The sequence below is a fragment of the Drosophila obscura genome, unplaced genomic scaffold, assembly GCF_018151105.1.
Source record: "Drosophila obscura isolate BZ-5 IFL unplaced genomic scaffold, ASM1815110v1 contig_1, whole genome shotgun sequence".
NCBI classification, from domain to species: Eukaryota; Metazoa; Arthropoda; class Insecta; order Diptera; family Drosophilidae; genus Drosophila; species Drosophila obscura.
The window spans coordinates 6,746,742-6,890,920 of NW_024542679.1; the positions used below are offsets into that span (position 1 = coordinate 6,746,742).

Below are 144,179 nucleotides of genomic sequence, written 5' to 3' on the forward strand. Positions count from 1 at the left end.
TCGTGTGTCTAATTGTATAAACAATTGATAGGAAAACGCCAACGAGTAGAGAAGGGGTAACATTTAACAGAAGGTCGCTTGGGGGGATACCCTTTATAAATTCAAAATAGAACTTGACATACAAATGTATAGAGGGATAGGTATAGGTATCTATCAAGGTATAGAAAAAAGAAAAATGATTTAGCTGTAGAAACTGCAATAGGTTTTTGCTAGACATAAATACTACTATGATATCTCAGAATATCTTTAAGTAATTTAATTATTTAAATGAAAGTATCTGTAAAATGTAACTAAAAAGGTTAAAACTGCTAAAGGAAAATTGGTAAACAAGCATTTCAGCGAACTCAATGTTTTCTGCAATGTTTTCTATCATTTTGAGTACAAGGCACATTATGCTGATTAATTTTGATGAATTTATTTACATTTCCATAGCTTGCTGCACTTTTTTTTTGCCATACCCTTCATTGGGAAGGAATTTGCATACATTCTTGAGCCTTAACTTTGAGGATAAATCCTTCGAAATGTGTAAAATGAGTTTATGCCACCCATTTGGCAGGGTCTTGGGAGTCTTTTCTTGTGAGTTAAAGTCAACCACATTTGGACATTTTATACCTAAATTGCCGCTTGGCATGCAGCTCGGGTCTGGTCTCTCAGTATCTCAGTCTCTCTCTGTCTCTGCTGCCCCACAACATCGTCGACGTTTCGTTTCGTTTCGGTTTTATGGTTTTGCTGAATGGATTGGGTATGGGATTGGGATTGGGAGCCACTGCTATGACTTGGGGCAGAGAGACTGTAGACTGTTGACTGGGGGGCAAACTGCAGTGGTCGCGAAATTTGATGCCAAAACGAGACTGCGACTCTTGTGGGGCAGCTCGCTGGTTGCTTTGCCGCTGCTTTGCTCTGCTTATGCGACTCATTACATCTCTGGGATGCCGTTTGCCCGCCACAAACAGTGTGTGTGTCTGTGTGTGTATTTATAACTTTAAGATGGGTTTGGTGGCTTTGCTTGGGGTCCTCCACGGCTGCATGTTGCATGATTCCACTCACACACATACGCGACTCTCAACTCCAGTGTCAACTCATCTTTTGCATCTGCATCAGCATCTGCATCTGTTGTGATCATCATCCCTTTGATGTTCTTCTTTGACGTTAATTGAACTTGAATTCTTTCTCTTGTTTGCAGTAAATTGAATTGAATGCCAGAGCAGAGCGCCGCACGCACGCGAGAGAGAGAACGCGCGTATCCCTACTAATAATTATTGAAACTAATATATATATGTATATATACTATAATTAAGCAGCATTTAATCGCAGCAGCTGTCTAATTATGTTTACTAAACAATTAATAATACTAATTAAAGGCAAAGTGAAATGTGTTTTTTCCATGAAATTCTTTCCTGAAGCAGAAAATGACATAATGGGATGGGTATTTTTTTCGCCAGCATCTCTCTCTCTACCAGATAAGATACAGATTCTATGGTACGCATAGATACAGCTTTCGTTCTGGTTGTGGAGAGATAAGTGCTGTTAATCTTAGAGACAGCTGCCAGTGCGGTGGATCGTGGCGCATCGCTGGCTTTTTGCAGAACCGGCCTCTAACTGTCTGAAAAACAACAAAAACAAAAACAAAAACCAGAAGATGAAGATGAAAAGCTGGCCAAGAATATGCGTGTAGCTGAGAAGCTGACTGCAGCTTATCTATCTCCACTCTCAGCAGCACTTTAATGGGGTAAATACATTTGTATCTGCTGTCGGTGACAGTCGAAACTTTGCCTTCCGCTGCGCCTGGCTGGCTGCACACCTCTCGACTGCTTCTAAGTTACTTTACTTAGTGTTCTCGTCTCGTAGATTCTCACATACAACATTGTTGGTGTGTGTTTTTTTTTTTTTTTTTTTGTAATTTAATGAGTGTGCCACTGCAGCATGCCACCACCGATAATACGAGTACGACTACGAGCTGTGTAGTGCTGTGTGTCCATGTTAACAATTAATTTGAGTGCTACAATAAAAAAAAAACAACTGAAAATACAAAATAAAACAATATTGCATGAGACCATTGAAAACCGGGTTGCCGTAAAAAGCATAGCCAAAGGCTGCTCAGCTGTCTGTTTGTCTGTTGGCCATATATAGACCCAAAGCCAAAGCCAAAAGGCAAGCAGCAAGCAGCAAACATTTTAGGTGCAATTTGTATCTAAAGCGAGTGTTATTTCTGAATTGGCTAAAAAGAAATAGAAAGTTGCAACATTTGTGACCAATTGGTCACACGAAATATCTCTATGCTGATGATTAAGACACACGAGAATGAATAATCAAGAAGTGGACATATGTATAGTCTACATATACATATGTATCGGTACATCAGGCATCAGGCGAATGAGCCAACATTTTATATATCTATCTATCTATCTATCGTATGTGGTTTTAATTTTAGACAAATAAAATAAATTATGTGGAAGATGTGAGGGTGTGAGAAACCCAAACGAATCAAAATCTAAATTATAATATAATTTCCACAAAAGAATGCAACGAATATTATTTATTTATCCAATCTGATGGTTACATCCTCTCGCATCTACAGAAAAGAACATAAGGATTGCATCTATCTTTGCACATATATATATATATATATTATATACGCCTGTATCTGGAATCAATAGATATGCAGAGATACGTGTGTATCTGTGCCGTGTGTATGCATTTGTATCTAGAATTTCTCTGGGATGGATCTTCTTTTATTTTCTTCGTTTTGTGCAGACAATGTTGAAAAATACGTGTCAAAAATAAATCGCCATATATTTTTAGCCAACTTACTCAAAACCCGAACACTTTCCGAACGAATTCCAACCAGGAGGACACACCAGAGAGAGAAATATATAAAGAGAGAGAGAGAGTGAGAGAGTGAGAGATCTGCTCGAGCGAGCGGAGATCACAGTTGGGAAAACCGAAAGCCAAATGGCTGTGTGGCATTTGGTATTCGGTGGATCTGTTTTTTGGTGTAAAATACTCAACACAAATTGACTTTTGAAATATGCTGAATAAAGCATAAAGCACTCGAAGATTGCTTGGGGCATAATTTGGGAACTTGCAGGAGCGCTACTATAAAAATTAAAATAAACAAAGTGTTCTTTTTTATTGAAGTTTGAATTGATCTTTCATTCAGAATCTACACGACACATCACAGAATTCTTCTCCATTTGGATAATTAAAAAAAAAACTTTAATTCTTAAAAATAATTAAAATATATAAATATCTTTCTTGAGATACCTGGATGTACATTTTTCGACTTCTCTGCCTTCCAAAATATTCAGGGATATGTAACAAATATACCCTTGGATATACCCTACTCGATCGAATCTCTCATCCACTCTGCCTCTCTCACAAAATAATATGCCCCCCCCCCCAGTGACATGTGTAGTGCATCATCATCCAACGCTGAGCGCATCAGAGAGCGTTTTCCCACAACAACAATAAGCGCATGGAAAGTGCAAAAATATATTTTGTGGAGCGGCGGTGGCAACCCAAACGAACGAACCCCATCCGAACCTTGTTCGGATACGGCGCTCTCCTCGCTTCGTGGAGGAGATTGCTCTCTTGTTGATCGGCGCATCGCCTTCGGCTAGAGGAGATCGTGTGCCGAGCTGCAGCGAGCAGAGCTATTTGATCGCATTCTCAACAAGATTTTGTCATTCTTCGCTCGCACCTCACAAACGATCGACGTGTCTTGGTTTCAGTCTCGGGGATTATGACTTGAAACAGTTTGAAAATAGATATTTTTTAGTAAAAGAATATACATATATCTATATATATATATCGTATATAAACGCGCACACATACGGTACGGAATATATCTATATAGAGTTTTTTTTTGTACGCCCGCATACACACTCTCACACACGCACACACTAACACCGTAAGGATAACGAAATCATTAAGTAAGGATCAAAATCAAGTGAATGGAATGGAAAGAAAAAAGTGTTCATGAAAATTTTCTCTGGTTACGAAACCACTTTTCAAAAAAAAGAAGCAAGAACCAAAAAAAAAAAAAATCAGAAATTCCGAAAGAATTTTTCAGTGCGCTAAATATCTAAAAATATCACACGAGCGAGCGAGCGGTGGTGCCTTCGGTGGGGATTCGTATACCGATTCGTATCGGATCGGATCGTTTCGTATCGTTTTGGTTTTCGGTTTTTCGGTGGTGGTCCGCACCCAATCCAACGAATGGACTGTGAAATCGTGTGCAAACACAGATATCAAGAGATATTCTATATATATTCTATAGATATATGAACAAAAGCGCACTACTACTCGTATATCAGCGAGTGTATAGATTATATTATCCTGGCTGATCCTGGCAAGGATTACACGCTGATCGTGCTGGGATAATGCTTCTATCTCTCTCGCTCTCTCTCGCACTCTCTCTCTCTATTGCTCTCTGTAAAAAAAAGCGGAGTTCGAACAAAGTTTTCTGTGAAAGAAAAAACGTTTATTAATAGCACCAAAGTGAAAAATAAGAAGCTACCACCGAACCACCGATCCCCGATTCATCCATCGTACGCGAGGAGACTCTGTGTGTGTTTGTGTTAGTGTGCTAGTGAGTGTGTGTGCGTGTGCTTTTAGGGGAGATGTGTGTATGTGTCGCAGTGCTGCTAAAAATAGTTAAGGGGAAAATGCCTCATAGCCCAAAGCATATGAATATGATGAAGAAAGAAAGATCTTTAGATCTGATTTATATCGAAAGAAAATTTAAGAAAAATCCAAGTGTATGTGTGTGTGTGTGTGTCAGAAAAGAGAAACAGAGTGAAAGATCTATAAAACAAAAACCGTGTGACAGGTTCACCCATAAAAGTAAATCAAGTTAAAGATACAAACCCCGCCGAACGACATAATAATAAATGTTTGCCAAAAAAGTCATGGCAGTGATAAATGTGTTATCTCTCGAAACTCGAATTCAAATGTGAAAATGCATAAAAATTTAATGTGATTTTCCTTCTCTATTTTTCGTGCCCCTGTCCATGCCTCCTGCCCCCCACGTATTCAATTTCAGCATCATAAAGAAGCGAGATCAAAGATAGATAAATATATATAAAAAATTAAAAAAAGAGAATATCAAGTGAAGAAGCAAATCAAAAAAGAGAAAAGTGATCGAGAGGTGTTCCATTCTTCAAGTGCAGTTTCATCTGCATATCTGATTTGGTTGTCATTTGTCAAATGATAGTTTATCAGTGTTAGTATATAACGAAGCAACAAAATGCAACGACAAAATCCGAACCCGTACCAGCAGCAGCAGCAGCAGCAACAAGTGCAGCAGCAGCAGCAGTACTCCACTCAGGAGTACTCGCACTCCACCCAGGAGCAGCATCAGCAGCAAAGGATTAGCCGCACCGAACAGCATGTTCAAAGGAGTCAAATCACCAGCACCCAGCAACGAGGTCAGTCATGTCGCAGGATTCAGTTTCAGGGGGAAGGTTCACCCGAATGGCTTCAGTGGGGATTCACACCGTGGATTTAGAATCCTCACTGTTCCAATATGGGCGACTGTCCCCGTCAGGTGCTTTTCATCATCCTGCTTGTAATTTCACCTAAAATGACCTTCACTGCATGTAGTTTAGCAAATTTTTAACGCTTCGTGCGACAGGGCGACTCGGGCGGTTTCTTTGCCTGCCTGGGATTCGTTTAAGGACTTGATTTATGCATTTATTTACATCTATTTATGCATAGATATTTGTGGAACCTTTTAATTATATATTTGGGAATAGGTTTTAGGAAACAAACACTCATTTTAAAACAAAGAAATCGATTGCTTCGTTCGTTCATATCATACATATATCACTGGATAATATATGCTCGTTTCTTTGCCCAGAAAATGTTGTAAATCTTTTGAGTTAGAATATGCCATTTTTATTTGATTTTACTCCAGTTTTAGCGCTGACTTTTAATCATTAATATTCTGTAGTTTCTTCGATATTTAAGGTCCACTTGGAGACCTCTTAAATGGGAATTATACTATTAAAAGAGCACAATTTTCTTCGCAGTACTTTTTGGTAAAACCATTTGGCATCGTTAATTTCGTACAAAAAACAGTCTTTAAAACGCAGACAGCAATTGCTTTTCATTACCTAAACTACTTTACTTTACTTTCCTATGGAAGATCCCCTATTCTATAGCCCTAGGGCATATTCTAGGAATTATTGTAGGAATCTTTACTAAGAATTAATGAAAAAGAATTCTTCAATTCAGTGGAAAACCAAAGACGTAATCTTATGCAGAAACTATTCAGAAATTTATGGATTTATTTATTCTGTAATTTTAATGTAAACATATAGCTAAAGCTTACCAGATTACGGAAATGTATTCCATTGCAATAAACAAATCCATGAACAATCCAGAGACAAAGAAATATCTGAAAAATGAGAAAATCAGAGAATGTTCAGAGATTGTTTATAAATTGAAATCAAATCTTATTTCCTACAACTAAAACCAATAAATATAGTAAAAGAATTCATAAATATTTGCCTACCTTTCAAATATTTATTTTCCGCATATACACTGTCTCATATAAGTATGAATCCACAGAAATGTGTCATCATTAAAAATTTCCCCAAATGAAACCCAAAAATAAAAGCGACAAACACTCGGGAGAAAATCTTTTCCAACATATACATATACATATTCATGTGTCAACTTGTGTTTCATCATTTAAATCTTAATTGATGATCAGGCAGTCAAAATTCGGAACGAAATTCGGGAAACTATTTATAGGTTTATCTATTCATCTGCCAAAATCCCCTAAGACTGCACTGACATACATATACGTATACTATATAGGTACTATATATATAAATATAAATATCTAAGGCGTATAAGAGTGGACATTTGTTTACATTTTGTGGGTAAATGTTGCAGCCATTAGTTAGAGTGAATGGGATATACGGTTCAGTTCTCTCTTTTTCTCTCTCTCATCTCTTATACCATCAGTCGGATCATGCGTGAGAAACGAGAGATGGATAGAGAGTGGTAGAGACAGACAGCTGTTCCTTCTAAAATTTGTTTATCTTTCGAATGTGTTCTTTCAATCAGCTGTTTTTGGGAAGTCGTCAACCTATAGAATAGATACATACATGCAAAAGTACCTACGAGTACCTTACGTTAATGACACACTTCTAAAAGATAAACAAATCATACAGATGCGAATATATACACATATATAGATATACCTATATAGATATATATATATGCTTACTTATAGATGGCTCCTACTTATAGTTTATTGTTTACTTATAGATAGTGTTTATTTATGTCTTATTTCTCGTATAAATAGTTTCATTCATTCATCCAACTCTTTAAGTAATCTTCAAATAAATTAACATTGAAGTTTACTTTCTTTTCCAGATATATTTATCTCGAAGTAAATGCACTTTAAGTTCACTTTAATTTTTCACAGATACATATGATTTTTTAAATGATTTTTATGGACATTTTGGTGGAAGTTTTATTATATCAAAAATAGATACAGACTTGGACATTATTATATTTCAATGTTTTTAATTTTTTTAAATTAAAAAAAAATCTTTTAAATTGTTTAAGAATTTATTTTATAGATGAAGAGATAGATAGATGAGTCGATGATATTTGTGGGCAAATTTCTTGCGTCTTGTTGAAACAACCACCTCCAAATCCATTCCAATTTCTTTGTTAAATTTTATTTATGGAAACTAAAAAAATCATTAAAATTGTTTTATAGTTTATTTTATAAATGAAGAGTAATCGATGATATTTGTGGGCAAATTTCTTCTTTGTTAACTTTTATTTATTGAAACTAAAAAATCATTAAAATTGTTTTTTAATTTATTTTATAAATTAAGTCGATAATATTTGTGGGCAAATTTCTTCTCTATTTATTGAAACTAAAAAGGATACAAGTTTCAGGTTAAGGATATTTAGACTTTAAATCCCTTTTTTTACTACGATTTTTCGCTATAAATCTGCCATATTTATGGAGTGCCTTGAACCCGCATCATTTAACGCTGCTCTCATTTTCCCTTCGCTCACACAAATTTCCCAATTTTCTAATCTAAATTATTCTCCACAGTGCAACAACATTCTGGCGGTGGCAGCATCATTGGCGGTGGCAGTGGCATCAACTATGTGCCACCCGCATTGACACACGTCTATGCCCAGGGCGACATCTCGCCGCCGGTGTTCGAGCAGATCTTCAAGAACGCTCGATTCGCGCAGGGCGGCAACGCCCTGTTCGAGGGACGGCTGCGTGGCAATCCGAAGCCATTCGTGACATGGACCCGAAAAGGTGCACCACTTCTCGAGTCGCAAAAGTTTCGAATGAGCTACAACGAGGCCACCGGCGACGTCTCGCTGCTGATCAATCAGATCGGACCCGGCGATGAGGGCGAGTACACCTGCACCGCCCGCAATCAGTACGGGGAGGCCATCTGCAGTGTCTACATCCAGCCGGAGGGCGCACCAATGCCAGCGATGCAGCAGCCCAGCATCCAGAATCTGGAGAAGAACATCTATTCGAACGGGTACTCGTACACGTCCATCGAGGAGGAGTTCCGCGTGGACACCTTCGAGTACAGACTGCTGCGCGAGGTCTCCTTCCGGGAGGCCATCACCCGTCGCTCCGGCTACGAGCTGGACTCCCAGCTCTCCCAGGAGCTCGATCGCACCCTGGGCCCGGCGCACGCCCCACAAATCTCGCAGAAGCCGCGCAGCTCCAAGCTGATCGAAGGCTCCGATGCGGTGTTCACCGCCCGCCTCGGCTCCAATCCGAAACCGCGGCTCACCTGGTTCCACAACGGGCAGCGTCTGGTGGCATCGCAGAAGTACGAGATCTCCTATTCGAGCGGCGTGGCCACGCTGCGCGTGAAGAATGCCACCGCCAAGGATGGCGGCCATTATACCCTGCTCGCTGAGAATTTCCAGGGTTGTGTCGTCTCCTCTGCCGTGCTGGCCGTGGAGCCGGCGGCCGAGTCTGCCTACGAGCCGAAACCCGTCGACGTCATGGCCGAGCAGCTGGAGGCGGGCAAGGCTCTGCCGCCGGCGTTCGTCAAGGCCTTTGCCGATCGCGAGGTCACCGAGGGACGCATGACGCGCTTCGATTGTCGTGTGACTGGCAATCCCTATCCGGAGGTCTTCTGGTTCATCAATGGCCGCCAGGTGCGAGACGATGCCTCGCACAAGATTCTCGTCAATGAGTCGGGCAGCCATTCGCTGATGATCACGAACGTGACCCGTCTGGATGGCGGCGCTGTGCAGTGTCTGGGCCGCAACAAGGCCGGCGAGGTGGCCATCGAGGCGCAGTTGAGTGTGCTGGAGAAGGAACAGGTTGTTGCACCGCAATTCGTTCAACGCTTCAGCACGATGACTGTGCGCGAGGGCGAGCCCATTACGATGAGTGCCAATGCCATTGGCACGCCCTTGCCGCGCATCACCTGGCAGAAGGATGGCGTTCAGATCTCATCCACGGCCGAGCGATTTGTGGGCATTGATGGCGGCGCCACCTGTCTGGAGATACCGCGTGTCCAGGCCACCGATGCGGGCTGGTATCAGTGCACCGCCCAGAATATTGCCGGCTCCACGGCCAATCGGGCCCGCCTCTATGTGGAGGTGCCCAGGGAGCAGCCGTCGCAGGAGCAGAGGCGTCTCAATCTGCCCCGACCCACGAAAGTGATTGAGCCAGAGTGAGCATTAAAACTTCCCAATATCTGCCATATATATAGAGATATACTCATAACTCTCTCTCTCTTGCAGACCCATTCCTGGCCCCGAAATCATCTACTTGCGGCATGTGGAGCGCGCCAAGCCCCATCTGCGTCCGGGCGAGGAGGATCGCGTCTATCCGCCGCCACAGTTTATTATACCGCTGCAGAATGTGCAGCAGACGGAGGGCGGTCGCGTTCATATGGAGGCGCGCATTGAGCCCGTGGGCGATCCCACAATGGTCGTCGAATGGTACCTCAATGGCCGTCCCCTGGCAGCCAGTAAGTCTATACCCCCTCACCCCCATCGAAAAGCGCTCCTTCTAATGCTGCTAATGTTTCCCTCTCACCCCCCTTTAGGTGCCCGTGCCACATCTGTCTTCAAGTTTGGCTTCATCGCCTTGGATCTGCTGAGCATCATGGGCCATGATGCCGGCGAGTACATGTGCCGCGTGAGCAACGCCAGCGGCGTGGCCGAGTCCCGGGCCATTCTGTCCGTCGTGCAGCGTCCGTCCATCGATCAGACGTCGCAGAATCCGAACAGCGTGCAGCACATCTCACAGCTGGAGGACTATTCGCGCTACCAGCGACAGGAGAGCGCCGAGGAGCAGCTGAATCAGGCGCCACAATTCATACGGCCGCTGCGCGATCTGGGCGAGTTTGAGGAGGGCAAGAATGTGCATTTCGAGGCACAGGTGACGCCCGTCAACGATCCGTCGATGCGCGTGGAGTGGTACAAGGACGGCCTGCCGATTACGGCCAGTTCCCGGATCACGGCCATCTTCAACTTTGGCTACGTCTCGCTGAACATCCTGCACCTGAGGGCCGAGGACGCGGGCACCTATACGGTGCGCGCCGTCAATCGCATTGGCGAGGCCATCAGCCAGTCTGTGATCCGGGTGCATGTGCGCTCGCAGGTCACCGCCGATCTGGGCATACCCGAACAGCAGCGCTATATCGAGAAGACCGAACAGCTGGAGGATTATCGCAGCAAGTCGCAGCAGCGTCGTCACGTCCAGGAGGCGCCCGAGCCCACTGCGCCGCCGCAGTTCAAGACGCCCATTCAGAATCAGCTGGATCTGCGCGAGCACGCGCATGCGCACTTTGAGGCGCGCCTGGAGCCCGTCGGCGACTCCACGATGCGCGTCGAGTGGCTGAAGGATGGTCAGCCGCTGGAGGCAAGCAGCCGCATCACCACCTACCACAACTTTGGCTACGTGGCCCTGACCATCAAGCAGCTGACCGTCTACGATGCCGGCACCTACACCTGTCGCGCCTACAATGCCATGGGCCAGGACACCACCGTCGCCCAGCTGACGGTCATCTCCAAGAATGAAATTGTCAGCGAGTCGCAGCATCCGGGCGGCCTGCAGAAGATCCAACATCTGGAGGACGCGTCACGCTACGGTCGGCGCGAGGAGGAGGAGATCTGCATCAATCAGGCGCCGCGCTTCCTGGGGCCCATGAAGGGCACCACCAAGATCCTGGAGGGGCAGCGCGCCCACTTTGAGGCGCGCGTCGAGCCGCAATCGGACCTGGGCATGCAGATTGAATGGTATCACAATGGGCGCTCCATCACGGCCGCCAATCGCATTCAAACGTACTACGATTTTGGGTACGTGGCTCTGGACATATCACAGGTGAGGGCCGAGGATGCGGGCGTCTATCTGGTGGTGGCCAGGAACAAGCTAGGTGAAGCTCAGTTGCAGGCAACGATGGTAGTGGAAAGTAAGTACAATAAGTGCCCCATAAATCTCCACACCTAATCTTCTTTTTCTTCCGCTCTCCAGCTCGTTCCAATATCGACACATCTAGCATGCATCGTGGCCTCTACGAGAAGACCCAGAATCTGGAGAACAAACCGTTTGTGGAGCCCCAGTATGACATTGAGGAGATATCCAAGTCGAAGCCCGTTTTCGTGCAGCCCCTGGCCGATCCCAAGCCCATACACGATGGCAAAAATATCCATCTGGAGTGCCGTCTGGAGCCCATGGGCGACCCAACGATGCGCGTCGAATGGTTCCACAATGGCCGACCCGTGACAGTGGGCTCTCGCTTCAGGACCTACTATGACTTTGGCTTTGTCGCTCTCGACATTATCAAGGCGACGGCCGCGGATTCCGGCGAGTATACGGTGCGGGCGACCAATCATCTGGGCACCGCCCACACCTCGGCCTGTGTGCGGGTCATCGATCGCACCGATGTCGTCACCGAGACGCAGAACGAACAGTCGCTGGAGCAGATCCAGCTGCTGGAGGATTCGCGTCGGCGGCAGCATCGCGAGGAGGACATCACCGTGATGCAAGCGCCGCAGTTTACGCGTGCGCTTCACAACATCGAGACGGTGGAGGGCACCAATGTGCATCTGGAGTGCCGCCTGCAGCCCGTCGGTGATCCCTCGATGCGCATCGAATGGTTCGTGAATGGCAAACCCGTCAAGACGGGCCATCGCTTCCGGCCCGCCTACGAGTTCGATTACGTGGCTTTGGATCTGTTGGGCTGCTATGCCATCGATTCGGGGGTGTACACGTGCCAGGCGCGCAATCAGCTGGGCGAGGCCGTCACCTCCTGTTCGGTGAGGATCACCTCCAAGAACGATCTGATACTGGAGACGCAGAACGAGTCGGGACTGCAGAAGATCGCCTATCTGGAGGACAGCTCACGCTATCGTCGCCACGAGGAGGTCGATGAGGTGGTACGCATCCGTCCGCGGTTCCTCACCCAACCCAAGAGCCTGACCAACACGCGCGAGGGCGGACACGCCCATTTCGAGTGCAAGATCGAGCCCGTAACGGATCCCAATCTGAAGGTGGAATGGTTCAAGAACGGACGCCCCATTACGGTGGGACATCGCTTCCGGCCCATACACGATTTCGGGTATGTGGCCCTGGACATTGTCCATCTGATTGCCGAGGATTCGGGCGTGTACACCTGCCGGGCGGTCAATCTGATTGGCTCCGATGAGACGCAGGTGGAGCTGCAGTGCCGCAGCGGCGAGCAGATTGTCACCGTGACGCAGAACGAGGCGGGCCTCGAGCAGATCCACTATCTGGAGGACCGGTCGCGGTACAGCCGCCGCGAGGAGATCGACGAGAGCACCAAGCAGGCGCCCGTGTTCACCACATCCCTGAAGAACGTTGAGATCAAGGAGAACCAGCGGGCGCACTTTGAGTGCCGCCTGATACCCGTTTCGGATCCGTCGATGCGCGTCGAATGGTACCACAACAATCTGCCGCTCAAGTCGGGCTCCCGCTTCACGGAAACCTCCAACTTTGGCTTTGTGGCGCTCGATATTATGTCGACGCTGCCGGAGGATGCCGGCACCTATACCTGTCGCGCCTTCAATGCCGTCGGCGAGGCCATCACCTCCGCGGTGGCTGTGGTGCACACCAAGAAATCCATTTACCTGGAGTCGCAGCACGAGACGGCGCTGCCGCGTCTGCAGCATCTGGAGGATGGCTCCAAGCGGCAGCGCATCAGTGTCCAGGATGAGTTCGTGTCCCAGGCACCCGTCTTCACGATGCCCGTGCGCGATGTGCGCGTCGCGGAGAACCAGGCGGTGCACTTTGAGGCGCGCCTGATACCGGTGGGCGATGCCAACCTGAAGGTCGAGTGGCTGCGCAACGGGCAGCCCATTGAGGCCTCCAATCGCACCACCACCATGCACGACTTTGGCTACGTGGCACTGAACATGAAGTACGTGAATCCGGAGGATTCCGGCAGCTACAGCTGCCGGGCCATCAATGAGCTGGGTCAGGCGGTCACCTCCGCCTCGCTGATTGTCCAATCGAAGACGGCCATCCAGCTGGAGACGCAACACGAGGCGGCCATGCACAAGATCCATCAGCTGGAGGATCACAGCCGCTACCAGCGACGCGAGGAGGAGGAGTACACTGTGACGACGGCGCCCGTGTTTGTGACCAAGCTGATTGGCCCCACCAATCTGAAGGAGGGCCAAAGCGCCCACTACGAGTGCCGCATCGAGCCGTATCCGGATCCCAATCTCAAGGTCGAGTGGTTCCACAACGGCAAGCCCCTGAGCACCGGCCACAGGTTCCGCACCACCTACGACTTTGGCTTTGCCGCCCTGGACATACTCACGGTGTATGCGGAGGACTCCGGCGAGTACAGCTGCCGTGTGACCAACAATCTGGGCGAGGCCATCAATTCGATCCAGCTGAATGTCACCTCGCGCTCCTCGATCATCCAGGAGACACAGCACGAGGATGCCCTGTCCAAGATTGCGCATCTGGAGGATGCCACACGCTTCCAGCGCAAGCCGGACGAGGAGCAGTTCCATGCGGAGCGGCCGCAGTTCGGTCGCTCGCTGCGCAATGCCAAGGTGAACGAGGGCGCGCCAGTGCATCTGGAGGCGACGCTGATACCCGTCAATGATCCCACCATGAAGGTCGAGTGGTACTGCAATGGCACACCCGTCCAAACGGGCCACCGCTTCAAGACCACCTACGATTTTGGCTTTGTCGCCCTGGACATCCTGTATGCGCATGCGGAGGACACCGGCACGTACATGTGCAAGGCCAAGAATGCCATTGGCGAGGCAGTCACGACATGTGCTGTAAACGTAACAGGTACCAACAGAAATCCAAATCCCAATCCCCCTACCCTTAATGTTCCCTTGCTTAATCTTCCCTTATCTTTTTGTAGCAAACAAAACCCTCGATCTGGACACCATGGATGCTGAGAGATTGGAAAAGATTCGCCAACTGGAGAGCTATGCCCCACCCAGCAAGCCCGTGCTGGAGGAGAAGGGCTCCAAGCCGATATTCCTCACTCCGCTGAGCAATTTGGAGCACCTCAAGGAGGGCGAACACGCCCATCTCGAGTGCCGTGTGGAGCCCATCAACGATGCCAATCTGAAGATCGAATGGTTCTGCAATGGCAAGCAGCTGCCGATGGGCCATCGCTTCCGCACCACCCACGACTTTGGCTATGTGGCGTTGGACATTCTGTATGTGTATGGCGAGGACACCGGCACGTACATGTGCAAGGCCACCAATCTGCTGGGCGAGGCGGTGAACACGTGCAATGTGCGCGTCTTGAATCGTCGCAGCATGATCCTGGACACACAGCATCCCGACGCGCTGGAGAAGATCCAGAAGCTGGAGTCGAAGGTGGTGAATGCGCGCACGGAGGTCGGTGATCATCCCATCAGTCCGCCGCACTTTACGGCGGAGCTGCGCGGCTCCACGGAGATCTACGAGGGCCAGACGGCGCACTTTGAGGCGCAGGTGGCGCCCGTGCACGATCCCAATCTGCGCATCGAGTTCTACCACAACGGCAAGCCACTGCCGTCGGCGGCCCGCTTCCACATCACCTTCGACTTTGGCTATGTGTCGCTGGACATCACCCATGCCGTGGCGGAGGATGCCGGCGAGTATTCGGTGCGTGCTGTGAATGCCCTGGGACAGGCCGTGTCGGCCACCAATCTGCGGGTGATTGCACGCGGCACCATCATCTCGGACACGCAGCATCCGGAGGGTCTGGAGAAGATCCGCAAGCTGGAGTCGACGGCGCCGCATCAGCGCCAGGAGGTGGAGACACCGGGCACGCGGCAGCGACCCGTGTTCACGCAGCCGCTGCAGAACATCGACCGGATCAACGAGCACCAGACGGCGCACTTTGAGGCGCGCCTGATACCGGTGGGTGATCCCAATCTGAGGGTCGAGTGGTACCGCAACGAGAAAATCATCGAGGACAGCTCGCGCATCACCAAGCAGCACGACTTTGGCTTCGTTTCCCTGGACATTTCGCACATCCGGAAGGAGGACGAGGGCGTCTACATGTGCCGTGCCGTCAATCCACTCGGCGAGGCCGTCACCACCGCCTCCATGCGGGTTGTATCGGAGGCCAGCATCCTGATGGACACCCAGCATCCGGACAGCATCAGTCGCATCCATCAGCTGGAGAAACCGTTGGCGCCGCGTCCCAGCGAGCCGGAGCGCCTCTTCGAGAAGCCCATCTTCACGCAGCTGCTGACCGGACCGTCGGAGCTGTGGGAGGGCGCCCATGCGCACTTCGAGGCGAGGGTCGTCCCTGTGGGCGATCCGTCGCTGCGTTTCGAGTGGTTCATCAATGGCGTGGAGCTGCAAATGGGCTCCCGGCTGCGCACCACCCACGACTTTGGCTTCGTCACACTCGACATTGCCGCTGTGGTGCCGGAGGATGCCGGCGTTTACATGTGCCGCGCCTACAATGCCGCCGGCGAGGCTGTCTCCTCGACGGCCATGAAGGTCAAGGCCAAATCGAATATCGATGGCCAGCCCTTGATACCCGAATCGTGGGAGGCCATTCGCCTCAAGGAGGCGGCCATGAATCGTGTGCCCGAGCTGTTTGTCGACTCGACGCCGCAGCAGGCGCCGGTCTTCACGACGCATCTGCAGTCGTACGACAAGCTGCACGAGGGACAGCATGTGCTGTTGGAGGCGCAGGTGGAGCCACGCGCAGATCCCAATCTGCGCATCGAATGGTTCAAGAATGGCGTCTCCCTGACCACCGGCTCGCGGATACGCAGCACCTTCGACTTTGGCCTGGTGACGCTCTCCATCAACGGCCTGCGCGCCGACGATTCGGCCATATACACGTGCAAGGCCACCAATCAAATCGGCGAGGCTGTGTCCACATCCTCGCTGAAGATCGAGGACCGGCACTGGCTGCAGGCGGACTCGCTGCATCCGGATGCCCTGCCACGCATTGGCGCACTGGAGGCGCCCAAGGCGGACCGGCCGGCGGCGCCAGAGCCCACCTACGAGACGCCCGTGTTCATTACGCACCTGAACAACATCGAGTGCAAGGAGTCGGACAATGTGCGCTTCGAGTGCAACGTGGAGCCGGCGCGGGATCCCACCATGCAGATCGAATGGTTGCACAATGGCCAGCCGCTGCAGGCGGCCGCCAAGTTCAAGTCCATCTACGATTTTGGCTACTGTGCCCTCGATCTGACCAACTCGTATGCGGAGAACAGTGGCGTGTACACGTGCAAGGCGACCAATAGCCGGGGATCGGCCACCACATCGGGCACGCTCAAGTGCACCGGGGGCCAGACCATGTACCTGGACACGCAGCATCCGCAGGGCGAGAGCGGCCTGGAGGCCGTGCAGGAGACGGAGGAGGCGCTGGCCAATCGGTATGCCCAGAAATCGAGCAAACCGGAGACGCAATATCCGCCGCCCGTGTGGACCAAGCCGCTGCTGGCCGAGTTCCATCTGTCGGAGGCGCAGCCCATCCACCTGGAGGCGAATGTGGAGCCCAAGGAGGATCCGAATCTGTTCATCGAATGGTACTTCAATGGCAAAATGCTGCAGCATGGCTCCCGCTTCAAGATGACCACCGAATTCGGTTTCGTAACGATGGACATGATCGAGGTGTATGCCCGGGATCAGGGCATCTACACGTGCAAGGCGTACAACAGGGCCGGGGAGGCGTTCACCTCCACGACCATTTTCTGCTCGACCAAGGAGAGCATCATTGAGGCCACACAGCACCCGAAGGGCGCCGAGGGACTAGAACAGATCCAGGATCTGGAGGATTCGCTGCGCAAGGATGGCACCAGGCCGGAGCAGCCCGATCTGGGCATTGCGCCGCGCTTCACCACACAATTCGTGAACATTGCGGACATCGGGGAGGGCGAGTTGGCCCACTTCGAGGCGAATCTGATACCGGTCGGCGATCAGAGCATGCTCATCGAATGGTTCTACAATGGCAAAGTGCTGGAGGCCAGCCATCGGGTGCGCACCATCTACGCCTTTGGCACGGTGGCCCTGGAGGTGCTCGGCACCAAGATCGAGGACACCGGCAGCTATACGTGCCGGGCCACCAACAGGCATGGCACGGCCGAGATCAGCTGCCAGCTGGAGTGCGTGGACAAGCCGCGCGGCCAGAAGCCGCACTTCACCTCACACATCCAGCCGCTGCAGGGCCTCAAGGACGGCCAGGCGGCGCATTTCGAGTGCACCCTGATACCCGTCAACGATCCCGAGCTGAAGGTCGAATGGTATCACAACGGCGCCCTGTTGCGTCACTCGAATCGCATCAAGACCGTCTCCGATTTCGGCTACGTTGTGCTGGACATTGCCTACCTGCAGGATCACGACTCCGGCGAGTATGTGTGCCGGGCGTGGAACAAATACGGCGAGGACTTCACGCGCACCACCCTCAACTGTGGCGGCCGTGGCGGCGTCTTCTACGACAGCCTGCAGCCCGACTCGTTGCAGCGCATCCGCGAGCTGGAGTGCCCGCAGGGCCAGCAGGGCGACACCAGTGCACCGGTGGCGGCGGAGCCACCCAAATTCATCACACAAATTGCGGATGTCACCAAGCTGGTGGAGGGACAGAGCGCCCACTTTGAGGCACGTCTGACGCCCATCACGGATCCCGATCTGGTTGTCGAATGGTACTTCAATGGCAAGAAACTGCCGCATGGCCATCGGTTCCGCACGTTCCATGATTTTGGCATTGTCATCCTGGACATCCTCTACTGCTACGAGGAGAACTCCGGCGTGTACGAGTGCCGGGCGGTCAACAAGTATGGCGAGGACTCGACCCGGGCGTCCCTCAAGTGCGCCTCCAAGGCGAGCCTCATTCTGGACTCGCAGCTGCCGCGCGGCATGGAGGGTGGCCTGGAGAAGATCGCCAATCTGGAGTACAGCATGGTGCGCACACGCGACGACACCACCACCACCGAGGAGACCCGGGGCAGGGCGCCCGTCTTCACGGTGCCGCTCGAGAACATCGACAACATGCGTGAGGGCGAGAATGCGCACTTTGAGGCGAGAATAACGCCCGCCGATGATCCCAAGCTGAAGGTCGAATGGTTCTGGAATGGACGGCCGCTCAAGGCGGGCTCACGCTTCCGCACCTTCTGTGACTTTGGTTTCGTTATACTGGAGATTTCGCCCGTGTATCCGGAGGACTCTGGCGAGTACTCGTGCCGTGCGATCAACGAGTACGGCGAGGCCGTCACCACCTCAACGATGAAGATCCAGGGCAAGCGTTCGATCATCATGGAGTCGCAGCTGCCCAAGGGCATGGAGGGCACCATCGATCGCATCGCCGAGCTGGAGGGCTTGGGCTCGCGCAGCACCGAATTCGTGCCCGACGATGACACCGGCAAGCCGCCAGAGTTCATAACGACGCCCTTCGACATGGTCATCACGGAGAATTCGCTGGCGCACTTTGAGTGCCGGCTGCAGCCCATAAACGATCCGTCGATGCGCGTCGATTGGTTCCACAATGGCAAGGCCCTGTGGGCGGGATCGCGCATCAAGACCATCAATGATTTTGGCTTTGTGATACTGGAGATTGCGGGCTGCTATCAGCGCGACACGGGACTGTACACGTGCAAGGCCACCAATAAGCATGGCGAGGCGACTGTCTCGTGTAAGCTGCAGGTCAAGGGTCGCCAGGGCATCATCATGGAGCCGCAGCTGCCATCAAATTTCCGCACCGGCACCGAGAGCCTCCAGAAGCTGGAGGAGAGTATGCACAAGCGCGAGGAGATCATTATCGATGAGGAGCAGCCCAATCCACCGAAATTCACCGAGGACATCAAGGACAATCTGGATGTGCCCGAGGGCGGACCCATACACTTTGACTGTCGCGTGGAGCCCGTCGGCGATCCGTCGATGCGCATCGAATGGTTCTACAATGGTCATGTGATGGCCACCGGTTCGCGGGTGCATCAGCTGAATGATTTCGGATTTATTGCCCTGGATGTGGACTATATATATGCGCGCGACTCCGGCGAGTATACGTGCCGGGCCACGAACAAGTGGGGCACGGCCACCACCACGGCCCGGGTCACGTGCAAGGGCAAGCACAACATTGTCTACGAGTCGCAGCTGCCCGAGGGCATGACCTCCGATAAGCTGAAGGAACTCGAACGCGGTCGCATACCCGAGGCGCCCAAGATCGTCGAACAGGAGTACGGACCGCCGCAGTTTATTACACAGATCAGCAACGTCACCGTGGAGGAGGCCGAGGCGGTGCGCTTCGAGTGCCAGGTGGAACCGAAAACGGATCCCAGCCTGCGCGTCGAATGGTATCGCAATGGCAAGCCGCTGCCCTCGGGTCACCGCTACAGGAACATCTTTGACATGGGCTTCGTATCGCTGGATATTCTGTATGTGTATGGCGAGGATTCTGGGGAGTATGTGTGCCGTGCCATTAACAATCATGGCGAGGATCGCACTAGGGCCACAGTGTCCTGTAAAAGTGAGTTTCTCTGCCCCCCCCCTGGGGCAAACCTTTCCCTGCATTTTTTCCTTAATTTTAATTTTTATTTTCCCCCATAGAACTGCCCACAATTCTGTTGCAAAATCAAGTGCCACGCGGCATGAAGCGCTCCGATGCTCTGACCCAAATGGAGGCCACCATCAAGAAGTACACCTCGGAGGTGCATCTGACCGAAGATGATCTCTTTGATCCGGATCGCAAGCAGCCGCCACGATTTGTGACACAAATCAAGGAACAGCTGACGCTCACGGAAATGGCCGTCACGAAATTCGAATGCCAATTGGCGCCAGTGGGTGATCCCAATATGAAGGTTGAATGGTTCTTCAATGGCAAGCCATTGCTGTACAGTAAGTACTTGAAAAGATCTAAAATCCACCCAAGCCTTACGCTCTCTCCCTCTCTCTTTGTGTGTCTCTTTAGAGAACCGCTTCCAGCCCATTTACGATTTTGGCTATGTGGCCATGAACTTTGGCTGGGTCTATCCCGAGGATTCGGGCGAGTATGTTTGCCGTGCCACCAATTTGTATGGCAAGGACGAGACGCGTGCCTTCATCAAGGTCTCCGGCAAGCCCGGCATTGTCTATGATTCGCAGCTGCCGGCTCACATGCAGAGCATTGATCGCATACGTGAAATGGAGGCCTCATGGCAGGTGTAAGTATGCCAAAAAAAAAAGCCCACCCCAACAGCAATTAATTCGAAATAAATTAAATCCTTACTCTCCCTCCTTTTAGTGTACCTGAGGAGGCTGATCCCGATGCCAAGCCGCGATCGAAGCCTGTGTTTGTCAGCAAAATCGAGCCGCAGACCGTGGAAGAGGGCGAACCGGCCAGATTCTGTGTCCGTGTGACTGGACATCCACGTCCCAGGGTCATGTGGCTGGTCAATGGCCATACCGTGGTGCATGTACGTATCAAAGAGAGAGAGAGAGAGAGAGTTCTCTATAAATTCAATTATAAACCGCACTTTTATAGGGCTCACGCTATAAGCTCACCAACGATGGCATGTTCCATTTGGATATACCGAAGACCCGTCAATACGACACTGGCAAGGTGGAGGTGATTGCCCGCAATTCTGTCGGTGAATCCATCACCCAAACTGAACTGAAGGTTGTCTCACGCTCCGATGATTATCGCAATGTCCTAAAGAATTCGCCACGCCGTAAGTTCAAAACACAAATACACACACACATTTCAATCTATTACAATTTATGGTAAAAAGCTATTTAGAACTTAACAAAATTTTACAAAAAAGAAAATGCAGTAGAACCAAACAAACACACACACACACATGCTAAAGCGGCTCACATATATAAACTCATTTGTAAATATATTTATACATGCCACAACATGCCACACAAAAGATACACAGATACACTTAGTAGAGATACAACCCGTAGATAGATGCAAGCACGCTTTAAAAGTAGCAAAACAATTTAGAACAAAACAAAAAATAAAAAAACAATCCACAAAAAGATATATCCCCCCTCCCGACCAAGCAATCCCGTTCCCCTTATTATTCCCCACTCCACCACTCCCAAGATCCTATCGGATGCAATTGTAGGAGAGCGCTTTTTGGAAGGAAGAAGCCGACCGCCCAACCGCCAGCCCACCACCACACCACCCAGAGGACCCAGAATGGACTCTCTCGCCAATGTCTCTCTCTCTCTCTATCTCTCTCACTCACACGCTCTGTATATATCGTTCTAAGTATTTGCCATTCGGAGCCATGGGTAATACGGTTATGTGGTTATGTGCTTATGTGCTTATGATAGTTTTTCTTCGTGTCTGTGTGTGCAATTATTCCGTCTGTTCTTCCAAATACTCTGGTCATCATCCGCTTGTCATTCAAACTCTCTGTATCTACTCCACTCTCTCTCTATCTTTCCTACTCTCTATCTTTCCTACTCTCTATCTCTCTATCTCTCTCTTTGTCTGTCTTTATTTATCATTTGTTGAGATACAAAAAAAAAAAAAAAGGAGCTAGTAGACCTCTATAAAAAAAAATAAAATAACACTAATCCAATAATCATAAATTCTTTGTACTAAATCGTTTTACAAGTGACTAAAAACTTAAGCTCTAAGGCATGCAATTTTGCATACAAAATTATGGAAACGCAAAGATGATAAAATAAAATTAAAAAAATTAAAAATAGAATGCGAAGAGTGTGAGCTGTTCTAGAGCCATTTGTTTATATTTAAATATTTTTTATATTATATTTATGTGAGCTGTTCTAGAGCCATTTGTTTATGTTTATATTTAAATATATTTTTTATATTATATTTATTCATGGACGGGTAGGTATAAAATAGTAACAAATTTATATCAAATAAAACAAAAGAGTAACGAAGAAATGTCTCGCTGCGTGGGAGTAAAATAAATCCCTTTCCCTGTGGAGTCTCATCTTTGTTGTGTTCCATAATATTATTGCTGGCTATAAATACTAACCTGTATCATCCCTGTACAAGCATGTAGTTGTTTGTGTCTAAACAACCTTTAGATCGTTCTACCTATATGCGCGTAAATGTTGAGACAATCCCCCTGTAATCCCCACAATTTGTTCCCCCTTTTCGAATGTACAGCCTGGTATGATTACGAGCTGGCCGCCTATCAGAAGGAGCGCCAGGATAATGAACTGGAGAAGGTGTTCGATGAGCGCAAGCAATATTTGTCCGAGCAGAGCGCACACACGCTCAAGGGCGTGGAGCATCTGAAGCCGAAGCAGTACAAGCCACAGACACCCGACTGGCAGCAGAATGTCAAGGCCAAGAAGAGCGAGGAGTACTACAACAAGCTGCAGAGCTTGGAGGTGGAGCAGCTGCTCAAGGAGACCAATCTGAGGAGGGACAATCATCAGTATGCCATTCCCGGCGAGAAGGTTGTCAGCAGTTCAGCGGCCAAGGGCATGGCCCACTCGTACGAGGAGAATCTGTAAGTGAAACTAGGAGAAAACCCTCAAGCAAATTCCACCAAAGATCTCTTTGCTTTCCCTCCCATTTCTAGTCAAGAGCAAACGAGCACCACTCAGGTGCAGCCTGCCCCGCCAAAGGGCACCGCTGAACCCTCAGAATCGTCGGTGCATGGCCGCGAGGTGCACATGAACAAGCAGCAGCAAGTGCAGAAGGAGATCCAAGGTGATCTCGAGATCACGCGCAAGATCACCGCCACCGAAACGACCGAAGTGGAGCACAAGGGCACCATTCAGGAGCGCGTCGTCAAGGGACCCGTGAAGCCATCCAAGGCACCCGTTTTCACCAAGAAGATCCAACCGTGCCGCGTGTTTGAGAACGAACAGGCCAAGTTCGAGGTGGAGTTCGATGGAGAACCGAATCCGACGGTGAAATGGTACCGCGAGAGCTTCCCCATCCAGAACTCGCCCGATCTGCAGATCCACACGTTCAGCGGCAAATCGATTCTGATTATCCGCCAGGTGTTTGTCGAGGATTCGGCCGTCTTTTCGTGCGTCGCTGAGAATCGCGGCGGCACCGCCAAATGCAGTGCCAATCTCGTGGTGGAGGAGCGTCGTCGTGCCGGCAAGGGTGGCGTCCAGCCACCGAGCTTTGTTACCACCATACAGAGCACCACCGTCTCTACCGGACAGCTGGCACGCTTCGATGCCAAGGTCACCGGCACCAAGCCCATGGACGTCTACTGGCTGAAGAACGGCATGAAGATCCATCCGAGCATCAAGTTCAAAATGCTCGAGGAGGATTCAGTGCACACTTTGCTCATCATCGAACCCTCTGCCGAGGACTCTGGCCGCTACGAGTGTGTGGCCGTCAATTCGGCCGGAGAGGCGCGCTGCGATGGCGACTGCGTTGTCCAGTCGGCCACAAAGCCGGAGAAACCGACGACACCCGGCAGCGAGAAGGCACCGCACATTGTGGAGCAGCTGAAGAGCCAGTCCGTTGAGGAGGGCAGCAAGGTGATCTTCCGCTGTCGCGTGGATGGCAAGCCCACGCCCACAGCCCGCTGGATGCGCGGCGAGAACTTTGTCAAGCCGTCGCGCTACTTCCAGATGTCGCGACAGGGCGAATACTATCAGCTGATCATCTCGGAGGCCTTCCCCGAGGACGAGGGCACCTACAAGTGTGTGGCCGAGAATAAGTTGGGCAGCATCCAGACCAGCGCCCAGCTGAAGGTGCGTCCCATCGAGAATTTGGATGCGCCACCCACCATCACGGCCCTGAAGGATGTCTCCGTTACGGAGGGCATGCCCGCCCAATTCAAGACGACGGTGACGGGCAAGGTGAAGGCCACCAGTGTGCAGTGGTTCCGCGAGGGACAGCTGATACCCGAGACACCAGACTTCCAGGTGGGTTAACAGCAGGGTTTTTACTCTCAAATTGCATGATTTTAGGGGTGCCTGTATGCACATACGTTTCAATCGTGATAAATAATATTCTGTTGGGGTCTGATTGCAGATGATATTTGATGGCAACAGCGCTGTGCTTTTGATTGGAACCACCTACGAGGAGGATTCGGGCATCTTTACAGTACGTGTGACTTCGTCCACCGGCCAGGTCGAGTCCTCGGCCAAACTGACTGTTAAAAGTAAGGATTAAATCTAAAAACTAAGCCAAAACCAGAAACCAGACCAGAGTTCGACAAAATACCAAGCAAACACACAACCCCAAACGTAAGCGAACGTAATCAACAACAAAACAAAAACAAAAAACAAAAATTAAAACAAAAATCAAACAAAAAACTCCAAAGAATGCTCAAAAAATACTGAAAATAATGAAAATATTTTCAATACGCAAAATACTTAAAATACTGACTCTACTGAACAATATTTTAAATGCTGAAAAGTGCTTAAAAAAAAAAACTGACAACGAATCACCCAGAAAGCCACGAACGTATAGAAGAACCAACAACTACTACACTCGTACGATCCTACAACCTAAAACATATCGATAATTGATCGATATTGATCAACTACTAGTCGTAAAAGTTTGAGAGTGAAGAATATTTGAAAGCGAAGGACCTCTTGGGGTCCTATTTCTAACCTTTTCTTTTCCGAACGAACGAGTTTTTTTTTTTAATTTTTACTAACAATTTTTGCAAAATGTGAAAATATATACAATAATGTTTAACAGGCAAAAACCCATTAACCAAAGAACAAAAAGAAAAAATATCGCAAAGAACACAAAAAAAAAAAAAATTAAAGAAAAATTTTAATTGAAAATATAATAAAAATAATTACAAGTATTTTGCAAAACTATAAATATTTATAGAACATTTATTCAAGCAGCAAAGCAGCAAAACATCTAGCTGGCAGCAGCAACAACAAACCAAAAATTTCAAAAATTAAAATTGAAAATTGTCTAGCAACAGAAAATGAGTGAAATTGGAAAATGACTCAAAGAATATTCATGTAGATAGACAGAATCTCTAGGCCCCCCGATGAGTCGTTTTATAAATAAGGCAGCCCCGCGCTTATGTACAACAATACTTGCAACGAATTATGTCCGAGAACACTACACAGCATATTCTCATGTACATGTGTAGAAGGCAGGCCAGGCCACTTTAAGAATACTCGGTCGTATATATAATATTTTCAACAGTATCCCACCAAATGATACTATATATAGTATCTCACAACAATCATTATTTGTGTGTAGTTTTTTTTTTGGGGCCGTGTGCAAACACAAAACGCACATTTCAACCGCCTCCGCTCGAGCGTGAAAGTTGTTATATTTTCATGTGAATATTAGCATAAAATATTATGGATGACACATCTAGCGCACACACTGCTCTTGCTGGTTCTCTTCTGCTCGTTCTACTCGTGTGCTGTGTGCTGTTTCTGCTTCTGGTATCTTGTATCTGCCAGGTACGCACACACACATACACACACATGAGAGGGATCTTTAGCCAAAAAACTAGAACACAAAAATATCGAAAGCCATTCAGCCATGGGCTTTTCATCTTCGCCATTCGAATGTATCTCTATTTTTCCCCCTGAAATTTTCCCTATAGATATTCTTCTATATGTACCTTTCATTTTCTCCCCAATTTGTTCTATTTTCAATTTGCTTTTTGGAGAATGTTTTGCTTTGTGCTGTCGAGAAAACTAATTTCCAATAGATTAGCGTTAAAAAAATCCGTGCTGTTCGGCGGAGGTCTATTTTTGGGGCCAGCCGCTGTCTGGATATCTGGTGTTCTTTCGCTTAGGCAAACAAAATTGAAAAACATTTTATGTATTTTCCGCTTTTCGCTTCAAGTAAATCTTGAAATTTATTTTCAATAAAAAGGCAAACAACAACAAAAAAAAAACCGAAAGAAATTTCTATAGTTCCTGCGGGTTGGTAGATACAGAAAATAAATTAAATAAATTACCTAAAAGAGATGATCCCCAGGGGGTTTAAAAGATCTAAATAGCCAAAAAAAAAAAAAGATGTTGGCCAACAACCGCAGCAGTTGGCCATTTACTCATTAGACAAGAACATGAATTGATGATTCTGTTTATGATGCAGAAATGAATTTAATTAGATTAATCAGTTACGGCTGTTCACTCATCGAGCAACGGAGGGACCTTTTAGATGAATCATGTCTTGGCCCCATGTTGTTTTTTCCTCGATATATTTAGCTGCCAGGCCCAAAGAGTTGTTTTGTTGTTTCCAAGGAATGCTGATGCTCCTCTGTTCGATGCTGCAAAATAAATTTCATATTAGAAAGGTTTAGGATGCGCTTTAAGATATTTCTTCATGATCAAAACTCTTACCAAAATAAAACCCAAAACGTACGACGATCCTCCTCTGACAGTGTCCTTTCAAATATGTTTATATCTCTGTGTATATCCTCACATCGATTGTTGATGATGATGATGAATGATATGATGATTATAATGATAATGATTTATGTATTGTTTAAATTTAAATTTACAATTTATTTATTTTTGTAGTGATGTTGCATGAGATTTTATTATTCATTTTTTATTACCGCTTCTTCTTCTTCTACTGTTTTCTTTACTAATTTTGTTTTCCATTTTGTTTTGTCAATCGCACACACTCTCAAATCATCAATCATTTGTTGTAAATGAATTCCAAAAATTTGTCCAAACAAAATCAAATGAAGAAAAATCGATTAAAAATCGATGAACGAATGTTTTGCCGCTTGTGAGCTTTACTAAAAAATTAATCATAAAAACTCATGCGACTCTTTTCGTTATTAAGTACCGATACGATTTTCAATTTCCAATTTGTAATTGTATGTTTATGTTTATCATTTATCGATTACTTTCGATTTACCGATACCGATAGACGGATACAAACCACTATCCTCTTCACTCTTCACATTTTTGTTGTTTTTTAATTGTATTTTTTATCCATGTATTTAATACTTAATAAAAAACCAAATCTGATCGCGTCTATAAATAAATTCAAGCAAAATGCATTAATTTGAAAAACTTTGTTTTTGATAACTCCTGCTCCCTGCCACACATGCCACAAAACACACTGCTACTGTTGCTACTGTTGCCAACGCTGTTGCATGCATGCCATCAATCAGAATGAAAACACACAGGTAAAAATCACACAGGTAATGTTTTTTACAGAGTAGAGCTGCTCTTGTCTTTTTTTTTTTGGTGGGGCAGAACATTGCCCGTTTGTTGTCTATAACGGAATGAGCAGCGAGATCTCTCGTTTGGATCTATGCAGTACGCTGCTGCTGCTGCTGCGCTCGCTCTGAAAATACGGCGCAGGCAGCCGCAGCCGCAGCAGCAGCAGGCAGACACACCCCGCCCATAAATCTGTCTGTAGCCGCTCTATAGTAGAGCCAGCAAGCAGCCCCACCTGGTGACGTAGCCGCCACTAATCAGATTTCTATTTTTGGAGGCAACAGCACATTTCGAATTGTTTGCTCTCAATTGTACTTGCCACACAGAGGCCACCATCCACAATCCATATGGCAGCCATTTAATGATCGTCGTAATGATGATGAGTCGAAATGACATTTCGCTTTTGTCATGACAATGTGCCGCACAGTCTTCAGACAGATATAGGATTTGGGTGCAGGCTAATGCAGTTTTAATCATCGCACATCCAAGTGTAGGTGCTGCTCCGTCATGCCCGATTAATGAATCATAGGACACATAGATAAACCATAGAGTCACCTCAAAGCAGAGGACTTGCGACTGACTATGTGACTGACTGTTTTCGACTATTTTTATCAATGCCAATTAGCTAAAATATGTATTCTGAAAGAGTTTTAGATCTGACCTAGAGGTCCCACCTGGGCCCACAAGATCCCATACACCCAGAGAAAAAAATAGCATTGGGAGATGCCAGCCCCTCAAGGGTGAAAAAGCAAAAAAAATTACAATTCAATGCGAAAATATTTAAATCAAATATGTTTCATATTTAAATTAAATAAATTTCGCCCAAAATTTTTTTTATATACTACATTTATTTATATTCATGTTTTTTATTTGGAATAACCTGTTTTAATACATTTTCACAATTAAGTCAAAGTGAATTTAATTTATTAAATTTCATTTATTTTTATTTAATTTATTATTTCTATTCATTTATTTATATGTATGTTTTATATTTGGAAAAGACTTTTTAATGAATTTTCACATTTAAATCAAAGTGAATTTAATTTATTAAATTTCATTTATTTTTTTTTTATTTTGTTTATTATTTTTATTTATTTATTTATATTTATGTTTTTTATTTGGAAAAGACTTTTTAATATATTTTCACATTTAAATCAAAGTCAATTTAATTTAGTAAATTTAATTTATTTTGATTTAATTTATTATTTTTATTTATTTAATTTACATACGGGTGTGTCTCTTTTTTTTGTATTTTGCCATTTTTCTCTGAGTGTATGCATGGCCAGGCCAATATTCCGGGTCATTGATGCTGCTGGCTATGGGGCCTCGGCTGAGTGGGGGAGTAGAGGGGATTTCAGTGGGTGGGTTTTTGGTTTCATCTGCGCTGCTACTCTCTGTCTATAAATCCACTAAAAATATACCTACATATTTATGTTTTGTTTCAAGTTCATTGTTTTTTTTTATTTGTTTTATTTGCATATGCACCAAAAAAGATTTCTGATTTATTTATATAGTCGTATATCGTATTATTTGTACAGCCAAAGGTAAGTAGCCGAAAGTAGCCGAAAGTAGCCGCTCCCTTCGAACTCTGGTTAACCTTTATGCGCCCTGTCCCTGTCCCTGTCCTCAGAGAGATTCCCTTACTAAAGTTGGAATCTTTTTGCTTGCACCTTGCATCCTTCCACAACGTTTAGAGCGTCGCATCTCGGCCTTTCAATTGCGCACAATTGACTCCGCCGAAGATGAGTCCTCATCCTCTGGCCGGGAGGACAGTGCACCCGATTCCCCGCTGCAGCCAGGACAGCAGAGGCCAGGAGGCCAACAGCAGCAGCAGCAACAGTTTGGCCAGTACCTAGGCGTCAATGGCCATGAGGGACGTTCGCGCACTAAGAAACCAAAAGTGAGAAGCAAATCCCTGCAACCGGCCACAAAAGTGATTCCATGGCGCAAGTCGTCGCGTCCGAATCGGGGCCGTTCTCTGGACAAGGGTGTCTTCCTGCCGGGCTTCAAGCCAGAGCCTGTGAAGTCCTGGACAGAGGAGACCATCAGCCTGAAGGCCACGCCCATCGAAAAGAAGAGGCCCACGCCGAAGCTGGAGGCTGCCACCGTGGTGCTCAAGTCCATCAAAACGGAGCGGGATCAGGGCATCGTGAGTCTGGGCGCCACACTCGAGCAGATAATTGCTGGGAAGACGGAGAAGGAGGCAGTGCCATGGATCACCATGCGGGAGAAGCTCAAGCAAGTGGAGAGCGTCTCGGAGCAGCTGAACAAGTTCGATATCGATGAGGTTTACCTGCGTCCGCTCGAGGGCGCCATCGAGACGGAGGAGCCACTGCCGCAGCAGGCGCAAGTGGAGCAGGAGCAGCGCTCCAAGGAGATACAGCGACTGAAGAGCATGGAGAGCGTCGAGATTATGGAGATGACGGATCAGATCGATCAGCTGATCACCCAGCAGCAGAACAACAAGGATCTGATACCCTGGAAGGAGATGCGCCAGCAGCTGAAGAGCGTGCAGCGTGTCACCAAGCAGATTGACAAATTCAAGATCGAAGAAGTGGAACTGAAGCGTTTGCAGCAGGCCCAGCAGTCCATTGCCGAGGAGATTGTCCTCACCATCGACGAGAGCTCCAAGGGTTCCATCTCGAAGACCGTTCAGCGTCAGGATCTGCAGCACTACGAGCAGGATCAGTCGGGCAGCCACAAGCAACAGTTCATCACCACCGAAGATGTCAACATTATGCATGTCTCACAGCGGGAGAAGCTGGAGGCTCAGCGCCTGATACGCGAGCAGCAGGCCGTCAATTGGCGGCAGCAGCAGCAGCGGCCACAGCTGCAGCCGCTCACCTCCGTGGAGGACACCAGTTCGCAGGCAAGCGATCGCCAGAGACTGGTGCAACAGCAGAGCCTCATCGAGGAGGCGCAGCGGCAGCAGTTCGTGCAGATCGAGGACTCGCAGATGATGAGCCTCGAGCAGTACGAACACCAGAAGATCATCAGCCAGCGCACGCAGCAGGAGGCCTTCGACTGGCGACAGCCACGCGAGCCCCAAAAGTTCATTCAAGTGGAGGACTCTTCGCTGATGCATTTGCAGGAGCGTCAGGATACGCAGGAGCAGAAGTTGCTGCAACAGCAGCCCGTCCCGTGGGATCGTGGCCTCAAGAAGCCGGAACAGGCACAGCCACAGCCACAGCCCCAGGCACCCGTCCAGGAGCAGCAGCAGCAGCCACAATTTGTGGAGAAACCAAAGACCTACGAGGAAATGCACGACGTGTTGCAGGAGCCGCTGCCTGTGGCACAGCCACAGCAGCAGCCTGTGCTGTGGGAACGTGGCAAGAAGCAAAAGCCTGCCGCTCAAACCTACGAGGAGTTGCACGACGTCTTGCAGGAACCCCTGCCCGTGCAGCAGCAGCAGCAGCCAGAAGCTGTGCCTGTCCTATGGGAACGCGGCAAGAAGAAGGTGCTGCAGGAGCAGGTAACAACCCAAGAGGTGTTGCAGCAGACCAGCCAAGTGATTGAGTCTCAAGAGGTGTTGCAACAGACCTCCCACATTGTGGAGGAGACCAAAAAGACAGCCGTCCGGCGGGTGATTCCCCCACGGGAACCCGAACAAAAGGTGGAGCAGGTGCAGCTGAAGCCCACGCCCAGACCACGTCCCAAAGAGGCGGAAAAGGCCGAGGACTTCCAGCTGAAGCCCCTGAAGAGCATCAGACCCGTGCAGCAGGCGGTGGAGCAGCAGCCGGCACAAAAGGCCTACGAGGAGGCCACAGATGAGCTGCCCGATGAGGCACCCGTGCCACAAGCGGAGGCACAGCCGCAGCCTGTGCTGTGGGAGCGCGGCAAGAAGCAGAAGCCCCAACAGACAGTGGTCGAAGAGGCTGCCCCAACTCTGGAGGTTGCAGTCGACACTTTGGAGGAGGCAAAGGTTGCGCCCACAAAGCCACAGCCGCAGCCTGTGCTGTGGGAGCGTGGCAAGAAGAAGCCAGCACCCAAGGCGACACCGGTTGTCGAGGAAGCGGCACCCAAAACGCTCGAAGTGGCAGTGGATACGCTGGATGAGGAGCAGCAGCAGCAGCAGCAGATTCAACCTCAGCCGCAGCCCCAGCTGTGGGAACGTGGCAAGAAGAAGAAAGCCCAACCCCTGCCCCAAGAAGTGGTCGAGGAATCGCTGCAGGAAACACCAGTAAAGACCTACGAAGAGGCTGTCGATGTCCTGCCCGAAGAGCCCAAAGTGGAGGAGACGCCACAGCCGGTTTTGTGGCAGCGTGGCAAGAAGAAGCCAGCAGCAACAAAGCCAAAGCCAGAGGCAGCACCAGAGCCAGAGCCTGTGAAAGAGGTGCAGCATACCGATGAGGTTGATGCGCAAATTGAAAAGGTCCTCGTGGAAGAGGAGGTGGAAATTGTCCAAGAGAGGCGCAGGATCAAGAAGGCCAAGAAGCCCAAGGCCACAGAGGAGGTGACTGCAGAGATTGTAGAGGAAATTCCCGAAGAGGAGATCCCAGAAGAGGAGATCCCCGAAGAGCTTGTCGAAGAGATCCTGGAAGAGCAGGAAGAGATCGTAGAAGAAAAGAAAAAGGTGAAAAAGGTCAAGAAGCCAAAGAAAATTGTTGAAAAGACTGAAGAGGAGGCCCCAGAAGAGGAGGCCCCTGAAGAAGAGGCTATCGAAGAACCCGAAGAGCTCGTAGAAGAACAGGAAGAGATCCTAGAAGTCCAAGAAGTCCAAGAAGAAATTGTGGAAGAAAAACGCAAGGTGAAAAAGGTCAAGAAGCCCAAAAAGACTGCCGAAACGATCGAAATCGATGAAGAGCAGCCCGAAGAGGAGGCGCCACAAGAAGAGGAAATCATCGAAGAGCCAGAAGAGATCACAGAAGAACAAGAAGAGATCGTTGAAGAAAAGAAAAAGGTGAAAAAGATCAGGAAACCGAAGAAGAAGGTAACTGCCGCAGAGGAAAGCGAAGAGGTGCAGCCCGAGAAAGAGGTGGAAGAACCAGAAGTCGAAGAGCCAGAAGTGGCGGAACCTCTGCCCGCAGAAGAACCCAAGAAAGCCAAGCCAAAGCCCCAAGAAGTGGTGGAGCAAGTGGAGAAAGTGGAACTCAAGCGCACGCCCCGCAAGCAACAGCCTCTGCCCGAGAGGGAACAGGTGGAGGAGGTGTCCCTGAAGCCCCTGAAAAAGACTGCAATTGTCACACAACCAGAGGAGATCGAAACGGAGCAGCTGATCACCACCGAGGAGCAAATTGTGGATGTCACCAAGAAGCGGGTGAAGAAAAAGAAGCCCAAGCCAAAGGCAGCCACAGAAGAGGAGGCCACAGAGGAGCCAGAAGAAGCAGAAACCATCGAAGAGGAAGAACTCGAGGAAGAGCAGCCACAGCCACAGCCAGAGATAGAGACAGAAGAAGAAGAGGTGCAGCAGCAGCCCATCCCAGAGGAGGAGCAACCGGTAGAGCCAAAGGCAGCACCCAAACCCAAGCCCCAGAGAGAAGAGATCATCGAGAGGGTGGAGGAGGTGGCCCTCAAGCGTGTCTCGCGACCAAAGAAGCCGCTGCCGGAGGAGGCCACCATCGAGGAGGTGCGTCTCAAGCCCACCACCAGGAAATCCATCAAACCGGAAGAGGTGACACTCGAGGCGGTGGACCTGCAACATGTGGAAAGGGTCGAAGAGGAGCTCATCCAGGAGGAGAAGCGCAAGACCAGAAGGGTGAAGAAACCCAAGCACGAGGATCTGCCGGAGATTGCCGATGCAGAACCCACACAGCTGGAGGAAGCGGAGCACTTGGACTTGGAGAAGGAGCCCAAGCAGCAGCTGGAACAGCCGCAGGTGCCGTGGAAGCGAGGCGAGAAGAAAAAGCCCGCGGAGGCGGTACTTGAGGAGAAGCAATGGCCCAAGGGCAAGCGGCATCTACTGCCCGCCGAGCAGCCCGAGGAAGTGCAGCTCAAGCCCATACCCGCCAAGCCAGCGGAGGCGCCACAGCAGCCGGAAAAGGCCATTCCCGGGCCCCAACTGCAGCCCCAGGAGCAGCCCGAAAGCGAAGAGGAGGAACTGGAACTGGAACCCCTCAAAGTGCCCGACGATGCGGCGCCCAAGGTCAAGAAGGAAAAGAAAAAGAAGCCCAAACTGAAGAAGGCCACGCCATCGGTGGATGAGATCTCCGAGGAGATGGCCGAGCCATTTGCCGAGCCCATTGCCGAGGAAGATGAGGTCGAAGAGATTCTGCCCGTCGACGAGGACAAGGTGGTGGCCGTCTCCGAAGATGTGCTGCCCGAAGAGGAGCTGCTGCTGCCCACGGAAGAGACGTCCCCCGAAGCGAAGCAGAAGGCACAAAAGAAGCGCACAAAGCGCCTCAAGCAGGCCGCCATCGAGGGACAGCCACAGCTGCTGGAGGCAGCCATTGCGGAAATCGAAAAGGCGGACGAAGTATTCCAAGAGATCTCACAGAAGACCATTACACTGCTCAAAAAGACTGAGGACACGCGACCGCAGTTCATTACGACGGAGCAGCTGATCGAACTGGATGTGGAGGATGTGCGCAGGGATCTGGAGATGAAGGTCACCTCGAATATCATCAAGAAGGAGAAGAGGCGGGTGGTGCTCGACGACAGTCAGCCGCTGCCCGAGCTGGAGCTCATCACACAGAAACGCATCCAGGAGGGCATCGACCGTATGGCCGATGAGGAGCTCATCGAGGATCAGCAGCTGACACAGAATCGGCAGGAGACCACCACCTCCGAGGTGATTGGCCAGGAGCGAAAGCTGGTGAAGAAAAAGAAAAAGGAAATCAAGCCGCCGCGCATCACTGAGAAGCTGCGACCCCGCCAATGTGTGCCCGAGGAGCCCACTGTGTTGGAGTGCAAAGTGGAGGGTGTGCCCTTCCCCGAAATCAATTGGTACTTCAATGACATACTGCTGTTTGCGTCGGAGAAGTACGAGATAACCGTGGTGGAGCAGGTGGCACAGCTGAAGATAGCCAAGGTCACGCCCAGCGATGTGGGCGTCTATACGTGTGAGGCCAAGAACGAGGCCGGAGTGGCCACAAGTCGTACGAATATTATTTTAGGTGAGTTTTATATTAGCTTAGTTTTTTTTAATTTCCTTTTTTTTTTTTTTGGTTACATTCTATCCCTGATTTATGCACTCCCCCTCCCCACCGTTTTGTATATAATCCTCAACACCACCCCCCCCCCCCATACTGTACAAACACACACACAAAATATTTATGTTTTGGATCCGAATTCCTATTTAGAAAAAGAACAAGGCGTTGCGCCACAGTTTACGCGACCCCTCAAGATCGAATTCACCGAAGAGAAAGAGCCCGAGAGGCTAAAGGTCACGGTGACATGTCAGGTGGCCGGCAAGCCCCATCCACAGGTCAAATGGTATCGCGGCATCGAAGAGGTGCTGCCCAGCGAAACGGTGCAAATGTTCTACGATCAGCAGACGGGCGAAGTGGCACTGGAGGTGTTCAATCCGCCGGCAAATGAGGCCATCACGTACTCGGTGCAGGCACAGAATCAATTTGGACGTGCCATTGGCAATGCCAACATCATGAGTCGCTTGGATGAGGAGCAGGAGCAGCCCAAAGAAATATTGAAGCCCCCGACAGTCACTCCACTGAGTGCTGTGGTGGTGCCCACTGGGGGCACACTCCGCTTCGAGGTCCAATACGATGGTCTGCCCCGGCCGGAGATCAAATGGATGCGCAATGGCCGCGAGATCGTGGAGAACGAGGAGGTCATTGTGGAGACGACAGAGACGACAACCGTCATTCGGGTCATCAATATGACACGCAAGCGCACCGGCAAATACGAGGTGTGGGCCAAGAACAAGGTGGGAGAGGCCAAATCCTCGGGATCGGTGGTTGTCTCCGACTCGAAACCCGATCAGCGGATCCAACCGCCACGCTTCGTGCAGCCGCTGGAGCCCAAGTTCTTTGGGGAGCATGAGGTGGCCATTCTGGAGGCTGTCGTCGAGTCCGAGCCCCTGTCCTCCTTCCAATGGTTCGTTCACAACGAGCTCATCAAGAGCTCCAACGAGTGTCGCATTGTCAGCGAGGCCAACAAGTCCACGCTGCTGATTGAGGACTTCCAGCGAAAGTTCATTGGACCATTTATGTGTCGGGCGGAGAATGTGGGCGGTTCGGTTACCTCCACAGCGACTGTTAATCTTTTGGAGGCGCTGCCCCAGGAGGAGGCTGTGGAATTTGAATCGCCACGCTTCATCGAGGAGCTGCTGCAACCCGTCGAGGTGATGGATGGCGAGGCGCTGCTGCTGCAGTGCCAGGTGCGTGGTAAGCCCACACCCAAGGTCGAATGGTATCACAATGAGGAGAAGATTGTCGATACAAAGGAAACTACGATATCGCAGGACTTGCAAGGCAATTGCCAGCTGCAGATTACCGAAGTATTCCCCGAGAATGAGGGCCAATACAAGGCCGTTGCCAGCAATAAGATTGGCAAGGCAGTGACCAAGACAAGCGTTCAAATTCAAGGTACTTTCTTGTGCAACATCATCATCATCCTCAGCTCTAACGTTTGTTCAATAACCGGCAGAAAGTACTAGAATGTAGTGAATGAGTAGCTGCTGCACTCCACAACAGATACACAGAACACTACAATGCATCCCTTAAAAAAAAAACCACAAAAAAAAACCCCAAAAAAAGAAAAAGATACTTATATAGGTCTTGTTTCCTTTTTCCCCCAATAATTACTCTCCTCTGTCAGCCCTGCATGTGATGTTTTTTCTATCTCACTCTCTGTCTGTCTCTGTGTATATTTTCCTTCCCATTTCCTTTTGTAAATAAATCCTTTCCTCGTTGCTTCGTTTTCCTCGTTTTCCTCGTTTCTGTTTGTGTTTCTCTGCATTCGGTTCCTTGTGTGTTCCTTGTGGATAATGCTCTTTCGACTGTATGTATCTTTTAGCATTTGAATATATCCCCGATTCTGAAATCACTGGACTCACTGGATCTGAGGAGGATCTACTTGATAGAGTAAGAACCCAGAACCCAGAGAGAACCCTCTCTCACAGCCCCGAGAAAGAGTGAAATCAATCGATGATATTCCTCCTCTCCCCAATCTTTTTTCTGTAGACCCTCTCAATCGACGAACAAGCACCGAAAATCATTAAGAAACTACCAGAGAAAATCGAACCCAAAGAGGGTGAACAGCCCAAGCTGGAGGTCAAGGTCATTGGCCGGCCCAAACCAAAGGTCAAATGGCTGCGCGACGATGAGCAAATCTTTGCCTCCGAGGAATATCAAATTGAGAATTTCGACGATGGCACCTCGGTGCTGGTGATCAATAATGTGTATCCCGATGATTGGGGCACCATCAGTTTTGAGGCATACAATCCATTGGGCGTGGCAGTGACAACGGCTGAATTTTCTGTGGAAGGTACTACTATCACTATCATTTATGGGTTCTATCTATAGGATATATCTACATACATACATATATATTTGTTTATATATATATATATATTTTCTATATATTTATTTTTGGAATTTTGTTAGTTAAAATTCTTTTACAGGTTGTAGCAGCATTAAAATCCTTCTCCCTAATCCTAACCACCCAAAAATATCCCTCCAAAAAAAAGAAACACTTTATTTTTTGAGGCACACAGCACACTGAATTTAGTTTAAGTTAAAAAAGAAAAAAAAAAACGTATCTTTTGCAGGCAAAATGTATCTTTTTGTGTCTCTCTCTCTCTTGATAAATATTTAATGATTCTACCGTATCTATATCTTATATAAGGCATTGTTGGATCAAAGGATTATCGTAAACCAGAATGGGTCACACAAATGGAAGAAATGCAGGTGGCACTCAAAGGTATGTATCTCTCTCTTTCAGCCGCTCTCTCTCTCTCTATCTCTCTCTCGTTTGTTCCACTGTTATGTGTATATGTGTTTCTATAATCTTTCGTGTTCTCCAAAAAACAAAAAAAAAAAAAAAAACACAACAATCCAACAATAAATTCCTGTCTTTTGTCTGTAATTTTGTCTTAAAACCAAGAAAACAAACAAACAAATTCACATACAAAATTCTTGTCCAATGTCTTCTATCTCGTCTGTCTTTTGTTTCTATCTCTATCTATTGTATTTGTCCCAATGTACAGTGTTGCCACACACGCACTCAGATTTAGTTATGGCTCTGTCCCTCTTACTCCTACAGCTCTAAGGCTTACCCTACCCTACCCCTACCCCCGCCACACATACCACACAAAGATCTGAACTTTTAAAATAATTAGTAAACGCCTATTTTTTTTTTTTTGTTAGTATAATCTATCTTTTTGTATATTCAAAAATGTATCTCTTACAGTAGTAGCACAGTATCATTGTATCTGTGTGTGTATCTCTCATCTGCAAGTAATACATCGTATATAATTGGTTCCATGTTCCATGTTCCAGTTCCAAATCTTACACTTTATTCCAAATTTTATATACCAAAACTAACAAACCAAAAAAAATATATATATTAAAATTAAATCCAAAAAAAAAAAAAATGTTCAAACTGAAAATCAAAGAAATTCGTATAACAATTCCCCTTCAGAACGCTGCTTGCAATCCTCACACTTTATGTAGATAGCTCTATAAACCACCAAAACTTGTTGCATGCCACACACTAAATCCGTGTTTTGTGTTCTATATTTTGTTAAAATCATTTAAAACATAATACTCTTAAAACAGACAACCAAAAAACAATCAGTAAGTGTAAGTACACTGGCGCATAGATACAATCAATCACTCAATCCATTCCATCCAATGCACTGCTTTTAGATGGTATCTGTAGTTATCTAATCCATAGATATATGCCAATTTTTATATCTCGCTTTTTAGCTGCTAAATGCTCGCCATCGCTACTAAATGAAATGCGCGACAGCCGCTGTGCCCTGGGGGAAACGGCAAAGTTTTACATACAATTTGCAGGCAATCCTGTGCCAGGTATAGTATAAGAAAATAAGTGAAAGCGTGAGATCAACAAGGGAGACAGTCTGACAGTCGTCGTCTCTCTCTATAGATATTCAATGGTATTTCAACAATGTACAGCTTAGGGCATCCGAAAAGTATCGCATGGTAGTCGAGGAGCACGAGGCCACATTGGAGATATTGAAAATCACACAAGACGACTGCGGCTACTACAATTGCAAGCTAATCAATGAGATTGGCATGACAATGTCGCGTGCCAAATTCGAAATATCATCAACATCCAATGTGGAGGAGATTGTAGAGACCAAAAGGATTATCAAAAAGAAAGCTGGTGGAAGGAAGACCTCGTCAATGGTCAAGCGAACGGGTGCATCGGCGATGCAAAAGACAGAGATACGTATAGTCCCTGCGGCCACAACGACAATGAATGTCTACAAAGTGAAACAACCTGTCTCTATACTCGTAGAGAAGAGTGAGATTTCCGAGGTGATGCAGGTCAAGGATCGCAAGATTGCTGATGCAGAGATACGCAAGAGTCAAGTCATAGAAGAATACGAATCAGATGTTGAGGAAGAGATCGAAGAAGTTGAAGAAATCAGAGAAGAAATTAAAGAAGAAATCAAAGAAGAAATTAAAGAAGAAATTAAAGAAGAAATTAAAGAAGAAAAGTCTGCCAAAGAGGACATAAAATACACATCCAGCAAGACGATTGAGCTGACAAAAACCGTCGAACTGATACGCACCAAAATTACGCAAAAGACCATCACCATTGAGGACATACATGTGATATCGCAGCACGAAGAGGTGCAGTGGCTGCTCGAATCCATTGAGGCTGTGTCCTTTGGTGCCTCGGGCGAGGCAGCGCTCAGAGACCTGGCCACCATTGGCCTCCTCCTGCGCTATGGCTGCACTCACTACGAGATCACGTACATGTACGAGCAGAATATATTTATATCCCTGAAGAAGCCCGAATCTCAGGCAGCTCTGGTGCAGCTGGTAGAGCGCGAGGGTCACGAGGAGTTGATCACCCAAATCCTGAGTGAATCTTCCAACGAGGATGAGACCATTCTAGCTGCCACCGTCGGCTTCAAGGCCTTTATACGGATGATACAGACATACGAGATCACGATCGAGATTGTCATACGAAAGTTTGTTAGGGAGGATTTCATATCGCAGGACTGGAAGATATGCGGAAAGGAGGTTTGAATTTCTGTTACTCGTTTGTCGTTTCTCGTTCTTATTTTTGTTGGAAAGAAAAAAATCTATTTAAAATTTCATTTCTGTGTTTAAATTGGGATTCAAATTTATTAATTAAAAATATAAAGAAAACAAATTAGGAGCGAAGCGTACAAAAAACCCTCAAAACTGTTAGGGACCTTAAGAAAATCAACAATAAATTTAAATTTAATTTTTTTACGGACCTAATTCAATTTAAAGCAAAAAGAAACATTTGGTTTTATTTTTAAATGCGCCAAAAAACGATTTTTGTTTATTTCCTTTTTGACTATTTTGTTGTTAATTTTTCTGTTTTTTTCTATCACCTGAAATTTGTATTCTTTCTTTTTTGGTGAGCAGATCATTGATAATTTTTGAGGGTTTTTTGCGGGCTCTGATTAGGTCAGATAAATGATTTTCATTCACTTTTTTTTCAACAATTTCATTTGTATACTTTTGGTTTTGTGAAATCGGAAATCTAGAGAATAGTAGAGACATCGCAAATAATTGAAAGTCACGAGGCTATAACGCATGTCAAAATCGGTGAGTATTATGCGCAAAAAAGCTTTAAGTAGATATTTACGCGATAAGAAAATCTATTTATCTTTTATTTTATTTTTTTCATTTTTTTAACATGTCAAATCTGCTTTGTAAACAAAAATTTACCTTTGCGTGCACCACAACAAAACCCATGAAATCCCTCGAAACAACAAAAAAAAAACCCCCCTCGTGTAGAGGAAACATTTATTGAGGAACGAACGATAATTGTTGAAGAAGGTTTGAACATAAACACAGACGATCTGTAAAACAAACAAAAACAACCACCACCAATCTATATATATAAATGTCTATATATATAACGAAATCCTACCACCAGTAACGATGTATACCACCAAAAACCAACACCACGCTCCCACCATATATGAACTAAAGTCTCAAAAATATTAATATTTATGACATTGAGAAACAAAATATAACAATTAAAAAAAAAAAAAGAAATCAAAAGAAAAATCATGTGTATATTCTACAGAGTATTCCAAACAAGAGTCTTTTAATATGACAAGTAGTATTCCCCATTAACAGCTAATCAACCATCACTAAAAAAACAACAACAAGAAAATACCCAAAGCTATATATATCGTATATGTATGTATATCTTGCTGCAGCTCTAAATACCATATAAGCGATATAACTATTGATTTTCATGCCCACTATAATGCTTTTGCTTCTTCAAAATGCTCATTCGATGACAAGAGTACACGTCGAAGAGTCGCTTCAATCAATGCACGAAATGCACTCCCCACCCCCCAGATGATGCACCGCCAACCCATGCCACAATGAGGTAAGATATTCTATGACCCCGTCTTAAAAATTATTTAATGTTTTTCTGTGCAACTCATTTTACCGCTTTACGGCACTGGCTATTAGATATGTACATATGTATGTATATATTACTTGTATACTACAAATACTAATTGATGAATAGAACGCTTTTGGTTTGGCTTTCGGCAAATATTTTAAATCTCATTTATTGTTCTCTGCAAAACACACAAAACCAACCGCCAACCACACAAATACTAGTAGAGAGGTCCGAGACATTGTCATTGTTTAATAAACATTACATTCACAGAAACAGCAACCACAAAAGTGGATACAAAATTCATACAGCAACAAGAAAAGATACAACAAGAACAGATACTCGTACAACAACAAGAACAAGTGCACATACAGTCAGCAGCAACAGCAACAGTAACAGCAGCAGCAGCAGAAGAAGTAGAAGAGGAGGTGGTTGCTGTTGTCCAACAGCAAATTGTGAAAAAGAAAACGCAGAAAAAGCATAAGAAACATACAGAACAAACACAGATACAGGAAGAGGTACAGCAACAGATAGAGATACGGGAAGAGGTACAAATACAGGAAGAAATCACAGCCATTGCAGCGGATGAAACTGTCGAGCAATTGAAGGAGCTTGTCCTGCCATACGAAACACTATCCATGCAACATGTATCCAAAGACACGATCGAAACCATTGCCAGTGCAGAGACCACAGAGCTTTCAACACCGAAACCGCAACCAGCAATAGTGCAGGACGATATACTGCCCCAAAAGATATTGGCCATCAGTGAGGAGTGTCTGCCACTCGATGTGGCACTCCCCCAGGACTCTGCAGGACCAAAAGAAACTCACTTGAGTGAACAAATTGAAGTGCGGCATCAACATGCTGTTGATGTCACCGAAACAGAGGCACGTGAGGCCTCGCCCAAAGAACTGAAACCCTCAAAGATACCCAAGAGCGTCAAGGCCCAGCGGAGGGTCAAGGAATCGCGTCCTTTGCTGGTGGAAGCCACAAGCATCGAAGAGGTCATTGATGATCTGCAGCCAGTGAAAGCTGTGGGACAGCAGGCGCATGGTGACATTCTGTTGTCCCATGAGCTAACAGAGGAGCAGCCTCAGATTTTAGAGGCAATTGAGCAACTTAGGCAGGGCAAATCCATGAAGGAGGAGACTATTGAATCGCATTTTCGGGATCAGGAAAGTCTTTTGATAACCGAAGAAACGATTAGTGAAACTTTGGGCAAAGATATCGTTCAGATAAAGCCAACAGCCGAGAAGATTTATCCAGAATTAACATCAAATGTAAGCCTGGCCATAAGCGAATGCCAACCAGAGGATTCTGTGGGGGAACTAAAGCCCTCAGTGGAGGTTCGCACGGAGACATCATCAAGGACAATTCTAGAGCATAAATCGGTGAGCACCAGTGCCTCGGAGGTCCTTGAAAGTGTGGACACTATAGTCCAGGAGACACAACCCACCAAAGGTATGGCCGATGTCACACTCAAGCCAGAAGAAGTTCCACTCGTCACTCAGGAAACAGAAACATTTGAGTCTGTGGCAGAAAGCGAAACCAAGCCACGCGTGGCAGACACCAAAGCCTTGCAACATTTGGTATTAACCGAAGGATTGCTTAACACCCAAGCAGATGCTCAGAGTCCGTTGGAAGAGCAAATGCCAGACTTCAAAACCGATGAAAGGAAAGCCGTAATGGAAATGGAAACGCAGTTCCATGTTGTAACCCAGGAAACCGTCTCGACTGAGGAGGCACCAACTGATTTGGGTGTACAGGCGACACCAAAGAGCGTTGAGGGCACCCGCGGACAATCGAGTGCCCTGACAATTGGCGAAACTCTAGAGACAAATCTCGTAGAAATGGCCCAGGATCTGATCGAACCCCATGTGGAGTCTACAAAGCCCGCAAAGGAAACGCTAACCAAGGCTTATGGCACTGCTGAGAGCAATCAGGAGGCGCTATACGACACCTTGGGTGCTGTTCCAGTTGTGGAACAGCCCAAGGGACAGGGAAAGATCAACATCTCTGAGGGCGAACTCGTGGCAGAGGTGCAGGCAGCTCCCACTATAATTCACACGGAGGAGGAGCTCCTGTCTGTGGTGCCAGAGTTTGTGGACGCCACAATCAATATCGTGGAGGAGACTGGCGCACTGGAGATCAAGCAAGATACGGTGGCCGAAAAGGAGCAAACATTCCCCCAGGATGTATCGCAAACTGAGCAATCAGCTACAGAAAAGATAATCCCAGTGGATCTCAGAGTAACAACTGTCTTTGAGGTGCATCCTGGACAAACGTCCGGGGATATTGCTCCGGCAGATACACGTTCCGTGTCTGCGATTCAGGTTCTGGATACAATGCCCATTGGAGTGGCATCAAAGCCCGATCTAATGGAAGGTACCAGCTATCTGGAGGCGCTGCCACAGCCCGAACTCAAGAGCGGCACCGTCTTGATGGATGAAACCCAACAGCCGCTGGAAGTAACGAGTGTACAGATCAGTGAAACGAGCACCGAACTGGCAGATACACTGCCAAAACAACAGCAAACGAAGGCCCATCCCGCCACAGAAGACTTCCGGCACGCCGAGGGAATGGAGATTATTGCCATGGAGTCCACGGGGCAACAGCCAGAGGAGGGCAAGCCCACGGCAGCCCGTGCTGATGTCAGCATGCCACAGCAATATGGCACCAATGTCATGGAACAGTCGCCTCTGGAGACCCTACAGCCACGTCCGCTGGATGTCCAGCCCCAAGCACAGCAAACCGAATCACAATTTGATTTGTTGCCACAATTGGAGACCAGTTCGTGCGTTACCTTAGAGCAGGAAACGGAAATCCCCTTAGCAGAACCACAGCCATTCCAATCGGCAGCCATTGGAGCAGCCAGGGCCCTGCAGGTTGCAAGTACAGAGAGATCTCAGCATATGGAATCGTTGCAGGGCATCGATGAGCAGCAGAGAGTGCCACAACAGCAGGCACATTTGAATATAGGAGAGATCACATTGCCAAAGGTCGAGGAAATCACGCCACTCGAGGGTTTGCAGGATTATGCCTCACCGGACTATCAGAAATCAGCTGTCACGAATATAGAAATCATGGAAGAAACTTCAGCTTTAAGGACCAGCACAGCAATTGTGAGCGAAAGGACAGAGGAATTGAGGGACAAAGATGCCCCACAGGAGGTTCAGATTCGACCGAAACTCAATGAATTCTCACAGAAAACTCCACTCTCGGAGAGTGTCAATATTTTGGATCAAGTTTCCGAGTTGAGTGGCCACCTGCCACATGCGGCCACGGGACAATCCATTATCGATAGCTGCCACGAGGTAAATGTGCGTGAAACAGAAGTCCTGGAGAAGGAGCAGCTGCTGGAAGGTGTGCCACAGCCAAGCGAACAGCTCGTGAAGATTGCCTTGGACTCCACCACAGGATTGGCCTTGGCTCGCCAGGAGGATACCTTTGAGCATGAGGAAGAGCTGCGAGTACTTGCCCCAGAGGCAGAGCAGGCCAGACCCGTGGCTGCAGATCTGCTGAAGGCAGCCCTCACCGAGGGAGTTCTGGCAAACCAAAGCACTGGAAAGCTAGAGGACTTTAGTGTCTCCGATAAATATGCCTCACCCAGAATGGATCTTTTAGATGAAACAAAATCCACAGAGACCACAGTATATGATACTGTATCCAAATCTCTGGACGCCATACAGCCGGAAATCTTAAGTCCTCAACAGTCTATGGTGCCACACGAGCATACAACAGTCACCGAGTGCCTTGTCGTTGATGGAACACAACCTTTCGAAGCAAAGCAAACAGATCAGCGTACAGCCGTCAAAGTTCAAGATAATCTAAGCCACTCCATTATCCTTGAGGATCAGAGGGTGCTGGAATCGGAGAAGCTGCTGGGCGAGGAAAGTACACCACAGCAGATGGCGAAACTAATGGAAGATGCCACCAATCTGCATGCAAAAATGGTAGATACCACAGCCGTCTATGAGTCCATGGGCGAGGATCGTCCAACAGATAAATGTAGCGTGCAACAGGCACAAGTCACCCACGAATTGGCACACACACATGCCACCGAACTGCAGCAGACTGTGGAGGCAGCGAAGATGCTTGCAGCGCCAGAACAAACCTATGCAGTGGCCACAGCAGATGAGATACCCTCACAGCTTGGATTACCGATTACCACGAGGACACAGACTGTAGAGGATGTCGATGATTTGGTCACTCTGCCAACAGACGAGCGAGTGGCCCAGTCCACGTATGAAGGCAGGCAGCACGAGGTAACAGTCAGCGAGGTCCAGGGTATCGAGGAGTCCGAGAATCTACAGAAAACTACAGATATAGCAGCCGTTAGCGCTGCCGAGTCGATGGATGTCATGTTCAAGGCTACATCGGTGGACACCCAACCGGGCGTCTTCCAAAAGGAGTCCCCAATCGAAGCTCTCAAGCACCAGGAGGCCACAGCAAAGTCTGTGGTAGATCTCCTCCAAGGCACCACAACATCCGATGTGTTGGCGCTGGAATCCTCCGAACGCATCCCAGATACACAGACAACAGTGCCACAAGAGGCACAGAGACATCTAGTCACTGGCGTGGAGTCCAGGAAGGTGCAGGTTCAATTCGATGACTTAATTATGGATAAGGAAGAGACCCTGCCGGAGATCCTTCAAGAATTGTATGGCAAACCCTTCATTGAGGGCACACAGAGGGAGACACTCATCACTCAAGTGATTCCCATGGAAAATGTAAATCAAATAGAGACGCCACAAGGTCCTGCCACATTCCAAGTGAGTCCTACGTCCAGCGAGATAATCACTCAATCGCACATGGTGGAAACCCAACTAACACTCGAGCTGGAGGGTGAAGCCAATATTGAATATGAAAATCTGGCCCAAGCAAAGGTAAAATCGGATGAAACGAATGTCCATAGCACGATATCAGAGGTCAATACATATGAGATCACAAAAGATATTAAGGGGATGCTGGAACAAGAAGGTCAGTTCATAAAGATCGTTGAGGATTCCGACATCAATCGTGCCCATGTGACAACCATACAATCAACGCTTCTCAAAGAAGAAAATCTACCGCTGGAGCACATTCGCGATGGGGACACCGCCCGTGTGTCCAAGGTGGAACTGAAGAAAAAATCTCTGGTAACCGAAGAGGTTCTGGGCATCAGTTCGATTCAGGAATCGTATGAACTGCAAAAGCCAGACGAGGGCAAGGCCCAAGTCACGCGCCAGGCGCCACATGAGACTGCAAGTGTGGCCGAACAACAGACCTGTGAACAGTCACCGGAGTTGGCCCTAGAGCAGGACGATCGTCGTATCCGCACAAAGCCAAGTTCTGTAGAACAGCTCCTGAAACCTATCGAAAGCTCTACCGTTAATGTCTATGAGAATTTCGAGGGACATGGGGATTTTAAGCCAATTAGTGTGTTGCCATCAACGGATACCACTGTGATTTCTGAGTTAAAGGTTTCGGTGGTGGAAGAGGTGTCTGTGATGCCATTCTTGGGTCGTGTTCCGACCGAGAAACCCCTGGAGGGAAAAGCAACACCTGAAACTGTGCCTCACAAAAATGTACTGCAAAGCGAGCAGCTTCCCTGTGAGGTTGTGAGCACTTTGCTGGAAGAAGGACTCCCATCCAGGGAGCAGGCAAAGCTTGCACCAGCTGATACACGAGTTGCAGCCGTGACCAGTGTGCTGCATGAGAAGGGAACCATTCGGGAGACGATCACAAGCTCTCAAGTAGATGAGAAACAAGCGCTTCCTACGATTACCACACAGAGTACGTATCTGAATGAGCAAACAATCGCACAGGAGAATGTCAATCTGTTAGATAGTGAGGAACAAGAACACATACAGCCACAGAACGCAAGTATACGTATCAAAGAAAACACAACATCCATAGCCACAACAGAACAACCAGACATATTCCACACAACCACAACAACGAGTCCGAGTGTCACACGCACTGGGGAGAAGATACACCCAACACTGGTTGAGGAAAACCTGAAGAATGCTTTACAGACAACACAATTTGTGTCGGAGGATACCTCTGACCTCCTCCTCCCAAAATCAATGCCTGAAACTGCACTACCCGAAAGGGTAACACATGCTGTAGCACTTTCCACCACAAACGAGTCACAAGCCACAATTTACACATCGAAAGATGAAGACCACACAAAGAAACTGTTAGAGGAGAGTCTTACACAAGAGATTTTTAATGTTAAAACGGTAACACGACCTGTGGGTAAGTATCCAACTAAGTTTAGTCTAAGAAGTTCAGCAAAAAAAGGCGTATTACTTCCATTACCACCACCCTTCGACCCTCCAGAACCAAAGCACAAGCACATATTACACAGAACAAAGCAAACCCACATTCCTCAAACAGAACTTTATATTAAACGCACACTTTTTTACACAGATACAAAAAAAACTACAGACACACCACACACCACACCACAAAAGACACCCAAACACAAACAAGAAACTAATGAAACAACAATCACGGAAACCCCCGAAACTCTGCAAATTATCGAGGAAATATCGGAAGACGGCAAACCCAAGAAAAAGAAGATCCGCACTCGTGTAATCAAGAAGGTCAAGGGCGACAAACAAGAAGTCACCAAGATCGAAACCGTCGAAGAAGATGACAAGCCTGCGGAGACTACAGTCACAGTTGAAGAGGTTCCTTACGAAGAAGAGAAACCAGAGGAGATCCAGGAACTCCCAGAAGAGGTTCGCGTTGTTGAAACCATCTCTGAAGACGGCAAGCCCAAGAAGAAGAAGATCCGCACTCGCGTAATCAAGAAGGTCAAGGGCGACAAACAAGAAGTCACCAAGATCGAAACCGTCGAAGAAGATGACAAGGTACCAGAGACAACTGTCACCGTTGAAGAGGTTCCTTACGAAGAAGTGAAACCAGAAGAGATTCAGGAACTCCCAGAAGAGGTTCGCGTTGTTGAAACCATCTCTGAAGACGGAAAGCCCAAGAAGAAGAAGATCCGCACTCGCGTAATCAAGAAGGTCAAGGGCGACAAACAAGAAGTCACCAAGATCGAAACCGTCGAAGAAGATGACAAGGTACCAGAGACAACTGTCACCGTTGAAGAGGTTCCTTACGAGGAAGAGAAACCAGAGGAGATGCAGGAACTCCCTGAAGAGGTTCGCGTTGTTGAAACCATCTCTGAAGACGGAAAGCCCAAGAAGAAGAAGATCCGCACTCGCGTAATCAAGAAGGTCAAGGGCGACAAACAAGAAGTCACCAAGATCGAAACCGTCGAAGAAGATGACAAGGTACCAGAGACAACTGTCACCGTTGAAGAGGTTCTTTACGAGGAAGAGAAACCAGAGGAGATGCAGGAACTCCCTGAAGAGGTTCGCGTTGTTGAAACCATCTCTGAAGACGGCAAGCCCAAGAAGAAGAAGATCCGCACTCGTGTAATCAAGAAGGTCAAGGGAGACAAACAAGAAGTCACCAAGATCGAAACCGTCGAAGAAGATGACAAGGTACCAGAGACAACTGTCACCGTTGAAGAGGTTCCTTACGAGGAAGAGAAACCAGAGAAGATCCAGGAACTCCCTGAAGAGGTTCGCATTGTTGAAACCATCTCTGAAGACGGAAAGCCCAAGAAGAAGAAGATCCGCACTCGTGTAATCAAGAAGGTCAAGGGAGACAAGCAAGAAGTCACCAAGATCGAAACCGTCGAAGAAGATGACAAGGTTCCAGAGACAACTGTCACCGTTGAAGAGGTTCCTTACGAGGAAGAGAAACCAGAGGAGATGCAGGAACTCCCTGAAGAGGTTCGCGTTGTTGAAACCATCTCTGAAGACGGCAAGCCCAAGAAGAAGAAGATCCGCACTCGTGTAATCAAGAAGGTCAAGGGAGACAAGCAAGAAGTCACCAAGATCGAAACCGTCGAAGAAGATGACAAGCCTGCGGAGACTACAGTCACCGTTGAAGAGGTTCCTTACGAGGAAGAGAAACCAGAGGAGATCCAGGAACTCCCTGAAGAGGTTCGCGTTGTTGAAACCATCTCTGAAGACGGCAAGCCCAAGAAGAAGAAGATCCGCACTCGCGTAATCAAGAAGGTCAAGGGCGACAAACAAGAAGTCACCAAGATCGAAACCGTCGAAGAAGATGACAAGGTACCAGAGACAACTGTCACCGTTGAAGAGGTTCCTTACGAGGAAGAGAAACCAGAGGAGATGCAGGAACTCCCTGAAGAGGTTCGCGTTGTTGAAACCATCTCCGAAGACGGCAAGCCCAAGAAGAAGAAGATCCGCACTCGCGTAATCAAGAAGGTCAAGGGAGACAAGCAAGAAGTCACCAAGATCGAAACCGTCGAAGAAGATGACAAGCCTGCGGAGACTACAGTCACCGTTGAAGAGGTTCCTTACGAGGAAGAGAAACCAGAGGAGATCCAGGAACTCCCTGAAGAGGTTCGCGTTGTTGAAACCATCTCTGAAGACGGCAAGCCCAAGAAGAAGAAGATCCGCACTCGCGTAATCAAGAAGGTCAAGGGCGACAAACAAGAAGTCACCAAGATCGAAACCGTCGAAGAAGATGACAAGGTTCCAGAGACAACTGTCTCCGTTGAAGAGGTTCCTTACGAGGAAGAGAAACCAGAGGAGATCCAGGAACTCCCTGAAGAGGTTCGCGTTGTTGAAACCATCTCTGAAGACGGCAAGCCCAAGAAGAAGAAGATCCGCACTCGCGTAATCAAGAAGGTCAAGGGCGACAAACAAGAAGTCACCAAGATCGAAACCGTCGAAGAAGATGACAAGGTACCAGAGACAACTGTCACCGTTGAAGAGGTTCCTTACGAAGAAGAGAAACCAGAAGAGATCCAGGAACTCCCAGAAGAGGTTCGCGTTGTTGAAACCATCTCTGAAGACGGCAAGCCCAAGAAGAAGAAGATCCGCACTCGCGTAATCAAGAAGGTCAAGGGCGACAAACAAGAAGTCACCAAGATCGAAACCGTCGAAGAAGATGACAAGGTACCAGAGACAACTGTCACCGTTGAAGAGGTTCCTTACGAGGAAGAGAAACCAGAGGAGATCCAGGAACTCCCTGAAGAGGTTCGCGTTGTTGAAACCATCTCTGAAGACGGCAAGCCCAAGAAGAAGAAGATCCGCACTCGCGTAATCAAGAAGGTCAAGGGCGACAAACAAGAAGTCACCAAGATCGAAACCGTCGAAGAAGATGACAAGGTTCCAGAGACAACTGTCACCGTTGAAGAGGTTCCTTACGAGGAAGAGAAACCAGAGGAGATCCAGGAACTCCCTGAAGAGGTTCGCGTTGTTGAAACCATCTCTGAAGACGGCAAGCCCAAGAAGAAGAAGATCCGCACTCGCGTAATCAAGAAGGTCAAGGGCGACAAACAAGAAGTTACCAAGATCGAAACCGTCGAAGAAGATGACAAGGTACCAGAGACAACTGTCACCGTTGAAGAGGTTCCTTACGAAGAAGAGAAACCAGAAGAGATCCAGGAACTCCCGGAAGAAGTTCGCGTTGTTGAAACCATCTCTGAAGACGGAAAGCCCAAGAAGAAGAAGATCCGCACTCGCGTAATCAAGAAGGTCAAGGGCGACAAACAAGAAGTCACCAAGATCGAAACCGTCGAAGAAGATGACAAGGTACCAGAGACAACTGTCACCGTTGAAGAGGTTCCTTACGAAGAGGAGAAACCAGAAGAGATCCAGGAACTCCCAGAAGAGGTTCGCGTTGTTGAAACCATCTCTGAAGACGGCAAGCCCAAAAAGAAGAAGATCCGCACTCGTGTAATCAAGAAGGTCAAGGGAGACAAACAAGAAGTCACCAAGATCGAAACCGTCGAAGAAGATGACAAGGTACCAGAGACAACTGTCACCGTTGAAGAGGTTCCTTACGAAGAAGAGAAACCAGAAGAGATCCAGGAACTCCCGGAAGAGGTTCGCGTTGTTGAAACCATCTCTGAAGACGGCAAGCCCAAGAAGAAGAAGATCCGCACTCGCGTAATCAAGAAGGTCAAGGGCGACAAACAAGAAGTCACCAAGATCGAAACCGTCGAAGAAGATGACAAGCCTGCGGAGACAACTGTCACCGTTGAAGAGGTTCCTTACGAAGAAGAGAAACCAGAGGAGATCCAGGAACTCAAAGAAGAGGTTCGCGTTGTTGAAACCATCTCTGAAGACGGCAAGCCCAAGAAGAAGAAGATCCGCACTCGCGTAATCAAGAAGGTCAAGGGAGACAAACAAGAAGTTACCAAGATCGAAACCGTCGAAGAAGATGACAAGGTACCAGAGACAACTGTCACCGTTGAAGATGTTCCTTACGAGGAAGAGAAACCAGAGGAAATCCAGGAACTCCCTGAAGAGGTTCGCGTTGTTGAAACCATCTCCGAAGACGGCAAACCCAAGAAGAAGAAGATCCGCACTCGCGTAATCAAGAAGGTCAAGGGCGACAAACAAGAAGTCACCAAGATCGAAACCGTTGAAGAAGATGACAAGGTACCAGAGACAACTGTCACCGTTGAAGAGGTTCCTTACGAGGAAGAGAAACCAGAGGAGATCCAGGAACTCCCAGAAGAGGTTCGCGTTGTTGAAACCATCTCCGAAGACGGCAAGCCCAAGAAGAAGAAGATCCGCACTCGCGTAATCAAGAAGGTCAAGGGAGACAAACAAGAAGTTACCAAGATCGAAACCGTCGAAGAAGATGACAAGGTACCAGAGACAACTGTCACCGTTGAAGAGGTTCCTTACGAGGAAGAGAAACCAGAGGAAATCCAGGAACTCCCTGAAGAGGTTCGCGTTGTTGAAACCATCTCTGAAGACGGCAAGCCCAAGAAGAAGAAGATCCGCACTCGCGTAATCAAGAAGGTCAAGGGAGACAAACAAGAAGTTACCAAGATCGAAACCGTCGAAGAAGATGACAAGGTACCAGAGACAACTGTCACCGTTGAAGAGGTTCCTTACGAGGAAGAGAAACCAGAGGAGATCCAGGAACTCCCAGAAGAGGTTCGCGTTGTTGAAACCATCTCCGAAGACGGCAAACCCAAGAAGAAGAAGATCCGCACTCGCGTAATCAAGAAGGTCAAGGGCGACAAACAAGAAGTCACCAAGATCGAAACCGTTGAAGAAGATGACAAGGTACCAGAGACAACTGTCACCGTTGAAGAGGTTCCTTACGAGGAAGAGAAACCAGAGGAAATCCAGGAACTCCCTGAAGAGGTTCGCGTTGTTGAAACCATCTCTGAAGACGGCAAGCCCAAAAAGAAGAAGATCCGCACTCGTGTAATCAAGAAGGTCAAGGGAGACAAACAAGAAGTCACCCAGATCGAAACCGTCGAAGAAGATGACAAGGTACCAGAGACAACTGTCACCGTTGAAGAGGTTCCTTACGAAGAAGAGAAACCAGAGGAGATCCAGGAACTCCCAGAAGAGGTTCGCGTTGTTGAAACCATCTCTGAAGACGGCAAGCCCAAGAAGAAGAAGATCCGCACTCGCGTAATCAAGAAGGTCAAGGGCGACAAACAAGAAGTCACCAAGATCGAAACCGTCGAAGAAGATGACAAGCCTGCGGAGACTACAGTCACAGTTGAAGAGGTTCCTTACGAAGAAGAGAAACCAGAGGAGATCCAGGAACTCCCAGAAGAGGTTCGCGTTGTTGAAACCATCTCCGAAGACGGCAAACCCAAGAAGAAGAAGATCCGCACTCGTGTAATCAAGAAGGTCAAGGGCGACAAACAAGAAGTCACCAAGATCGAAACCGTTGAAGAAGATGACAAGGTACCAGAGACAACTGTCACCGTTGAAGAGGTTCCTTACGAAGAAGAGAAACCAGAGGAGATCCAGGAACTCCCAGAAGAGGTTCGCGTTGTTGAAACCATCTCTGAAGACGGCAAGCCCAAGAAGAAGAAGATCCGCACTCGTGTAATCAAGAAGGTCAAGGGCGACAAACAGGAAGTCACCAAGATCGAAACCGTCGAAGAAGATGACAAGCCTGCGGAGACTACAGTCACAGTTGAAGAGGTTCCTTACGAAGAAGAGAAACCAGAGGAGATCCAGGAACTCCCAGAAGAGGTTCGCGTTGTTGAAACCATCTCTGAAGACGGCAAGCCCAAGAAGAAGAATATCCGCACTCGCGTAATCAAGAAGGTCAAGGGCGACAAACAAGAAGTCACCAAGATCGAAACCGTCGAAGAAGATGACAAGCCTGCGGAGACAACTGTCACAGTTGAAGAGGTTCCTTACGAAGAAGAGAAACCAGAGGAGATCCAGGAACTCCCAGAAGAGGTTCGCGTTGTTGAAACCATCTCTGAAGACGGCAAGCCCAAGAAGAAGAAGATCCGCACTCGCGTAATCAAGAAGGTCAAGGGCGACAAACAAGAAGTCACCAAGATCGAAACCGTCGAAGAAGATGACAATCCTGCGGAGACTACAGTCACAGTTGAAGAGGTTCCTTACGAGGAAGAGAAACCAGAGGAGATCCAGGAACTCCCTGAAGAGGTTCGCGTTGTTGAAACCATCTCTGAAGACGGCAAGCCCAAGAAGAAGAAGATCCGCACTCGCGTAATCAAGAAGGTCAAGGGCGACAAACAAGAAGTCACCAAGATCGAAACCGTCGAAGAAGATGACAATCCTGCGGAGACTACAGTCACAGTTGAAGAGGTTCCTTACGAGGAAGAGAAACCAGAGGAGATCCAGGAACTCCCTGAAGAGGTTCGCGTTGTTGAAACCATCTCTGAAGACGGCAAGCCCAAGAAGAAGAAGATCCGCACTCGCGTAATCAAGAAGGTCAAGGGCGACAAACAAGAAGTCACCAAGATCGAAACCGTCGAAGAAGATGACAAGGTACCAGAGACAACTGTCACCGTTGAAGAGGTTCCTTACGAAGAAGAGAAACCAGAAGAGATCCAGGAACTCCCAGAAGAGGTTCGCGTTGTTGAAACCATCTCTGAAGACGGCAAGACCAAGAAGAAGAAGATCCGCACTCGCGTAATCAAGAAGGTCAAGGGCGACAAACAAGAAGTTACCAAGATCGAAACCGTCGAAGAAGATGACAAGGTACCAGAGACAACTGTCACCGTTGAAGAGGTTCCTTACGAAGAAGAGAAACCAGAGGAGATCCAGGAACTCCCAGAAGAGGTTCGCATTGTTGAAACCATCTCTGAAGACGGCAAGCCCAAGAAGAAGAAGATCCGCACTCGCGTAATCAAGAAGGTCAAGGGCGACAAACATGAAGTCACCAAGATCGAAACCGTCGAAGAAGATGACAAGCCTGCGGAGACTACAGTCACAGTTGAAGAGGTTCCTTACGAAGAAGAGAAACCAGAGGAGATCCAGGAACTCCCAGAAGAGGTTCGCGTTGTTGAAACCATCTCTGAAGACGGCAAGCCCAAGAAGAAGAAGATCCGCACTCGCGTAATCAAGAAGGTCAAGGGCGACAAACAAGAAGTTACCAAGATCGAAACCGTCGAAGAAGATGACAAGGTACCAGAGACAACAGTCACCGTTGAAGAGGTTCCTTACGAAGAAGAGAAACCAGAGGAGATCCAGGAACTCCCAGAAGAGGTTCGCGTTGTTGAAACCATCTCTGAAGACGGCAAGCCCAAGAAGAAGAAGATCCGCACTCGCGTAATCAAGAAGGTCAAGGGCGACAAACAGGAAGTCACCAAGATCGAAACCGTCGAAGAAGATGACAAGGTACCAGAGACAACTGTCACCGTTGAAGAGGTTCCTTACGAGGAAGAGAAACCAGAGGAGATCCAGGAACTCCCAGAAGGGGTTCGCGTTGTTGAAACCATCTCTGAAGACGGCAAACCCAAGAAGAAGAAGATCCGCACTCGTGTAATCAAGAAGGTCAAGGGCGACAAACAGGAAGTCACCAAGATCGAAACCGTCGAAGAAGATGACAAGCCTGCGGAGACTACAGTCACAGTTGAAGAGGTTCCTTACGAAGAAGAGAAACCAGAGGAGATCCAGGAACTCCCAGAAGAGGTTCGCGTTGTTGAAACCATCTCTGAAGACGGCAAACCCAAGAAGAAGAAGATCCGCACTCGTGTAATCAAGAAGGTCAAGGGCGACAAACAGGAAGTCACCAAGATCGAAACCGTCGAAGAAGATGACAAGCCTGCGGAGACTACAGTCACAGTTGAAGAGGTTCCTTACGAAGAAGAGAAACCAGAGGAGATCCAGGAACTCCCAGAAGAGGTTCGCGTTGTTGAAACCATCTCTGAAGACGGCAAACCCAAGAAGAAGAAGATCCGCACTCGCGTAATCAAGAAGGTCAAGGGAGACAAACAAGAAGTCACCAAGATCGAAACCGTCGAAGAAGATGACAAGGTACCAGAGACAACTGTCACCGTTGAAGAGGTTCCTTACGAAGAAGAGAAACCAGAGGAGATCCAGGAACTCCCTGAAGAGGTTCGCGTTGTTGAAACCATCTCTGAAGACGGCAAGCCCAAGAAGAAGAAGATCCGCACTCGTGTAATCAAGAAGGTCAAGGGCGACAAACAGGAAGTCACCAAGATCGAAACCGTCGAAGAAGATGACAAGCCTGCGGAGACTACAGTCACAATTGAAGAGGTTCCTTACGAAGAAGAGAAACCAGAGGAGATCCAGGAACTCCCAGAAGAGGTTCGCGTTGTTGAAACCATCTCTGAAGACGGCAAACCCAAGAAGAAGAAGATCCGCACTCGTGTAATCAAGAAGGTCAAGGGCGACAAACAGGAAGTCACCAAGATCGAAACCGTCGAAGAAGATGACAAGCCTGCGGAGACTACAGTCACAGTTGAAGAGGTTCCTTACGAAGAAGAGAAACCAGAGGAGATCCAGGAACTCCCAGAAGAGGTTCGCGTTGTTGAAACCATCTCTGAAGACGGCAAACCCAAGAAGAAGAAGATCCGCACTCGCGTAATCAAGAAGGTCAAGGGAGACAAACAAGAAGTCACCAAGATCGAAACCGTCGAAGAAGATGACAAGGTACCAGAGACAACTGTCACCGTTGAAGAGGTTCCTTACGAAGAAGAGAAACCAGAGGAGATCCAGGAACTCCCTGAAGAGGTTCGCGTTGTTGAAACCATCTCTGAAGACGGCAAGCCCAAGAAGAAGAAGATCCGCACTCGTGTAATCAAGAAGGTCAAGGGCGACAAACAGGAAGTCACCAAGATCGAAACCGTCGAAGAAGATGACAAGCCTGCGGAGACTACAGTCACAGTTGAAGAGGTTCCTTACGAAGAAGAGAAACCAGAGGAGATCCAGGAACTCCCAGAAGAGGTTCGCGTTGTTGAAACCATCTCTGAAGACGGCAAACCCAAGAAGAAGAAGATCCGCACTCGTGTAATCAAGAAGGTCAAGGGAGACAAACAAGAAGTCACCAAGATCGAAACCGTCGAAGAAGATGACAAGCCTGCGGAGACAACAGTCACAGTTGAAGAGGTTCCTTACGAAGAAGAGAAACCAGAGGAGATCCAGGAACTCCCTGAAGAGGTTCGCGTTGTTGAAACCATCTCTGAAGACGGCAAGCCCAAGAAGAAGAAGATCCGCACTCGCGTAATCAAGAAGGTCAAGGGCGACAAACAAGAAGTTACCAAGATCGAAACCGTCGAAGAAGATGACAAGCCTGCGGAGACTACAGTCACAGTTGAAGAGGTTCCTTACGAAGAAGAGAAACCAGAGGAGATCCAGGAACTCCCAGAAGAGGTTCGCGTTGTTGAAACCATCTCTGAAGACGGCAAACCCAAGAAGAAGAAGATCCGCACTCGCGTAATCAAGAAGGTCAAGGGAGACAAACAAGAAGTCACCAAGATCGAAACCGTCGAAGAAGATGACAAGGTACCAGAGACAACTGTCACCGTTGAAGAGGTTCCTTACGAAGAAGAGAAACCAGAGGAGATCCAGGAACTCCCAGAAGAGGTTCGCGTTGTTGAAACCATCTCTGAAGACGGCAAACCCAAGAAGAAGAAGATCCGCACTCGTGTAATCAAGAAGGTCAAGGGAGACAAACAAGAAGTCACCAAGATCGAAACCGTCGAAGAAGATGACAAGGTACCAGAAACAACTGTCACCGTTGAAGAGGTTCCTTACGAAGAAGAGAAACCAGAGGAGATCCAGGAACTCCCTGAAGAGGTTCGCGTTGTTGAAACCATCTCTGAAGACGGCAAGCCCAAGAAGAAGAAGATCCGCACTCGCGTAATCAAGAAGGTCAAGGGCGACAAACAAGAAGTCACCAAGATCGAAACCGTCGAAGAAGATGACAAGGTACCAGAGACAACTGTCACCGTTGAAGAGGTTCCTTACGAAGAAGAGAAACCAGAGGAGATCCAGGAACTCCCAGAAGAGGTTCGCGTTGTTGAAACCATCTCTGAAGACGGCAAGCCCAAGAAGAAGAAGATCCGCACTCGCGTAATCAAGAAGGTCAAGGGCGACAAACAAGAAGTCACCAAGATCGAAACCGTCGAAGAAGATGACAAGGTACCAGAGACAACTGTCACCGTTGAAGAGGTTCCTTACGAAGAAGAGAAACCAGAGGAGATCCAGGAACTCCCTGAAGAGGTTCGCGTTGTTGAAACCATCTCTGAAGACGGCAAGCCCAAGAAGAAGAAGATCCGCACTCGCGTAATCAAGAAGGTCAAGGGCGACAAACAGGAAGTCACCAAGATCGAAACCGTCGAAGAAGATGACAAGCCTGCGGAGACTACAGTCACAGTTGAAGAGGTTCCTTACGAAGAAGAGAAACCAGAGGAGATCCAGGAACTCCCAGAAGAGGTTCGCGTTGTTGAAACCATCTCTGAAGACGGCAAGCCCAAGAAGAAGAAGATCCGCACTCGCGTAATCAAGAAGGTCAAGGGCGACAAACAAGAAGTCACCAAGATCGAAACCGTCGAAGAAGATGACAAGCCTGCGGAGACTACAGTCACAGTTGAAGAGGTTCCTTACGAAGAAGAGAAACCAGAGGAGATCCAGGAACTCCCAGAAGAGGTTCGCGTTGTTGAAACCATCTCTGAAGACGGCAAGCCCAAGAAGAAGAAGATCCGCACTCGCGTAATCAAGAAGGTCAAGGGCGACAAACAAGAAGTCACCAAGATCGAAACCGTCGAAGAAGATGACAAGGTACCAGAGACAACTGTCACCGTTGAAGAGGTTCCTTACGAAGAAGAGAAACCAGAGGAGATCCAGGAACTCCCTGAAGAGGTTCGCGTTGTTGAATCCATCTCTGAAGACGGCAAGCCCAAGAAGAAGAAGATCCGCACTCGCGTAATCAAGAAGGTCAAGGGCGACAAACAAGAAGTTACCAAGATCGAAACCGTCGAAGAAGATGACAAGGTACCAGAGACAACTGTCACCGTTGAAGAGGTTCCTTACGAAGAAGAGAAACCAGAGGAGATCCAGGAACTCCCTGAAGAGGTTCGCGTTGTTGAAACCATCTCTGAAGACGGCAAGCCCAAGAAGAAGAAGATCCGCACTCGCGTAATCAAGAAGGTCAAGGGCGACAAACAGGAAGTCACCAAGATCGAAACCGTCGAAGAAGATGACAAGCCTGCGGAGACTACAGTCACAGTTGAAGAGGTTCCTTACGAAGAAGAGAAACCAGAGGAGATCCAGGAACTCCCAGAAGAGGTTCGCGTTGTTGAAACCATCTCTGAAGACGGCAAACCCAAGAAGAAGAAGATCCGCACTCGCGTAATCAAGAAGGTCAAGGGCGACAAACAAGAAGTCACCAAGATCGAAACCGTCGAAGAAGATGACAAGGTACCAGAGACAACTGTCACCGTTGAAGAGGTTCCTTACGAAGAAGAGAAACCAGAGGAGATCCAGGAACTCCCAGAAGAGGTTCGCGTTGTTGAAACCATCTCTGAAGACGGCAAACCCAAGAAGAAGAAGATCCGCACTCGTGTAATCAAGAAGGTCAAGGGAGACAAAAAAGAAGTCACCAAGATCGAAACCGTCGAAGAAGATGACAAGCCTGCGGAGACTACAGTCACAGTTGAAGAGGTTCCTTACGAAGAAGAGAAACCAGAGGAGATCCAGGAACTCCCAGAAGAGGTTCGCGTTGTTGAAACCATCTCTGAAGACGGCAAGCCCAAGAAGAAGAAGATCCGCACTCGCGTAATCAAGAAGGTCAAGGGCGACAAACAAGAAGTTACCAAGATCGAAACCGTCGAAGAAGATGACAAGGTACCAGAGACAACAGTCACCGTTGAAGAGGTTCCTTACGAAGAAGAGAAACCAGAAGAGAGCCAGGAACTCCCAGAAGAGGTTCGCGTTGTTGAAACCATCTCTGAAGACGGCAAACCCAAGAAGAAGAAGATCCGCACTCGCGTAATCAAGAAGGTCAAGGGCGACAAACATGAAGTCACCAAGATCGAAACCGTCGAAGAAGATGACAAGCCTGCGGAGACTACAGTCACAGTTGAAGAGGTTCCTTACGAAGAAGAGAAACCAGAGGAGATCCAGGAACTCCCAGAAGAGGTTCGCGTTGTTGAAACCATCTCTGAAGACGGCAAACCCAAGAAGAAGAAGATCCGCACTCGTGTAATCAAGAAGGTCAAGGGAGACAAACAAGAAGTCACCAAGATCGAAACCGTCGAAGAAGATGACAAGGTACCAGAAACAACTGTCACCGTTGAAGAGGTTCCTTACGAAGAAGAGAAACCAGAGGAGATCCAGGAACTCCCAGAAGAGGTTCGCGTTGTTGAAACCATCTCTGAAGACGGCAAGCCCAAGAAGAAGAAGATCCGCACTCGCGTAATCAAGAAGGTCAAGGGCGACAAACAAGAAGTTACCAAGATCGAAACCGTCGAAGAAGATGACAAGGTACCAGAGACAACAGTCACCGTTGAAGAGGTTCCTTACGAAGAAGAGAAACCAGAAGAGAGCCAGGAACTCCCAGAAGAGGTTCGCGTTGTTGAAACCATCTCTGAAGACGGCAAACCCAAGAAGAAGAAGATCCGCACTCGCGTAATCAAGAAGGTCAAGGGCGACAAACATGAAGTCACCAAGATCGAAACCGTCGAAGAAGATGACAAGCCTGCGGAGACTACAGTCACAGTTGAAGAGGTTCCTTACGAAGAAGAGAAACCAGAGGAGATCCAGGAACTCCCAGAAGAGGTTCGCGTTGTTGAAACCATCTCTGAAGACGGCAAACCCAAGAAGAAGAAGATCCGCACTCGTGTAATCAAGAAGGTAAAGGGAGACAAACAAGAAGTCACCAAGATCGAAACCGTCGAAGAAGATGACAAGGTACCAGAGACAACTGTCACCGTTGAAGAGGTTCCTTACGAAGAAGAGAAACCAGAGGAGATCCAGGAACTCCCAGAAGAGGTTCGCGTTGTTGAAACCATCTCTGAAGACGGCAAACCCAAGAAGAAGAAGATCCGCACTCGTGTAATCAAGAAGGTCAAGGGAGACAAACAAGAAGTCACCAAGATCGAAACCGTCGAAGAAGATGACAAGCCTGCGGAGACAACAGTCACAGTTGAAGAGGTTCCTTACGAAGAAGAGAAACCAGAGGAGATCCAGGAACTCCCAGAAGAGGTTCGCGTTGTTGAAACCATCTCTGAAGACGGCAAGCCCAAGAAGAAGAAGATCCGCACTCGTGTAATCAAGAAGGTAAAGGGAGACAAACAAGAAGTCACCAAGATCGAAACCGTCGAAGAAGATGACAAGCCTGCGGAGACAACTGTCACAGTTGAAGAGGTTCCTTACGAAGAAGAGAAACCAGAGGAGATCCAGGAACTCCCAGAAGAGGTTCGCGTTGTTGAAACCATCTCTGAAGACGGCAAGCCCAAGAAGAAGAAGATCCGCACTCGCGTAATCAAGAAGGTCAAGGGCGACAAACAAGAAGTCACCAAGATCGAAACCGTCGAAGAAGATGACAAGCCTGCGGAGACTACAGTCACAGTTGAAGAGGTTCCTTACGAAGAAGAGAAACCAGAGGAGATCCAGGAACTCCCAGAAGAGGTTCGCGTTGTTGAAACCATCTCTGAAGACGGCAAGCCCAAGAAGAAGAAGATCCGCACTCGTGTAATCAAGAAGGTAAAGGGAGACAAACAAGAAGTCACCAAGATCGAAACCGTCGAAGAAGATGACAAGCCTGCGGAGACAACTGTCACAGTTGAAGAGGTTCCTTACGAAGAAGAGAAACCAGAGGAGATCCAGGAACTCCCAGAAGAGGTTCGCGTTGTTGAAACCATCTCTGAAGACGGCAAGCCCAAGAAGAAGAAGATCCGCACTCGCGTAATCAAGAAGGTCAAGGGCGACAAACAAGAAGTCACCAAGATCGAAACCGTCGAAGAAGATGACAAGCCTGCGGAGACTACAGTCACAGTTGAAGAGGTTCCTTACGAAGAGAGAAACCAGAGGAGATCCAGGAACTCCCAGAAGAGGTTCGCGTTGTTGAAACCATCTCTGAAGACGGCAAACCCAAGAAGAAGAAGATCCGCACTCGTGTAATCAAGAAGGTAAAGGGAGACAAACAAGAAGTCACCAAGATCGAAACCGTCGAAGAAGATGACAAGGTACCAGAGACAACTGTCACCGTTGAAGAGGTTCCTTACGAAGAAGAGAAACCAGAGGAGATCCAGGAACTCCCAGAAGAGGTTCGCGTTGTTGAAACCATCTCTGAAGACGGCAAACCCAAGAAGAAGAAGATCCGCACTCGTGTAATCAAGAAGGTCAAGGGAGACAAACAAGAAGTCACCAAGATCGAAACCGTCGAAGAAGATGACAAGCCTGCGGAGACAACAGTCACAGTTGAAGAGGTTCCTTACGAAGAAGAGAAACCAGAGGAGATCCAGGAACTCCCAGAAGAGGTTCGCGTTGTTGAAACCATCTCTGAAGACGGCAAGCCCAAGAAGAAGAAGATCCGCACTCGTGTAATCAAGAAGGTAAAGGGAGACAAACAAGAAGTCACCAAGATCGAAACCGTCGAAGAAGATGACAAGCCTGCGGAGACAACTGTCACAGTTGAAGAGGTTCCTTACGAAGAAGAGAAACCAGAGGAGATCCAGGAACTCCCAGAAGAGGTTCGCGTTGTTGAAACCATCTCTGAAGACGGCAAGCCCAAGAAGAAGAAGATCCGCACTCGCGTAATCAAGAAGGTCAAGGGCGACAAACAAGAAGTCACCAAGATCGAAACCGTCGAAGAAGATGACAAGCCTGCGGAGACTACAGTCACAGTTGAAGAGGTTCCTTACGAAGAAGAGAAACCAGAGGAGATCCAGGAACTCCCAGAAGAGGTTCGCGTTGTTGAAACCATCTCTGAAGACGGAAAACCCAAACAGAAGAAGATCCGCACTCGCGTAATCAAGAAGGTGAAGGGCGACAAACAAGAAGTCACCAAGATCGAAACCGTCGAGGAGGATGACAAACTACCAGAGACAACAGTGACGGTGGAAGAAACAGAACTGAAGACTCCATTTGGTGGCAAAGTGAAGCTTAAGAAAAGAGTCATTGTGCAAAAACCTGAAGATGAGGAAACAGTGGTCGAGTTGCCTGAAAGAAAGTCTGTTATTCTCTCAGAGAAGGAAGATGGTACTCCCACAAAGACAGTTGTGAAGACACGAATCATCAAAAAGATCAAGGGCTCCAACATGGAGGTAACTAAGATTCAAACTGTCGAAGAATACGAAAAGGAGCCAAAGACAAAGGTAACAGTGGAAAACTTTGAGTTGCCCTTCCCTGAACTTCCAGAGGAAAAGATCTCCGAAGTAGTGGTTCTGCCCGATGAGGTGCACGAGTCGAAAACTGTAGATGAAGAAGGTACGCCGAAGATTGTGAAAACAAAGAAACGTGTGATCAAAAAGCCGACAAGTGACAAGACGGAAGAGATAACTCAGATTGATATCATTGAACAAGATGATGCAGAGCCCATATACTCGATATCAGTGACGGAACAGCCTCTAACCGAATCGAAACCAGAGGATAATAAGTCCTTGGAGCTGCCAGAACAAGTGGCGGAACTGGAATATACTTCGCCAGATGGAACCAAAAAGAAGAAGACCATCAAGTCCAGGGCGTTTAAAAAGAACCTCGACGATAAACTTGATGAGGTGACAACGGTTCAGACAGTCGTCGAAGACGACAAGGAACCCCTGACGACAGTGCAAGTGGAGGTTGTGCCAGCGGATGATTTTGCCCCCATACCGATTGAGGAATTGCCGGAGGAGACCACATTTACCGAAGAGCTGGACAGCAATAAGAAGCCAAAGAAGAAGACGACGAAAACGCGTACGTTCAAGAAACAGGGTCCAGAGGAAGAAGATCTGGAATATTTCCAGATACAAACCATCGAGGAAGAGGGCAAAGAGCCCTATTCTTTGATACGGGTTGTAAGCGATGAAAATCTATCTGATATCGCTGATATAATCGATATTAGTAAATGCGACGATGAAAAGGTTTCACCCACCAACAAACACAAACAAAAGCCACACAAAAAACCCAAGGGTAAGAACACAACAAACACCATCTACACTATCCATACTACACTCATTCTACAACACAAATTGAAGTATACGCAAAAACAATTTCTTAGTTTTCTTAAACATTTTATTCAGTTTAAAGTTTTCCTTAAATTATTCTTATAGTTTAAACCTCCTGATATTTAGATCTGTAAATAACATATTTTTTTTGAAACATTCCACACGAAACCTAAAAAAAAAACACACAAAACATAACGAAACACAGTGGAGAAACAACCAAAGCCCGAAAACACAACAACCGAATACATAACGACATTCAAATCGGTACAAAACGAAGATGGAGAGACCACAATAGAAACCGAACAGAAACGAATCTCACAGGAGGAACAAGGCATCGTTGTTGAGGAGGTACTCAGTGATACCGAACCCATTCCAGAAGACACTACAACACCACAATCAACACCACACCTAGAAATTGTTGAAGTCGGCGAGACAACAGGTGATTTTTACTTAATAAACAAACTATACTACTATATACAACATACTCGTAAACTCCAAAGACAATACCATAAGCCGCGTCTTAGAGAAACAAAGGTCCTTCAGTCATTCAGTATTTAGCTAAGGAATCAATCAATCACACTAAAAATTATACAAAAACAAAAACATGAGATAAAAAACACTTCATATATTTTCTCACAAAATAATTACTAACACTGCACTTTTCTGTACGTGACATCTAAAAATTCTGGAAAACCAAAAACGAAATTACGTACATTTTCAATTGAAATGAAATCTCTAACCCACACACAAATTTTTGTTGCAAGCGTATGGTATGTGATTCCAAACACTAAAACTTTGTGCCTCACAAAGTTCGAAGGTGTTTTAAAGCATTATATAAAATGCAAATATAAGAGTATAAAAAAAACATTAGTTTAGTTCTAACACAAAAAAACACACATAATTCTTTCTCGAAAACAGACCAACTGAACAACAAAGAGTACACTATCACAGAACCCGAAGATGTTGTAAGTGCAGGAGACTCAGGAGACGATAAGAAGAAACCCAAACAGAAAAAGAAACCCGCTACCAAGGCGGAAGAGATAATTGTAGAGGAGGAACAGGAGGAGTCTCCTACTGGGGAGACACTGACAGAGGAGGGTCCTACAGGGGAGACGACACTGACAGAGGAGGGTCCTGGGGAAAAGACTGGGGTTAAGAAACGCAAACCAAAGAAATTAGTAGTCATAGAGGAGGGTAAGGTTGAGGAGGGTCCCACTACTGCTGCTACAGAGAAAAAGGACAAACCCAAGAAAAAGAAGGTCCTTAAGTCAAAACGCGATGAAATGGATGAATACATACAATTCCTCATTCATCAGGATATACCCAAGACAGTCATTCAGGGATATCAGCGCACCGAAATGGAACTTCCGCAACGGGCTCGTCGTGATTCGTCCTTCAAGCAACCGCAACCCATGAAGCTGACACCCATGAAAATCGAGAAAATCGAATTTAAACGACCGAAAATGGTGGAAATTACTTCCGTGGCAGAATTCCCGCAAATGCTGAAACTTAAAACGCCCAAGCAACGCCCGGGGGTGGAGAAAAAGAAGAAAGAAGAAGCTTCGTTCAAGAACAAGAAACTCAAGAGTTGGATACGATTCATACCGTTCTCACCGTACTGCTTCCCGTATGTCCTGACCGAGCTGGAGACCCATCGGGAGAGTGGCGAACTCTCACGTAATATCGAAGAGGCCGAAGGGGTTCTACGGCTACGTCCCAAGAAGTTCAAACATCGGAAACCCTCAAAGGTAGAGCTGGAGCAGCCCGATCTCGAGACCTTTGACTCTGAGGGGAGCCAGCCCTCGGACGAGGAGAAACCCAAGCCCAAGTACAAGCGTGGCAAGAAAATCAAGGAGGAAACTCCTGAGGAAATTCGTAAGCTTAAACTTGGCAAAGGAAAGATACCACAGAATGTCGAAACCATCGAAGAGGTTCACTTGAAACCCGTGAAAATCGAAGGCCAAGAGGAGCAAATCGAAGAGAAACCCCAAAAGGTAGTAGAAGAGGAGGTGCCCAAGAAAAAGAAGTCCAAAAAATCAGAGAAACCGCAGGACACACTCCACTTTGAACCCACAGAACTCACAGATTTCGAAAGAATTTTGGAACAACCAGAAGAATCGGATACATCTATCATTGAAGAAACCGAAACACTGGATAAGCCCAAACACAAGCGAAAGAAGAAGGTTACACCTTCACCCGATACAAATCTACACAAAATCACTCCTGGAAAGCCAAAGGATGTGGAAGAAACTCCCGAGGATGATCTTAAGCTGCGCTATCGTCAAGGCGAAAGACCAGAGGATGTCCAGGAAGAGGTAAAACTGAAACCCTTTTTCAAATATGAAGTTGTGGAACTAGAACCAGAAGTCATACCCGAGGAAAAATTGGAAGCGCCGAGAAAGCCCATCAAAGAACCAAAGAAAAAGCGCAAGATTAAGGTGAAAACTGATCTAGAAGAAAACATCATTGAAATAGTAGAACTTTCACCGAAAGATAGCGATGAAAAGATCTACGAAATTACCATCACAAGTTCTGAAACTACTGAAGAGGAGAAAAAACCCAAGAAAACACTCAAAAAGAAGGTCAAACGCATGAACAAAGAAGAACTTGAGGAATTTGTGGCCGAAATCAAGGAAGAACCCGAACAAAAGTTCTATGAAACCCGCACAGAAGACTTCTTTGAGGTTAAACTCACAGAACTACAGCCAGAGGTTACAACCGAAGAGAAGCCCAAAAAGCGTAGGATCCTCCATGAAAAGGGTAATGAAACGGAGATCCTAGAGATTGTGGAAACATTGCCTTCTGAAGGCGACGAACCCCTCTATGAAATAACCATTACCTCTAGCGAAACAAAGGAAGAGGAATTGGTTGCTCCTTCCGCAGAAAAGCCCAAGAGGAAAACTAAGAAAATGAAAAAGGATGAACTCGATGCGTACATTCAGCAACTGATCAACGCAGAGATTCCCCTTACAGAGTTGGAGAAGTACGAGAAAATCGATGTGGATGGCAAGCCAAAGAAGGCCAAGAAACAAAAGCCAAAGCCTAAGGAAGAAGTCTTCCCAGAGGGCGAAACCCTTCAAATCGGAGTCACGGAACACGAGCCTAAGGAAAAGCCAAAGGCCAAGAAACCCAAGGCTAAGAAAATCACCAAAGAAGAGGAAACTCTTGAAACGGAGGTAATTCCGGTCTACGATGAGTTCCTGATCAAGAAGATCGATTCGGAGCGGGCTCCCCAGGAAGAGATTGAAGAATCAGAGGAGGAAATCGTCCCCGAACTGGATGATATCATTGCTGATCTACAGGAAACGCTTCCCATAGTTGTCCTCGAGGAGAAGGTCGAAACTGTGCCACTGGTCGTGGAAGAACTTGACCTTAAGGAGGAGAAAATCACCAAAAAGCGAAAGGTCAAGACCCGCAAGGGTTCCAAACAGTATGAGATTGAAATCTTTGAAACCGAGGCACTCGAGGATATTCCCCAAGAGGCAAAGGTCATCGTCATAACCACAGAAACAACAGAAGATACGACGGATGCTCCAGCGGAAGATAAACCCGAGGCACCCAAGAAAACAGTGAAAAAGGTGAAGAAGGAGAAACTCAAGGAGTACATCGTCAAGGTTGTGGAAGAGGCTCCTCTCGAATTGATTGCCGAAATATCTGAAGATTATACACCAGTTGCAGAGAGAGAACAATCACCAGTGGAAGATATTACCTCCTTTACCACGACCGTTATTGAAGAGGAGACTCTGCAAGAGGTTCGACCGGAAGAGGAGAAACCCGAAGATGTTCAACGCCTTCCCAAGGATAAGAAAAAGAAATCGGAGAAGCAGAAAAAGGTGAAAATAACTGAAACGGAACCAGAAGCAACTCCAGAGGCATCAACCATCACAGAAGAAATTGTATCTGTAACTGAAACAGATGAAACCCCGAAAGCCGAGGCATATACTGTTGAAGTTAAGGACTCTGCACCCAAGAAAATCAAGAAACCCGCCAAGAAACCAAAGGAGGTAGTCCCTGCAGAACCCATAAGTGAATATACAATTCGCGTGGAAGAATTAGCACCCGAAACAATCATCGAAGAAACAATCAATGAAGAGGGAAAGACAGTGGAACGTGTCATCACCAAACGAAAGCTCAAAAAGAAGGCTGGACCCAAGGAATATCTCATCGAAGTGGTTGAAACCTACGAAGAGAATAAACCCGAAGCAGAAGTCGTTGTACAGACCACAGAAATCACACCAGTCACGGAGGAACAACCCCAAGAGGAGCACAAGATAAAAATTGTCAAGAAAAAGAAGCCAAAGACCGAAAGTTTGGATAACTTTATCCAAGAACTGATCGAAGAGGATATTCCAAAGCCAGAACTAGAAGAATTCGAGGTGACCGTTGAGGAATCCACACCATCGGAGGTAAAGAAACCCAAGAAAATCAAGAAACAACACAAGAAAACCACTCAGGTGGTGGATGGTGTGCCCACAACAGTTTACGAGGTTATTATCCAAGAGTTTGAAATAGATCAGGAGGATCTTAAACCTTATGATGTGGTAGAGGAAAGTGATCATGAAGATATCGAGGAAACCCCCAAGGATCAGCAAATAAAGATCGTTGAAGAGAAACCCAAGTCCAAGCCCAAGAAATCAGCGAAAATCAAGGTTCTGGAAGAGGAAAAGGTAGAACCCATCATTCAAGAAATCTCTGAAGCGGTGGAAGTGCGAGTCACCGAAGAGGATGGTGTCCCACAGAAGGTTGAGGTCCGAAAGAAGAAGGTCTCAAGGAAACAGGGACCCAAAGAGCAGATCTTTGAGATTACAGAGACCAGAACGAATGATGAACCTTTGGCGGAAGTTTCCATAGTAGAAATTACAGAGGAAGAACCCAAGGAGGATGTTCCGGAGCTCAAGGAGAAGAAACCAATCAAGAAACCCAAGAAACTGAAGCCCGAAGAAGTGAAGGATTATGTGATCAATGTCCTTGAAGAATTTGTGGAACCCTACAAGTTCGAGGAACCCGTCATTGAAGATATTTCGGAAACTGTGGAGATTACCAAAGTCACCGAAGATGATGGTACTGAGAAGAAGGTTGAGGTCAAAAAGAAGAAGGTTTCCCGCAAGCAGGGACCCAAGGAACAGATCTTTGAGATCACAGAGACCAAAACAAATGATGAACCTCTGGCGGAGGTAACCATTATCGAAATTACTGAAGAAGAAAAACCAAAGGAAGTTGTTCCTGAAATCAAAGAAACGAAGCCCATCAAGAAACCCAAGAAACTCAAGCCAGAAGATGTGAAAAATTATATCATTAATGTTCTGGAAGAGTACGTCGAGCCCTATAAGTTTGAAGAACTGCCAGAGGACGTGCAAAAGGTACAACCAATCATTGAAGACATCTCCGAATCTGTGGAAATCGTCAAGGTAACCGAAGAAGACGGCACACAAAAGAAGGTGGAAACGAAGAAAAAGAAGATATCCAGGAAACATGGACCCAAGGAACAGATTTTTGAGATTACAGAGACCAAAACGAATGATGAACCTCTGGCGGAGGTAACCATAGTGGAGATTATTGAGGAAGAAAAGCCTGAGGAGCATGTTCCAGAAATCAAAGAAAAGCAGCCCATTAAGAAACCAAAGAAACTGAAACCTGAAGATGTCAAGAATTATGTGATCAATGTTCTTGAAGAATTTGTCGAACCCTACAAGTTTGATGAGGTCGGAAAGGAAGAACCCATCATTGAAGAACTTCCTGAAACTGTGGAGATTACACAAGTCACGGAAGCGGATGGTGTTCCAAAGAAGGTGGAAGTGCGAAAGAAGAAGGTTTCTAGAAAACAGGGCCCCAAAGAACAGATCTTTGAGATCACAGAAACTATTACCAATGATGAACCTTTGGCTGAGGTTTCAATTGTAGAAATTACAGAGGAAGAACCCAAGGAGGATGTTCCGGAGCTCAAGGAGAAGAAACCAATCAAGAAACCCAAGAAACTGAAGCCCGAAGAAGTGAAGGACTATGTGATCAATGTCCTTGAAGAATTTGTTGAACCGTACAAGTTCGAGGAACCCATCATGGAGGACCTTTCGGAATCTGTGGAAATCACCAAAATCACCGAAGATGATGGCACTGAGAAGAAGGTTGAGGTGAAAAAGAAGAAGGTTTCCCGCAAGCAGGGCCCCAAAGAACAAATCTTTGAGATCACAGAGACCATTACGAATGATGAACCTCTGGCGGAAGTTTCCATTGTAGAAATTACAGAGGAACAACCCAAGGAAGATGTTCCGGAGATCAAGGAGAAGAAACCAATCAAGAAACCCAAGAAACTGAAGCCCGAAGAAGTAAAGGACTATGTGATCAATGTCCTTGAAGAATTCGTGGAACCGTATAAGTTCGAGGAGCCAATCATTGAAGATCTTTCGGAATCTGTGGAAATCACCAAAATCACCGAAGATGATGGTACTGAAAAGAAGGTTGAGGTCAAAAAGAAGAAGGTTTCCCGCAAGCAGGGCCCCAAAGAACAAATCTTTGAGATCACAGAGACCATTACGAATGATGAACCTCTGGCGGAAGTGTCCATTGTAGAAATTACAGAGGAACAACCCAAGGAGGATATCCCAGAGATCAAGGAGAAGAAACCAATCAAGAAACCCAAGAAACTGAAGCCCGAAGAAGTGAAGGACTATGTGATTAATGTTCTCGATGAATTCGTGGAACCCTACAAGTTCGAGGAGCCCATCATTGAAGATCTTTCGGAATCTGTGGAGATTACTAAAGTCACCGAAGAGGATGGCACCGAAAAGAAGGTGGAAGTGAAGAAAAAGAAGGTCTCGAGGAAACAGGGACCCAAGGAACAAGTTTTCGAGATCACAGAAACCATAACAAATGATGAGCCTCTGGCCGAAGTTTCCATTGTAGAGATAACGGAGGAAGAAAAGCCTGAGGAAAAGGTGCCAGAGATTAAAGAAAAGAAGCCCCTCAAGAAGCCAAAGAAACTGAAGCCCGAAGATGTTCAAAACTACATCATCAACGTCCTGGAAGAATTTGTGGAGCCACAGAAGTTTGAGGAGGAGGAATCTGATGTTCCAGAGGAAATTTCTGAAGTAAAACCAAAAACTCCAAAGGCAAAGAAATCCTCGAAGAAACCCGTTGAGCAGCAAACAATCCGCATTGAGGAGCTGGCCCCTGAAACCGTCATCGAGGATATCATCAACGAAAAGGGCGAAGAGGTCAAGCAGGTCAAGACCACCAAGAAACTCAAGAAGAAGGATGGCCCCAAGGAGTACATCATTGAGATCACAGAAACGTATCAGGAGAACAATCCCGAGGCCATCATTGAATTTACAACGACTGAAGTGCCCTCTGAGGAGGCGGCACCAGCGGAGCAACCCCTGAAGATTGTTCAAAAGATCAAGAAGAAGAAGCCAGTCAAGGACGATCTGGACAAGTACATCCAAGAGCTGATCGAACAGGAGATTACCAAAACGGAGCTGGAACAGTACGAGCCCACAGAGATGGATGACAAGCCCAAGAAGCCCAAGAAGAAGGTCAAGACACATCACAAGAAAACTGTGGATGTGGTGGATGGTTTCCCGGTGACGATCCATGAATTTAATGTCGAGGAAATCGAACCAGAAGTCGAGGAACCTGAAGAAATAGAACCACTTCCAGAGGATGTGCAGGAGCTGCCACAAAAGTTGGAGGACTCAACCAAATATTTAGTCAATGTTTCCGATGAATTCCTGGAGCATGTGGAAGAAACTCCCGAAGAAAAACCCAAGCCCACAAAGAAGGAAAAGCCACAGAAAAAGAAAAAAGACAAAAAGGAGGAGCTTCCCGCTGTTCCCTTGGAGGAAATCGAACAGACCGTCGAAGTCGTCGAGCAACCCGATGAGGAGGGCACCATCAAAGAGGTGACCATCAAAAAGCGAAAGGTTCTGCGCCGCAAGGGTTCCCAGGAGAAGGTCTTTGAGATCACAGAAACCACCACCAGCGAGGATCAGCCTCTTGCTGAGGTAACAGTCACTGAACTGACCGCCGATGAGGTGGAAATCTCCGAAGAAAAACCCAAACCCGTAAAGAAGATCCTCAAGAAGCCAAAACAATTGAAAAAGGATGAAATTGAGGAATATATTATCAATGTTATTGAGGAATTCGTTGAGCAGGCCCCGATCGAAACTGTGGAAAGTGAGGCAGAAGAAATTCCAGAGGAAAAACCCAAGAAAACTAAGAAAACACCCAAGACATATACGGTCACTGAAACAGAAGAGGAGGCGGACTTGAAGCAACCCGAAGTACCAGAGGAAATATTTGTGGAAGCTGTGGAAATAGTTCTTGAAAAGCCCGAGGAAACTCCTGCCTATACCATCGGTATTACAGAGGAAACTACTGCAGAGGAAAAGCCCAAGCCAAAGTCCAAAAAATCCTCAAAACCCAAGACTCAAAAGCAACCCTCACAAGAGGAATCACCAGAGTATCTCGTGAAAGCCATATCCGAGGAGCAACTACCCGAAGAAGACTTCCCCGAGCACACAACCATCGTCCTGGAGTCGGAGGAGCCTACGCCTTTGGAGACACCATCCTTCCAGATCCAAGAACTCCAAACGGAGGCTGTGGAACAGCAAATCACAGACGACAAGGGAGAAACCACCAAGCAGACTGTCACGAAGCGAAAGATCAAAAAGCAGGTGGGTCCCAAGGAGGAGATCATTGAAATTGTCGAGACCATGACGGAGGGGGATACACCCGAATACGAGGTCATAGTGCACACCGAAGAGGTGGAACCTGTGAAGGAAGACACGCCCCAGATAGAGGCACCCAAAAAGGTGCGAAAAACAAAGAAGGTGCCCAAGGACGACCTCCACGATTATATTCAAAAGCTCATCGAGCAGGACATACCGAAAACGGAATTGGAAAAGTACGAAAAGATCGACTTGGATGAGCCGGTGAAAATGAAAAAGAAACCCGTGAAAAAGGTCAAAGTTCTGGAGGAAAAACCCACCGAAAAGCCACAAGAATCCGAAGAAGAAACATCCCTGCCCGAGGAAGATCAGCCAACGGTAGAGGAGGCCAAGGAAGAACCAAAACTAAAGATCACTGTGCGCGAATTTTCACCGGAAAAGCCCGAAGAAAAGTCCTTTGAAATCGTAGTGTTGGAGGAAACAGTAGAGATTCAACAGCTGCCCGATGAAGAGGGTCAAATCAGGGAAAAGGTCGTCAAAACAAAGAAAATCAAACAGAAAAAGGGTCCCCAGGAGATAGTTCACGACATTGTCGAGGTCACGGATGCAGATACAAATGAATCTGAGATTACAGTCACCACGACAACTCCATCGGAGGAAACTGTGGATGTCGAGCCTGTGGTTAAGCAGAAACGTACCAAGAAGATCAAAAAGGATGATGTCGAGGACTTTATCAAAACTGTGATTGAGGAGGAAGCCCCGAAACCCGTCGAACCAGAGGCTGTTGTGGCTGTCACAGAGGAAACTCCCTCAGAACCTACGCCAGAAAAGCCCAAAAAGAAGACCAAGAAGGAAAAGCCAGCAACCGTTGAGGAGGACAAACCAGAACAAGAGGAAATCTCTGTCGTGGAGAGTGTGCCTGAAGATATTCCGCAACCAGAAGAGCATGTCTTTACTGTGGAGGATTCCATTCCGACTGTAGATGAACCTGAACAAGAGGTCCAGCAAACAGAGGAAACTCCTAAGCCTGAAAAGAAAAAGAAACCAAAGGCAAAGGTCATCGTTGCTGAGGAAGAACCCAAGGCAGAAACCCCCGAAGAGCCTCTAGAAGTTAAGGAAATCGAATCTGTTGCTGATAAACCACAAGATCAAACATTCAGCATATCCATCAAGGAGGAAACCCCATCCCAGGACAAACCCACAAAGAAAAAGACATCGAAAAAGCCACAGGAAACCGCTGAGGACACACCACTCGATTCCTATGAAATTTCCATTAAGGAAAGTTCGGCAGAACCGCTGGAAGAAAAACCATTTACCATCGAAGTGATCGAAAGCGAAACACAGGTCAGGGAGACCACAGATGCCGCTGGCGAGACCCACAAGGAGGTCACCACCAAACGCAAGATCAAGCGACCCGATGGCGAGGGTGAAATCGAAATCATAGAAGTCCTTAGGGATGATCAACCGGAAGCGGAAATCACAATTGTGGAATACGAGCCCGAAGCGCCCACAAAGGAGGATGAGAAGCCCAAGGAACCCAAAAAGAAAACCAAGAAAGTGAAGAAGGACGACATCCACGACTACATACAAAAGCTCATCGACATGGAAACGCCCAAAACAGAGTTGGAAAAGTATGAGAAATTCGATTTTGAACCGACCGTAAAGGATAAACCCACGGAAAAACCCATCGAAGTGGTGGAAGCGGCTCCCGAGGGCAAGCCAAAGAAGGAAAGGAAACCAAAATCCAAGGAAACGACAAAGGAAGCGTCTCCTGTTCCCGAAGAACTGGCACAGGTGAAGATCATCGAGGAAGAAGCTCCCGAAGAAGAGCCTCTGCTGCCCGTTGAGATTGTTGAGGTCCAACCAGAGGAGGTTCACATCCAAGAGATTGTCACGGAAGAGGGTAAACCCATTCAGGAAAAGACCACCAAGCGGGTGCTGAAGAAAAAGGGACCCAAAGAGGATACCACCTACAAGATTACAACCATCGAAAGTGAGGATAATGATTCCGTGACGGTTATTGTCGACGAGGAGCCACAGCCAGAGGCGATCGTTCTTCCAGTGAAAGAACAACCCGAAGAAAAGGAAACGAAACCCAAGCCAAAGCCCAAGAAAACAGTCAAAAAGGTAAAGAAGGAGGATCTAGACGATTATGTTAAGAAATTAATAGAAGAGGAAACACCGAAAGAAACTCCTAAAGTGGTAGAAGAAGAGGTTCTGCCAGTAGAGGAAGCGGTTCTTCCGCAAGTGGAGGAATCCCTTCCAGTAGAGGTAGTCCCCGACTCAACCAAGCCCCAGACAAAGAAACCAAAGACCCAAAAGAAACCCAAGACTGAGACAGACGAACCCACAGAGCAGACGACATACGTAACGACTGTAGAGATACCCAAAGACGATGAGGAAGAGAGCACAACACCAACAACAACAACAACACCGATACATGCACAAGAATCACATGAACCCGAGGACACAGCCACTGCACAAATTACACCGCAAGATGAAGCAACAACAGCACAGAAAACAGTTAAACATAAACAGAAAACAAAACCCGAAACACATAAAGAAATCGTAGAAACACAAACAAGTAAGTTCGCTTTGGAGAAGCGCCCACCCCGCCCCCACACACACACCTACAAAAAAAAAAAAAAAAAAGTTCCCCTACGTATCGCCGCCGCAAAGCAGCAGCAGCAGCAATGGCATATTTTTCGCTCCGTTATTTCTGCGTCTTTTACGCCTTTTATACTCCGTTTTTTTTCCGTGTCTTTTGCTCCGTCTTTTCCATGTCTATTGCTCCTTTTATGCTACCCTTTTTCCCTGTTCTGTTGCTCCTTTTATGCTCCTCTGTTTTCTTGTATTTTTCTCCTTATATTTCTATATATTTTGCTCCTTTTACGCTCCCTTTTTTTCCAAGTCATTTGCAGCTCTTTTACAGCCCTTTCTCCATGTCTTCCGCTGCTCTTTTACTCCAACTTTTTCTATATCTTTTGCTCTATTTTATGCTGCATTTTTCTATATATTTATCTCCTTTTTCCTTGTCTTTTGCTGCTTTTTTTTTTTTGTGTCTATTGCTCCGTTTTTGCTCCTTTGTGACTTTTGTCTTTTCGCGCCTGTCCCGCCTATATTTTTTTCTTTTTTACTCCTTTGTTAAATGCCACAACTGCCCGCGTGTTGCCTCTTCCATTTCCTATCAAATTTCTCTTTCTCTCTCTCTCTTGCTGATGATCTTTCAGATGAATCTGAATACCCTGCCCCCCTCCAACACAATAACCCAATTATTAATACCCTTTTTGCATGAGTGTTCCTACATTTTAATCCATCTTTGATTTATACTCTCTTTAATGATCCACTAAAATCTTATCTAACTCCATCTTTCAACTAATCCTCTGTACAAAATGCCATCTCTATCACCTAAATTATATACCCGAAATCCTTTGTGAAATATATAACTTCCATCTTTCAGTTAACACATCCTTAAATCCTTTGTACAAAATATGTATGTTCAATCCTTCTGTAAATATATTTATCTATATCTCTATCTGTAAATATAGCCTACAAAAAATTTATAATGTCTTCTGTCCAAAGTTTTCTACGATTTTTGCTTGCTTTCTGGCAAAAGCAATGCCTGGTACCTCCACCCCCAACCAAATGGATCCTGGATCCTGGCTGATCCTTTTTGCACCCCCTAAAGATCAAAATTTACTTAACTGTCGATGCATTTTCCATACAGGTGAAGCAACAGAGGTACACAAAGACTATCAAATCAACATCATTCATGAGGAGCCCATTGTCGAGGAGGCGGAGGAGCCCGAGAAGATCCATGAGATACGTGTCATTGATGAGATCTCAGAGATTGAGGAATCCCAACCCATCATTGAGGAAGTGGAGGAAGAGGAGGAGCAACCCATTGCCGAGGACAAGCCCGAGGATGTCACCAAACCCAAGGCCAAAAAGAAGAAGATAATCAAAAAGAAGACCGATGATCATGATGAGATTATCCGCAAATTACTGGAGCAGGAGATCGAGAAAACGGAGCTGGAAAAGTACGAGAAAATCGATTTCGATCTGCCCAAGAAGTTGAAACCAGAATTCGCCAATCTCGAGCCCATGAAAATCGAGCGAAAGGATCAGAAGCCAACCAAAGTGACGATTGTAGAGGCCGCCGAGGTGCCGAAGCAGGTGAAACTGAAGCCTGGCAAACGCAAGGAAAAACCCACCGAAGAGCAGTCCGTACAGTTGCCCAAGTTCCGTCTCAAGACGCGCATGGTTATTGTGGAATATCCGCCGGCGCCATTGATACCCAAGCTAACAGAGATTGGCGCCACAAAGGACAATGGCGAGCTGTCGCGCAACATCGAAGAGGCCGAAGAGGCGCTCAAGTTCAAGAAACCAAAGACCAAGAAGATCAAAAAGATCAAGGACGACAGGGAGAAGGTGGAGCTGGAAAAGTACGAGAAGTACGTCAGCAGCGAGGAGGAGCCCGAGGAGCAGAAACCCTACCAGAAGCCCGAAAAGACTCCCAAGCCCAAGGAAACGCAAGAAGAAGTGAAAATAAAGCTTGGAAAGGGCAAAAAGAAGCCCAAGGAGGAGGAACAGCCAGAGAATGTGACCCTCAAGAAGATACCACAGAAGCCACAGGAAGTCGAAGAAGAAGTGGAGCTCCAGCGCAAGCCCAAGGAGGTCGTTGTGGTCGAGGAAGAGCCCAAGGAGCCCAAGGAAGGACACTTTGTGGTGCCACCCTTCGAGCCCGTGGACTTTGAGCCTTCGGAATACGTGCCCGAGGAACTGCAGCCCATTGAGCATCCCGAGAAGCCCGAAAAACAAAAGAAACCCACGAAAACCAAGTACAAGCCCAAGGATAAGTCCAAGCCAGAGCCGGAAACAATCGTCTCAGAGATTGTGCCGGGTGTGCCCAAGGCAGAGGAGGAGGTACCCGAACTGCAGGTGAAGTTCCGCATTCCCGAAAGTGAAGCTCCAGAGGAGATCGACTCTCAAATCAAACTGAAACCAGTGCCAAAGATCCCTGAGGCTGAGGCACCCGTGGAGGCAGCCATCGTCCAGCCAAAGGTTGAGGAGCCCAAGCCAGAGGAGATTCCAGAGATTCCCCAAGAGGAGGCCAAGAAACCAAAGAAACCCAAGGCCAAAAAGGTACAGCCAAAGGAGGAGCAGGAGGTCGCCGAGGAAGCGCCACAAGAGTTTGAGGTCTCCGTGAAGGACGAAGAGGCACCAGAGGAGGCTCCCATTGAAGAAGAGAAGCCCAAGGAGGTGAAGGTCAAGCAAAAGAAACCCAAAGAGGAACCTGTGGCCCAAGTGGTCGTCACGGAGGAAGCACCGCAGACTGAAGAAGTGCCCGAGGACATACCCGTTGAGTACAAAATCACAACGACAGTCCTGGAGCCCGAAGAGGCGCCCAAGGAGCACAAGGTGCGTGTCATCGATTCAGATGAGCGCCGCGAGACCACCGAAGAAGTCATCGAAGAAAGGGTTGTGACGCGCCGCAAGAAACCAAAGCCACAGCAACCCGAAGAGTACGAGGTCACGCTGCAAGAGCCGCTGGTGCAGGAACCCGAGGTCGAAGAGGTCACCGCCGAGGTCACCATTCCCGTGGAGAAACCTGTCGAGGAAACAGAGGAATTTGCAGTTGAACTGAAGCTCACAGAACCCACACCCGAAGAGCCTCTGCCCCAGGAGATCACAGTCAAGGAAAAGTCCAAGAAGAAACCCACGAAGGAGGTCAAGGAAGAGAAGATTGTGGTCGTAGAAGAGGAGAAGATACAACCTGTGGAACAGGAGGAAATCGTAGTGGAAGAACAGCCGCAAGAAAAGAAAAAGACAAAGAAACCCAAGTCCTACGAGTTCAGTGTCACAGAAACGGAAGCGCCCGTCGAGGAGAAGCCCGTGGAAGTGATCGAAGAAGCTCCCAAAGTAGAGGAGGAGCAGCCCGAAGAAAAGGTCATCGAGTCCTTCGATTCGTATGAAATCACTGTCAAGGAAACAGAGGCTGAAAAGGTCACTACCGTCGAAGAACAACCCGAGTTGGAGGAAGCACCCGCCGAGGCTGTGTTCAAGCGTAAACCCAAACCCCAACCCGAGTCAGTGGAGGCTGAATTTGTCTTGACAGAACCCAAGAAAACAGAGGAAATCCATGTGGAAACCGAAATCAAGCAAAAGAAAACGAAAAAACCAAAGAAAACCGAAGAGGCAGCTGCTGAATTGGAGATCAAGGTTGTGGAGGCGGAGCCAGCCCCCGAACTGCCCGAAGAAGTGCCCGAGGAAATCCAACCACAAATTGTGGAAAAGCAGGAAATTGTTGTGGAAGAAAAACCTCAAGAGTTCACGGTACGCGTCTCGGAAACGGAAGCACCAGAAAAGCCCGCGGAGGAGCCACAAGGTGAGGCACAGTTCACGGTCAAGAAGCGCAAGCAATCGGTGACCTTTGCCGATGAGCCGGCCACAGAGATAATCCTCACGGAGCCCAGACCCATCGAAGAGGTCACAGAGGAGGCCCAAATCAAGACCAAGAAACCCAAAAAGAAGGTCAAGGAGGTGGCAGCCGAAGAGCTAAAGATTCAAATCACCGAGGAAATCCCCGAGGAGGCAGCTCCCATCATCGAAGAGATCGAGGAAGTGGTCACCGAAATCAAGGAAGTGGTGGCTCCCAAGGTGGAGGATAAGACGTACAGGATCGGTGTCACGGAAACGGAAGCACCCGAGAAACCTGTCGAGGAGATTCCACAGGAAGTAGAGGTAGTTGCCGAACCAATTGTGGAAGAACCTGAGCCACAAGTCTACGAAGAGCACAAGGTACGGGTCATTGAGGAGACTCCCAGGGAAATAGTGGAAGAATCCATCGAGGAAGAGGTCAAGGTGATTCGCAAGAAGAAACCCAAGCCAGAGGTCAAGGAGGAACCCGAAGCGGCCGTCTCTATACCCGCTCCAAAGCCCATCGAAGAGGTCGAAGCCGTTTCCAGCATCACCATCGTGCCCGAACAACCCACCGAAGAGGAGGCCGCCGAACTCAAGATCACCATCATCGAAGAGCAGGCCCCCGAGGTGGAGCTCGTCCAAGAGATCGAAGAAATCGAAGAGGCACCCGCTGCGGTGCCCACCGTAGAGGAGCTGCCCGAGGAGCAGGTGACGCTGCAGAAGAAGAAAAAGAAGGTGCCAGTGGTTGCCCCTGAAGTGGTGGAAGAGCCCGAGGCAGAGTTTGTGCTGAAACCCAAGCAGCCCGTGCAAGAGGTCTCCGAGGAGGCCAAGATCAAGAAGAAGCCCAAGAAGGCAGCGCCTGTGGAGGAGGCTGCCGCGGAGCTGCAGGTAACCATCACAGAGGAGGTGCCCGTCGAGCCAGAGCTAGTCCAGGAAATCATTGAGGAGATCGAGGAAGTCATAGAAGAGAAGCCCAAAGAGATTCCCCAAGAGAAGCCCAAAGAGTACACCTTTGGCATCAAGGAAACGGAACCAGAGATCCAAGAGCAGGCAGAAGTGGCTCTTCCCAAGAAAAAACCAAAGGAAATCCCAGTCGTAGAAGAACCCGAGGCTGAGGTCACCCTCAAGCCCAAGCCAAAGGTCGAAGAGGTCCAGGAAGAGGCAAAGATTGTCAAGAAAAAGCCCAAGAAACCCGTCGAAGAAGTCGCCGCCGAAGAACTCACAGTCAAGATCGAAGAGGAGGTCATACCCGAACCCATTGTCATTGAAGAAGAAGAAATTGTTGAGGAGGTGCAGCTAAAGAAAAAGAAGGCTCCCAAGGTGGAGCCCGTACCCGAGGATATTGTGGATGATGCCGTGTTCAAACTCAAGAAACCTGAACCCGTCGAAGAAGCCGAAGAAGTGATTGCTGAAGTCACACTGAAGCCGAAGGCACCCAAGGAGATCCACGATGAAGAATTCTCTGTGGATGTGAAGCTGCCAAAGGAGAAGATCATCACCGAAGAGACCTCCGATCAGACGGTGCAACTGAAGAAGAAGAAGAAGCCACAGAAGCCCGTGGAAGAAGCCGCCGATGAGTTGCAGCTGCAGCAAACGGTCGTGGAGGAGAGGCCCGTGGAAATCGAAGAAGAGGAAATCATCGAAGAGGCCGTCATTGTGCGCCGCAAGCCCAAGAAACCCTTCGAGCCATCCGTGGAGGAGCACGAGGAAACCGAGTTCAGTCTCTCGTTCAAGAAGCCCCACACCATCAATGAGGGCGTGGAAGAGACGGGCACCGTCCTAAAGAAACGCCCCCAGAAGCCACAAACCTTGGACGAGGCTGCCGCCGAACTGTCCATCAAACGCCAGGAAGAAGAGTACGAGGAGGGCGAGGACATTGAGGAGTTTGTTGTCAGCGCCAGGGCCAAGAAGAAGCCTCTGCAAATCACCGAAGAGGACGAGGAGGCCTACACGGTGAAGAAGCAGCTGCGCCGCAAGAAGGTGGACATTCCAGAGTACGGAGAAACGGAGAACGTGACCTTCCGCGCGCGCACCACAAAGACCAAGGAGGATGTCGATCAGGAGTTCAACATTGCCCTCGATTCGTATGCCGAGGAAGAGGTGTCAATGTCGGGCAAGATTAAGATCAAGAAACCCATCAAGAAGACCTACAACGAGGCCGCCGATGAGGCAAAGATTAAGATCATGCAGGACTACGATGATGGCCAGGAGCAAATCATCGAAGAGATACGCGACGATGAGGACACCATCGATGAGGTGGAAGAGCCCGAAGAGTATATGGTTGAGGAGCTGCCCCCAGACGAGGTGGACTTCAAGCTGAAGCCCAAGAAGCAGCCAAAGCCCAGCTATTCCGTACAGGATGAGGAGGAGGAACAGTTCCTGATTGGCATACGTCAGCCCAAACGGGATTCCATTACGTACGATGAGGATTCGCTGACCTTCAAAAAGAAGCGAAAGGTTATCCAACAATTGTACAATGAAGGTAAGTCAGTGCGATCCATACAGAGATGCCCCACAGTTAATGCTAAAAAAAAAAAAAAACATTTATACATTCTGCTTATATGATATCACAGCGTGTGGCAAGGTAAAATCTTTACCCAAACCAAAACAAAAATACTTGAGTGTCAGTAGCTAATGCATAACCACCCCCCCACCACCCCATTTATTCTTGCAATAAAAAAAAAACCAGCATGTAAAACGTTTTGGCTGCAATGAAATCTAATATGGTTTTTTTCTCTTTTGGCACAGATGGAGCGTCGCTGAATATCACCAGGGAAATGAATGTTGAAGGTAGGTTCCTCTTTATGTGCCTCTTAATATTTTTTTAGTTTTTAATAATATAGTTAAAATAAACAGCTGTTTTTTCTTACATTACATTCCTTCAATGAAAAATTTGCTATATATTTTTTCTGAATATTTCCATTGACTGTATAATATTCTTCTAGAATTTTGGAACATTTTCCATTTAAATCTAAAAATTTGAACAATTTTCCTGAAAATAGAAACAATTAATAATACAAATAAATCCATAGCTGTATCCCATCTTTTATGGGCACATTTATGCAGCTATTTCTTTGATTTGCCCATCAGAATTATTTTCCCCTTGAAAAAAAAGTGCACTCCCACTTATAATCCTCTGCTTCGCTTTCTAGAATCGGAAAATCTCAATGTTATGTATTCGATATGCAATTACATTGCCGACAACGATGAGGCCATCAATCTGGTGGAAGGTGAAAAGGTCACAGTGGTGGGACGACACAGTTCCGAGTGGTGGTACGTGAAGAAGAGCATCACCGAGGAGGAGGGCTGGGTGCCGGCCCAGTATCTAATGGAGCCCGAGGAGTATGCACAATATGTGCAGAATAAACTGCACGAGAAGATTGATAAGCTGCCAGTGTTTGAACGTAAGTTGATCCATGTCCAATCTAAGCACTTAAATGTTATCCAAAGCTAAGGCAACGTGCAGAGTAAATCTTTGTGCTGCCTGATCTTTGATGCAACTAAAAAGACCATTGTCCCGAGTATATTGTCTGTTGTCTTCGTTTATTGTTTAACTAACAAATCGATGATCGTTTTGTGATTTTTGTGAATCTGTTAAGGTCCCGGACCCGAAGACAAGCCCATTGCCCCGCGTTTCATTGAGAAACTGCAGCCCATACACACGCCCGATGGCTATACGGTGCAGTTCGAGTGCAAGGTGGAAGGCAGCCCCCGGCCACAGATCGCCTGGTTCCGCGAGACGGCCATCATTAAGCCGTCGCAGGATTTCCAGATCTTCTACGATGATGATAATGTCGCCACTTTGATCATTCGCGAGGTATTCCCCGAGGATGCTGGCAAATTCACGTGTGTGGCCAAGAATGCCGCCGGTTTTACATCGAGCACCACGGAACTGATTGTGGAGAGTCCGCTGTCCGATCATGGCTCGGATGCCACTGCCCTGTCGCGTCGCAGCATGTCCCGTGAATCCTCACTGGCCGACATACTGGAGGGTATACCGCCCACCTTCTCGAAGAAACCCAAGGCCCAGTATGTCGATGAGAACACAAATGTGATCCTCGAGTGCCGTCTGGTGGCCGTACCGGAACCGGACATAGTGTGGACCTTTAACGGGGAGGACATTGACGAGGAGGAGATCAAAAACATTCGAATTGTCACCGAATCCGATATGCACATGTACTGCAGTGTGGTGCACATAACCAAGGTGAAGAAATCGCAGGAGGGCGTCTACGAGGTGATCGCCACCAATCGCGAGGGTGAGGCACGTCTGCCCATTACCCTCAAGGTGCGCACCAACGAAAAGGAGGCACCGCAGATCCTCGAACCGCTGCGCAACATGGTCATACGCGAGGGCGAGAGTGTCGTTCTGTCCACCCACATTGTGGGCAATCCGCCGCCAAAGGTCACATGGTATAAGGATGGCAAGCCCGTTAAGAATGCCAAATCTGATAAGGATTTGCATACCCTAACGCTGATCACACCGAAGAAAACGGAAAAGGGCGAGTATACGGTAAAGGCGGTGAATCCTTTGGGCAGTGTGGAGACAACTGCAAATCTAACAATTGAAGGTAGGTTTTGTTTCATGTCTAACGGATGGATGGATCTCCCTCTCTCTCTGGATAATCTGTACTAACTCTCGTATATATTTTTCCTTCCCTTCCCTTCCCTTCTCTGTAGAGCCCACAAGTGGAAATGCCGAGCCGCCGCTATTTGTGGAACGTTTCGAGGAACAAAATGTCCCACAAAAGGGCGAGATACGTCTGCCCGCCAAGGTCTCGGGCAATCCCGTGCCCGAGGTCCAGTGGCTGTTCAACAATGCCCCACTGTTCCCCAGCGAACGCATTCAACAGATCTACGATGGCGAAACGATCGAACTGATCATCAAGAATGCCAATCCGGAAACAGATTCCGGGGACTACAAGTGCATTGCCAGCAATCCCATTGGCAAGACATCGCACGGGGCGCGTGTCATTGTGGAGGTCGATGAGGTGACCTTTACCAAGAAATTAAAGAAAACCATCACCATCGAGGAGGTGCAATCGCTGACGCTCGAGTGTGAGACGTCGCATGTCGTCACCACCAAGTGGTTCTTCAACGGCAAGGAGCTATCCGGCATGGATCATCGTGTGGTCGTCGAGGATGGCAAAACGCACAAGCTGGTCATCCGCAACACCAATCTGCGCGACTCTGGCACGTATGTGTGCAAGGTTAAGAAGCAGGAAACAACATCCACCGTGGAGGTTCTGCAGCGTAAGCCCGATTTCATCAAGGTACTCGAGGACTACGAGGTAACCGAAAAGGATACAGCCATTCTGGATGTCGAGCTGACCACCGAAGCCACCGAAATCACTTGGTTCAAGGATGGTGAGAAGATCACAGTCGAAAATAAGAATGTCGAATTCATCAAGGATGGCAAGTCGCGTCGCCTGGTGATCCGTGACACCACCATTCACGACGAGGGCGAGTATACGTGCAAAATCGAGGGCCATGAATGCTCCTGTGAGCTGACGGTCATTGAACTGCCGCCGGAGATCATCCATCCACTGGAGAATGTCGCTGTCACGAAGGGTGAGAATGCCATCTTTGAGCTGGAGCTGAGCAAGGGCGATGCCCTCGTAAAGTGGTTCAAAAACGGCAAGGAATTGGTCTTCAATGAACGCATTCAGCTGGCCATCGATGGCAAAAAGCAGTCGCTGCGCATAGTTAAGGCCAGGCCAGAGGACGCGGGCGAATATTCCATTCAAGTGGGTGAACAAAGCTCAAAGGCCACACTGACAGTGGAGGAGCCACTGGTGGACTTTGTCGTCCGTCTGCCCGACGTCACTTTGGCCACAAAGACCACCGATGCCGAGTTCACTGTGGAGCTGTCCCAGCCCGATGTGGAGGTGACATGGTTCAAGAAGGGTAAGCCCATCAAACCCAACCCTAAGCACGAGGTATTCGTGGAGGGCACTGTCCGACGGCTGGTCATCCATGAGGCCAGCGACGAGGATGCTGGCGAGATCAGCTGTGTGGCCGAGAACGTCACCAGCAGCACAAAGCTGTGCGTTGAAGAGCTCAAGCTGCCGCCCGTCATTACCTCTGACAAGGAGCAGACCCTCAAGGTGAAGGAGAACGAGGATGCCACATTCACTGTCAAGTACACGGGCGGTGCACCGCAACCGGAGGCCATTTGGACCACCCGTAATGTTGTCATACCCAAGTCAAAGCGCGTTACGCCATCGATTGATGAGCAGTGTGCCACATTGACCCTGCGCAAGGTTGTCGACGATGACGAGGGCGAGTATACGGTGAAGCTGGTGAATCCCGTGGGCGAGGCAGAGGCCAGCCTACATTTGGTTATTATGCGTAAGTACACCAGCTGCCACTGCCACTAGCCACCAGCCACTTACTGTGGCAAGACCCAAATCATAATTAAAATAATCCTTTTATTTTTTGTTTTTGTTGGTTCGCAGGCAAACCCACGGCACCTGGCACTCCACAGCCCCTCGAGGTGATGCATGACTCCATTACGCTGTACTGGAAGGCGCCCGAGGATGATGGAAAGTCCGAAATAATTGAATACATTCTCGAATATCATGATGTTAAGGAAGAAAAGTAAGTGGCCAAGACATGAAGACAGGAACATAGGAACTCCCACAGACCTTTCTGGGAAAAATTCGTAAAATTTCGTTTCTAACTCTAAACATTTTGCTACCTTTTGCAGATGGACTGAAATACGTAAAATCAAGGATACCACCTATACCATCTCCAAGCTGAAGATCGACACGGAGTATGTGTTCCGTTCGATAGCCGTGAATGAGGTGGGACCCTCGCCGCCATCGCCCCTGTCGCCGCCCATTCGTCTGGTGCCAAAGGTGGAGACAGAGGCGCCAAGCGTGCGCGAGGCACTGCAGGATGTGTCGAGTGAGCTGGACAAGGAGGTCACACTGTCCTGTGTGTTTGGCGGCATTCCAGAGCCAAAGGTCCAGTGGAAGAGGAACGGACAGGCGTTCGAGTCGACGAGCGTGCGCTACGAGAACCGTGTGGCCAAATATATTATCGAAAAGACAACAATTGAGACTGAAGCCACGTACACGTGTGTGGCTACCAATGAGAGGGGCTCCGTGGAGACCTCCTGTAGACTGAAGCTGCAACAGAGGCCCATTGTCGAGGTGGAGGACAAGTATCTGCAACAGAAGCTCCGCACAGGCAGCACTCTCACCATTCCAGCAACGGTGCGCGGCTATCCACAGCCCACGGTCACATGGCACAAGGACACCATCGAGCAGAAGACGACGGTGTCCATTGAGACCACAGAGACGACATCCACGTATTCCGTGAAGAAATTGACCCGCGAGCACTCTGGCAAGTACAAGGTGACGGCCACGAATGACTCCGGCTCCGCGTATGTCGAGTGCACTGTGCAGGTGATCGATAAGCCCAGTCGCCCGCAGTCCCTGGAGATTAAGGATGTGAAGAAGGACTCCATCATACTGGAGTGGACACCGCCGGTCGATGATGGCGGTCTGGACATTAACAAGTATACGCTGGAAAAGTGTGACGTTCAAAATAATGTGTGGATGAAGGTCTCCGACTTTGACAAGGACATTCATTCGTATGCCATTCAGAAGCTGTCCATTAACTCCCAGTACATGTTCCGTGTGGTGGCCGCCAATCCCATTGGTGAGTCCGAGCCCACGGAATCGGAGACTGTGACGATAACCAAGAAGTTTGGTAAGCAAAAACAAAGAGACTTTAAATTATTCCACAGATATAACTGCTATATTTTACGCTCCAGATAAACCCTCACCACCGCGTGGCCCTACCAATGTCTCTGGCATGAACGACACTTCCTTTACGCTGGCCTGGGAGCCATCGGAGAGCGATGGTGGCTCCAAGATACTCGAATATATTGTGGAGATCAGGGAAGAGACTGAGACCATCTACCGTTCGGTGGGCACTACCCTCGGCACTGTCACGAACATTCATGTGGAGCAGGTGCTGCGCACAAAGGGCTACTTCTTCAGGATTTATGCCCGCAATGAGGCAGGCACCAGCGAGGCCTACGAGACCACCGAAAAGATCCTTGTGGGTCGTAAAATAAGTACGTTTTTTTCCTTACCCCATCAAAACTAAGCTTTTTCCTCTTTGCTTATTTGCTTTTGCTTTTCTTTTCAAAAAAAAACCCTTCTAATGCTTTGCTGCCATTTCTAACAAACAGCCAATGAAAATGAGAATGGTACGTGGCACACACATGCATCAAAAGTTTTGGGTAAAACCCCTTCATTAATTTACAAATTTTTCTGTCTGCGTAGCACCGCCATCGCCGCCACAGAATCTGAGAGCACCAGATGTCACGAGCCGCAGTGTGACCCTCGATTGGGAGGTCCCAGCGCGCAATGGTGGCTCCGAAATTACAGGTAACTTGTACAAATTTCCCATCAGCTAGGAGCAGCAGCAGCATAAATATCCCCTTTCCCTGTAGGCTATTGCGTGGAGAAACGTTCATCGACATCCACGACCTGGACAAAGGTCATTACCCTGGATGCACATCAGCTGCACTATACGATCGATAATCTGAAAGAGAAATGCGAATACTGGTTCCGTGTCTCGGCGGAGAATGAGATGGGGCTGGGCGCCCCAGCCGTCACCGAGAGCATATCCCTCAAGACACATGCCAGTGAGTAATCCTTAATCCTGGAGCCATCTTCTTTTATCTAATTCATTTGTCCCGCTTTGTAGCCGTTCCCTCGCCACCGACGGCCCCACTGGAGGCGCGTGTTCTCGCCGCCAATGCTCACATATTCGAATGGGGTATACCCGAGTCAGATGGAGGTGCACCACTGCTCGGCTACCACATTGCCATACGTGACATGAAGAAGACCATGTGGATAGAGGTGGGTCGTGTGCCGGCGGGTGTGCAGCGCTTCCAGATACGCGATCTGCAGGAGAATCACGAGTACATGATACGGATATTCGCCAAGAATGAGATCGGCTTGAGTGAGCCACTGGAATCGGAGGAGCCCTACAAGGTTATGACAGCAGGTACGTGTGCGATTTTCCTCTAAGGAACAAAAGAAATCATCACATTTCCCGAATTTTTGTTGTTTTTTTCAGGCCATGAAAGCCTGCCCGAAGAGCCACGCACCGAGATGAGCTCGTGCAACACATCGTCGTGGCTAAGGGATCATAATATGGATGCCGATATCCATTCGTATGCTCGGGGCAGGCTCCTGCAGCGTGATGAGTACTTCTTCAGGCTGTGGGCGCAGATGCCCAGCAGCAGCAAAAAGAAGAAAAGCCTCAAATAATTCATCAAGAGAAAACAAACCAAAACAAAACAAAACGACAACGAAAGAAAAACTTTAGTCATAGTTTAACCATATTTCCCGGCCCCCCCTTACCCGAACCCAACATCCCCCCTCCCTTTGATTTTCTAGCTTTTTGTACTTTTAATGAAATGATGTAAGGATTGATGTAATGATTGAAGAAGCTGCCCACCCATTGTGCTGGCGATGCCCACACAGACGGGGCCCGTGCGGGTCCGCCACTCGAACGGAAAGTGCGAGCGAAGAAAAGTATTTGATGCTCGAGTGTACGTCCCTCCCACACCATGCCCCCGTGTGTGGGCGTGGCACCAATGTGTCAATGTGCGCCATTACACGATCTAAATAGAGAATATCCTTAGAGGTTTTTTGATTTTATGATTTTATTTTTGTAAGCTGTGATAAATCGTATCCAAAAAAAAGAAAAAGAAAAAACAAACAAATCGAAAAGCGTCAAACGAAAAAGATAAATAAATGCCTGTGCCACACACACACAAAAGATGGCGAGATTCCATTTGGTGGAGGCATCGGGCAACAGTTGCCAGAGGATTCGACCCGAAATGTTTAATCCCCAAAACACCATCCAAACGACAGACAAACCCCCCGGAAATAACTCAAAATATCTCAGAACAAATGGTGCAACATTCGATGGATACTTTGAGTTATCTTCTGGTGGCAAGTATTCGGTTCTGACTCGCTGACTCCTGTTGCCTTTGCCCCCCTGTGGATACCCTCGGATATTTGTGGCACATAGAAATTTATGGCAATTAAAGTTACACACACACTCATATGTCCTTAAAGTTATAGAAAAACCATATAAATATATATGAAATAAATAAATAAATTAAATATAAAATGTATTAACAATTCATGATTTTTTCTCAAGTGCTTCTGCTGCTGCTGCTGCTGCTGGCCCCTTCAAGTGTGTTGGTTTGTGGCAAGTTTCGGGTTTCTGTGCAGCTCCCCCCCAACCGACAAAATCAACTAATTAATTCATTAGGCGAGTTTGAACTGAGAACCCCTCCTGGTCGCATATTTCCCATATAACTTTGCTGTGGGAAAAGTTTTCAATTTCCATTCGGGGGGAAATTTTCATGCCTTCTTTTTTTGGTACCCTTACAATAGAAGGGTATGTAACAGACAGACGGAAGCTACAGAATTCATCAGCAAACACAGGGAAACATTTAATCAGACTTCTTTTGAGTAACACACAAAGGGATATTTTTTTAAAGATCTGAATTCATATTAATGCAAGCTTTAGAATAAATCATTAAATGACAGGTTTATGCCACTAATTTGTAGGAATAATACTTCAATTTTATAAGAGGGATTCATGCAGTAATACCCTAAAACCTAAAAGCCTAAAACCCACCTAAAAGTAGGGGTTTTTTTTCTTCTAGATCTTTTCAGATCTCCTCTACTCTACTAAGGGGTACATTTTGGTCTAGCCCTAGCAACTCTAGCACTCTCACGCTCAGCCTTTTTTGTTTTGTTCTTTGTAATATTCCAGTTGAAAACTTAAAGCCTTCGCTGTCCGCTTCTCTGGCTGTCTGGTCTGGTCTAATGGCAAACAAAGGAACTCCTCTGGACTCACTATCTCTCTCTCTCTCTCTCTGTCTTTTTCTCTGTCACGCATATGAGTGTCCCTCCGTTTGGGGCGTTGGCAAAACTTATATCTGGTGACATGGCGGGGCAAATGCTGCATAAACTTTCCCCACACAGAAGCAGCATCCGAGCGGAGCGAAGAGAATTGTGTGTGCGAGAATTTAATTAAAGTTTGGTGCGGTTGCCACTAATCAAAAGATATTATCTATCTCCGACAACGACTTCCTCTCTCTCTCTCTCTCGTTCTCTTTGCAGTGCGGCTAGACGCAGTAATTTGGAAGCAGTTTCAAGGGGGAGGGAACAATGGGGGCAAGATTGGAAGATTGGATGATGTGGAGATGTTGGAGAGAGGGCGCTAAAAACCCATAAAGCTAAAACATATTTCCGGCACTTTAAATTGCAAAAAAAAAAAACAACAAACATACAAACAAAAGGCAGGAGGCTAAGGCTTTGGCTTTGGCTTTGGCTTCGGCTTCATTTGGCAGCACAAACAAACAGCCAGAACCTCCTGCCTGCCTGCCTCCCCTTCCTCATATATGTATGTGTATTCCATATCCTATATCCGAGTATCTGTAGTTATTGATATACTGAAAAGATACTTCCCAGGAGTGGCAGAGTGTGAGAGCGTCTTGTTCTAAGCGGAAATTTCATTTACTTTTGTTTGCGTTGTGTTTTTTTTTTCCTCCTACGCTAGCACTCAATTTTCTTCGTGCTTAGTTTTTCCTCTCTTTTTTTTCGTCTCTCTTCTTGTGTTTATTTTATTTGTGTGGCCCATGAAAATTGGAAACTGCTGCTAAGCGGCTTTAAATGCTGGAAGTTTTGATACATTTTTCAAGCAGAATTTTCTTCTTTTAAAAAGTATCTGTTTTCAGAGGTTTCCTTGTTCTACCTATTAGTGATGGTTTATTAAGGAGAAAGTGGAAGAAATACTGGGAGGGAGAGACAGCGCTTGAGCGCTCCGTCGTAATACAATTGTAAAACTTGTAATAGAATTTGGAAAAGTTCTCTATCCTTGAAAAAAAAACACACAGAAATTACACATCAACTTTATGGGTTGCACGTAGAAAATTGACAAGGCCTCTGGTTATACCCTGTATTCAAGCATTACATGGGGCGTGGGTATATTCAATTTGTGCAATTGCCAGGCAGAAACAACTTTCTATCGGTTTAATTTTAAAGACAGAATTTATTCCGAAAACGTATTGAAGCGCACCCTGACGTTTGGCTCTTTAAGCACCTGGCTTAGGATTTATTAATTAATTATTATTAATTAATTTTTTTTATTATTATTACTTATTAATGCTACAGCATCTGCTATTTTAAATGAATATATTGTCATTTATTCCCTCATATTTGTAGTATTTTTCAGTGCTCTTTATAGATATGTATTCGTATTTTTAGTATTTATGGGTATTTTCTAGCACCCTTAAGAAAGTATCCAAGTAGACCAATAAAACACCGGGTATCTTAGTGTCGAGGCACGTGTCAGCGCTCTGACTGATTTTTCTTTTGCTTTTGTGCCTTTTTCCGCAATTTCCTATGCGAGGTTTTGGTTTTCTACTGTTTTGGCTTATTTCCCATGTCAAGGCTCGTCAAACGTGAGATGATGGCATAAAAACAAAAGAAAATAAAAGTAAAACCAAAAAGAAAACAAAGAGACAGTAGAAAGTTGGCCAAGTTTTTTGCCTAATTACTTTCCCCAAAAAAAAAAACCACTCGCAGGGAAACTGGTGGGTAAAACTCATTTGTTGGTCCAACAAATAAATGTAATTATCAAGAAGAAATCAAATTTGGGACAATACTAATGAAATTTTTACATGAAAAAGAAGGAATATGTTTTTTTTTTTTCATAGAAGAGAAGGCATTGAAATTTGTATAGAAAACATTTTCAGTGTCCAAAAAGTATTTTTTGTTCACCAACAACAAAACATCGAAATTTATAATTAGCTTTTATAAAATGTGTGCCAAATGTAGCACCAAAAACTATTCAAATCCGCAAGCATTTCTCAAGTTTATGCGACAATACCAGCGAGAGCATAAGCATATCAATCCATTCGAGGCTTTGGTCTGCAGCGCCAAGGCATGGGGCAAGCTGACGCCAAAACAGAAGCGCAACTTTGCAACAGTAAGCAGTACCAGTACAGTTCCATTTATTCCCTTGATTCCCTAAATTCTTTTTAATCACTCTTCAGGATAAAAATCGTTTAAAGCCCACCAAGTTTAATCTGAAATCCATGCAACAAAGTGCTTGCCAACGACGAAAGTTGACGACTGTGAAAAGGCGAAAGAAATCCTGCAGGAAGAAGCCCATATGCAAATCCCAGGCCAAATCCATGTGCAGAGCCAATTTGAATTGCAAATCCAATCGAAAGCCAAAGAAGTCTTGCCGCAAAAGCAAATCCAAACTGCAGAAGAGATTCAGCAAGCCCAAACCCATGAAGAAATGCGTAAAAAAGGCGGGAGAGCAGTACATTATTTATTTAAACGATGTACCATCCAACTCTCAGTCGCCGAATCATTGCATCATTTGGCGTTCCTGCAAGGCTTTTAGCAATTTTATGAATGAATATCGTGCCAAATGCAGCGATCCTGATGCTTCGGATGTCATGCAAAACGGTGCCAGAGCCTGGCAAATGCTCACGAACTTACAACAGAGCAAATATCACCATCCGGTATGTTGCACCCTGCCCTGCACCTTTAATTCTTTATCTATATCTTTAACTTTTAGGTGATTTAAATGTGCAAAAAGTAGGATCATTGGTGGTAAATGTTTCTTTAAGTTGGCTAAAAACAATATTTAAAATTAAAGAATAAATCTCTGAAAAAGTGTAAAAAGGAAAAGTATTTTTTGCAGTCAGGATAAATGGATTCCCAATGACCTTGTAAGCCTTGTAATCTTTGTTTTTTAAAAGAAATATTTAAATAATATATTTTTTAGTTGATGAAAATGTTTTAAAGGATAAAAAGAATGTCACAGTACCTTTTCTAAATTGCAGTAATTCCAATTCCAGAGCAAACAAACGTAATTTGAGAAATCTGTAGGAAAACAAAAACATTTTAGAAGTATATTCTCAATAATCTTAAATAAATAAATATTTTAAGGGGTTTAAAGGGATACAGAATACTAAAATACAGAAGAATTCAGTAATCCAGACGTTTTCCTGTATGTCTTCCAAATTATATTATTTCAGTTATTTCAATTCAGTTCTTCCTTTTGGGTTCCAATTCCAAAACAATTAAAGAGACACATACGATTACTAAATCGTAAAGATGCTCCCCAAATGTTGGGCGGCATATAAAATGTTAATTGCATGGCATCCAAGTCACAACGACAGCCCCCCAATGAGTCGCTTTGCTAGAGATTAGTGCTGTTCTTCCCTGCCCCCCATTCAGTCATTTACGATGCGCAACACGGCTGCTCCACAGTTGTGTGCTCTATTCGGGCGGGGGATAGCTCCCAGGAGCTTCCACCAAAAGCAATCGTATATGTGATGTAATTGCCAGGAATAAACATCCAAAGGACAAGCGGATGAATGCCCCATGCCACATGTTGCGACGCAAGCCACAAAAAGCAGCATCATAAACGAAAATGAAATAAAAAACAGAACACAACTTCCGGTGTGTGGTGCGGTGTGGCTTCTGTCGCCTCTCCTGCCTGCAATCCGAAACCGTTTCCGGAAGAGTAAGTAAACATTTAAGATGGAAAATACATGACATGAATGGCGGCAGCAATGAATCGTTGCACAACCAGTTGTTGCAACAACAGTGCCACACACACACACACACACACACACAAGGGCACACACATATGTATGTATCTTCAAGTGCATGTATCTGTAGCTGTATCTATGGTTATTACGGATTCAACAAGCGCAGCTTTTTAAACCAGCCATTTAAATGGCAAAACTTTGAAAGAACTTTCCTTCTGTACATTCCAGACCCCCCCAGGGCTGGCCCCTGGCATATTGTAAATATAAAACTTATTTATTGCCCCGATTGCCTCTCTCGCTTCGTTCCTTTTTCACCTTTTTGGTTGTTCGCTCTTTTACTTCCACCTCCACTGCCGTTACTCTGTTACTCGTTCCTCTATCTCCATCTCCTTTTGCTTCTGTTATTCTTCCCCTCTCTTCGCTTTATTCGTTTTTTTACTGATATTTCCCTGGTATATCCTGTCCACATCCTTCGCATCGAATGCATCCGCTCTCCGCACTGCTACAAGTACATGTTACCTCCTCACCTCTCCCGACCAACTTGAACACGTTTTTAAAATCTTTTTTTTTTCTTCTGAATGTGTAGCCAATTCATAAAATTTACCAGCAATAAAGAGACACAGAGACAGACAGAGAGAGAGTGGGTAAAACCAATTTAAAATTTAATAGAGACATTTACTGTACAAATTAACAGCAAATTTCATTGCTCTATGGAGTCCTCTCGCCTCCTGTCCTTCGTCTGACTGTCTGCCTGTCTGCCTGATGCCATTTCAAAAATCAAGTGTGCTGAAAATTAAATTTCACAAACTGTTTTCATATAAGAGATGTCTCGGGGAATGCCGGAATGAGGGCATGGGGCCACGAGTATCTGAGTGCGGTAGGAGGTAGAAACTATGCAGCAGGCAGCAGCAGCAGCGGGAGGAGGGAGCTGTAGGTACAATTGTGCCTGCAAGGAGGTAGGAAGGTACATCTGCTGTGGTGTGGCACTTGGATGCAATGTAAAGATGACTTTTAGTGGCTTCCAAGCAGCAGCAGGCAGACAGCCGACGGGGGAGCCAAAAAACTAATGAAAGTTCTCCTCGTGTTTCCACCACACACACACACACACACAGCAGCAGCAGCAGCAGCAGCTGATGACATCGTCGTGGTCTAAAACACACACACACACACAACGACACTGACGGAACCATGAGCTCTGCTGCCTGCTGCTGCTGCTGTTGCATGACTTTTTGATGGCAAAGTAATTAAAGTCAATTGCCAAATGCTGCCCAAAATACGCTTGATGCGGTGGGGCATACATACCTACATATATATATACATATGTAATGCAATTTGTACCCAACTTGCCTCCCACTATTTCTGGGCATATCTATAAGTGTGTGTGTGTGCATGTGTGTGTGTTAGCTGTCAACAGCATTAGCTTTCGTTGACTTTTGCAGCTATTAGCAAACACCACACCACACACCACAAATCGTATAACAATTTATTAGGAAAACACTCTATCAAAATTCTGTCAGCAGTGGGAAGAATATTATTCCGCCCCCCTGCCAAAATCCACTTTATGGCTAAAACTCTAAACATTATTTCTAAATTTGTGATTTCATATAAAGTTTCGTCTCCCACCCTCTTTTTATTATTGTTTGCCGAATACACAATCTATTCTATCGGTGGGAGGGGGGCTGGATATGGAGGTGCTAGCATTGGAATTGATGATGAAATAATGTCTATTCGAATGTCTGTTTTATGGCCTATTTCTTGGCCTCTGATTTTATAATCCCTGCCGCATCGTAAAACGTCGTTAAAGTTGTGGGTTTTGTGTGTGTGCAAAAAGCGAAAAACCATTTGCATTTATTGACAGGAATAAAGTTCAGGGGTTCCTTCGTTGATTGGCTCTCATTATAGAGCAGTTACGAGCATATTTTGAGGCAGCAGATAAGGATTGCGACACTAGTTTGAATATAGATTAGCATATGGCGAAGATGGACAACAAAAACATGAAGCAAATTTACATAACAGTAAAAAAAAAACTGATATATTCGTTGAGTATTTGTGATTAAACATATAAAAAATGCCTTTGATAGATACTCCCTTTAAATAACACAAATCGAAACGCTGGCGGGGGAACAACATTTACTGAAATCTTTATTGAGATATTTTTACCTATAAAAATGTTTCAATTCATATTTTATTTTGTATAAAGGAATCTTTGTTCCCCTCCCACACACACGCACACACAACAAATACTTTATTCACATATTGAAATATTATTTTAGGTTTAAAAGAACAGCAACAACAATAGAATGTTCCTTTCCCTTTAAATTATTTATCATTCAGAGGAAAAGAAAAATTCCGAAAATGTACAAAAAAAAAAATCTCATCTTTGGCTTGGAAAAATTCCACAAACATTTTTCTGATACATTGATATATTTTCCCCCGTTGCCACAGATATTTTTACCGCCCGCACACCAGTCACCCGCTACACCCCCTCTGTTACCCACGCCCACCTCTCCATTGTGAAACTCTCTTTCTGTCATCAGCAGTCGTGGGGATGATGGGGTGGGGGGGTGTTTTTCCATTCCGACCCGTCCAGAGGCTGACTTAATTCCGTTGTAAGTTTCCATTGGCCTTTGCATAAATGCATTTTGATGCACGCTCTCTCACTCCCTCTCCCTCTCTCTCTTAGTGGATGCCACACGGCACAACGTGGACGCTAAACAGATTTTCACCTTCTGCATACACATAAGCAGGGGGTATACGAGGGGCATCCGAGAGAGGGTGTAAGGTCGAATTTACACAAATTCTGAAAACGAGAAAATTACAACGAAAAATATGCAAACGACAATGAAGCGAACGAGCGATGGCAGTGGCGCCCTTTGAGAATGTTGCTGCCAGAGAATCGGAGATGAGAGAGAGGAGAGAGAGAGAGAGAGAGAGAGAGAGAGAGGGCAAGGGCTGTCAGAGATAAAGAAAGATAGCAAGCAGAGAGAGAGAGAGAGAGCAAGAAAGAGGAATGCTGCCCACGGAATGAGGGTCATTGGTTTGGTTATTCCTTAATGGTATTTTCCCATTTATACCCTTCCAACGAGCGTATTGCAATGGTGATCAGTTTTGCTTGAAGCTCTAACATATGAGAAAGCATTTTGGATCAGCTTAGAATATAATTATTTTCAAGAAAAATAAAGAAATTCCAACAAAAACACAACAAAATTCACATTTGCTATGGAAAATGTGGATCTTTAGGTATATATTTAGACATCTTAAGAAATATTAGATAGAAGGCAATTTTCTGTGATGAGAACTCATTAGATTTAGATGCCTAATCTATCTATCATTAAGATCTGTAGATCTTTGAGGGTGTCTTGTGCTTCAGTTGCTCAAAGGCCACGCTTGCCCTTGCATTCTCTATTTTTTCTGTATATTTTCTTGGCATCTGGTTGCAAGATTGCAAATGAAGCAGTTCTAAGACTCGCCGGGGGACAGGGTTTTATTGAAGGTGTGTGTGTGTGTGTGTCCAAAAGATAAGTAAACGGTAAACTAAGCCACGTTGCAGCTGCAACACAGTTATGCAATACTCCCCTACCTCCCTCCCTCCCACTCTGTCACTTTTCTCTGTGGAGACGACTACGTGCTTATCGTTCTGGTTGCTGTTTAGAATGCACTCCAGTCACCATGCCCCACGCCCACTCACACAGCAGCCATACAGTGCCACATTCGCATTCGCATCGTTTGTGTATGTGTGTGTGTGTGTATGTGTGTGGCATACGTTGCGTATGCGTGTTGCCGTCTTGTCTTCTTGGCTCTTCTTCGGGCACAGAGCAAATCGAATCTACAAATGTTTTGCAGCACATTAAATTGCCAATATGGCTTTATTGTTCTTCTCTGTGTGTCGCTCTTCTCTCTCTCTCTTACCCTCTCTCCCTGTGGCACTGTCTCTCTATATCTAGTATTGCCCCCCGTAGCTAGAGCAGCGATTTATGCTGTCACATCTAGTGGGGGTTGGAGGGTGTTCCAGCAAGTGTGGCAGAGCGGGCGGCATATCTAGTGTGAGTGGCGCCTTTGGGGCCATAACAGAGGCTCCACACACACACACACACACATACACATACACATATGACTCTTATGGAGTCGCCTCGTCTGCCTCGCTGCCACTGCCATTGGCAAGACATAAAACGTGGCACTCGATGATGCCTACGGGCGAGAGTTCGCACATCGCACATCGTACACGGGGAGGCAAGCATTGAGGCACGAATGAGAAGGCAGTGAGCGGCCAGAGCTCATGAGCCAGCATTGCCCCCATGCCGCATGCCGCATGCCGCATGCTCGTTCTGTTGGCCTAAACATCACTTCACAACTGCCAAGCCGAAGCACATCCGGTTTCCGTTAGTGTGGCGTTAGTGCAGCGCACATGCACGCCCATCCGCCCCCCTGCGAATGACTCTGCCTGCCGCTTCTCTGCTTATCAAACTCCTGCGGCTCCTCTTCTTGATGGTGCTCCTTCCTCCCCCTTGCTCCTTCCTCCCCCCTTCTGTCTGTCAGTCATGTTGATGTTCCTTCAGGTAATATCATTTAGACCTGCCCCCCCGCCCACACCATTCACTGCTCCCACACATGAATATGTTGAAAAAATATTATCTCGTTACAATGTTAAAAAATATATATACATATATATGTATGTATGTTACTGTGTGTGTGTGTGTGTGTGAGCTATGGGTATTAGTATTAGTATTGCCAGCTTTTTCTAGCCATCATTCGGAGTAGTTGTTGGCCATCATTCTGCTGCCTCTAGTTTGCCTTTGGCCATTGGCTTTGGCTCATGAGCGGAAGTACGTGTCGCTTGCCTCAAAAGGAAAAAAAATCAACCAGGGGATGGGGCAGGGGTACGCACGGGGTAGCTGGAAGTCAGAGAAAAGGAGGCACAGCAGCAGAAGTCAGGCAAAAGGAGGCACAGCAGCAAAAGCAGGGAAAGGAGGCACAGCAGCAGAAGCAGGGAAAGGAGGCACAGCAGCAGAAGCAGGGAAAAGGAGGAACAGCCGCTACGGGCCAGGGAAAAGGAGGAACAGGAGCTACGGGCCAGGGAAAAGGAGGCACAGCCGCTACGAGCCAAGGAGAAGGTGGAAAAAGTAGCGTCAATGCTGGGAAAAGTCGAAGTAGAAGTAGGGAAAGCTACAAGCAGTAGAACCTGCGGAAAAAAACTACAAAAAATATGGAAAAAAAAAAATGTGAAAGAAAAACGTAAGAAAAACTACGCACATTTGCAGGAGGATGCGAGATATGCTCAGGGGATAAATACATGTCATAGTTAGATACATAGATATCGTACATAGATGTGAGTGTTGTCTTGTGTGTCGTGTATCGTTCTGTGTGTGTGTGTGTGTGTGCGCGTGGGTGTCTCGTTCGTGGGCGGGGGTCGAAGGTCGAGCAACGAAAATGTTTAAATTTGATTTCAAGTGCTGGAACATTTTGATGGCAAAATAAGTGAATGCGTGTTGCGGCAGTTTACGTGTGGTGTCCTCTCATCTCATCTCAAGTGTATGTGTGTGTGGCAAGAACACATCAAGTGGCAGACTAGCAAGTGAGTGGAGGGCGAAAATTAAGCGAAAATTTGTAACCATCTAAAGTGTATTAAAGGGCAACTCTTATAGAGATGGAAAGCTGTTGAAACTGAAAGATTGAGAATTTATTCGCAGAGCATTACCACATAAATCATCCATTATTTCCTGGTTTCCTGATTCTGAATTATTCTCAAAGATTACACGAATTATTATTTACCCCCGAAAAGCCCATCAATAAAACTGTTAAAAGATTCCCCAATAAATTCCTTCGAAAAGTCACTAAAGTCGTTCGATATTTTCCTTTTATTTTCCTTCACATTTTTTGAGCAATTATTTTCTTGCACTTGTCCCCCCCCCCCTGCCAACATACCAACCAACTGCTTCTTATTAATTTCCCGCAGCATTCAATTGTTTCTCCTTTTCTCTCGAATGTTTATTTCTCCCAATTCCCCCTCACATGTGTTTTTCCAGCTTCTTTTCGCCATCCGACGACAGTTATTGTAATTTTAAAATTTTCCCCCTTCAATTCTTACGCAATTTTACACCCAGCAGCCGTTGGCTGCCCCCAAGGAGTTGTCGATTCCATTCCGTTCATATGGCAACAGTTTTGGGGGGGGGGAGGGAGCCACAGCTCCTTCAAGGAGTCGCCGCTGCCACTTGTGGTGGGGGGCGGAGGTCCAAGGAGCTGCCACTTGAGGAGCAGCTGGGTGTGCGTGGCGTCCGCCTTTTGATTTCTCATGCGTGCAACGTTTACTCAGCCGTCGCGTTCCTTCGTTGCCCCCCGCAAGCGTAGCCAAAATATAACACACACACACACACACACACAAACACACCACATCCTTGCAGTAGGGTCCCTTTCCCCTCGAGAACTCGCTCGCTTGCTTCTACGTCTGCTGTTTTTCCCACTGATTCGCCATCCATCTCCACCATTTTGTTAACGCATGAATTTTCCAGGGTGCCAGGGGTGGTGGGAGGGTGGCCAAATGAGGACTCCTTCACGCTTCACTCTACTTGGCACTCACTTAATTATTGCACAAGGAACTGCGAGGAAAAACTGAAACTGAAACGAGGGCGCCAAGGCGTTCTTCTGTTTCTGTTCTGCCTAGGGGCACCACTCACACTCCCTCTCTCTCTCTCTTTCTCTGTCTTGCATGCAACATGCAGCTGCAGCTGCAACTGCAACTGAAAGTGCACTGTGCCACCTACAGCTGGGGCAACAAACTTTCCAGTGTGGCAATGTGCTTGACATGCACATTGCTTAACCGTTAACCAGTTAACCGTAATATGATTTCTTAAAGCCATTTCAGCCATTGGCTCTGACGCGACAGACGGAGCCACGAACGAAGGAAGGTATAGAAAATGGAAGAAAAGTATATGGGAAAATTATTATATACTGGCTAAGGGTTAGTAGTTAGCCTATAGCAGGCTCTAGACGAAAGGGCGAAATATTAGCAGCAATTTTTCAAATAAAATACAGCAACAAATCTATTCGGTCTACCAATAAGACCTACAGCTAAAAAGAATATGCTTAGAAACTCTTAAAGATTCCACACGTGATACCAAAGTAGTACCAAAAAAATGCATCCATCAATCGATGAATCAACCAAGAATTTACCCCAAAATATACACGAAAATTCTCCCCATAGTGAGGCAATGGATTCTCATGGAAATTCTCCCTCTTAAATGCAACAATTGGATTTTATTCTATTTTCTCTTTTCTCCTTCTTTTTCCATAGAAAGATATATATATTTTTTTTTTTTTTGGTTAAATTTCTCTACATGGAATTTTCTCAGTCAAAGGAAACCAACGAAAATCGAAGCAATGTGAAATTTGACATTCAAATCTATAGAAAAAATCCCATAGCAATAACGAACTGCAAAAAATCTAGCACCTGGAAATACTATACAGGGCAACATTACGCATTTTAAAATGAAGTCTGCCACAAATGGCAGAATTTTCATTTTACCTTTGACCAAAAGCTAAATAATTCCACACCACACCACAAAACTACAAATCATTCAAATTTTCCATGCGAATACAAAATAGAGAGATGGCAGGCATTGCTCTCCTGATCCTCGCTCATCGGACACACAAAACATTTTGCATAGACCACAATCGAGAAATATATGCCGAAAATACGTGCTAAATTAATGTGGAACGAGAAAAACCAAATGTGAAACGAGGCAGCGCGCGCGGAAACCGGGGAAAATTAAGCCCCAAGCGTTACTGTTTGTTGTGTTTGTCCTGTCCCGTCCCGTCCCGTCCTGTCCTGTCCTGTCCTGTTTCCCTTCGCGGCGGCAAATTGACCTTTTCAATTCGTGCATAAATTAAGCGAGTATTTTCCACGCTAATTAGGAGTGCTGTGTTTAATGGCATTTTCACTTCTGGCCCACAGATATTTACAAGCTGCTGCCTGTCCTGTCCTGTCCACAGCATCTGTACCTGTACCTGTCCACCCTGTCCGCCTGCCACGGCCATTGTATTCTCTGTAGAATAAATTTATATCCACATCCGGACGACAAGTTTGTGGCACACTTCCGCTTTCAGCAGCCGCAGCAGCAGCACCAGCAGCAGCAGCAATTAAGTCGGTTGCAATTTGTTTAAGCCACAGCGGTACTCCGACCGATATGCGCTCATTATTGTTATCGCTCCGTTACACACACACACACACACACACGTTTGGTTCCCTGTGCCGCGTCGTAGCCCTATCGTTGGCCATTTTTCATTTCATTTACCGCCACACACACAAACACACACACAAATGTTATCTGTGCTTTCGCTTCGCTCTTTATGGCCCGGTGGCCGTGTAGCTGTGGCTGTGCTGTAAGCCTTTTTGGTTTACTTATTTCGTTATCATTATCCTGTTATCCTGTTTGGGCCGAGCCGAGAGCAGCACTCCCTGCTGCTTCACTGCGTTCTGTCTGTCCCCTCGTCCCCTTGATTCTGCCATGCTTCCTGCTTCACCAACTTGTCCTTCTGTTTTCTGCCAGCAGCCTTCGCCTTCTCCGCATAATTAAATTATCTCGCAATTGCCTGCTAAGTGCGCCCGACATTCGTTTATGTAGAAATTTAGACCTGGAGCCTGGGCTTCTGTAGGGCATTAAACAGAGTCGCAGAGAGATTCCTGAATAAAATCAAATGCACTTTTCATTACTTTCACATTTCTCTAGAATTATAATACCCTGTACACATATATATTTAAAGGGTATTCCAATTTTCGACCCTTCTCCAACTCCTTCTTTTATGGTTTATATATTTATTGAGGGTCCATCTTTCTTTTATTTATTTTTTTCTGTTTGCTGTTTACTCTCTTTGGCCACTTCCTGGCTTTTGTTCTTCTTTTATTTTTTGTATACATTTTTTTTTTGCGGCCGGCGCGTTCCTAATTATTATCTCTGGAATTTTCCCAACAAAAAAAAAAGTATAAACTTTTATTTTTGCATTCCCCTGCCTCCTGCCCACACCAAAAGAAAAGAACGTCAATAAGTTTGAAGGACCTTAATTATTTTGTTGTTTGAGCTGTCGCTCGGTCAGTCGCTCTCCCTCTCCCTCTCTCTCGTTCTGGGGCAAAAAGTTTGTTCTAGAAGTTGATTATATCGCTGTTGACCCATTTGGTAGGAGAGGCATTAGAGGCAGGAGGGAGGCCTCGACTTTCGACAGGAACTCCAACTGCAAGTCCAACTACGAACAGAAAAGTCGGGAGTAAAACTTTAAGAACATTTTCCCGATAAAAAGGCAAAACACTTTGGGGCCTCCTCCCCCCCGTAATCATTTGTGGCATTGACAAGTAGTTGCTGCCTGCATTTAGGGGCAGCAGCAGCAGCAGCAGCATCAGCAGACGGAAGGAAGCAGGCAATGCAGGAGGCAGGAGGCAGCACACACACCATTTTATACCCCAAGGACAACATCAAAGGCTTTGCATAACAAATGCATTGTTTTCACTTCAAGTTCTCGGACTTGTTCTAAGTATTGTTCCGTCCGTCCTTCCATCCATCCATCCTTTCCTCGTTTAAAAGCTGTTCGAGAGAGAGAGAGAGAGAGAGGCAAGGCACACATCCTGTTTGCTTAAAAGCTTCCTGCTGGCTGCTGCTGCTGCTGGCTTCTGGCTGCTGCTGCAATCGTTGCAGAAGGAGGAGGAGGACATAGGAATCGGTACTGTATGTGTCCTTGCAAATGTGCAATTATGCCACATGGCCCCATGCCACAAATCAATAAAGTGCAACTTGAATACATGGAAAAATGTCAACGATTGGCCAAACAAAACACAAATTCCTTCTTGAGCCATGAACTCCAGTCTCGTCTCGTCTCTATTTCCATCCCCCATCCTCATGGACATTCGAATTTATTTGCAAAAATAATGCCCAATCATTGTTAATCAAAAGGAGAGACAAGAGACAGCAGAGAGAGAGAGAGAGCGAGAGAGAGCGAGCAGTAATGCTGGTCAACCATTGTTGTGCCGTCCAGTGGCCAACCAGCCAGACAAAAAGACAGACAGACATTTGGCTCTAGTCAGAAATTCAGCTCGGTTCTGGCTTTTGGCATTGGCTTTGGCTTTGGACTAAAACTCGGACTATCTATGGCTCAGTGATGCTGCTGCCTGCTTTTGCTGCTGCTACTGCTGCCTGCCTGCCTGCCTGCTGTGTTTATTGGTATGCAGCCGACAATGTCTGACATGACACAAGGGACACTCTGGTTCATACAAATAGCAATAGTTCTGAGGGTGAGGCTTAACAGATATACAAGGCCCTATGCAAATTCGTGACTGCGTCAAATATGTAATTAATGAATGTATTAATAATAGTAATAATAATAATAATAATAATAGTAATAGTAATAATAATAATAATAATAATAATAATAATAATAATAATAATAATAATAGTAATAATGGTAATAATAATAATAATATTAATAATAATAGTAATAAATTCGACAAAGAAATTTGAGTTTTCTTTTTGATTTTGTTTTTGTAATTGAAGTTCTTGAATTTCGCATAAATTTGCATAAATAATAATAATACATTTAATTTAATTGAAATTCGTATTTTATTTGTTAAAATTAAAATTTCAACAAATTTAATTCGATATTAAAATTTCAACAAATTTAATTCGATACACACCAAAATAAGTTAAATTTCTATATATTTTGCCTCAATAGTGGATCCGTGACCGTACCAGAGAACAGACACAGACGCCATGCCACATGGCCCAAACTGCCCCTACTGCACACACACACACACCACACACACACACATGATTAAACTCGAGAGGAGTCTGTGCCTAACAACAATGGGAATGGACGTTAGCAAACACAACAAACACAACAACAACAACGACAAATAGTGGAGACGACCCTCGGTGTGGTGTGGCACTAACAACAATGGGGCACAAAATTGCGGCTGTCATCAGTGGAGGAAATTTGCATTTTGCACAAATTGCAATACGTAAAGCTCCATGTTCCGCTCTCTCTGTCTGTCTCTCTTGCTTGCACACTCTGTGTCTCTCTCTCTCTCTCTCTCTCTGTATATTTCCTATTATCTGTTGTCCTCTATTTTTTGGGGCTTTTATTTTATTGAGCCGCATATCAAATGATTATCGGGGGCTGGTGAAGCCGTCGCCTTTTAATGTGGTGTCTATGGATATATAGTAGTAGTAGGAGACAGGAGATCTGTGGGATAGATGTGCCCTGAACATTGGAATTATTTCAAACTGATTACCGAATGCAAAGAGGCAGAGTTGCAGTGGCAACAACAGCGAGAGTGCCAGTGGCAACAAAAGCGGGAGTGGCAGTGGCAACAATAGAGGTAGTGGCATTGGCATTGGCGGGAGGAGTGCCAGTGGAAACAAGGAAATTGCATTTACAGTCCACTCCCCACACACTCACACACACACACACACAGCAACATGCATATCAATTAAGTTTGTATTATACCCTTACCCAAAAAAAGGTATCTACAATAAAGAATAAATTTAGAATATATCTAAGATCTGTTCAAAGATCTTCCATTCTTCCATTACTGCCAGTAGAAAGCCTTAAAATTATACGCTTCCTGCTCTCTAACGCAGCATAAAAGTGTCTTTAGGTGACTGTAAGTAGTAAAAATCCGTAGAATTTTAGTTTTCAATATTTCAATAATTTTTCCAATTATTAACTACCCTGGAAAGTAAACCTTAAACCTTAAAGAGTATCAAACACTTGGACTACACATCGTCTGATCTTTTCTGCACCGTTTTCTATTGGTTTTGCTGCGTGTTAGTCGACGCCCTGACAATGAGCACTGCTAATGGGGCACTACTCTTACTACTCCCATCCGGGGCGTGTGCCTCATTAATGTTGCAAGGGCAACACCACCCCAAAAACAAACCCAAAAATTTCGAATGCAGTTAATCGGAGAGAAATATTTTGCCAGTCAACTGGCGGATTGGAGAAGTTCCCCCTCCCCAGGTGGTTCCCCCAGTGGGAAAATGTAGGAAATTAGAAATCACGGAAATCAGTTACCTCACCCCTCTCCCGCCCAGGCTTTGCATTGTGCAGCGAACTGAAGGCTAGTTCTGGGGCAGGATGGCGGCAGTGGCGGGTGGTCAATAATTCCCATTGAGTTGTGCACAGGTTGAGTACGTCCGTCCGTCTACCGTCGAGCAAATGGATTCAATAATTCAATCATTCACAGGCGAATGGATGTGAGGCAGCAGCAAGAGGCAGCAAGAGGCAGCAGCCTGCACTTGCAACACAGCCCGCCCATCCGCGACGTTCATTAGTCGCGTGTTAATCATACGCCACGTTGCACAAATCTCAATTGGGTAGCTAATTAACGGAGCAGGCCCTAGAATGATGGGGACACAAGTGCCATATTGATGGCATTCATTAGATTTCCAGTTTGACATTTTGTATATAAATCGAACGGGTGGCACGCCCCCAAACACCCCCACTTGGCGTTTGTTTAGTATCCCATTTTTTTTTTGCCTCCTTTGATTTATTGGTTCAAATCCTTTTTTTCCCCGGACGTGCCTTGCATAATTATTTTCGCTTCGCTAGGGGCTTTTTATTTGCGTTTATTTCAAGACATTTCCATCCTTTCCTGCCAACTGAGGACATACGCTGCTGCTGCTGTGGTATCATTTCCGAGGGTATACATTTCCCATTTCAAATCGAAACCATTCGAAATGTCCACAAGGAGTAACGGAAAGGCAAGCAGCAAAATCATTACTAGATATTTAATCAAAGATTTCATCTGTGAAGTGAGTTTAACTTTCGTTTCCATTCGTATTTCCCATACAATCAGTTTCGTGGCGCGCATATCACTGGGTAGATTTCCAGATAGCAGCTGAAGGAAGCAAATTAATCGGTTGATAGATAATCAAAATTCCCAGATATATATTTTGCACCCTTACCATCAGATCTACCACATCCAGTGGCTGTTCGTAGCGACTTTGAGACATCGTAGACTGTCTGACGTCCAGGATTCTCCTGTCGACAGGCTGCGACATCTTCCAAAGGCTCTCGAGAAAACGATTTCTTTCGGTTTTAAAATCTTTTATTGCCAAAAACAGGCTGCAGATTAGCAGACAAAGATGTGCTATATAACGCAGCTGCAGCACCTCAAAGTGCAGGAGCACAACCCTCTGCCGATGCTCCTCAAAGGCAGGCTGAAACGTGGTTAAACACACAACGAATGGGCCCGATATGAGGACCATGATCGACAGGACATGCACACTAAAACAATGGGCCACATCCCTTTGTATCCTGCTTAAGCGACGCTGAATTCTCAGTATTCTTTTCATCATAATCCGCATTTCTGTGCAGTTTAGAGGCGCCACAAATGCCTGATTCATCACCACATAGATGGACTGCAGCCAAATGTAGCTATTGACATGCAAAAGTATCTGCAGATACCAGCAGAGCAGGAAGCTGAACAGGAAAAGCCCCTGGGGGTACTCCTGCAATGCCACTTGCCAATAGATGATGGCCAACAGCTCCCCGGCTATTATGCAGGACCAACAGAAGGCTCTCTTAACGGCCACACAAAAGAGCGAGCCCATGGTGCGCTGCAGCCCGCGATGAACGTGCAACATATCATTGAGAGTCTGCAGCAAAGATCTCCTCAGCAGCCCAAAATAGATGCCGGGCAGGGCATACACACAGATCTTGTATCTGTCCAGTATGCCATGGGTCGGGTTCTCGTACACAAACAGGATAACGCCGCTCCACAGGCACCAGATGTGGGCACAATAAACGAGCACCTGCTGGCCAAAGGCAAAGCGCTGCGTGGCCTCGTCGTAGCGCAGGTTGTAGAGGCACAGCAGCTGGCAGATCCACTTTTGGCCATTGAAGTGGCTGACAATGTGGCACACGCAGAGCAGCTTGTGCAGCCGCGGCGGTTGCGGCATGTTGCAAGCACAACGACTGAACGAACACACGCAGGAGGAAGCAGTATGAGGCAGTAGAAGGTAATAGCAGACAGCAGGAGACAGCAGGAGACAGCAGGAAGGAGCAAGAGGCAGCAGGAGACAGCACGAGGAAAGAGGAAAAAGTGATAACAATTTGGTGAGTACTTAGCCACTAATGTGATGACTGCGACTACAACTACAACTACAACTAGAGAGCTCTGCCTTTGCCTCTGCCCCCTGCACTCCGCCCTCTGCCTCTGCCTCTGCTGTGTAAATGCTTTTAGCTGCTGGGTGGAAGAGGGAAAGGCATGCCACGGATAATTGATGGCTCTGCCATACACACACACAAACATACACAGAAATCCACTTCAATTAGCGGCTGCTGTCCCTTTCGCATACTCGTACCATCGCAATCGATAAGTTTTCACTCGCTTTAATATTTAAAAGAAGGAAAATAAAAATATTTCGTGACTGTACGGACAATGAAGATGCCCTGTAAGAGGCTCTATTAAGGAGGTATTTTGTAAAAATCCACCCTTAATTGCTCAGACACTCTGGAAGAGAGAGAGCGAGGGCCATCTACAGATACACACGGAAATGTTTCATGCTGACTGTTAATTCTTTTATTTTAATGAATAGGGAAAAAAGAGAAATTAAGAGAGAGTGAGAGAGGAGCTCTGTTCCATTGCGAATTTATTAATTAATTTATTTATTTTTTATCCGCTAATCATGATCTTTTGCATTTCACTATAAAATACAACTATTTAGAGACCAACAAAGTGGAATCATCATCACAATTCTGGATACCGCATTCGTTTCTGCTTGATGCAAATGACAAATGGCATTGGCATGCTTCTATGGTTGCCTCTTGGCTCTTAGTTCTTGCCACAAACACTCGTTCCATGCAACTCCTAGAGGGTATCTAAATACTTCTCAAGCGCCACAGCAAAAAGCAAAGGCCAGAGGAGACGTTGCTGTCAAACCCACCTCAGATTTGCGTCGTTCACGTAGCAAAACTAATTTATTTGCAAACTGGGAATCGGCTAAGGATACGGGGCCAAGGGGCAGAGGACATTTTCAAAAGAAGAAAGACAGGGCGAGAGCGGGATAGCGCGATAACAAAAAAAAAAAAAGAAGTGTAAACTCGGTCAAAACCAGAGTCACGGCGATTAATTTGTTGAAGTCTCAATCGCTGCTTACTCTTTCCCACGTTCCGCCACACTTGTCACACGCTTGCCCCGTGCCACAGTTGCCACTCGGCTGCTGCTGCTGCTGCTGCTGGGTAAGAGATTTGCATGCACAGGAGAATACGCTGAGGCATGAGGCATGGGGCATGAGGCAGCAGAGCGATATCGGGCCATGTTCATCGCAGCATAACCCAAAAATGTCAAACTCAAGCGGGGGATTGGGTCCCGCTGCTCCTGCTGCTCCCTCTGCTCCTTCCTTCGCTGCTTAGCTTTGCACTTGGCTCTTCCCATCCCATCTTCCCTTCCATTCCTTGGCAGCTCTCCAGTTCTCAACTTTCACCTCTCGCCGTTTACTTTGTCATTTCAATTTCGAATTCATGTCGCTGCTGCTCGTCGCTCGATGGTGCCGCTTTTCTGTGGCATTTTTAAAATCCTGTACATGTCGTCCGAGGCACGGCTGATGCCGCCCAAAAGATGCCACAAAGCGGAACGCTGCCGCTGCTGTTGCTGCTGCCACAGTGTTGGTATTCAATAAAGAGAGAGCCAGAAGAGCCGCTTCTATGGACATCGCTCTCTGGAATCCGGATGAAGGACTGGCAGGCTGAAAGGCGTACAAACAAACAGACGGGCAGGCAGAAGGGCGGAGAGCAGAGCAGAGCAGAGCAGGGAAGAGAGCTCTACGGATGGGCATGTTTGTCAAACAATCATTAGAGACGTCACTCGTTGGAGTATGGCCGTGTGGGAGTGGCAGAAATGTGGGCGTGGGCGTTTGGAAAACATCACAATCACCGTTAGCCAGATGTGGCTGCTGTCGACAGAGAAGAGCAGTGGGAGAGGGAGAGGGAGTGGGAGAGGGGAAGCTGCCACTTCACACCCAAACAGAGCAGAGCGCAGATACCTGTCGACCGCTTTACTATGCGCGACTTCAAGAGAGACAGAGAGAGCGGACAACAGTTATGGGAACCACCCGCATTATGTATGTATATATGTAGAGCCCTGAAACCCACATTACAGACGATGATATACGTTTAGATTAACTTCCATATAATGGATATTCTCCTGAGGAGTGTATCTCTAAATATTCCAGAATCAAGAAATTAAAGTAAATTCTACTTAAAAATATATTTTTGAAATTTCTTTTAAATAAAATTAGAGAGACATAAAATGATTTAGGTAAAATAAAAATATTATGTATCTCCCAAATTGAAAAATCACTCTATAATCACTCCCCTCTGTACTTTCCACACTCTCCACTCCCTCTGCCAAAATTTCCATATTCCAGTGTCGCAGCTGGTTGCCACATTTAACATTCCACTGGCCACTGGCAACGGTGCAACAGAAATTTTCATTAGCTTAAAAACTTTTCCTTACCAAACTAAATTTTTAATAGGTTTGTTTGTTGCTTTTTTATTTTTTTTTTTTTGTTATAGCCAGTGGGCAGTGGGCAGTGGGCACTCCCATTCATTCGCCCATTGCTCCTCCGCTTTTTATGCAGAAAGAGCATTCACAAAGGGTGGGCAACGAGTGGCAGCCAGAGGCAGAGAGTGTGGAGCGAGCGCATCAAAAACATGCATAAATCATCAAAAGCAGCAGCGCTGACAACTAATGAAAATATGCAAAAATTTATGGCACACTGAAAATCGGAGAAGACTGATAAAAAAAAGTGTTTGGATAAAGCGAATTACAATAAAAACTCAAGAAAAAATTATACATATTATAAAAATAAACAAAAATATTAAAAAGAGCAAACGCAAAAAAAAAAAAAAAACCTAACGAAAAATTCCGAACAAACCAATAAAAAATAACTAATAATAAAAAGAGGAAGAAAAATACCTAACAAATAGAGGAAAAAGAAAAAGGGGCGCTGAAACTAGCCAAAGGGGCAAAAAGCATTTAAATTGAAAAACTGGCAGTCGAGAAAAATAAATTCATTTGCTTTATGCATGCCGCACGACACACGCGAGTGTGGAACAAAAAGTGCGATGCCATGCGCCGCCACGCCCCGCTCCACCCCGCACCGAGTGGAGCAAGTGGCAAGGGCACCGACAGACCCAGACACAGACACCGACACCGACAGGGGATATGCGGCAGGAATTTTATGTGGCAGTTTATTTTTCGGGGCGACACTATCACCCAGGAAGAGAGCCTGCCTGCCTTCCTTCCTTTAAAACATAAAAAAATCAACTCTTTTTTCCCCTTTACCCGCCCTTTTGCAACTTTTTGTTGCAGGTGCAGCAGCAGAATGTAGGAAGCTGCTAGGTGGCTGGGTGCTGGGTCCTGGGTCTGGTGACATGATGCTGCTGCAAAAGGATGAGGGACAATGCGGCCATGTATAAAATTTTTCACAATTGCAATTTGTAATAAAAACATGCAGTTTTTTGTGATTGTTATATGCGGAACCACACAGCACACACCACACATGCCCCATGCCCCAGCATGCCACAGCATGCCACCATGCCACCATGTTGCAAATGGCAAGTGGCAAGTGCGAATGGGGCATACATTCATATATGTATGTATGTATGCAGACAATCAACGGGGGAAGGGAGTACTCGTAACCCGTAGTAAAGTTACATGCGTGTAAAACCATTTGCCGAGCGATGAAAAAAGATATGTGGATGGGGTATGTACGGTATCTTTGCAACAAAACAAAAGGAATGGCGGAGAATGCAGGGGAATGGTCGGTCGCTGCTGTGGGCACAAAAAGTGGTGCAAGAAGTGACCTCCTCTTATGGCTTTATGCCATTTTAAGTGCTCTCTCCATTTCATAACCATATCCATAACCATATCCCCACCACCACCACTACCCACTATCCACTACCCACATCCTCTGCATCCTTATCCCTGTTCCCTGTTCCCTACATCCATCCCCTTGTCCACCAGCCACATCCGAGTGTAAACTATTAAAGCGTTTCGTTACAGCAGTGCAGCCGGCGCAGCAGCTCCCTCCCCTCTCCCATTCTGTCCACAAATAAACAGAGCGTAAAATATTATTTGTCAGTCGTTATATTTTTTTCTGCACTGCTCTGCCGGGCACAAAAGTGCTCCTGGAAGCGAGCAGCAGAGGTTGAAGGTGAGTCGTACACTTCATATTTATGGTTCAAGTGAGTAAAACTCTTTTTAAGCAACTCAATTGAATGTTTTTACAACAAGTAAAAGTTTACTTTCATAGATAGTTGAGTGCTGCCTGCAGGCATATGCTTTCAATTTCTACATAAAATCAATCGAAAATGGTTCAAGTCGAGGATTAAATTACACGTTCCACAGGTAATACTTTTATCGCTAGTGAAACGACTTCGACTGGAATTCTCACCCCAAAGAGCAATTTTTAGCTAAAGCGAACAATCTACAAGTAGTAAAAGATACTTTTATGGTGTGTAAATGATTCCATTAGGAAGTATCTTCATAAAAGGTAAAGTTATCACCGCATGGCTACCCAACTGGATACTCTCTATGCCAATCCTCAATTGAAAGTTCTATGGGTAGTAAAATATACTTTTATGCATATAAAAAATATACTTAAGTATCTATAAGCATAGCACACATGAAAGTATCTCCATTTGCCCCTGCCACAGCACCCGCAACAAAAACCGCTTAAGGTAAATGGCTCTACATTATGGTATGGCATAGATACATTGCCATAGGCCATCCGTCTGCCATCCCTTGGATAGTTTCAGTTTATTCTGCCACATGGAGAGTCACGCTACCGCCCAGGGCTTCTGTTTGTGTCACTTGATGAGCGTGTGGCACACAATCGGACGGATTGGCCTCTATTTGGGCTACTACAATGTGGGCTATGCGGAGCAGCAGCGTCGCTTCCTGTGCGACGAGCAGCTCTACGTCCATCTGATGGCTCTGGTGCATCTGCTGGCCAGCCTGGCCTATCTCTCGCTGAGCCAGCTCTGGATCTACGATCCATTTGTGTTCCTGTTGTATGTCCCGCTGTACGTGTACTTTCTGCTGCTGCGACGGCACTTTACGGAGCTGCTGAACGAGTGTGCGACGATCCACAGAAGGATCCAGCGGATCCTGGGCACCCTCCTTTGTGTGCGCATCCGTCGCGAGTGCTTCTACACTCTCGCATGGATTGGTATGTTCATTTTGTGGCTCGCGTGGCAGCTGCGCATGTACTCCTTCTACCAGTCGTGCTTCATTGGGGGCGTGGCCTTCATCTATCACCTGGAACTGCTCTTCTTTGGCAGCTATCTTCTGTGGCTGTCGTGCATCTACCGTTCGCTGAACGCCTTCCTCTCGAAGCACATGCGAAGCGATCGCATGGGCATCCTCAGGGGTCTATTGCGCGAACAGTCCAGCATTTGGCGCGTTCATCGACGGGTCACGCGATATTTTGGTCTGCATTTTGTGAGCTTTCTGGCCCTGCCTGGCATACGGCTGCTGTTGATGTTGCAACATGGTGCGGGTCAGCAGTTGAGTCTGCAATTGATCTACATGCTGATACTCCTGCTGCTGCTGGCTCTCCTGCTGCTGATTGGCTTGAATTTGCAGCGGCAACAGAGACGATTTCAGCGCAACTTTCTTCGCTTGCGGGATGATCCCAACTTTTTTGTATTGAAGTCCTGGCGCCTCTTGCAGCATCGTACGCTGCCCCAAGCCTTTGGTGTGACTCTGATGAGGCGGCGCCAGTATCTAAAGCGACAACAGGATATCGTCACTATAATGGTGCGTGGATCTCTCATTTTCTTTACATAATTTCCATTATTAATTCCCCCTTTTCAGTTCTCCACAAACTTTCCTGCCACACAATTGGTGGCACAGCCTCTGCTACTTGCCTCTGTGGGTTACAGGTCCTGTCTCCTCACTCTAACTCTGACCACATTCAGGACTCTGCTCTTCACACACCTACGCGAGCTGTTGCTCCTGCTAATCCTTCGTTTATTGTTCTACAAACACATTCATTGGTATGAAAATGGAGACGATTTCCTGCACGTCAATTCAAATGGCAATGTAACGCAGACAATTAGTCAGGTCTATCGCTTCTATTTCTATGATGAATTCGAGTGAATAAAATACGTTTATGAGTACACTCACTTTGGATTGCCAATTACAAATCGCACGTTTTGGGTGCCCATTTTCCCCCGTCAGTTCGTCAGTTGTCGTTCGAAATGTCACGCATTCGCTGGCTCTGGAAAGTGCTCCGGGTATTTCGGTTTGTTTTCCATTCCTTGGGTTTGCTGCAGCTCCGTTTCAGCAGATCTCAGCGCGTGTATACGCACAGATACAATTGCTACAGATACATTCCATGTATCTTTGTGGTGTGCATCTTTTTGCTGCATCAAGTGGCCCGCAATCGTTTGGAAGTGGAAAATGCAATGATGAATACCCTGGAAATTGAGTCGCGACCCCCCGCAGATACTTTCCGCATTAGATGCGAGTACCTGCGGAGTTCAGTGTATGTCGTGGCCATGATAGCGTCTTTGATTCGACATAAATCCCTCTGGCATTTGGTCAATCAATCACAAATGGCCTACAAACAAATGAAAGCCCTGCTGGGCAGACACTTGGCCCTGGAATGCTCCTGCAGGCCTCTCATCTATGCAGGAATTCTGCTTTTCCTGCTTCTCCTCATGGGCTACAAAATGTTCTGGCTGGAATTTCCTCCAATTGAAGATGTCCAACGAAAGATTTACACTGCCAAAGATATCTACAACATTTCCAACTATCTAATGGGCATCCCTCGACTCATCTTCATGCTGTTGATAGCCCTGCACATCGTGTTTCATCTGTTAAATGCAGGATGGCTGCAATCTTTGCAAAATCTACGTCTAAACCGGAATCTGAAATGCTTTCAGCTGCTCCTGAGGATGATATTTCCCATACAGAAGAGAGTCAATCTCTTGGCGGGCTTCTACTTTCGAGTGTCGTATGATTGCTTTGTGTTTCTGATTGCCATTCGCATTGTGGAGTTTTCGCGTATTTTGCACTTCGATTCGAATGAGTTGCTGCAGCAGCAAAAGAGTCGCGATGATCTGGAGGATGAAGCGGCATGGAATGGCAAGAATTTGGAAGATCTCCCATGCCCAAAGGAGCTGCTAAAGGAGTCCATCTATCTGTTATCCTGGCATTTGGCCTTGTGGCTGCTTCTCCTGGCTGCCGCACAGCTACAGCAGTGCGAATATCAATCATTGATTGAGCATTGCTGGCACATCAAGTTCGAGGAAAAGATCAAAAGCAACTCTAATCAAGGGAAAACTGAAATGGCATCTCAGTTCGATATCATTGATATACTGGCAAGTAATATTTGACTTCCTTGACACTTTCCTTTTTACCCTAAGAATGTTTTTTTTTTTTTTGCTTTTGCAGTTCCATTCACAAATCAACATTTTGGATCATCAGCGAATTTCCATTTGCTTCCTCTCTGGAAAGCTAAGAAAGCGGACCTCTTTTCTCACTTTAAATACCATTTTGGTGCACTTTAAATTGCTGCTTAACGTCGTGATTTTCATGGCCATCGTTTACCTTATCCAGCAGGGCGAAATAGCAGAACTACAATCATACCTCTGGCAAAAGGAACACACGAATAATCGGGAGACAAATTAAATGATAATTAAATTAGAATATAAATAATTTATGCCACAAGCCGCAGTGACCCGCACAAGGAGCAGCTTCGGTCATGGATCTCCGACTTTTCTCTCACCTGCCGCCCAATTACTTAATGAATACAAACACACAAGCAGAAGGATGACGAGACGAAGGAGAGGCGGCTGGTCATCGGAAGTACCTTTTTTATTTTGGGGTTCTCCGGTTCTTCCATTTTAATGATCTGACCTCACAAGACCCTCCTTTCACCCACACAAATAGCAGACATCCCAGACACAAAAAGGCGGACAAAAACTTTTGCCATTATGAAACATAAAATAAAATTTGGTTCATAGCAACAAATGGTCGCCTTATTGTTGTTATTCTGCGTTGAGGTCTTATACCTTTTTTTTTGCTATTTTTTCTGTTGAGGGGTGCAAAAAAGGTGTAATTTATGCACAAAACTTGATTGAATTTTCGCCCCATACCGCATGCCGAATGCCACCTGCAACACACAACATACGCGTCGAGTATCGTTTCAAGAGAGCGCGTTCGAGAGAGTGCGAGTGGAGAAAATCAAATTAAATTCAATAAATTAACATAAATCTGTGTAAATTTCGCACAGCACTTGCTATGCAAATGCACTCGAAGCATGGGAGGACAGTGTGGGAGGGGGAGGCGGAGCGTGTGTCAAAGACGCTTTCAATAAATTTTTCTTATTGCCTCAGGACGAGGCAGAAGGCAGGACGCAACGCCAACGGTTTGAAAGAAGAACCCATTTAAAAATTTCTATAATTGTTTCATAAAAGTTGTGGGCAACCAGAAAAAAAAAACAGAAATATTACCAGAAAAATATCTGAAAACATATTCGAAATATATTCTAAAATTCTAGAAAACATAAAAAAATACCAGATAATATTAGAAAACTCTTAGGGCTCCTCCTGCCTTCCCCAAGGCCAGCAAAAATATGGATATGGATAGAAATGTTAAGTCTAGAAGAGAATTACCTTGAATTTTACTAATGCTCAGAAGGAAATGTCTTCTGCTTTCTGTCTTCTGACGAAATCAAAAAAGAGCTATGATTCTCCGCTCTGAGGGCCTAGAAATAAATATAGAAATTTTGTATGAATAAAAATGTATAAAATATTGTGTTAATATAACGTGCAAAGTAATATATAATATAGTGCAGAGTCTCGTGTAGAATTACCTTGCATTTTATTAATGCTCAATTGAAAAAACAAGCAGTGCTATGCACCTCCGTTCTTAAACCTCTCTCAGTGAAGTTCCCGTTCTCTTTCCGCTGTCTGTAGTTGCTGTTTATATTTTATTTCGTTTTTCACTCGCGCTCTAACACTCACTTATTGCCCATATTGCCTCAATTCACTCCCTACTGCACTTGCACTCACTTGATCGCAGCATTTCACTCACTTTTATCACTCACTAGCGCTCAATGTCTTAGGCCGCTCCTTTCTTTAGTCCTTGCGGTACATTCAACTGTTTTTCTTCACATGCGCTTTCATTTTTCACTTTTCACTCACTTTTTTCACTCACTAGCGCTCAATTTCTTATTCCGCTCCTTTCTTTAGTCCTTGCGGTACATTCAACTGTTTTCATTCACTTGCGCTTTCACTTTTCACTTTCACTTTTTGCGATCCTTCTTTCCCTCCTTGCCGTCCGATGACCATCCTGTACGACAACAGCATTTTAAATCCTTTCCCTCCTTGCCGTCCGATGACCATCCTGTACGACAACAGCATTTTAAATCCTTTCCCTCCTTGCCGTCCGATGACCATCCTGTACGACAACAGCATTTAAAATTCTTTCCCTCCTTGCCGTCCGATGACCATCCTGTACGACAACAGCAGTTGGAATCCTTTCCTCCTTGCACACCTGTACGACAACAGTATAATATGATTTCGCTATTCCTTTCTTTCTGCGTTTCCACGCTGGAAGCAGCGCGACAGCTGCGGCGACGCAATAGAATTTTGGTAGGCAGGTTTTTTTTTTCACTTTTCACTATCACTTGCGCTGTATTTCTTATTCCGCTCCTTTATTTAGTCCTTGCGGTGCATTTAACTGTTTTGTTTTCACAAGCGCTTTCACTTTTCACTTTCACTCACTTTTTGCAATCCTCCTTGCACTCCTTGCCGTCCGATGACCATCCTGTACGACAACAGCTTTAAATGATTCCGTTATTTCTTCTTGCGTTTCCATGCACACTCAAAATGAGCGCTGGAAGCAGCGCGACAGCTGCGACGCAAAAGACTTTTTGCAGGTCGGCGTTTTTCCCCATTTTTACTGCTACTAGAACACTGAATATTATCATTTTCACTTATGCTGCGATCATTACTTAACTTTTAGCTAGACCTTTGGCTCTCCCCACACACTTTTCAGGCTTTTCACAATACAAAAATTTAATTTTCAGGCTTATTCGGGCTATTTTTTTACTTTACAATTAGCAATACATATTGAACGCGACTTCTACGGGTTTTTAGTAATATTTTGCGAGTTATTTTCCGATTTTTAAGTATTTTTAGGTCCGCGACGCAACGAACGTGCTGCTTGTGATTTGGGACAAAACTTTATGCTAAGTTCGCTGCGATGAGATCATCACGACGCTTGTCTTTGATTCTCTCTCCTCCTTATGCAGGTAGCGGAGTGCAATGGTCTCATGCGTTGTCTGAAAGTAAAGAGAGCAATTATGAGAATGGCTTTACTATTGCAATGAGTGTGTGTGTGTGTGTGTGTGTGTTTGAGTTGTTGTTTCTGATTTTGCGACCTATTTATGAATCGGAGGTGCTGCTGCGGTCAGATTTCGGACAAGGTTTTAACTTAAAACTTTTAAGCAAATGGCGCTGCGATGAGATCATCGCGACGTCTTATCTATGATTCTCTGCTTCCACTGCAGGCAGCGCGAGAGCATTGACCGCATGCGTGGGCGAAGAGTAAAGAGAGCAATTATGAGAGTGGCTTTACTATTGCAATGTGTGTGTGTGTGTGTGTGTTTGTGCTGTTGTTGCTGATTTTACGACCTATTTATGAATCGGAGGTGCAGACACGAAAGAAAGACGCTTTCAATAATCGTTTCTTATTGCCACAGGACGAGGCAGAAGGCAGGAGGCAACACTCAATGGTTTGAAAGAAGAACCCATTTAAAAATTTCTATAATTGTTTCATAAAAGTTGTGGGCAACCAGAAAAAAAAAACAGAAATATTACCAGAAAAATATCTGAAAACATATTCGAAATATATTCTAAAATTCTAGAAAACATAAAAAAATACCAGATAATATTAGAAAACTCTTAGGGCTCCTCCTGCCTTCCCCAAGGCCAGCAAAAATATGGATATGGATAGAAATGTTGAGTCTAGATTAGAATTACCTTGAATTTTACTAATGCTCAGAATGAAATGTCTTCTGCTTTCTGTCTTCTGACGAAATCAAAAAAGAGCTATGATCCTCCGCTCTGAGGGCCTAGAAATAAATATAGAAGTTTTGTATGAATAAAAATGTATAAAATATTGTGTTAATATAACGTGCAAAGTAATATATAATATAGTGCAGAGTCTCGTGTAGAATTACCTTGCATTTTACTAATGCTATGCACCTCCGTTCTTAAACCTCTCTCAGTGAAGTCCCGTTCTCTTTCCGCTGTCTGTAGTTGCTGTTTATATTTTATTTCGTTTTTCACTCGCGCTCTAACACTCACTTATTGCCCATATTGCCTCAATTCACTCCCTACTGCACTTGCACTCACTTGATCGCAGCATTTCACTCACTTTTATCACTCACTAGCGCTCAATGTCTTAGGCCGCTCCTTTCTTTAGTCCTTGCGGTACATTCAACTGTTTTTCTTCACATGCTCTTTCATTTTTCACTTTTCACTCACATTTTTCCCTCACTAGCGCTCAATTTCTTATTCCGCTCCTTTCTTTAGTCCTTGCGGTACATTCAACTGTTTTCATTCACTTGCGCTTTCACTTTTCACTTTCACTTTTTGCGATCCTTCTTTCCCTCCTTGCCGTCCGATGACCATCCTGTACGACAACAGCATTTTAAATCCTTTCCCTCCTTGCCGTCCGATGACCATCCTGTACGACAACAGCATTTTAAATTCTTTCCCTCCTTGCCGTCCGATGACCATCCTGTACGACAACAGCATTTGAAATCCTTTCCCTCCTTGCCGTCCGATGACCATCCTGTACGACAACAGCATTTGGAATCCTTTCCTCCTTGCACACCTGTACGACAACAGTATAATATGATTTCGCTATTCCTTTCTTTCTGCGTTTCCACTGTGGAAGCAGCGCGACAGCTGCGGCGACGCAATAGAATTTTGGCAGGCCGGTTATTTTTTTCACTTTTCACTATCACTTGCGCTGTATTTCTTATTCCGCTCCTTTATTTAGTCCTTGCGGTGCATTTAACTGTTTTGTTTTCACAAGCGCTTTCACTTTTCACTTTCACTCACTTTTTGCAATCCTCCTTGCACTCCTTGCCGTCCGATGACCATCCTGTACGACAACAGCTTTAAATGATTCCGTTATTTCTTCTTGCGTTTCAATGCACACTCCAAATGAGCGCTGGAAGCAGCGCGACAGCTGCGACGCAAAAGACTTTTTGCAGGTCGGCGTTTTTCCCCATTTTTACTGCTACTAGAACACTGAATATTATCATTTTCACTTATGCTGCGATCATTACTTAACTTTTAGCTAGACCTTTGGCTCTCCCCACACACTTTTCAGGCTTTTCACAATACAAAAATTTAATTTTCAGGCTTTTTCAGGCTTATTCGGGCTTTTTTTGTACTTTGCAATTAGCAATACATATTGAACGCGACTTCTACGGGTTTTTAGTAATATTTTGCGAGTTATTTTCCGATTTTTAAGTATTTTTAGGTCCGCGACGCAACGAACGTGCTGCTTGTGATTTGGGACAAAGCTTTATGCTAAGCTCGCTGCGATGAGATCATCACGACGCTTGTCTTTGATTCTCTCTCCTCCTTATGCAGGTAGCGGAGTGCAATGGTCTCATGCGTTGTCTGAAAGTAAAGAGAGCAATTATGAGAATGGCTTTACTATTGCAATGAGTGTGTGTGTGTTTGAGTTGTTGTTTCTGATTTTGCGACCTATTTATGAATCGGAGGTGCTGCTGCGGTCAGATTTCGGACAAGGTTTTAACTTACAACTTTTAAGCAAAGGGCGCTGCGATGAGATCATCACGACGTCTTATCTATGATTCTCTGCTCCCACTGCAGGCAGCGCGAGAGTATTGACCGCATGGGTGGGCGAAGAGTAAAGAGAGCAATTATGAGAGTGGCTTTACTATTGCAGAGTGTGTGTGTGTGTGTGTATTGTGTGCCAGCAGCACTCAAGGCATTCGAAGAAACTCAATCAGCGGCTGAGTAAAAGAGCGAGCAGCAGGCGGGCAATGCAAAAGGAAATTGGCAGAAATAAAAGAATCGAAGGAGAAACGAGAGCTACAGTGCAATGAGCTAAAGCAGTGTGACATTTGTATTTGTCGTTGTTGTTGGAATAGGGAATTAGAGGTTGACGAAATGAGCATAGAATGGGTACATTAATTTAAGGTGAGGTCTTTGTTTTCGTTAAAAGTCATGGAATATATTTTGAGATCCCTCAACAAGGGCACATTTCCCCTCCACTTCATAGATTCAACTTCAACTGCTTTAAAATTGCACCTTGAAATAGCTTGCAAAACTGCCGACCCGCACTACCATTTCACTACCATCTCCACCCCCCACCTCCCCTACGTTGACGCCATTTAGTCGGCCATTTTTTTCGGTTGTCCCGCTCTGTATTTTTAGGCGCCACTATGGCCATAGTTTTTGTTCTTCCTTTCAGTATGTATTTGTGTCTGTGTCGTCGGACTCTGGGGGCCTGTCTGGAGTCCGTGTGCCTGGTCCCGCTGTCGCTGTTGCATGATGTGTCTCTGCAACTTACGCGAGTGGTCGTCGTCGTAGTCGATGCTGGCAGTTTTTGAAAGTCTGCCAAATGGACCGACAGACAATGCCAGCGAAATGGCGAAACCCGAATAGCGGAAAACTTCAAACAAAGCAAAGCCATCATCCTATCCCACCTATCCCAACCTCGTTTCAGATCATCACAATGTTTGCTTAGGTGCACTTTTTGCACGTTTTTATCTCAATGGGAGAGTTGCTCGTACTTGTAGTTTCTTTGGGTTGATATTAGATATTAGGGTATTTTTTTAAACTTTATTTTTGTTATTTTAAAAGTATTAAAAAGTTTCAATCAAAATCAAGCATTAAATAATCTCAAGAGATCGAGAATAATAGAGAATAAAATAAAATAAGAAAATAAATAAAATAATAAAATAAATAAAACAATAAAATAAATAAAATAAAATAAAAAAATAAAATATAAATAAATAAAAAAAAAAAATATTTCCTTATATTAATGGTAACATTCGGCTACGGTAATATTTTTCATTTTAGGATACTATTCTATCTACCTTTAGTTTTATAGGAGATATATCCACCAACTTTAATGTTTGGGATAGCAATGCCGCCCCCTTGTCGCTTGAATATTATTGATTACATGTTTGTTTTAATTGGAGGTGTTAGTTCGTTGACATTCCATCTATAAATATTTTAAAGTTTCTGGGGGTGGGGGTGGGTACTCCCTAATAGTATCCTCGTGTAGCTCTCGTGTAGAAAATTATTGATTATGTGTGTTGATATCGAGGTGATTTTTCAAGCAGGGAAGGGGTTGACGCTCTGGCGCTGTCTTGTCAGCGGTGACAGCTGTCAGCTTTGTGCGACTCCGTCAGTCAACACGCCTGCTGCTGCCTGCCGCTTGACTCTTGTGGCATGCATAATTAATGCACAATGGATTGGATAACACAAAAGTCAAAAAGCCATCGCGACGTCCCGACGAAATGTGTGGCTAATGAAATTTTAATTAGTGCAAGACAAGCGATAAAATGATATACGAAACGAAGACACCTCCCACCTCTCCTGCCAACAGCTTAAGGAATTACCATAAATAGGGGGCAAAAGGCATAAGGGAAAATCAATGAGGAAAATCCCCCCCACATAAAGGCTAGAAGAGAGAGGAGTTGTAGAGAGGGTAGTGCTGTAGCTGTAGGTCGATGGTGCCACACATTCCTGGGGCAATTATATGCATCAAAGATTCATATCGCTTAAATGCCGCACAGCGGCCTCCTGTCTCCTGTCTCCAGTCCTGTCCTGTTCGTTCGTTCGTTCGTCGTCCCTTTTTACCCCATAATGCCATCATAATGACTTTATCTTTCGAGCTGGCAATAAATCTCCTTGTGAGCCCCCAAGTATCCTCCACTGCGACCAGCCAGCCGGAGAGATAGTATCAAAAGGAAGGCCGGAAGACGGGCAAGACAGACGGAGGAGGGTTGCCATAGCCGGCCGCATAATGAAATATTACGCATACGAGTGGTGGCACTCATCTAACCCTCATTCGATTCAGCAGCTCCTCTGCCCACGGCCCGGTTGGCCCGTCATAAAAGTTAATTAATACGGCTGCTTGGTTAGCTGCTAAATACAGCGGCAAAATATGCCCCCAAGACCCACGACTCTTCCTCCCCGGACTGTCGTCCACTGACGTCATTTATCTTTTATCCTGGCGGTCAGCCCGTACATAGGCCGTGGCGTATGCGTTCGAGAAATTGTGCTCCCCCATTCCGTTCACGATATCAGCCATCAGCAGCTATCAGCGGACGAGAAATCATTGGAAATTGCACAAAACAAATTTGCATGTAAATTCCAATGGGCACATTGTCGGCTCTGGCCCTCTCTGGAAGGCAGACACGGACTGAATGGACTTTTAGATGACCAGCAAATGTCTGATTTATAAATTTAACTTTCAGCATTATTTTCTGATTTTTATGGAATAAAATCTTTAATTTATTCTAGGCTCTATTGCCTGCCCATAAAGTTCAATGAAACAGCAGATCAGGCACAAAATTCTCCCCCATATAAAATTATATTTAAATATGCTGAATATACCCTTGAAATACCCCGTTAAATCCAACAATGGACTGCTAAAAAATATGCAAACGAAGTGAAGTATCTATGTAAATGTTTGTTGGTCTAGAGTCTGGCGCGGGATTTCACCTGCCATTTGGCTATTGTGCCGTGAGAGAGCCTCTTCCCGATTTGCATGCCACATGCCCCCTTCATTTCCATTTTCATTTCCATTTCCATTGGCTATGTCGCTCGCTCAGTCTCCGCTCGTGATTCTGATTCTGGCAAGCAAAAATATGTTTCTCTTTTAAACAAATCCAAATGAAATCTGTGCATCAACAATAAACTTTTATCCAAAGGATACACAAAACAAAACTTTTTCGGTAAGGGAAAAACTTTTGCATTTTTGCTTCTGATAAATCTATACGGAAGATACTGAGATTGAAATCTATTTGTAATATTTCGTTACTTTTTTTGTTCTTTTTGTTTTTTTTTTTCAAAGGAATTCCTGATGAAAATACAATGCTAGCATTTGATTGAATTTTGCAGCCATTCAGCCCTCGAACTGCCTGAAGGAAATGCCAGGAAAAGTGGGTAGGGGGTGCTCTCACTCTCTTTCTCTCTCTCTGTAAGCAACAGAATCTCGAATTACAGCTTGAATGTGATGCCTGTGGCTTCGGTTTCGCATCGATTTAATCACAATTAACGTCCGTCACATTGCAAGCAATCGGATAAAACCACAAAAGCCAATTAGTCGCAATGCAAAGTCGGGATAATCTACATATATATATGTATACATATATATATATATACGATAATTGCATCATAATGGCAAACAAGTGCATAAATAAAGATAACGCTAAACTCATAAATAAAGCATGCAAATTATGCACACAAGCAAAAATTCACAAGCGACGGGAACACAATGCAACAACAGCTCGACTGAAGAGGGTGGGGTGGGGGTCAGCAAAAAAGTGCATCTGTCAATTGAATTTATTATATAATTAAGTACAATTTGTGTATCGCTGCTAATTGCAACTGTATTTTCGTAACGTTGCGTTCTTCGGCTTCATTTTCATGCCACACTAATTGTTTAATGACAGAGGCGGATGGCAAAAAAAAATAAAATAAAAACGGAAAAAACATGTTAAGGAGTGGTGGAAAAATGTTGTGAAAAATGCCCCAAGAAAATTCACCATAAAAGTAGGCAATGAAATCGTTAATTCAGTGCAATAATTAAACGACAATTTAATAGGGGAAAATTGTTAGTGAATTATATTTAAAATAATTGGCACTGGAGTTTATCTGCGAGATTACGCTTAATATTTGTTTGCATTTTCGTGAGTATTTTCAGTGCTGCATGTTTCAGGCTGAAAACTTATTCTTTTCTTTGTTAATTAATTCTTAATTCCGTAGTATATGTTTAAATTTTATATGGTTCTTGGGTTGCATTGTGGTTGGATCCACGAGTCGCTTTAAAATTCTCACCTAACTTCCACTGAAACCTATCATACCCTATAAAAGAGTATTAAAACAATTATGATTTCATTTCATCATATATTAAAAAAAATATATATATTTTAAAAGAGAAACCCCTTGATAATGTTTTAATATATTGTGTGTCGACGTGTCAGGCCTTGGCCACAACAAAATGATTTTAATCCCGTTGAATATATTAAAAAAAAATTTTTTTTTTTAACAAGAGTTCCACAAATGGTGGCCGCCATTCAAGTTTATTGAATGGTTGCCCCCGATATGACATGCATGCAACATTTTGGCTGCTACTTTTAGGCGACAAACAGAAACAGATTTTTAATTAATCAAATGACAAATGGGCAAACGGACGTGGCGCAACCACAGCACAGGCATATTCGTGTGTGGCACCACAATGGCTGATTAATTAAACAATATTAAATGCAGACACCCACAGACGGCCGATGGCCTCCTTCTGATTTTTATATTAATTATTATGGCCACAGTGCTATCCAAATGTTTGCTGCCAGCATTAAATGATATTTTGTTGAATTGTTTGTATCATTTCCAGTTTCCACATTGTTTGCTCGCTCATTAAAAACTGACCATGGCTCGTGGTAATTCTTTATCGCTCTCTCCCTTTTTTAATACTCTTTCAACGGGTATATCTGCTATGATGGAAAACGTTGCTAAAGCTAAGCTAATTATGTGTTTCTTTGGAGCTAAAACCAGAGCAGAACATCTGTGGCATTTAAGAGTTAAAATCTAAGTTTAAATGCCTTAATAGTGCATCCAATATTTCGTATTTTGTGTCTGTGTTTTTTGTTTTAATATGTTTTTATTAAAACTTATTTAATTGCATTAAAATTTAATTGTTAACCTCTTGATTTTAGTCGTAAATTTCTGCTGCCACTCTGAAGTTTATTTCTGACATTTATTAAGCTGTCTCCAGTGGGCATGAGGTGGAGTGGAAAGAGGAGGACTGCAAGAGGAAATGCAAGTTCTCTGCCGTCACGAAAAAGTGCATGGCTGCACACTTCCTGAATTATGAGTAGAAGGTGGTTTTTGAAAGCAGCAAGGAGTGCAGTGGGGGGTGGTGGGGGAAGATGCTGTGCTCCTTGTGGAGCGCAAAGTCAGCGAGCGCTGATTCCGAATGCAGTCTGCACTTATGCGGCACGCGGAAATGTTTTTTCAGTGTCCCTTTTCGCATTGTGGCAAATGTTTATTTCATGTTTCCACTACCATTCCGAGCACGTCTGTTGCCACCGCTGCTACCGCTGCCACCGCTGCTGCTACTGCTTGAGGCGCAACAGCAGCACTGGACTCAAGAGTTGCCTGCTTAATCTTATTTATTTATGTCTGAGGCTCTGACTCTGACTCTGACTCTGGCTGTGGGTGTGCAACCTGGCAACCCTGCAAGGAGTGCTTGTACTTGTGTCTTAAACACAAGTACTTTGCAGCTAAACAAAGTTAACAGCCAGTCAGACAGACAGTCCGACAGACAGACAGAGAGTTTACTTCGGAGTACTCCTATTATTTACCCATCGAATGCTGAATGCTTTAAGAGCGACGCGCCAAAAGAGCAGCATCCTCCACCTCCCACTCCTTTCCTCCACCTACATTTTGGATCTATGTAATTCCCAGAGCAGCTTTCCATCGAAATCTAATTGAGGGCAGTCGATTGCTAAATGCACTTACCAGACAGTGTTTATTCAAGCTGCGAAGCGGCGGATTCAAGGTGTTTGGTTGTTTGCCATTCAAGTGGCAGGCAGGCATTAAGGAAGTGGATATTCAAGGGCACCCACCCCACTCCACCACATTGCTCCATTTGCCCCTCCATCACTTGGAGTGTCCATCGATGGCCCATAGAAAACCTGAAAAAAATTACAATTGATGAATGCTTGAATAAGTGTGAAAGGAATTTATTTTAAGGGAAGGAATTTTAATGCTTTCGTGGAGTTGAGCAGAGTAAACTGTTTCTTAATGTGCTGGCTATAAAATATATTGGATATATATATATATATATATATCTATCTATATAACCAAGTTTCCTTGGTTCAAGTGCGAAAGTTTTCGTCAAGTTTCCATGATTAGTTTTTAGAGTATATATAAATAGAATTAAATAAGGTTTTTCACTTTTGTATAGCTTCATAAGTACATATGTACATAATATATGTTCATAGTCTTGCTTTCCCTATTCATATGTCCATCATTGTACTCCATCGCGTAAGCACCTATTTTTATGTTCAAAATTGTGTTGTTGCTTTAGCCTATGCACAAGACATAACTGTAAAGAGCGCACATGCATAGCCAGAAACCCGCAGCTGCTCACGCATACATACATATGTATGTATGTACATCGATGTGTTCCGTTTTATCTTTGCATTCGGCGCGTCGTCGCATCGCGTGATCTTCCAATTCTCTTTTGCTCGACTTATTTTCGTAGAGAGTTGAGTAGCAGAAAATTTGAGTGGGAAATAAACGCAGGCGTATTCTACCGCCTTACTATTAAAACCGAGCTATACACCATCAATTTAAATATCAATAAATATCAAATATAAATAAATAATAATAATAATAAATAATAATAAATATCAATATAAATAGATTAATACAGTCCACTCATTCGCCACTCATTAAGTAGTAATTACAGACTATAATGACTGTAATTTTAAAGGAAATCCATTCATATCAAATTTCAGTACAATATCTCGAACAGTTCCTTAGTTACAATAATTGTTATACAGAAAATATAACATATATAATAAAATAATAATAATAAAATTAAGATATTTTATTGCATTATCCATGATAGTTTCTCTGTTCAAATAGTTGTATTGCTGAATATATTAATTAATTATGGATTGTATGGGTTTATTATTCTCGTATATTATTATTATTTATTATATTTATTATTTTTATTTTTCTATTTATTTTATTTTTATTTTATTTTACTTTTATTATTCTCTTTAGTATTCTCGTAAGAATTACACGCAAATCAACTTTCATTAGCTTCTCTCTGACAGTTCCGCAGCTTCGTTAGTTATTTTCCCATACAAATGCCAGCATTCCTTCAAATTAATCATCAAAATTGTATCCATTACTGTGTTCCCAAGTTCATAAGCCCCCATCCCATCCCTCTCTCCCTTTTGTCTATATTCCCAAGGATACTCTCTCACTCCACGCCGCCGATAACCACCAACCCATTCGTATAGATTTCCCTGATAGCCCAAATAAATTGGCGTTACAGTTGAGTAAACTTTTGGCTAGCATTTGGCCCCCCGCGCCATGTGCACTCAGCCTCCCCCTGCCCAAAAAGAACATTTGCATACGAGTATTGCTGGTGGTTTTTGGTGTGCAACTTTTGGGGGCAGTCGGTCTGTGGGTTGGTTGGTGGGGGGCTGTCGACAGTTTTAAAACTTCTCAGGCAATCAAAGTGTTAACAGCTGGGCTATAAAACTTTAGCCCCAAAGAAAACTTTTCACTGCATGCAAAATCGACATCTATGACTATATATCTCCTCTCTCCTCTCTCTCTCTCTACCTTTCGCTTTTGTTGTATGTCTAGGTTGCAGCTCTTCTCTCTGTGTCAATGAGGTCTCCTCATCTCTGGAAATTACACTCCTTTTTAGCTTTAAAGCTAAAGGTGTTGCTCCAAAATTATCCACCACTCTACTAATGACTTCTGACCCATGACATTCACACCTTTAAGTCGCGTCAATCCTGAATTACGTCGAGTATTTCACACTTTTCATGCTGCTGTCATCATTGACACCTTTAAAGCCGATTAAACTGTGACATCATTGTCATCATTAGAGTGTTTCTGATTGCCAAAGCTTTTTGCCGCTATGCAAATATATATTTGCACAATAATCAACTGAAATCCCACAAAAGTCGAATTCACATTTGTCTCTAACGCCCACCCCCCCAGTAAACCCAATGAATGGACTTTACAGCGTCCAGTTTCACAATCTGTTTAAGCCATGGGCATTAATTTTGTGAGTGAAACCAGGATACAGCTACAGCTACAGCACACACACAGCACAGCACACAGATCCTGGTACATGCTTGCACATTCTAGTATCTACCACCCACCCCGCCCACAACTGTGTGAAGTCAAACAAGAGAGCGACTTGTGTTAAGCTGATTTCTACGTGTTTAAGTTTTGTCTTTCGTTTGTGTTTACATGTGTTTGCCTAACGACAACGCCCCCACAGAACACACACACAATCAGCAGCAAAGATGGATAGATGGTTGTGGTGTATATGTAATATATATAACGGGGTATATACTATTGTACATATATACACAAAGAGGAAGCTTAGTTAGAGGTGTTTGTGTGTGTGTGTGGGAGTTACGCACATTGACCCCAAAAAGCACATTTATTTGGTTAACCCGAAAGCACGAAAGCAACATGAAAAGAATAAAAAAAAAAGAGAACACGATTTTCAAGCCCTAAAGCGAAACGTTAGGGTAGAAGTGCCCAGCAGATTGAAACCCAACACAGATTTATTTGATGGGCCAGAATCCCGGACTCTTGGACTTTGGGAACCTGCCCAACGCCCGTCCGCCTTCGGGGTATAAAAATCATCGTCTAGACATGGCAGCACATATTTAGTGAGACACGACAGGCGGCAGTCACCTGCTCGAGGGCAATCTTTTTGGGACTCATTCTGTATGTCTGTTAGTCGGTCATTCAATCTCTCTCTTGCTCAGTTTTGGTCGTTGGGATAATGGCCACCAATTAGCAGTAGCAGTAGCCAGTGCCAATTGTTTTTCATCACTTAATGGAATGGAATTTGATGAAAATGGCACTCGCTTTATTTAAATTTCAAGGCAAAGATATATATTTGTGGGCTAACTCGTCGGGCAACTGTCCAAAAAAAAAAAAAGGTTTCTTTATTCCTACGATTATCACATTATTTAAATTCACAATCAACACACATTCGCAGCTTGGTAGGATATGCCAAAATTTCTGGCAAGATTGTTAGTCAAAAATAAAATATTACTCATGATATTTTCTTTTGGTCAGTAAATTCAGAGAAAAACTCATAAATATACTCTACGGCTGCTGCTGCTGCTGCTGGTTCTGGTGCTGCCAAAATTCCTTTTTATTCACAAAAAAAAATAAATGAAATAAATAAATACAAATTTAGTTGGAAATAATTTTGGTAAAAGATACTCGTATCCTCATAAAGAATTTGCCACATTTTCCATTTAGTAATTGAAAAGCAGACAAAAACGGTTTGCTACTATGTGAAATTATTTACATTTTGGGTTTGGGAATGCGACTAAATTATTTATTCGTACTAGAGCATAGTCCCCAGAGCGTATGCCAGTTGTTCAAAGAGCCAAAATACAGGCAATTTGCTTTCTTTATTTCGGCTTTGATTATATTTCAATAACATATCTATTTTTATTTATTATTCGGCTGTTAAAACTTTTTCTAGTATTTTCAGGGGTATCACAATATATATCATAAAACTACCCAAAGCTACAATGGATCTTCAGGGTTAGGTTAATTCAAAGGCTGCAAAACGGGGCTGTCATTTTATGTTTTTCCTTAAATTTCAGCAAAAGGTAAGCAAGCGGCGTGAACATTCTGTAAACTTCATTAAAAACTTGCACAAAAGTAAGACAAAAAGGGGCGGGCAGCAAAGGGGAAAAGAGCATGGGGCTTAGAATGACTCAGAGAGAATGGTGCTGAAAATGAGGCTGTGTGTTAAGGCTGAAAGGGGAAGCCCGAAAGAATAAGCCAGCGGAACAGCTTCTATAGACACTAAAATTATAAACGAAACACAGTGAGACAGACAGAAACAGACAGCAAGCAGCGTCTTGCAATTAATTTCCGTGGCGACTTTTAACTGCTGCTCGTTAAATGGAACTCGTAATTAGCAGACTTCTGCCATAAATAAGCCAACACCTTCGGTCTTCATTCATTCCACGTGCCATAAATTAAATGCACTGCAGTACCAAAAATCACAAACACACAAGCACGCACAGAAAATATATGTTAATCGGTAGACAAAATATCAGATAAATATTGGCCAAAAATCGTTATTAAAAAAGTTCTGGCCGGCAGGGTCATTGCTGCTGTCTCAGCATTTCACCCAAAATAAAGGAAATGGCGCAAATGTCCAGAGCAGAAAAACCAGAAGAAAAAAAGAAGCGACCGACCGACCATTCGATGGTGCCATTGGGCCCATAAGCCGGGGCCATAAGCATGTGTGAGTACATTTATTAAACAACTTTCAGGGTCAACGACAGCTGTGGCGTTGTGGCGAAAAATCAGCATAGAAATGAACCCCCAAGGGCTTGTTGTTCCTGATGCTAATTTCGTAGATATTTCTCAGGCTGCCGCCAGGAAATTGCAGGGCAAATATACACAGAAAATACAGTACAGTATGCTTCGGAATGCTCTTTCAGGGTCAAAGGCAGCTTCAGGGTCAACGCAAATCCACGAAGAAAAAAAAAACGACCAGGGGTATGTTCTCATCGCTAATTTCTCTTTGTTTTTGCCTGTCTTTCTGATGAATGCCAGGAAATAGGCCAAGAAAATGTATAAATTACTAGTTTAAATGCCAAAAGATTATTCCCATGGCCAATTTCCTGTCAATTTCTAATGCAGATCCATGGATAAATGCCAGGAAATGGCCAAGGGAAGCACACACACAATTCCTAGTTTTATCTTCGACCATCACAAAAACGTTCCGAAGATGTTTCCACATCGTATTTATCATGGCCAAAGGATATACACAAATTCCCTGCGTTTTTCGATGAGGTTTTGCTTGCCAGAACACACACATACACACTCGCGCATAGCTGTTTCCCACGCGTGAGAGTGGTCCCATGTTAAGTGGAGGGGTTCCGCTCCGGCTCCGCAGCCTAAAAGCATGCAAAACTTTATTCTGTGCGGAAATGACACAAGTTCCGATTCCCACATACACCCTTGGTCTGTTGCGGCTATGACTACAATAATAGACCATTGCAATAAGCGGCAACAGCGGCATGAACACGGGACAAACAGTCGACTTCCTTCTTCCTTTTTGGCGTTTTCCGTATATTTTGGGGCAACTGCCGACTGCCTAAACAACCGAAATTCCACTCCTTTATGTCATCAATGGGCTGGCTGGCTGGCTGGCTGCATATATATTCAGCATAATACAAATTGTTTTATAATTAAAGCCATTCACATTCCCCGCTCCGAAGTAACATAAAGCAAATAAATTAATTTAAATTGTTTAGGTTCCATTCCAATAGATAGACACAAAGGCAGATCCGTCCGTCCGAGATGCAGATACAATGCAAATTATTTGCACTGCAGTTGAAATTTCATTTGATTAATTTACTAAATTTCTAATGCATTTCCCTTTGTCTGACAAATGGAGTGGGAAGACTTTCGGGGTGGGTGCTGAAAGAAATAGCACAAATTGTGGATTGTGGATTAAGCAATGACAATTCCAAATCCAAACCATTTTCCTTGTCCATTGGGTAAATAAAAGAAAGCAGAAACAGAAATGCATAAAACAATGTTCAACAATGATGTTTGAGGGATTAGAAAATATGTAAGTAAATAAAGAATTTGTTAATGGGTTTCAATACTCAATGGGATAGTAGGAAAGCCAAGTAAACGAAGTCACAAGCAAAGCATTGTTTCCCATAAAGAATAAAATTATATTTCAATAAGTGCGAAGACTTATTGTTGAGTCTCACATTATCCAACCTCTCGGTTGCTTTTATTTAAAAAGAAAAGGGAAATTCGAAAAGGAAAGCAATAAATTCCAAAAACTGAAGAATAAATAATATTATTAATATTACTTTGCTGCGCACCCGCGTCATGCAGCAGCGCTTTTTGGTCGTTGTTGGAGCTTCTGCTTTGAATTCCCGAGTAAAATTTTTCGGTTTGGTGTCCCTTGGGCCACTTGATGGTGACAATCATGGCGTACGTCACGTATCTTCTATAATTTCTTTTGACTGTTATGAAACTTCCCCCTGTCCTTAGCCGCTATCCTTCCCTATCTCCCAATCCCTTCGCCATTCCTCTTTCTTCTAATTAAAGCTTAACATGCCCTGTGATTATTGCCACCACGTTGGACAAATATAATTTGAAGCGGGCCCATAACTTTGAGAACAATTATAATTTACATGCAGCTCGCTCCAATCTCATCCTCCCGACCTCCGCCGCTCAGGTGTTAAATGTCTGTGCAATTCGTGAATGTCACTCTGTGCAAAAATTATAAAACTTTTTTAATTACAAATACAAGAGAGGATTTACAGGGATTACACAGTACCAGTGTGTGAGTGTGTACTTTTGGCTGGTACTGTAATTATACATACTCTTATTTTTCTGGATGGTTTATAAGATGGAAGATGTGGCAGAGTTTTGGGCTGAAGCTGACGCTGATGCCGCCACATCTGTCATGGATATGTACAAATGTGTGGCATGGTGCTCTGGCATGGCTGTGTGTGAGTCATTGATGTGTGTGTGGCATGTAGTACATCTGTCATACATTTTGTACACTACACGCACTCATTTTGACACTTTTTCCCCAGTGTTTGATGTGCATTTAATTGCAGCAATAAAAGAAAAATGTGAAAATCTGCTTTTGCTTTGCGTGGCGTTTTTTTTTCCTCCTTTTCTTCGCTTTTCCAGTTTTTCCTCTGGGAGGAATGTCGAGAGCTTAAATGTCAAGCATAATGGAAACCAAAGGAGCGGAAAGTGAGATTGGAAAAGTCGCAAGCAGCAACAACAACAAAACAAACACACAAAAAAACAAACACAAGTGCGTTTGTATGATTTTTGTGTGTCAAGTGGAGTGTGCTTTTGGGGCAAAAAAATGTGGGTTAACCTTGAGAGCAAAAAATAAATGCAAGAAGAAACAAAAAGAAAAGGCAAAGGGGCAAAGAATATCCCTTCATTATCATTTCATTTCATTTCATTTTGTTAAATCAAAGAGATGTTTTATGAACAGGAAAAGAGTGGGAAAATTCCATTCTAATATGTTGGGAAAAACTCTTTTATTGGACAACATTAAAAGTGAAGCCACTGCAATGCCAATTCAAAATTGACTGATCGACGAGTGGAATAAATAGCGTAATTCAAATTTACTTCTATTCCTTGGGATTTCATGCAAGGAAGCTTTAATTAATTTATATTTTGATCTGAAAAATATTTATTTTAGCATAGAATTCACCTCTAAAAAAAACCTCTGACCACGACTCCTTCCAGCTTCTACTCAAATTAAGTCCTGGTGCTGCAGATTTAATCCCTTTTGATACGAGAGAGCAGCGTCTTAGTCCGTTTTGTCGCTGTTATGGTGCCTCCTGGCCACAACTCGCGTTTGTGCCACACACACACAAACACACACACATCAGACACTAGGCGGAGCAGTGGCACAGACAATGCCTCGCTGTATGCGCTTTAATTAAATTCTTTTCATAGAAAGGGGCATGCAGATATCCAGACAGGAGCTACAGAACCAGAGACAGAGACAAAGAGCAGTGGGGTGCGGGCAGGGTAGCAGAAAAACTGGAAATTAATAAAAAATGGAGGGCGTGAAGAGCACAGCCCCAGCCCAGCCCTTTTATTCTCTCTAATATGCGTGGGGAGGTGGCACAGTCTGGAGGCAGTAGAATGTAATAAAAGCGCGTTAGATGCAGCCGCCCGGAGTGGAAGAGCATTGATTGAAAATTCATTTTGAATCGCGTGTGAATATTGTATGCTCGTATTCGCATTCGTATTCGTAAGCTGTTGCATTGAGTGGAGAGCGGAGTTTGCTGTGCTTCTCTCTGTTCAATTTGCCATAGTCTAATCGAAAGGCTTTGGTCAATACGAGCATAACCACAAGTCATACACAGACATCCCACACAGATGCAAACAGAGGCAAACGCACACACAGATATGCATAGAGTGAGAGAGGGAGAGGGGCGGCGGCGTCTATGGCTATGGCTATTGACATTTGGAGGCCGCCGCAGCATTTGATGATGTGGTGACAATATTTGACTGCTTAATATTGAATTAATTTACCATATTCTGTGGCAAACGTGCGGCTCGTGTGGGCTTGGCAGCATATTGTGGGTGTATGTATGTTAGCCATAACCCACACCACACACACGCACACACACACACACAAATGCGTCTGTTTTGGGGTATTGAAAATGACATTTAAAATGCAATTATTGTATATTAAAGATACAAGTATTTGATGCTTATCCTGCCTCCCACTTGATGTCTCTTGTTTCCCACTCATTCTGCGCTCTCTCTCTCTCTCTCTCTCTCACTATCTCTCTTTCTGTGTCACCACATTGCTGTCTCTTCCGCTCTTATCCCAAGGCCAAGCACACATTTTATGGGTAATAACAAGTGAGTTGTACAGAACGCATTGACCTGTGCCCCAAACTGAGACAGAGAAAGCAAACGCAGAGGTAGAACGGAGGCAGAGGACCAACGGGAGGCAGAGGGCCAACGGGAGGACACAGACACAGATGAAAAGAGGCAGAGACAAAGAGCGAGAAAAAGGTATATGAGACTCTCAACTGAATTGAAAGCACTAAAGGGTAAAAAAAATTATTTAAAAGGTAAATGAATATTGAATTCTCTACACCAAAAATATCGCTATATCTCGTGTAAGGATTGAGCTGAAGCAAAGCAAATAAAATATGAATTAAACTAATACCCAGCTAAGGCTTCGGTTTAGTTTTCCAGTGGATCAATTCATGGAAACTATAATGGAATAAAATTACGAACTCGCAAGAGGATCCTCTGCTCGGCCTATTTCGCGCACACACAATTGTAGAGTATATTCCGCAACTCATGCTGGAATTTCGACAAAAGTTGTGCACTCTTGCCTCCAGAAATATTCAAATGCAAAATTCGTATATTGTAGAAGAAATAAGTGAAGCGTGCAGCATGGAGCAGCAAGCAGGACATTCCGTAGGACAACAACAGCATTCGGCATTAGGCAACAAACCAAAAATTGAAGTCTCTAAAATGGCATTAAAAAAAAAAATAACCGAGAATGGAGCATGGCAGAATGCTTGGGGCAAGGCCGTGACTCCGTGGCAACAATACTACAACATTCTACATCATTCGTTTTTTTCTTTCTTTTTTCTAGCCAAGCCAAAGTCCCGGCCAAAGTCCAAGCCATACAACGGCCAGACTTGGTCCAAAAATTGTTTGACTATGCGTCCAATGTGAAGCGCTGTGTAAATATTTTAGGCCAGTGACTGACTGCAAGGAGACATGGTGCCGAATGGGTAGGGTGGGCGGGCGGCGGGAGGGGCCAGAAAACGTGTTGTTTGGCACATAACTGCAAATGAAATTTCGTAGATTTTTGGCTGCAAAGTAAATGAAGAAAAATGTGCAAAAGCACAAATTGCCAAAAGACGAAGGAAGCAGATACAAAATACTCGCACAAGTGGCAGACTTGAAAATACCAAAACACTTTTCTCTCCCTCTCGCTCTCCCTCTCTCTCTCTCTCTCTGAAGCTGGTAAGTAGAAAATATTTTCATTGTTGCTGCTGACACCTCAACAAAAACGCCAAGAAGCAGAAAGGGGAAGGGGAAGGAGCAGCAGCAGCAGCAGCTCCGAGACGAGAACCCGAGATGGAGCAACTTTTTAATTAAGAAATCTTGGTGGAAATTGCTTAAATATTTCAACTGCACTTGCAACTGTTTGTGTCCTAATTGAGATGGCAATGGAAAGATGTGGCATGAAAGAGGCAGTGTGGCAGAGGCAGTGTGGCAGTGGCAGTGTGTCGATTATGTGGCCAACATTTTAAATGGCAAAGTTTTATTTATGGCAATAAAATGCAATTACACATAATACAAGAAGAAGCATTCAATTGGAGTCAATTTGTTTTGGCAGGATTAATGGGAAAAGGAGGATTAGGTGTTGGCTAGATTTTGGGTCTTTGCAGCTAAGCCACACTGGGAGAGAGCGGCGCAGATAGAGTGCAGAGAAAGGTCGCTGGGAAATTGTTTTCTGTATTAAATATATAAATATATAATATATAAATATATAATATATAAATATATATATATATATCTATACAGAGGTAGAGGACTGTACTGCTTAGAGATGAATAGAATTTTATCCTGCCGGTAAGAAGAACACGGAATAATCTAGAGAATGATAGGTACTATATTCTGAAAAGTAGCCCTGTATTTAGGACTTGCCCCATGCTCCCCAATCTCCTTTAATGCAGCCACAATTCTACTTTAGCGCTAAATGAATATTCATATTTAATCACACATTCATTGGCAAATGACACACATACATGCATAATCGAGAACACGAGTGTAATCATCATCAAATCATACAAATAACTTTCATTAAATATCTAGAGCTCAAAATGGGATATACGTATATTTATTTATGTTCATTTTATTAGGTTACAGGAGGCACAAATCCACTTAGCTTGAGAAAACACCAACTAAAAATACACCGATTCAATCGATTACTAAGGGTGGGTGGGGAGTGGGGTAGTGGGGGGCAGGCCAAGGCATATTGAAATTCAAACACACATTATCGAGGACAAGGACAAATCGAGAGTGGATAACGTGGATTAATCTGTGCAAAGGATTTACATGCTAAATATGTTACATGTAACTAAAATATATTTCACTCTCAGCCATAAAGTGTCGCTGCGGGAATCACACATTTGCATAGTGCTATCACCCAGATACACACACACACACACACACACACATCTGTATCTTTCAGTCTTGCTGTAGTTGTAGTTACCCGCGGCGCAGCGCGGTGCGGTGCGGCACTCAAGTCGTAAAAGGCGTCTTGGAGCAGTATTTATGTTGGTTATTAAATGGATTTCAGAAGGCACAAGCGATTCCAATTGGATTTGTTGATGGCTGCTGTTGCCAGTAAGTAAGTTTTATATGCCACACACACACATACACATCCTCATTCATGCTGAACAGAGGCCAAGGCTATCCATATGATTGCTTGCTGCCTTGCCTTGCCTCTGTGCCTCATTCCTTTGCGTTTCCAACACCTTTTAAACTGTTATGGCCATTGCCTTTTAGTTAAATTGTAGGCCTGAAACACTAAAAACTTTCTCGCACTACAATTACCGAAGGATATGCCACACTCCAATGACCACTAGCAGTGGCAGAGTGTGGGATGTGGGATGTACCCACAAAGTGAGTTAAACTCTTAAAAGCTTGGGGGTAATCTTGGCTGCCACCCAGACCGGAAGGACCTTCGCAACTTGTTCAATTTGTCGTAGGGCTGCGGACAGCAGCACACGGACACAAATGTGGTGCGGTCGCCTCATAATTGAATTATTGTGGCTGGAAAGCACAAAAAGGTTTTGTAACCAGAAAGTTATCTCAACTTTTTCAAACTATTTATGATTATGGGGAAGCCAAAACGATATCCAAATCAAAGAAATGAGGGAAAATGCAGAGCATAGAGAGGAGGATTTAATGGAAGATCTGTGAAAATCAGGGACATCGAAAAATTAAAGCATTTGTTTACTTTCAATCACAACTAAGCATTTTTCTTTCCCAGTGTGGCTTAGCTGCTAAAGCTGAGTATTTGAGCTTCAAAAATACACAAGTCAAAATAGTTCAAGCCCCCAGAAGCTGCGGCACAAAAACAAGCGTATTTTCCATTACACAACTCAAATTTTGGGCTAAATTTTAATTGTTTAATTGACTATGCCCAACCATCATCATCGTAGTCATTTGCATTAGTCAGCATCAACTGTAGTTTCTGATGATCGGACATATTGGTGCGATCAAACAATTCTATGAGATTCTTCGCTGGTGGATGCGACAGTTGAAAGTAGGGCATCAGGCTGCTAAATAGCTCCGGATTTACTGTATAGAGAGCATGTCCGATACGATCCGTGTCCGCAAACGCATTCAATTGGGCCTCCTCAATGGGCAGCTGCTGCTCCTCCTCATCATTGTCAAAGGCAACGCCGCCGTCCATTTTGATAACCAAAAAATGTTATTTCAAACTTTTACTTAAAACAATTTGAATTTTCTGTAAATCTGTATTTGTGAATCGAAAAATACTGAATACAAACAAAATCTGCCTACTAAGCCTAAAAAAAATTATTGCATTATTAATGTTTCACTTTCTTTGGAAAGCCCTTTGCTTATTTTGCAAAATATTTCCCTGCAGTTTCCCCAATTTTGAACCATTTTAATTTTAATTAATATTAAATGGATACACTGGAAAATGAAGAAAAATATATGCATCAAAAATAGGCACAAAATGGAAGCCAAAAAAGCGTGGAATTTTTGTCGTTAATCAATATCAATATATTGGCGATTAATTTGGGCAGCATTAAGCGATGTTTTTCGTAGGTCATCACTTTTGATGGCCCATGATTGAGGGATTGATTGGCTGCAAAGGCGGAAATATATTTTAATAGCTTGAGCCGTCTGTCATTTACCTTCCCGGAAATCGCAGACTTGTGAAGCATCCTTCCGGCGGGCGCATTCCGCTCGCTCCAATGAAGCGTTTATAATTAAGAGAGAGGCAGAGGGCTCTTGCTCTTGCTCGTGCCTCTCATTTATATTTACACATTGTATTGGCACTTTTTTGACCCACCCCGACCAGCCCTACCCTGGACAGCAGCAGCAGAAGAAAGTTTCCTTTTGTTTGCGGCGCTAATTAGGGCAACAGACCCCTCGTCCAATTCCTCCTTTGGACCAACCTTCTGGCTCTGGCCCTCTGTTGTTTTGGCCTTTTGTTTGAATCTTGGCCAAGTATCTTTTCGTCGACTGATTAGCTCTAGGGGGAGGCTGCAACAATGCGAATCCACTGCGTGGGCTGCCACCTTTCTCCCCTTTCCCAGTGCAGTTTGTGGATGGGATTGACTTCGTTTGCCTTTTAACCATTTAATTAAGCGTAAACCGCTGTCAAAGTTGCAATTGTAGTTGAAGTTGAAGTTAAAGTTCCTGCTGTGGAATACTCAACAAATCTATTCAATCGCCTGCCGGGCAACACTTTGTAATGAGTTGCGAAAACAAACTGAAGCATATCCTAGCCCCAAAAAGGAGCTCCCAGCACTGGACAGACGCCATAGAATTATTCGAAAATAATATTTTGAAACTAATTCTTGATTTATTTATCCCTTGATTCGTATTCGAACACTTGCAAAGTTTCAAGTCAGAGGCCTGAAGAGTGTGCCACATTCCGCGCAAGGATTTTATAATCTGTTCCATGCCGCAGCAGCTGTGCCCCAGCCGCATGTTCATCAAGATTCACACACACACACATATCTGACATGCTTCTCCCCTGTTTTCATTCACAGTTTGCTTTCCAAACTTAAAAGTTGAGCGCAAATGAGCCTGAAACGTGCCACAAGAATCTATCAGTGCGACTGCGAGTGCTGCGTGTACAAGGCAGGCAGGCCATTGCCTATGGGGGGATGGATGAGCTTTGGCTGATGTACAGCACAGATTGGGAGATGAGCCTGCGCCCGACTTTAAATGCACAATGTGGCAGCATCACAGCTGGGGCTAAGACAACAATAGCATCAACATTCAGTCAGTCATTCAATCATCCCCAGCATCCAACAGTCGCCGCAGCAGCAACAACAAGATTTGATTCAAGCGGCAACAACAACAACAAGTGCTGTGCAGTGCAGTAAAATAAGCAAAACAGGTGAGCAGCCTTTATACGCTGCTTCCAACCGTATATAGAGCACTCGCGAAGGGTATGCTAAAGTCATGGGACTGCCACAGGAAAAACACACAAAAAAAAAATCATATAGGGAAAAAAAATAACACAATAGTTTTAAGCAAAATAAATACTAGCACAAACACTAAGAAATATTAATAACTTATACATAAATAATAAACATAATTCATACCAAAAGAAAATAAGAGAATATACCACATAACAAATATTATAAACTCCGATCTGCAGCAGCTGTGCACTGTACCTGCTTTAGTTTTGTCCGCAATTTTACTGCACTGAAAATCAGAGGATATTTCGCCAGTCCTCATCTTTATTTGGGGCTAACAACAGAGCCACAGAGAGGACGGATGTACGTGCAGAGGCAGGACTCCGATTCAGGGAGTCTGCAGTGTGCCTGCAGCAGGGAGCATAGTCCATGTGGTTTGGTGTATTGCCGGCCTACATGGTCGCTCAGCAGCAGCAACAGAGCAGGGAGAGAGAGCGAGCGAAGTGTTATACAACAAAAAAAAAACAGCAGCAGAAAATGCTGCACAGAATCGGGAGGCAGAACGCACCGAAACCGTGACTCAGTCTGTGGCTAACGAGAGACTCTGTAATTCAAAAAGTACATACACCTATGCGGGGAAGGTGGAGCATGTGGTGTATGTAGTACAGTCAGCGACACACGAATATGTAGAGCAGCATTTTTTTTTGGACTCCTTCAGCCGCCACAGCTTTTCATTAAATTTTTTTTGTAAAATTCAATGTTTAAAACCAAACCAAACCAAACCTACAACGTAGTTGCCCTTTCAGTCGTCCCGAAATATTCTATCGAAATTATTTTTTCTCCAAACTTTTTTCACAAAAACTTTGGAACTTTTTTTTTTTTTTTGATCATGAGCCATATGTACGAGGATCATGGCTATGTAACGAATCGCCATGCGGATGAGTCACGTCAGTATGTGGTTATTCGGTATAATGCTCGTCGCTATCGGCTTATAAGTGAGGTTCGTCACGAGATTATGGACGATGTGCCCGCTGCAGATGCGAACCATCAGCCCGGAGCTCAACTCTATGCTTGGAAGCCGGAATTATTCGCCACCTTGAAGCCGTACTTTAATCTAACGCCACCAAAGCAGACGGCAGGAATCGAATACAGTCGCTATGAGGGTAATCCTGAACCATTGTCGGATGATATGAAAATACAATTGTTAAACGAACGGGTTGGACGCTGACCGAACAATAATCATTAAATTTTTGGGGCTAAAGTTTAAGGATTTTCAACTATTATTCGGCTGGCTAATGGAGGGGGGGATGTGCTTGGGAATAGTTTTTCACTTTTGGCAAACACTGAGAATGTGCTCTAGAGTGTGACCAATCTCCCCTGCCCTGTATGACTACTACTGAATGAGTCAAGTCTGTTCCCATCTGCTGCTCTGCTGCTCTACTCTACTGCTCTGTAACTCCCCCAAGAGTGTTCTCATCTACTGTGTGGGCCTCCAAGGAAGTGTCTGCGTGTGCCATTCAAATGAACACCACTGTGTGGCCGTACGCTCTTCTGTGGCTCCTCTGCTGCTGCTTTTGTTAGTACTACATTTTTCATAATTTACATGTTGTTTGTTTGTTTGTTTGTCTGTTGACTTTTTTTGTATGTAGGTACAACCAGAGAAGAGACTTGGCTAAAAGCTGCAGCCCCGCCGCACACCGCTCGCTCCCTCCCCTCTCTCTCTCTCTCTCTCTCTCTACGGCATTCCAGCTCCCTCGCTGTCTGGCCCTGAGGAGACCCTTTGAAAACTGGTTCAATGCTCAGGCGGCACTCACACACACACACACACACACAGAGTTTTTCCACATTTTCATGCGCTCAATTTTTTTTATTTCGTTATTTAAATTTTCTCGTCAGCGAATGAAGCGTGGACTCCATCAAAAAAAAATACAAAAAAAAAAAATAAACCAAAAAAGCGAGAAATAAGCCTATTTATTTAATTGAAATGCCAAACAACAACAGAAACAGCAACAACCACAACAACAAGCAGCTTGCCATATTTTTCACACGCTGTGCGATAATTTTTCCGCCCAAAGGAATGCACACACACACACAGAGAATCACCATTGAGCAGGAGCCAGCGTCAGACCCAATAAGCGCGTCAATATTTGCCTGCTGGATAGGCGGGGGGGATGCTGAGTAGGGGGAAATTCCCTGTAAAATGCAAACAATTAAGCATTTTGTGCAAATAATTACGTGAATTTTTATAGCGCGTGCGGGCGTGCCGCATGGGCAGGATGTTGTTACTACATTTTGCGGGTAATTGGAAGACATTTACCGTAACGGCGGGGAGATGCAAGATGAGCTGTGGCCGGGTACTTCCTCCCAATCTTTGCTTTAATTTAATCAACATGAGTCTGTCATGTTCTCGTACTTTTAATATGCATTAAGGCTTAAGCATCGAATGATATCATTTTACGGCTATAATTGAGAGAGAAAGAGAGAGCTAAGGAGTAGCAAGGTGGGGGGCAATGTAGAGAAATGAGAGCCCAGTATGCAAATGTTTTTCATATGTATCTTTTCTGTCTGAATAATAATTTAATAAATAAATTTAATAAATTTAATTAATAATTTTTCTGCATTAAAACACAAATAAAATGTCATGAAATTCCGGATGTTTGCTAACAAAATCCTTAAGAAAATTATAGTTTTTTTTTCCCATAATGCTGCGATCTAATTCTAAATTCTAAATTAGCTTTTGGTATGTCAACGCAAAATTAAGTTCTTCGCTCTCAACGCTCTTCGCAGGGTATCAAATGTGCCTGCCTGCATAGCCTACAACAAACGACATTGGACAGGCGCAAAACCATTCAGAATTAACTTTTGTGTGGCCATAACTTTGCGGTGGACTTAGGGAGTAAACTTTCGTTACATTCTCTGCTGCCTGCTGCTGCCTTCTGCTGCCTTCTGCTGCTGCTGCTGCTGCAGTTTCACTTCTAAGCGGCTTACGGAAATGGAAAGTTTCGGGGGCCAGAAGAGGGAACAAACCCCCCAAAAACTGCTAATTTAATGCCCCCAAAACAGTGGCAGCAGTAGCAGCGGAAAGCAGAGGCGCCACTTTGACCTTTCCTTTTGACTGTAAAATTATTATATTTCCTCAAGCGACAATAGCGGAAGAGACAGGGGCAGAGACAGAGACAGAGAAACATGCCCGACCGTCCGTCCTGTTGGCCCGCATTTATCTCAAAATCAAATTATAAATTACAACAGGAGTTTTCCCCTCAATTTGAAAATTGTTTTCCATTGTCTATTATGCGTGTGTGTCCCCCCCACCACCCCTTATACTAATTCTACTTTATTTTATTGCTATTTATAACGACGTGCGAAATCTCACACATTGTTCCGTTTCCTTCCATTGTTCCTCTTTCATGTTTCGCAGTCATAAAAACGAAATGTTTCGTTTCTTTATTTTTTTGATTTTCTGGTTTCACAAGGGTACGTATCCTCCCAGTGGGGTAAGGGTATGTTGACTGGCTGGCAGGATATGTTACAGGCAGGGACTTCTGAAGGGACTTTCAAAAGCGGCTTAACATAGGGTTTCGACTGGAAACACTGATTCGTGGTCATACGGCACCAAAATGGCAGCAGAATGAGCTCCAAGAATAATGAAAATAATTTCCCAAGCGAGACTCAGCGTGAGTAAATGTGGCTTGGTAAGTGAAGAAAAATCGAACAAATCTATAGCATTTATTTAGCATGCACAGGGTATCACTTGGTGCAGCCACTTGGCACTGCAGCTACAGCCTTGTTTCAGTCTTGTTGCGGACTTTTGGGGATTTGTGGCACGTCCAAAAATACTGAGAGACACAGAGGAGAGGAGCAGCACGCCCAGAGAAAGAGATAGATAGAGAAAATTGCCAGCAGCTGCAGCAATTAAAACGTGCCACAAAACAACAAAAACAAAAACCAAACACCAAACCAAAAAAAAAATTTCAAACAAGAAAAACCAAAAGAAAAAGGTATTAAAGTGACATTTTTATAAGTGTGGTGTGTGTGTGTGTGTGTGTGTGTGGAAGGTGAAAGAGAGAGGTTGAGAGGGGGAAAAGAGATTATAAAGAGAGGTACCGACAGAGAGCGAGAGATTCACAAAACGTAAATCCAATTTTAAGCTCCACTCAAAGCCACAGGCACAAAAACCAAGAAAAAAAACCAAAAAAATAACAAACAAAAAACATAAGAAAACAACAAAGAAAAT

General features: G+C 45.5%; 5 protein-coding genes across 5 annotated transcripts; 4 read left to right on the forward strand and 1 right to left on the reverse strand.

Annotated features, from left to right (window-relative positions):
* Window positions 1–5,044: 5,044 nt before the first annotated feature.
* LOC111081117 (titin) lies at window positions 5,045–87,862 on the forward strand. Its single transcript, XM_041593899.1, has 43 exons — window positions 5,045–5,429; window positions 8,090–9,698; window positions 9,769–9,998; window positions 10,077–11,444; window positions 11,507–14,305; window positions 14,382–19,946; window positions 20,027–20,314; window positions 20,388–20,619; window positions 20,700–20,871; window positions 20,940–21,126; window positions 22,548–22,896; window positions 22,969–24,280; window positions 24,390–24,519; window positions 29,218–34,575; window positions 34,762–36,006; window positions 36,437–36,504; window positions 36,604–36,907; window positions 37,268–37,342; window positions 38,350–38,454; window positions 38,531–39,639; window positions 40,137–40,197; window positions 40,390–40,431; window positions 41,285–41,373; window positions 41,461–48,327; window positions 49,606–52,800; window positions 56,635–58,890; window positions 62,298–63,429; window positions 63,670–63,903; window positions 64,383–68,902; window positions 69,920–74,711; window positions 75,855–81,032; window positions 81,299–81,340; window positions 81,703–81,954; window positions 82,150–83,118; window positions 83,228–84,898; window positions 85,006–85,147; window positions 85,257–86,266; window positions 86,331–86,636; window positions 86,754–86,771; window positions 86,848–86,952; window positions 87,018–87,212; window positions 87,275–87,577; window positions 87,650–87,862. The coding sequence occupies exons 1-43, from the start codon at window positions 5,249–5,251 to the stop codon at window positions 87,841–87,843; spliced, it is 56,259 nt and encodes an 18,752-aa protein (XP_041449833.1). The 5' UTR covers window positions 5,045–5,248; the 3' UTR covers window positions 87,844–87,862.
* Window positions 87,863–91,660: 3,798 nt separating this feature from the next.
* On the forward strand, window positions 91,661–92,340 carry LOC111081118. Its single transcript, XM_022377068.2, has 2 exons — window positions 91,661–92,135; window positions 92,192–92,340. Exons 1-2 carry the CDS (start codon window positions 91,698–91,700, stop codon window positions 92,198–92,200), a joined length of 447 nt encoding a protein of 148 aa, XP_022232760.2. The 5' UTR covers window positions 91,661–91,697; the 3' UTR covers window positions 92,201–92,340.
* Window positions 92,341–104,782: 12,442 nt separating this feature from the next.
* On the reverse strand, window positions 104,783–107,113 carry LOC111081119. The gene is made up of 3 exons (XM_041592018.1): window positions 106,118–107,113; window positions 106,003–106,050; window positions 104,783–104,812 (listed from the first exon to the last, which is right to left on the reverse strand). The coding sequence occupies exons 1-3, from the start codon at window positions 107,111–107,113 to the stop codon at window positions 104,783–104,785; spliced, it is 1,074 nt and encodes a 357-aa protein (XP_041447952.1).
* Window positions 107,114–111,990: 4,877 nt separating this feature from the next.
* LOC111081120 lies at window positions 111,991–113,322 on the forward strand. The gene is made up of 2 exons (XM_022377070.2): window positions 111,991–112,980; window positions 113,038–113,322. Exons 1-2 carry the CDS (start codon window positions 111,991–111,993, stop codon window positions 113,320–113,322), a joined length of 1,275 nt encoding a protein of 424 aa, XP_022232762.2.
* A 101-nt stretch (window positions 113,323–113,423) lies between these two features.
* Window positions 113,424–114,858, forward strand: LOC111081116. The gene is made up of 2 exons (XM_022377066.2): window positions 113,424–114,548; window positions 114,622–114,858. The coding sequence occupies exons 1-2, from the start codon at window positions 113,424–113,426 to the stop codon at window positions 114,856–114,858; spliced, it is 1,362 nt and encodes a 453-aa protein (XP_022232758.2).
* Window positions 114,859–144,179: the final 29,321 nt, after the last annotated feature.

Excerpts from the sequence above, each read along its gene's own strand:
- LOC111081116 (XM_022377066.2), top strand. The coding sequence starts at position 113,424 with ATGTCACGCATTCGCTGGCTCTGGAAAGTGCTCCGGGTATTTCGGTTT. Across the intron at positions 114,549-114,621 it reads TCGATATCATTGATATACTG|TTCCATTCACAAATCAACAT; the intron begins GCAAGTAATATT and ends TTGCTTTTGCAG.
- LOC111081117 (XM_041593899.1), top strand. The coding sequence starts at position 5,249 with ATGCAACGACAAAATCCGAACCCGTACCAGCAGCAGCAGCAGCAGCAA. Across the intron at positions 36,908-37,267 it reads GGCTGAATTTTCTGTGGAAG|GCATTGTTGGATCAAAGGAT; the intron begins GTACTACTATCA and ends ATCTTATATAAG. Across the intron at positions 84,899-85,005 it reads CCTACATTTGGTTATTATGC|GCAAACCCACGGCACCTGGC; the intron begins GTAAGTACACCA and ends GTTGGTTCGCAG.
- LOC111081118 (XM_022377068.2), top strand. The coding sequence starts at position 91,698 with ATGCAACAAAGTGCTTGCCAACGACGAAAGTTGACGACTGTGAAAAGG.
- LOC111081119 (XM_041592018.1), bottom strand. The coding sequence starts at position 107,113 with ATGCCGCAACCGCCGCGGCTGCACAAGCTGCTCTGCGTGTGCCACATT. Across the intron at positions 106,051-106,117 it reads TGGATGTGGTAGATCTGATG|CTGCTATCTGGAAATCTACC; the intron begins GTAAGGGTGCAA and ends TGCTTCCTTCAG. Across the intron at positions 104,813-106,002 it reads TGCGCGCCACGAAACTGATT|TCACCTAAAGACACTTTTAT; the intron begins GTATGGGAAATA and ends TACTACTTACAG.
- LOC111081120 (XM_022377070.2), top strand. The coding sequence starts at position 111,991 with ATGGAGAGTCACGCTACCGCCCAGGGCTTCTGTTTGTGTCACTTGATG. Across the intron at positions 112,981-113,037 it reads AGGATATCGTCACTATAATG|TTCTCCACAAACTTTCCTGC; the intron begins GTGCGTGGATCT and ends CCCCCTTTTCAG.